Source organism: Saccopteryx bilineata, chromosome X (genome assembly GCF_036850765.1).
Source record: "Saccopteryx bilineata isolate mSacBil1 chromosome X, mSacBil1_pri_phased_curated, whole genome shotgun sequence".
Taxonomy (NCBI): Eukaryota; Metazoa; Chordata; class Mammalia; order Chiroptera; family Emballonuridae; genus Saccopteryx; species Saccopteryx bilineata.
In genome coordinates this window covers 9,036,590-9,180,768 of record NC_089502.1, presented here as the reverse complement: position 1 = coordinate 9,180,768, position 144,179 = coordinate 9,036,590, and the positions used below count along the sequence as shown (strand labels likewise).

General features: G+C 38.9%; 1 protein-coding gene across 5 annotated transcripts; it reads left to right on the top strand.

Moving 5' to 3' along the window:
• Positions 1–67,962: 67,962 nt before the first annotated feature.
• PHF6 (PHD finger protein 6) lies at positions 67,963–143,916 on the top strand. Of its 5 annotated transcripts, none has more exons than XM_066249190.1 (11): positions 67,963–68,116; positions 71,968–72,153; positions 72,390–72,491; positions 90,517–90,650; positions 91,351–91,394; positions 109,381–109,550; positions 109,711–109,854; positions 112,139–112,243; positions 114,654–114,787; positions 129,224–129,353; positions 141,557–143,916. In XM_066249190.1, exons 2-10 carry the CDS (start codon positions 72,016–72,018, stop codon positions 129,351–129,353), a joined length of 1,101 nt encoding a protein of 366 aa, XP_066105287.1. In that variant the 5' UTR covers positions 67,963–68,116; positions 71,968–72,015; the 3' UTR covers positions 141,557–143,916. The 5 variants fall into 5 exon arrangements, with proteins under 5 accessions (XP_066105287.1, XP_066105290.1, XP_066105286.1 ...); XM_066249193.1 differs by lacking the exon at positions 141,557–143,916 and adding an exon at positions 130,349–132,795; XM_066249189.1 differs by lacking the exon at positions 141,557–143,916 and adding an exon at positions 129,675–132,795.
• The last annotated feature ends 263 nt before the right edge of the window (positions 143,917–144,179 follow it).

Here is a 144,179-nt window from a genome sequence, read left to right as displayed (position 1 = left end):
CAGGTAATAGCAAATGTTGGAGAGGCTGTGGAGAAAAAGGAACCCTCATACACTGTTGGTGGGAATGTAAAGTAGTACAACCATTATGGAAGAAAGTATGGTGGTTCCTCAAAAAACTGAAAATAGAACTACCTTATGACCCAGCAATCCCTCTACTGGGTATATATCCCAAAAACTCAGAAACATTGATACGTAAAGACACATGCAGCCCCATGTTTATTGCAGCATTGTTCACAGTGGCCAGGACATGGAAACAACCAAAAAGCCCATCAATAGATGACTGGATAAAGAAGATGTGGCACATATACACTATGGAATACTACTCAGCCATAAGAAATGATGACATCGGAACATTTACAGCAAAATGGTGGGATCTTGATAACATGATACGAAGCGAAATAAGTAAATCAGAAAAAAACAGGAACTGTATTATTCCATACGTAGGTGGGACATAATAGTGAAACTAAGAGACATTGATAAGAGTGTGGTGGTTACGGGGGTCGGAAGGAATGGGAGCGGGATAGGGGGTGGGGAGGGGCACAAAGGAAACAAGATAGAAGGTGACAGAGGACAATCTGACTTTGGGTGGTGGGTATGCAACATAATTGAACGACAAGATAACCTGGACTTGTTATCTTTGAATATATGTATCCTGATTTATTGATGTCACCCCATTAGAAAATAAAATTATTAATTAAAAAAAAGAACAAAATATAGAATAATAAATAATTAAAAGAGCTGGAATTTGAACATACACATACACAAAAGAAGAAAGCATCTTCGAACTGAAAAGTTTCCATTTTGCTGAACCAAGTTAAAATGGAACTGTTGCGAAACAAGTGCAGAGCATAGACAGACTATATAGATACTCCTTTGCTTTATGATGTTTTTAATAACTAAGAGTAGGCACCTAGAAGATTACCAGGGTTACCTGGATGCACAGAAGTACAACTAACTCCCAGACAACACAGATACTTTCTTCTGATTTGCAGTAGTTATATGCTGACCTGAAATTAGCCAGAAAAAGCTGTGTCAGCACTGTAATTTATATTCTGCTTCGTTTCCTTATGACAGTTAGATTTTAGGTAAAATGCCCTGTTGAGCCAACTGCTTTAATATTAAAGAGAGTTTTAAACTTCAACTCAGTAAGAGTCAGTTGTAAAATCTGTACTCAAAACCTTCCATTTCCGTCTTATCCCCCATTAGCATCAAACATCATAAAATCAAAATAAACTTTTAGTTAAAAAAGATACTCGATGTCATCAAACATTAAAGAAATATACATTAAGACCACAATAAAATGCTACCTCACACCCACTAATATGGCTATATTTAGTGGTGGGATTCAAATAATCTAACCGGTACTCTGCCCTAATGACTGTTTTAAGTATAAAAAAATGATATACCAAAAGGTAGTCTATTATCTCACGCATTTAATATTTAAATAAGAGCAATAAAAAAGCACACAAAACTAGATTATGTTATAAGAGTTTCAAAATATTAATGAAAAAATATTAAATATTACTTGACAGAAAACAATAAAACTGTTATTTAAGATATTTCCATATTGCTGCTTTTTTTTTTTCAGTGAGAATGAGGGATAGACAGAAAAGGAGAGAGATGCGAAGCATTAGTTCTTAGTAGTGTCAGTTTGTTGTTCATTGATCGCTTTCCCATATATGCCTTGACAGGGGGCTCCAGTTGAGCCAGTGACCCCTTGTTCAAGCCAGTGACCTTGGGCTCAAGCTCGTGAGCCTGAACTTAAACCGGGGTCCTCAGTGTTTTGAACCTGCGTTCTCTGTGTCCTAGGCCAACACAATTCACTGCACCAGTGCCTGGTCAGGCATCCATATTGCTTTTTTTTTTTTTTTTTTACAGAGACAGAGAGAGTCAGAGAAAGAGATAGATAGGGACAGACAGACAGGAACGGAGAGAGATGAGAAGCATCAATCATTAGTTTTTCATTGCGACACCTTAGTTGTTCATTGATTGCTTTCTCATATTTGCCTTGACCGTGGCGCTACAGCAGATCGAGTAACCCCTTGCTCAAGCCAGCGACCTTGGGTTCAAGTTGGTGAGCTTTGCTCAAACCAGATGAGCCTGCACTCAAGCTGGCAACCTCGAGGTCTCGAACCTGGGTCCTCCACATCCCAGTCTGATGCTCTATCCACTGCTCCACCGCCTGGCCAGGCCCATATTGCTTTTTGATTGGCGTCCTTACTTACAATTTTTTTCACCTATGGATGAAATAAACATTGCTGAAGAAGCTTAGAATATACTGTTGCACAGATGAACATTAAAAAAGAATAAGGAATGTAAATTTGAGATTTCCACTTTGAGTGGATGCCCAGGTGCAGAACTTAGAGAGAACCCTGATTACAAGTGTCATTTTAACAACCTGTTCACCAAACTCAACAAAAATTAAGTGTCCGTTCTGCTGAACTGGTGCGAACTCACTGAATCCAATTACTGGCTATATTAAATACATACATACATACATACATACATACATACATACATACATACATACATACATAATTGGAGCCTGAGCATTGGTGGCACAGTGTATAGAGCATCAGACTGGAATGCGGAGGACCCAGGTTTGAAACCCTGAGGTCCCAGGCTTGAATGCAGTCTCACCAGCTTGAGCATGGGGTCGCAGGCTTGAGCATGGGATACTAGACATAACCCCATGATCACTAGCTTGAGCCCAAAGGTTGCTGGCTTGAAGCCCAAAGTTGCTGGCTTGAGCCCAAGGTCGCTGGCTTGAGCAAGAGGTCACTCACTCTGCTGTAGCCCCCTGGTCAAGGCACATATGGGAAAGCAATCAATGAACAGCTAAAGTGACACAACCAAGAATTAATGCTTCGCTTTTCTCACCCTTTCAGTCTGTCTGTCCCTATCTGTTCCTCTTGCTGACTCTCTCTGTCTCTATCTCTGTCCCAAAAAAATGGACAGCAACAAATGTTTGTGAGGATATGAAGAAAAATAAACCCTCATATACTGATGGTGTGTTTGATTTGGAAAACAGTTTGACAGTTTATCAAAACATTAAAGATAGTTGCCATATGATCCAGCAATTCCACTTCTAGGTATACACCCAAGAGAAGTGAAAATATACATTCTCACAAAAACTGTCATATGTGGATGTTTACAGCAACTTTATGTGTAATAGCCAAAGTGTGAAAAACAATTCAAGTGTCTACTGAGAAATTAATGAATAAAATGAGGTATATCTACACAATAGAGTACTAATCATCTATAAAAGTAATAAAGTGCTGATACATGCCACAACATAGATGAAACTTGAAAACGTAATATTAAGTGAAAATCCAGACACGAAGGCAACGTCCAGATTGATAACTACATTCATTTGAATGCCCAGGATAGGCAAATCCATAGTAACAAACAGTACATTAGAGGCCATGGTTGCATGTCCTTGTGAATATACTAAAAAGCACTAAATTTTATACTTGAAAATAGTATGTGGCATGTGAATTGTACCTTGGAAAAAATAGAGAAAGAAAAGGAGGAGGGAAATAAAGTACCACTACCACGCAAATGAAATTGCTGATGTCACAAGATTCTCCTCAGGTGCCAGTTATTCTCTCTGTGAAGAAAACAAGTAGGCTTCTGATAAAGCCAACATCTAATTGGAAATGGCTGTGCTCCAGGACCCTGCAGGACAGATTTTAACAACCTTCTTATAGTTACTCTAGTAATTTCTCCAGAAATGTGTGCAGTATGTTTTGCTTTCCCCAACAATTTCTGTTAAAAAGCACAATGGTGTTTTCTGTTCCACATTTTATCCAAAAGTTAGAAGTATAGGTTGATCTAGAAAGTTTTCTTTTTCAGTTGGGTTATAAACATGCTACTGAGCTGATCTTGTCTTTGATGAGTAGCTGAGCTTCACACATGTTGCTGGCCTATAAAAGAGGACTACTGCTGTGTCTCGGATTGACATGCTCTGATTTCTAATTTAAATCCCATAGGTTTGTGATTATTGCATTTGTTTTTACACTCGAATGGGAGACTATAATTACTTAAGTTTGTGCATGATGATTTTGCCAACCAATTTGCTAATGAAATGTTCTTCCTTCACTTGTTTGTTTTTGATGCTGCAGGGCTTCTGGCCAATTCAGTAACAATTACCCCACATCGTCATCATGTCATGTGAAAGAATTATGCAATAGTAGATTCTAAACAAATGTGTACTGGGTAATTGAATGAATGATGTGCTTTCTTATTTATTTTTATGGGGGTACAGAATCAGAAATAAATGCTTCATATTGTGATTCAGCTACTAAGAAATTAGGTTCACTATCATTTAAGTGAGAAGTCAGATGGTAGAATCAGACAGTTGCATGCTGGGATATTTTATGAACATGGATTATCTTCGTTTGCAACCAAGGGCATGGTATCTAGGAGTCCAAAAAAACAGACAGGCAATAGTGAGGGTCAGGCCATGAGAGATAGGGTCTTCCTGTTCTCATTTTCTTTACTTCCTCCTCAAAACAATTGACCTCCCTTAACTTTAATTGCTGACTTAACTCTTCATACTGGCGTGGAGTGTAGCTTCTTAAAGAATCTTCAAAGATACCAAGGGGAGAAGGGGAAGGGGAGGAGAGTAAGTAGGGACAAATATATGGTGGATAGAAAATGAGTTGACTTTGGGTGATGGACACACAATGTAATGAATACCATGGAGGTGTTCACCAAAAACCTATGTACTCTTATTGATCAATGTCACCCCATTAAAAATAGAAGAAATCCTCAAAGATTAGGATTTTTGAGGCTAAACTAAAATTTACTGCAATGTGTTGCCCCTTGTGGATGCACATAAGAAATACAGCATACATCTCCTAATAAACTGATAAAAGAAACAGCTTCATTATTGAAGATGAAATAATCAGAGATTGGAGAATCTTAGCAACCGTAGCAGTCAATAAATAATGGCAGGATCTGTGTTAGATATTCTCCCCTGTATAAGACACTGCCATGTGTAAGATGCATGTAAATTTTGGGGCCCGAATTTGAAAAAAAAATGTACCATATTTTTGCTCCATAAGACACACCTAACCATAAGAAGCACCTAGGGTTTTAAAGAGGAAAAAAAAATATTCTGAACCAAATGCTTGGGATAAGCAAATATTTTTAAACAGGAAATAAAAATCAATAGCTAAAAGGATAAATATTAATAAATTATTCTTCATTATAATAATAGTTAAAAAAACTTCTGTATGCCAAAATACACCATTTAAAAAGTGAAAAGGCATGTCATATAGACAGAATATTTGAAAAAGACTTTTCTCTGACAAGATTCCTACTATGACTACACAAAAATTCCTCATATCTCATATCAATGAGATAAAGTAATGGAGTTAATTTATTTTTATTTTCCAACTACAGTTTGTACTCAACATTATTTTGTATTGGCCTGGGTACAGCTTAAGGGGGCCCATCATCATGCTCCTCTCGACTGTCCTGGGTCAGAGCAGTGTGGAGACAGTCCATGTTCAACATTGGAGTCTGGGCGACTACCACAGCAGGGGTGGGGCCTTGCCTTTAGTACCTTTTCTGGCCAACGCCTTCTATCAGCTGTCAAGCTACAAGATTATCACCTCAAACTACCTTTTTGGGAGTTTCTTGCAGGGAGCCCTTTTTCTGTTAACCTACAGAGTTATCACATCAAGCCACTTCTTATTTATATATAACTTCACACACACAATAACTGGGCCCTGAGCAAAAGGCCGAGTCTGCCTATCATATTTGTACATACTAGATTAATTCCTATCCAGACAGCATAACCTTATTTACTTTACTTAATTGCTTTTAATATTATATCCTAATTATTTCTATATAACTTCCATATTTTTCTATATTTCTATATATTTAATTACTAAAACATTTTATTACTGTAACATAAAGAGAGAACAGATTAGTGCAGTGTCTCTGAACTTTTTTTTTTCATTATCGGCCCTCCCAAGAACACCTTTTAGACATTTTTTTCTAACTATCCCCCCAATTAAATACTAAGGAATAAGATTTTATCAGGTAGGGTTGAATTTTAGAAGTCGACAAACATTGTACTGTCTAAAATTTTTTTTTTTCAGGGAGGAGGCAACATGTTGGAAGGGATAAGAGAAGAAGTCACACTTCTCTGAATATACATTTTTGTAGAATTTTGACTTCTGAAATACTACCAATGTTCTACATTTTCACAGATAAAAGTGAATCAACAGGATGGGAGGAGAAACCTAAAACTGAAAGCAAATAGAAACAGATGAACCCAACTGCATTTCAAATGAATAAAATAATCACATTGAAAGTAACTAATCTGAATCACTTTTTCTTTTGACAGAGACAAAGACAGAGTCAGAGAGAGGGACAGATAAGGACAGACAGACAGGAAGGGAGACAGATGAAAAGCATCAATTCTTCATTGCAGCACCTTAGTTGTTCACTGATTGCTTTCTCATATGTGTCTTGACTGAGGGGCTACAGCAGAGCAAGTGACCCCTTGCTCAAGTCAGCGACCTTGGGCTCAAGCCAGCGACCATGGGGTCATGTCTATGATCCCACACTCGAGCCAACGACCTCGGATTTTCAAACTTGGGTCCTTTGAGTCCCAGTTCAATGCTCTATCCATTGCACCACCACCTGGTTAGGCCCAAGTCACTTTTGAACATAGCACTTTTTAGGAATAAAAATAACAGCATACAAATCTTCAACCCTTTTAAATAGGTTTGTCTTATATAGTATAAATGCAGCAATTCTGAAACTATTTTATGTATACGAAGTAAATGAATTAATATTGTTGGAAACCAAGCTTCTCACTGGAAGAAAAAAGATTAAATTATAAAATGGATGAAAGCAAGAAGTACCATGTAGTGTTAGATAGGAATTGGAGTATCAGTATGCAGTCACATTTTCTCCAAAATTAAAGGGGAAATTGGGATGTGGGCTAGAAAGTATTAAAGATACAGATGGACAGACAGACAGACAGACTGTATTTTCCCATGTATAAGATGCACCTTTTCCGAAAAATTTAGGGTCCAAAAACTGAGTGCGTCTTATACAGTGGTTGTAATTTTGTGTTTTTTTACTTGCATTTCCCACTTTTTCTCCCTTGTTTTTGTTGAAGACAGTGATTCATCATCAGACACAGATGAGGACAAGCTAATGGATAGGAGTTTTGACAGTGATGAGGAGTTGTATGAATTTTATGATGAATAAAACTTGAGTTCAGTAACTTTATGTAATACATTTTTTTTCAAATTTTGGGCCCCAAAATGATGGATCTGATACATGGAAGCATCTTATACATGGGGAAGTACAGTAGATAGATACATAGTTAGATAGATAGATTTATACCAAATTATATACATACATAAATGGATTATACTTAACTAGAATTATTTTTATATATAAAGATTATATATAGAAAGAGAGACAGAGAGAGAGAACACTATTGACTAAGAAATATCTAAAAAAGTTGTTTTCAAAATAACCAACAATTTGACAATGTGCTCCTGCTTTTATTATTATTATTATTTTCTTTATTGACTGACTTTTAGAGAGACAGCGAGAGAAAGGGAGAGAGAGGGGAGGGGAAAGGGAAGCATTAGTTTGTTGTTCCACTTAGTTGTGCATTTATTGGTTTCTTCTTGTATATGCCCTGACCAGGTATCAAACCTTCAGCCTTGCCATTTTGGGATGATGCTCTAACCAACTAAGCTAACCAGCCAGGACCTATTATTTTTTAAACAATTTAAAATTTCCTTTCATTTTGGAAATTATGTATGGTTCCATAGTCCTTTTATGTTAGAAACAATGTAGCATATTGGTTAATAGAATGAGTTGTGAGGTCAGATAGTTTAAAGCCCAGCTTTTCCACTTACAAGCTGTGTGCTCTTAGTCTAATTATTTAACCTCTCTAAATATTGGATATCTGTTCTGTAAAATTAGAGTAAATTGTATCACTCAGAGAGATGCATATTTACATACCTCACAGAGGATTCCATAGAGTGTCCAACATACTGCAGATGCTCAATTTCAAATTGATGTTATTGTTACTGCATGCAACTATTATTGAGTAGCACAATTATATGTTTATGATGTATTGCTTTTTTCCATATGTAAGAAAGTGGGACTTAGTGCCTAATTCAGTCACTGATACCAGAGAATCACATAATGTTTCTGTTCTCATGTTACATATTGATACACATTCTGGGAAGTCAAAGCTAAAATATGGAAATATTTCAGCCCTGGCCAGTGGCTCAGTGGATAGAGTGTCAGCCTGGCATATGAATGTCCTGATTTTGATTTCTGGTCAGGGCACGCTTGAGAAACTATCATCTGCTTCTCTCCCCATCCTGTTCCCCCTTCTCTCCCTTTTTCCCTCCCGTAGCCAGTGGCATGATTGGTTCCATAGATTTGAGCATCAACCTCAGGGCACTGAGGATAGTTTTGTTGATTCGAACACCGGCCTCAGATGGGGGTTACTGGGTAGATCCAGGTTAGGGTGCATGCAGGAGTCTGTCTCTTTACCTCCCTCCTCTCACTTAAAAAATATATTTTATACTTATAGTGCTTGCGATAACTTTTCATTGAAGAGGAATTCAACATAAGAAATGTTTTTGCATTTTGGACTTTTAATCAGAATGTTTTTGTTACTAATGGAATAAATTGTCACTTAAAGGCTGAATGTCTCCTCCAGGAAATAAAGGATTTTAGTTCTGGGGAAGTAAATGACCAAGAGTCAGCCACCTTGTGTTTTGAGTCCCAGAACTAACTGCCTTTTCTCATTGTAATACCTTGGGCTAATCACTTATATACTTTAAATATCACATTCCTCATCTGTAAGATCTAGATAATGTTGTCTATTCATAGGGTTGTTATGAGGATCAACTGAGAAGGAATGGGAACACACTTTTGTAAATAGTAAGGTGTTACACAAGTATATCAGATGGTTTTGTGCCATAAACCTCAAAGAAAATGGGAAAATGGTTCTGCTCTAGTTTCACTTGGTTTTATAAGCTATGATTTTGCTATTCAATACATGCCAATAAAATTCTCAGTAGATATTCAAAAATAGATTATGAGCCCTGGCCGGTTGGCTCAGCGGTAGAGCATTGGCCTGGCGTGCGGGGGACCTGGGTTCGATTCCCGGCCAGGACACATAGGAGAAGCGCCCATTTGCTTCTCCACCCCCCCTCCTTCCTCTCTGTCTTTCTCTTCCCCTCTCGCAGCCAAGGCTCCATTGGAGCAAAGATGGCCCAGGACCTGGGGATGGCTCCTTGGCCTCTGCCCCAGGCACTAGAGTGGCTCTGGTCGCAGCAGAGCGACACCCCGGAGGGGCAGAATATCGCCCCCTGGTGGGCAGAGCATCGCCCCTGGTGAGCGTGCTGGGTGGATACCGGTCGGGTGCATGTGGGAGTCTGTCTGACTGTCTCTCCCGGTTTCCAGCTTCAGAAAAATACAAAAAAAAATAGATTATGAGGAATTGAATTAGTTTATAAACTGTACAGTGCTTTTGTCATCTACCATGGTATGTGTCCTTTGTTTAACCTTTCCCTGAACGACCTGTTGAAAAGAAATTATTTTTTTTTGTAAGAAAGTAACTACTATGAGAAAAAATCCCACAAACAAAATTTACTAAGTTTGTTTTTAATAAATAAATTTTTATTAATTTTAATGGGGTGACATCAATAAATTAGGGTACATATATTCAAAGAAAACAGATCCAGGATCTCTCTTTTTTTTTTTCCATTTTTCCGAAGCTGGAAATGGGGAGGCAGTCAGACAGACTCCCGCATGCACCCGACCGGGATCCACCTGGCATGCCCACCAGGGGGAGATGTTCTGCCCCTCTGGGGCATGGCTCTGTTGCATCCAGAGCCATTCTAGCACCTGAGGCAGAGGCCACAGGGCCATCCTCAGTGCCCGGGCCATCTTTGCTCCAATGGACCCTCGGCTGCGGGAGAGGAAGAGAGAGACAGAGAGGAAGGAGAGGGGAAGAGGTGGAGAAGCAGATGGGTGCTTCTCCTGTGTGCCCTGGCCGGAAATCAAACCAAGGACTCCTGCACACCAGGCTGATGCTCTACCACTGAGCCAACCGGCTAGGGCCATGTCCATATCTTGTCATTCAATTCTGTTGCATACCCATCACCCAAAGTCAGATTGTCCTCTGTCAACTTCTATCTAGTTTTCTTTGTGCCCCTCCCCCTCCCCCTTCCCCTCTCCCTTCTTCCCTCCCCCCCATAACCACCACACTCTTGTCCATGTCTCTTAGTCTCGTTTTTATGTTCCACCAATGTATGGAATCATGCAGTTCTTGGTTTGTTCTGATTTACTTATTTCAATCTGTATAATGTTATCAAGATCCCATTATTTTGTTGTAAATGATCTGATGTCATCATTTCTTATGGCTGAGTAGTATTCCATAGTGTATATGTGCCACATCTTCTTTATCCAGTCATATATATATATATATATATATATATATATATATATATATATATATATATATATTACAGTTATTAAAGCCTTTAAGCAAACTCTTGGCCAATACAACAAGAATCCATAAAAGAGTAGTGCCCTTAACATGTTCACCAAGGCCAAGTTGGCACCAAAACCATTCCAAATCCCTGTGAATGCAACCCAACCCCAGTTCAGTCCGTTAGGAGCTATCACAAGGAGCAGGGGTCCAGAAAAAGTCCACATCCAGGAAAAGTCCGCATGGCACTGGAATTGTTGTTACAATTCTATACTTTGAAGCTCACATCCAAGTCCCAATGACCGCTGCTTCTCGCTGGTAATGATTCAGGTAGACTGGAAAAGCGATCTGTAGCATGTGTGGAGATGGAGCCTCTGTTCTCCTCTGCCTGGAGACATGAGACCAGGGTGCTGTTCCCTGGAGCACTGCAACCGTGGCATGGTAAAGAGAACCTTGGGATACACTAAGCTGGGTGGCAAAGATAAATTCACAATAGAAGTTGGTAAAAGGAGGAGAGAGAGCTCTAAATTAGGAGTAGGTCCCAGCCTGAAATATGAGTGGGGCATTGAGGTAGGAGAAATAAAGGAAACACTATATATTAAACAAAGCAACAGAAAATAGGACTATCAACACCCACAACAGAGATCTTTGAGGGAAGAATAAAAAACCTGACTATTCAGGCAAGACATAGTTAAGTGGCCCTTGTGCAAATGAGATCAGTTTACCTGCTTCTTGGAAGAAATATCCTAGGCTCGTCCACAGTGTCATAGATGGGGCCGACGGCCCTGGGCACCTTCAGTGGCAAACCCCAGCATTCTGGCCAAGGTTAGGTCATAGGTGGCTGAAGCAGAGCTGGAAGAGACTGAACCCTCCCTCACAGGAGCGAGGGGGAAGCCTACCTTCCAGTGTTCCTTTTTCCTCACAGCAAAGGCATGTAAGCCTGGCAGGCTTTAGCTCAATGACCTTCCTTTTCACTATTGAAGCAGGACCCAGATGGATTCCTATGAGACCCCTTTGGGGCATTGGAGCCTTTAAGGGCATATCCTAAAAGCTGGTATTTCCCCTGATCTCTATTGGGCTTTTTCTGCCTCTTGGTACCTTAAAAGCCATGCTCAGAAGATCTCACTGAGGGGTTTGAGGATCCCCATCCACCTATATAAACCTTTTCCATATATCTGGAGCTATTTGGAAAAAGACAAAACAGTGTTATTAGCTGGATCAAATAAAAGAAGGTAGAAGTTTGCAGGAGAAGAAGATTTGGCGTCTCCTGTTCATCAGCATTCAAAAGAAATTTAAATTTTTTTAAGTAAAAAGCATGATATGGTAGACCCATTGGAGTTCCAGGATATGACTCCGCCCTTTTAAATTTTTTAAATTGACCTTAAAATATTTGCTGGGTATGCTTTAATAATACCTTGACTTTAAAGATTGTAAGAAATACCCATAATTTGAAAGGTTTGACAAAATACAGTAAATTCTTCTGCTACATATGCAGGAGCAGTGTCAGTTTTAACCAGTTTAGGAAAACCAGTAATAGAAAAATGCATACAGACAATGAGCTATAACCTGCTTAGCAGCCTCTCCTGGGTAGCTTGATCAACAATGGCATTCCCTTGTGCTAAAGCTCCAGGGAGCATGGAGTGGGCTCGAGTATGTCCTATAAAACATGGAGCTCTATGTTGACATATAAGTCTTTGAAGAAGGAGGAACTGCTGAAATAGCTCATCCGCAGTTGTCCCTAAAACAGCAGTCTTTATAGTGGAAACAACCATAAGTAAATATTTGCTGTCTGTATATAGATTAAAGGAGGAATATGGCAAATGCTGAAAAGCCATGATAATGACATCTAATTCTAGTCTTTGAGCTGATTTTAAGTTGACTATTTCAGTATAAAGTTGTCCATTGATTTGCAGAAGCGATTTGCCATTTAGTGGAAGTTTCCCCATTGTTGTTGATCCTTTGAAAAAAGAAATAACAATAATTTTGAGGCTCAAACCTATAAGCTGTAAGGGTCGCCTATGCCCCTTGATAATCAAGGAGGTGACAAGATCATAATATGGAAGTGTATTCCATGGGCTATTAGATAGTTCAATGTGCCCAAGCTGTAGCTGCTCTTGTACCAATCGAGCAGCTGCCCTAAGTTTCTCCTGAGAAAGGGGCCATTGGTCTACCCATACAGGATTATCTAATTTCCAAGTAATTGGGTCTGCACAATGCATTATTGGGGTAGCAGGAGATACCAAGGCCCCTATGCTAAATTTTGATATCCTAATCCACACCTTCTGGTATTGGGTGCCATTTCTATGGGGGTGAGAATTCCTCACTGTTCTTTCCCTAGTCCCTTTGTAGGCAAAAATTCCCGATCAAGCATCTCAGTACTGACTAAACCATTAGGACTGACAAGCAACCCTCCCGTATTTTTCAAATCATCTCTACCCCACAAATTAACTGGCCACCCACGGAGCGCATAAGGCTTAAAAAATCCAAAATGACCTTCTTAATCTTCCCAATGTATTTATAAAAAACTAGAACTTTGTTAAAGGGATTTACTCTGCCCTATACATTGTAATTCTCTGGCTGCATCATGAGTGGGCCAGAAAGTAGGCCAATGTAGCTTAGCAATAACAGATACATCAGCTCCAGTATATAAAAGTCCTTTAAATTTATGCCCTTAAATTGCTAGTTCCATTTCAGGGTATTCCTGACCTGTTTTTTAAAATCTAATTGGCAAAATTAGAGGAGCCAAATCGCCAATTTTCTTGGGGCCCTTTTTCCAGGATGTGGCCTGAGAAGTAGAATTAGCATCCATATACTATTCTTCTAACTGCTTGAATTAGCCCTGAGACAAATTCTTTTTTTATTAACTTTAATGGGGTGACATTGATAAATCAGGGTACATATGTTCAGAGAAAACAGCTCTAGGTTATATTGACATTTGCTTATGCTGCATTCCCAGCACCCAATGTCCAATTATCTTCTGTCACCTTCTAACTGGTTTTCTTTGTGCCCTTCCCCTTCCACAAACCCCTCCCTCTTCTCCCCCCCACCCCATAACCCCCACACTCTTGTCCATGTCTCTGAGTCTCATTTTTATGTCCCACCTATGTATGGAATCATACAGTTCTTAGTTTTTTCTGATTTACTTATTTCACTCAGTATAATGTTATCAAGGTCCATCCATGTTGTTGTAAATGATCCGATGTCATCATATCTTATGGCTGAGTAGTATTCCATAGTGTATATGTACCAAGGCTTTTTAATCCACTCGTCCTCTGACGAACACTTGGGCTGTTTCCAGATCTTCGCTATTGTGAACAATGCTGCCATAAACATTAGGTAGCATTTCTTCTTTTCAAACAGTGCTATGGTGTTCTTGGGGTATATCCTTAACAGTGGGATAGCTGGATCAAAAGGCAGTTCGATTTTTAATTTCTTGAGGAATCTCCATACTGTTTTCCACAGTGGCTGCACCAGTCTGCATTCCCACCAGCGGTGCAGGAGGGATCCCTTTTTTCCACATCCTCACCAGCACTTATTCTGAGTTGTTTTGTTGATAAGTGCCATTCTGACTGGTGTGAGGTGATATCTCATTGTGGTTTTAATTTGCATTTTTCTAATGATTAATGATGCTGAGGATTTTTTCATATGCCTATTGGCCATCTGTATGTCCTCTTTGGAGAAGTGTCAATTCATTTATTTTGCCCATTTTTGTTTATTTATTCATTTTAGAGAGGAGAGGGAGAGACAGAGAGAGAGAGAGAGAGAGAGAGGAGAAACAGAGAGGGAGAAGGGGGAGAGGAGCCGGAAGCATCAACTCCCATATGTGCCTTGACCAGGCAAGCCCAGGGTTTCGAACCGGCGACCTCAGCACTTCCAGGTCGACACTTTATCCCACTGTGCCACCACAGGTTAATTTTGCCCATTTTTGGATTGGATTGTTTGTCTTCCTTGTATTAAGTTTTACAAGTTCTTTATAAATTTTGATTATTAACCCCTCATCAGACACATTGTCAAATATATTCTCCCATTGTGTAGTTTGTCTTTTTATTCTGTTCTTATTATCTTTAGCTGTACAGAGCTTTTTAGTTTGATATACTCTCACTTGTTTATTCTGTCTTTTATTTCACTTGCCTGTGGAGATAAATCAGCAAATATATTGCTGCGAGAGATTTCAGAGACCTTACTGCCTATGTTTTCTTCTAGGATGTTTATGGTTTCACAGCTTACATTTAAGTCTTTTACCCATTTTGAGTAGATTTTTATGAATGGTGTAAGTTGGTGGTCTAGTTTCATTTTTTTGCAGGTAGCTGTCCAATTTTCCCAACACCATTTGTTGAAGAGGCTGTCTTTACTCCATTGTATGCTCTTACCTCCTTTGTCAAATATCAGTTGTACATAAAGGTGAGGATTTATTGCTGGGTTCTCAGTTCTGTTCCATTGATCTACATGCCTGTTCTTATGCCACTACCAGGCTGTTTTGAGTACAATGGCCTTATAGTATAACTTGCTATCCAGAAGTGTGATACTTCCCACTTTATTCTTCCATTTCAAGATTGCTGAGGCAATTTGTGTTCTCTCTTCTTTCCATAGAAATTTTTGGAATATGTGTTCTATATCTTTGAAGTGAGTCATTGCTATTTTAATTGGTATTGCATTGAATTTATGAATTGCTTTGGGTAATATAGACATTTTAATGATGTGTATTCTTCCTAACCTGAGCACAGTATATGCCTCCTCTTGTTTGTATCTTCCCTGATTTCTTTTATCAATGTTTTATAATTTTTTTAGTACAAGTCTTCAATCTCCCTGGTGAAATTTATTCCTATGTAATTAATTTTTTTAGTTGCAATGGTAAAGGAGATTGATTCCTTAATTTCTCTTTCTGCAGTTCATTGTTAGTGTATAAAAATGCCTCTGATTTCTGAGTATTAATTTTATATTCTGCCACCTTGCTGAATTCATTTATCAGGTCTAGTAGTTTTTTGACTGCGACTTTAGGGTTTTCTATATACAATATAATATCATCTGCAAATAATGATAGTTTTACTTCTTCTTTTCCAATTTGGATACCATTTATTTCTTTTTCTTGTCTGATTGCTGTGGCGAGGACTTCCAGAACTATGTTGAATAAAAGTGATGAAAGGGGGCACTCCTACCTTGTTCTTGATCTTAAGGGGATTGCTTTTAATTTTTGCCCATTGAGTATGATGTTGGCTGTGTGTTTGTCATAAATGGCTTTTATCATGTTGAGGTATATTCCCTGTATTCCCACTTTGCTGGGAGTTTTGATCATGAATGGATGCTGTATTTTATTAAATGCTTTTTCTGCATCTATTGAAATTATCATGTGGTTTTTCTCCTTCCTTTTGTTTATGTGATGAATCACATTGATTGATTTGCAAATATTGTACCAGCCTTGCCTTCCAAGAATAAATCCCATTTGATCTTGGTGTATAATTTTTTTATATATTGCGGGATCCAGATTGCTAATATTTTATTGAGCATTTTAGCATCTAAATTCATCAGGGATATTGGCCTATAATTTTCTGTCTTTGTGTTGTCTTTGCCTGGTTTTGGAATCATAATTATGCTCGCCTCATAAAAGGAGCTTGGAAGTCTTCTTTCCTCTTGAATTTTTTGAAATAGCTTGAGAAAGATAGGAGTTAGTTCTTCTTTTAGTATTTGGTAGAATTCACTTGTGAAGCCATCTGGCCCTGGACTTTTCTTTGTTGGGAGTTTTTTGATAACTGCTTCTATCTCATTTGTTGTAATTGGTCTGTTTAGGTTTTCTGATTCTTTCAGATTAATTTTTGAAAGATTATATGTTTCAAGGAATTTGTCCATTTCATCTAGGTTGTCTGGTTTTTTGGCGTACAGTTCTTCATAGTATTTTCTTACAATATTTTGTATTTCTGTTGTGTCAGTTGTTATTTCTCCACTCTCATTTCTAATTTTATTTATTTGAGTCCTCTCTCTCTCTTTTTTTTTTTTTTTTTTTTTTTTTTTTTTTTTGGTGAGTCTGCTTAAAGGTTCATTGATCTTGTTTATCTTTTCAAAGAACCAGCTCCTGGTTTCAGTAATCCTCTATATTGTTTCTTTAGACTCTATGTCATTTATTTCTGCTCTGATCTTTATTATTTCCTTCCTTCTACTTGCTCTGGGGTTTACTTGCTGTTCTTTTTCTAGTTCTTTCAGATGCAGGGTCAAGTTGTTTATTTGAGCTTTTTCCAGCGTATTGAGGTATGCCTGTAATGCTATATGAACTTCCCTCACAAGACTGCTTTTGCTGTGTCCCATAAATTTTGAGTTGATGTATGCTCATTATCCTTCGTTTCTAGGAATTTTTTAATTTCTTCTTTGATCTCATTGTTTACCCATTCATTATTTAAAAACATGCTATTTAGTTTCCAAGTGTTTGAATATTTTTCAGTTTTTCTGTTGTGGTTGATTTCTAGTTTCATGGCATTGTGATCAGAGAAATTGCTTGGTATGATTTCAGTCTTCTTAAATTTGTTGAGACCACTTTTGTGCCCTAACATGTGGTCTATTCTAGAGAGAATGTACCATGAGCACTTGAAAAGAATGTATATTCTGCTGCTTTAGGGTGAAATATTCTGAAGATATCTATTAAATTGAGTTGATCTAGTGTGTCCTTTAAGTCTGCTGTTTCTTTGTTAATTTTCTTTCTTAAGGATCTATCTAGTGATGTTAGTGGGGTATTTAAATCCCCTAATATTATAGTATTGCTGTTGATCTCGCCCTTTAAATCCATCAAAGTCTGCTTTATATATTTAGGTGCCCCTATATTAGGTGCATAGATATTTATAATGGTTATATCTTCCTGTTGGATTGCTCCTTTTATCATTATGTAGTGACCTTCTTTATCTCTTACTACAGTATTTGTTTTAAAGTCCATTTTGTCCGATATAAGTATTCCTACTCCAGCTTTTTTTTTTCATTTCCATTTGCGTGAAATATTTTTTTTCCATCCTTTTATCTTCAGTCTATGTGCATCTTTTGTTTTAAGGTGTCTCTTGAACACAGCATTTGTATGGGTCCTGTTTTCTTATCCAAACAGCTACTATATGTCTTTTGATCGGATCATTTAATCCATTTACATTTAAGGTTATTATTGATATGTAATTGTTTATTGCCATTTTATTTTTTTTTAATTTTATTCCCCTTTTGCTATATTCTTTTTCTCCTTTGATCTGTTTACCACAGGCCCCTTAGCATTTCTTGCAGCCTTGGTTTGGTTGTAGTGAATTCCTTGAGGTTTTTTTTTTTTTTTTGTCTGGCAAGCTTTTTATTTGTCCTTCAATTTTAAATGATAACCTTGCTGGATAAAATAGTCTTGGTTGTAGGTTATTGTTCGGCATTACGTTAAATATTTCTTGCCATTCCCTTCTGGCCTCAAGTATTTCTGTTGAGAAGTCAGAAGTCACCCTTATGGGGGCTCCTTTGTAGGTGATAGTCTTTTTTTCTCTAGCAGCTTTTAATATTTTCTCTTTATTACTTAGCTTTGGTATTTTAATTATGATGTGTCTTGGTGTTGATTTCTTCGGGTTTCTCTTTAATGGATTTCTCTGTGCTTCCTGAACATGTGAGATGTTTTCCTACCTTAATTGAGGGAAGTTTTCAGCTATGATATGCTTGAACAAAGTCTCTATCCCTTGTTCTTTCTCTTCTTCTTCAGGAATCCCTATGATGCGGATGTTATTTCACTTCATGTTCTCACAGAGCTCTCTTAGAGTTTCCTCAGACTTTTTGAGTCTCTTTCCTTTTTCCTGCTCTGCTTCTGTGCCTTTATCGTGTCCTCTAACTCGCTGATTCGATTCTCAGCTTCATCCATCCTGCTTTTAATTCTTTTCATTGTGTTCTTCATTTCTGATATTGTATTTTTCATTTCTGACTGATTCTTTTTTACTATTTCAATGTCCTTTTTTTATATTTGCTATCTTTTTATTTAGGTGTTTATAATGACCATCTATTTTTGTTCTAATATCTTTGAGCATCCTAACAATCGTTATTTTGAACTCTGCATCTGGTAATTTGGTTATATCTGATTCATTCAGGTTCTTTTCTTGAGATTTCTCTTGATTCATTTGTTTTGCATTTCTCTGCCTTCTCATCTTTTCTGTGTAAAAGAAGGTCTTGGCCACTGGAGTTTACTGGGTGTGGCCTCAGTTCCCTAAGTATGGTCTGTCTGCAGGTCCACCAACCCCTCTGCTGTTGCTGTCTAGAGCGTTTGGGTATGGGCCACTGAGGCTGTTGCTATGGTTTCCACCTCTCTTTCCCAGGAGTGGCTGTGATCACGTGCTCGGGTGTACAAGCTTTGCTGGCCTTGGCCTTCACCCTGCCCCTGTGGGTGGAGTTATACTCGGCCCTGAGGGCAGTGGCGAGCAACTTTGCTCATCTGCGGGTCTCCACCTGTTTCCGGCCTTCCGCCTCACCCTTGCAGGAGGAGCCCGCTCATGGGACGGCTGCAAGCCTTGGCTCCACTAACCGGGTGGGACTGCATGCCCACTCTCAGTAGCGGGACTCTGCCTGTTCTGGGTCTTTGGCTCCTCTCCCATGGGAGGAGCAGGCTCCCAAGTCAGGCCACAAGCCTTGGGTCCCCAGTTGGGGCAAGGCTGGGCTCCTGCTCCCTTGCTCAAGGGCTAGTTTCCACCCCTTCCGAGATTCCCACCCTTCCCCTGCAGGCTGGATTACAGGCAGCCCGCAGCTGGGCTTGACCACTTTTGCCCCCTCCTCCCCAGCCGAGCAATACTGAGCTCACACCTGGGCCCAGTGGTGGCCAGCCGGCCTCCACCCTTTCCAACAGAACATACTTCTACGTCCCACCACCACCCGCCCTCGGGAGAGCCCTCAGCCGTGTGGGTGGGGGCGCTGCAGCTCAGACCCTAAGACTCACTACTGTAGCACAAAAGCTCCCTCCTTCTAAGTGACTCTGTTCTGAGTGACATGGGAGAGCTTGTTTGGCTGGTGTCCTTCTTCCCTTTGCTGGTATTGCTGTTTCCAGGGGAAATATTCACTTCAGATTTGGGGAGTGACTTGTCCTAGGGGTTGGGGTGGCTGTCTCTCAAAATGTTTCTCTCTGTGCCTCCTAGATTACACTCTCTTCCTCTTACTCTGGACCTCTCCTCTCTCCCCATCCCCTGGATCCCCGGATGAGTGGTTGTGAGAGAGGTGTTCTGCGTGGTCCCTTTAAGAAGAATCCTGAGTCTGAGAAATCAGGCTCTTTCTCACAAACAGTATTCTGTCTTGTTTCCAGCTAAATACTGTCCGTACACCTCTTCTAGGCTCTGGGGCTGCAGGCTCGGACTTTTTTCCTGGGATTCAGGACTCTCCCCTTTCTGCTAAACTCAATTCCCGCCACACAAGTCTCTCCCAGCTGCCCTTTGCTCCGGGGAGCTGGGCAGCCCTCTCCACGTTTCCGCTTTTTCTACCAGTCTCAGTGTGGCTTCTTCAGTGTTCCTTGGCTGAAGATTCCTCTTAGTTTAGTCCAAAGTTGCTTTTTCCAGATGATAGTTCTTTTTATTTTTTTTTTCATTTTTCTGAAGCTGGAAACGGGGAGGCAGTCAGACTCCCGCATGCGCCCAACCGGGATCAACCCGGCATGCCCACCAGGGGGAGATGTTCTGCCCCTCTGGGCCATCGCTCTGTTGCATCCAGAGCCATTCTAGCGCCTGAGGCAGAGGCCACAGGGCCATCCCCAGTGACCAGGCCATCTTTGCTCCAATGGAGCCTCGGCTGCAGGAGGGGAAGAGGGAGACAGAGAGGAAGGAGAGGGGGAGAGGTGCAGAAGCAGATGGGCGCCTCTCCTGTGTGCCCTGGCCAGGAATCAAACCCAGGACTCCTGCACGCCAGGCCGACACTCTACCACTGAGCCAACCGGCCAGGGCCGATGATAGTTCTTAAAATTAGTTTGTAATCCACTTTCGTTCTGGGAAGTGGGAGTTGGTACGTCTGCCTATTCCATTTCCATCTTGTCTCCAACCATGTTTTTTTTTTAATGGCAGTAAGAAAGCAATTTGCTTACAAATAAAAATGAGTTTAGCAGGACCAGGTGGTGGTGCAGTGGATAGAGCATCAGATTGGGATCCAGAGGACCTAGATACAAAACCCCGAGTTCACTGGGTTGCATGTGGGCTCATCTGGTTTGAGCAAGGCTCACCAGCTTGGGGTCACTCAGTCTGCTACAGTCCCCAGGTCAAGGCACATATAAAAAAGCAATCAATGAACAGCTAAAGTGCTGCAATGAAGAATTGATATTTCTCATCTCTCTTCTTTTCTGTCTTTTTGTCCCTGTCTCTCTCTGTCTTTGTCACACACAAAAAAAAGAAATGAGTTTAACCATATCAGCTTATAAACTTTTTCTGGCTACAGAATTATTGATAACATCCCTTGGAATCTGTATATAAGAAATATATATATATATATATATATATATATATATATATATATATATATATATATCTCATTTAAATCACATTACAGTGTATTTTACCACAATAATAATTTTAAAAGCCTGACCAGGTGGTAGCTCAGTGGATAGAGCATCAACTTGGGATGCTGGAAAACCAAGGTTTGAAACCCCATCATTTTCAGCTTGAATCCAAGGTCGCTGGTTTGGGCAAGGCTTCACTGGCTCATCTGGAGCCCCCTGGTCAAGGCACATATGAGAAAGCAATCAATGAACAACTAAGGTGCCTCAACTACAAGTTGATTCTTCTCATCTTTCTCCCTTCCTGCCTGTCTGTTTTCCTCCTTCTTTGTCTCTCTTTCACTTGCTAAAAAAACCCAAAAAACAGGGAGCCCCTATTTCTCCAATTGTCAAGGAGCCCTTGTAAAAAGACTTACTGATGTCTGGAGACCTTTTGTTTACATTTTATAATGAAGCAGTCAGGTAATCTAATCCAACCTATCTAAATTACCTTATGAAAGAAAGAAATTAGTTTGATGTCTATATATCATACATTCCAGTTGGTCCTTTCTTTTTTCAAATATTCAAAAACACTTTTTTAAATAATGCTTGCTAAAATTAAACATTTTATTAATATCAGGTTATTTTTAAGGGATCTACCTTTTCTCGGGGGAGCTCTATAGCATATTAAGCACCACTCACATAACATTTATTATCTAAACCATTATCCAGAGCACTAGGTATATCTTTGTTTTACACATGAGAAACTCTGAGGCTCTGAGAATTATTTATGTGACCTAACCAAAGCCACAAATTAGTAAAAGTCAGAGCCAAAATTCATAACAATGTTGTCTAGTTCTAATGCTTACTTTTATTCTTCCAAGCTCTTTTGCCTACTTTCACTCCTGGAAATCATGTTTTTTCTCCAGCAATTTCTTAACCAGAGAAGAAAGAAACAAAATAAGAGCTGAAGTTATTCCTTTAGTATGTCATACATGAAATTACATCATTAGCTGTAAGCACCAGGTATCTAACTTTCTTAATCTTCTTCCTATTTATTTTCTGAATATAAAGTCCCTCTGAGTATTTTTGGTTTTCAACATTTATTGCAAATCTCAGATCATTTAGAGCTCCTTGTCACTATTCATAATTAGCTATGACAAACTCTTATGTGTTTTTCCTTGTACGTGAGTCCCTCTATCCCTGTTTTCATTCACTTATTCATTTATTCAATCAGTAAACATTAACTGAATATCACATAGGTTAAACACTGAGAGGGTAGAGGTAAACATGATGTACACAGTTCTTGTCTTCATGGAGTTTATAGTCTAATGAGAAAGTCATTTGAGAAGGCATTTATATTACAATGTGAAAAGTTCTATAATAAAGTGCTGAGTTCTGTGAAAGTTCAAAGAAGAGAAACCTAATCTTTAAGCAATTAAGAATGCACAGTATGACAAGCAGAGAGAATGCAGGGCCACGGAAATCTTCTAGGAAATGACCATACCAACTAAATTCAAAAGGATAAGAAGCCTGGTGAAAAGTGCAAGGAAAGGGATTCACTGCAGAGACCAACATGTTCAAAGGCTAGGAAGATAAAGAAAGCTGGATTATTTCAGAAAACATAAATAATGTTGTATGGCTGGATTATAAGATAAAACCAGAGGAATACATTTTTGTAGATGGAAAAATAATTTGTGTATCAATTATGAAGAACTTTGTAAACTATGCTAGGGTGATTGGGCTTCATTCTGAAGGCTATAGAAAGTTTTTTATTGATTTCAAGAAGGGGAATTGCATGATGACATAAATATTTATTTACTTTATAGTCAATATGGAAGCAGGGTGGAGAATAAATTGGGTAGGAAAACAAAGAACATAAATATGAAGACCAGTAAAATAAAAAGGATACTATGTGAGGTAGAAAGTTAAAAACTTAAGAGAAAAATCTGTCAAAATCAAAGTCTTTTGGTTCTACAGAAGCAAAGCTAAGCATTAAGAACTCTCTAGGGGGATGTCCTAAGTAAATGTTGCAGGCACCAGAGAGCTATGTTTTAGCAACAAGGAAGAAGCAAAGTGACCTAGAAATTACCAAACTGCAAACCAATCTTAATCAGCTCATCGTCTGGTTGGTTAAAATGATATATCATCCATTATATCTGTCTAGCAGAGAAAGGTATGAAAACTTTCTGAAGAAAAAAAAATAACTTCAGCAAGAGTCAGAGTCTCTACAATTTTTAATATACAGTGTCCACCATTTAACTAAAAATTATTGGGTGTGCCATGAGATTTAAAAAAAAGATGGTAGGACTATAGAAATAGACCCACAGAATATCCACAAATTTGAGTTAACAGACAAGGATGTTGAAATAATGTTTATTTATGCATTAAAGAAAATAGATTATAAGATGGGGAATTTCAGCAGAGACTTGGAATCTATAATAAAGAATGGAAGGATAAAGTCAACCAAGATGGTAAAGTAGGAGAACCCAGGGTATTCTTCATTCACCCACAAAGACAGCTATCCATAAAAACAAAACAAAAACAAACAGTTCTAGGAGAGCTCAGGAATCTACTTAAGAAACTTCAACAATAAAATAGAACAAAAAGCCTAAGAAAAATCATGCAAAAAGGGAAGAAAGACCAGATTCATTTTCCCTACATTATCTCATCTTATTTAGTGCCATAAGGGAACTCTTAATCTAGAAAGAGTTCTCTTCACTAAGAAAAGGACAGCAGGGTAAACAATCAGCTTCTGTAGGCTTTCGGGGCACTGCATGAAGGACCCAGTTTGGTTTCACCCCGCCCAGACACCAGCATAGCTGAGATATATAGAGACAGCTGAGAACAAGGAAGAAGGGCAGGGCCACCAGTATCAGCCACATAGCTGGGACAGCAGAGGTTCCCTGTGACCTGCTCCGCAGAGAACCCCAGTTCATCTCACCACTGAAAACCAATGGTCAACACAGCCACCAAGGACCCTCTGAAATTTTCATGGCTTTCTGCTCACAGATTTTTTTTGCCTGTGGAATCCAGCCATCCTAGTCCCCTCTGTTTCCTCTAATCCCTACCAGAGCCCCTGATCTTAGCAGGCACACTTGGCCTCTGCTACATGTGAGTCATGTGAGTGTGGAATTCCAACCTAGATGTGTGCATCTGATCCCCACAACTGTGCCTGAACTCAAAGCTAACTCCTCCAGTTGTGTATCTGAAACTGCTGACCCTACTCCCAGCATTGGTTTTCAGGGCCATGAGGGCACCTGTGGTGAGATGCTGCAGCAGTGGTGCCACCTCTGTGGAAATCAGTATGGAGGTTCCTTAAAATATTAAAAATAGAGCTACCGTATGATCTAGCAACTCCCCTTCTGGGTATATTAGCAAGTAAAAAAATCAGTACTTCTAAAAATATATATGTGCACTTCCATGTTCGTTGTAGCATTATTCAAGTAGCCAAGACATGAAAACAATCTAAGTGTTAACCAACGGATAAATGGATAAATAAAATATTGTATACTGTATATATACAGTGGAATATTTATTATTCAGCCTTTTAAAAAAAAGAAAAAGAAAACCCTGCTATTTGTGACAACATGGATAGACTTTGAGGGCATTATGATAAGTAAAATAAGTCAGTGGAGAAAGACAAATACTGTAGATCTCTCACAATATATGTGGAATCTAAAAATGTCAAAGTCATAGAAAAAGCAGATTGATGGTTACAAGGGGCTTGGGGCAGGGGTGAGGACATAGGAGATATTAGTGAAAGTTACAAATTTTCTTTTTTGTGTGTGAGACAGAGACAGAGAGAGGGACAGATAGGGACAGACAGACAAGAAGGGAGAGAGATGAGAAACATCAATTCTTCCTTGCAGCCCCTTAGTTGTTCATTGATTGCTTTCTCATACATGCCTTGACCAGGGGGCTACAGCGGAGTGTGTGACCCCTTGCTCAAGCCAGCGACCTTGGGCTCAGGCTAGCAACCATGAGATCATGTCTACGATTCCACACTCAAGCAAGAGACCCCACACTCAAGCTGGTGAACCTGTGCTCAAGCCCGGGACCTTGGGGTTTCAAACCTGGATCTTCCACATTCCAGTCCAAGTCTCTATCCACTGTACCACCACCTGGTCAGGCACAAATTTTCAGTTATAAGATGAATGAATACTAGGGATCTAATGTACAATATAGTAACTGTAATTAATAATACTCACCGTAACTACAGTGATAGCAAATGGTAATTATGCAAAGTGATGGATGTATTAACTAACCTTGTTATGGCAAACATTTTGCAGTAAATATGTATATTAACTCATCACACTGTATACCTTAAACCTACAAAATATTATATGTTGTTTATATCTCAATAAAATTGGGAAAAAGAGTCAAATGAAAATTCTAGAATTGAAAACTAATATATGAAATTAAGAACTAAATATAAGTGTTTAACAACAAAATAGACTTAATAAAAGACAGGATTAGTGTATTAATAGACAGGATCAATGAATTCATAGACAGTTAGGTCCATAGCACCTAAACCTAGTAGCAGTGCTGTTGCAGGAACAAAGGAGCAACTCCCGTAGGACAAAGACTCAGACAAGTGCTGAAGGAAGGAAAGGGTTATTAGCCAGCAGAGCATCATGACTCAAAAAAGGCAACAAAGCAAGAGCTCCCCGAAGTTAGATTTGTTACATCTTACGTACTTTTAAAGCTTTAGCTTTCACATGACAAGTGCCTGATTTCTTTGACTCCTTTGTCTACAGACCTACATGACTTTTGTGGCTGGGGATGGGAGGGAGTATGTGAGGAGGTTTGAACTGTTTGTCCTTGACTGTTCACATATCCTGTTTTTCTTGCTTGTGTTGCAAGTTATTTCAGGGAGCTGATAAAGGGCTGTACAGCTGTGATTTGTTACTTTTCAAACTTTCTCAGTCAGCCCTTAGAGCCCTTCCTTAGTGCAAAGAGAAGGAAAGAATTTAAAGAATAGAGAAAAGAACAGACATGAGAGGTACACTGAAAATATCTAATATTTTATTTAAGTATTCAGTAATTTTATTCAGGTATTTGTTTTTTCTAGTTTTACTTTTTATTTTTTTCATTTTAAATCATTTTTATTTTTCAGTTGACATACATTGTTATCTTAGGTTCATATAATTAAGTACCAGAAGGAAAGAGAAGAAAATATATGGGGCAGAAAAAATATTTGTAAAAATTATGAATGAATATTTTCCAAAACTGAGTAAAGATGTTAACAAGCAGATCCAATAAATTCTATGAACAGAATAAACACACACACACACACACACACACACACACACACCACTTTTAGTCATGTCCTAGTAAAATTACTGAAGATCAAAGACAAAGTTTCTAAAGCAACCAGAGGAAAAAGCCAAACTACCTTCATAAAAGCAAATAAGTCTTATTTTTTTTAACTTTTCGACAGAGACAGAGAAAGAGAGAGAGGGAGAGATAGGGACAGACAGGAAGGGAGAGAGATAAGAAACATCAATTCATTGTTGCGGCACCTTAGTTGTTCACTGATTGCTTTCTCATATGTGCCTTGACCAGGGGGCTACAGCAGAGTGAGTGACCCCTTGCTCAAGCCAGCGACCTTGGGCTCAAGCCAGTGAGCTTGGGCTCAAGCCAGCGACATTTGAGCTCAATCTATAACCATGGGGTCATGTCTATGATCCCATGCTTAAGCCAGCAACCCTGCGCTGGTGAGCCCGTGCTCAAGCCAGATGAGCCTGTACCCAAGCTGGCAACCTCAGGGTTTTGAAACTGAGGCCTCCGCATCCCAGTCCGACACTCTATCCACTGTGCACCAAGTGGTCAGGCCAACATAAGTCTTAAAAATTACTTCTTCACACCAACCCCAAATATTTTGTATTTTTTTATTAAATGAGAGATGGAGAGGCAAAGACACACTCCTGCTTGTGCCCCAACCGGGATCCACCCAGCAAGCCCCTTACTGGGCAATGCTCTGGCCATCTGGGGCCACTGTTCTGTTGCTCAGCAACTGATCTATTTTAACACCTGAAGTGAGGCCATGGAGCCATCCTCAGTGCCGGGAGCCAACTTTTTAAACCAAGCCATGGTTGCAGAAGAGGAAGAGAGGGAGAGAGAAGTGGGAGGGGTGGAGAAGCAGATGGTTGCTTCCCCTGTGTGCCTTGACCAGGAATCGAACCCCGGACTTCCACATGCAGGGCCAACACTCTACAGCTGAGCCAACTGGCAAGGGTCATCCAACCTCAAACATTTTGAAATCTACTCCCCTAAAATCAAAGATATATTTTTGCTACAATTCCAACTAACTACCTACCCAAAAACTGTCTCTCTGTATCATTGATACTTCTGTTATTAATAGGTTCTCCAGAATGAGGTTCGTACTCAGTGGCAGGCAGTATGATATGGTGAAAATATAGTATCAGGGTTCTGGCTCTAACAAATTGTGTGACCTTGGGCAAGTAAGTTGATTAACCTCTTTAAACCTCTGATATGTTTCTCATCTGTAAAATGCAGACAATATTCATCTGTGGAGTTAGTGTGGCAATTACATGAGAAATGTCTTTAAGTACAGTACTTAATTAAGATATAGGCATTTTGCCAGACCTGTGGCAGTACAGTGGATAAAGCATTGATCTAGAATGCTGAGGTCACTAGTTTGAAACCCTGGACTTTCCTAGTCAAGGCACATACAAAAAAAAAAAAAGATATAGGAATTTTGTGAGAGGCAGCCAATATCTTCTTTTAAGATAAAACAGTTTCGCCTGACCTGTGGTGGCGCAGTGGGATAAAGCGTCGACCTGGAAATGCTGAGGTCGCTGGTTCAAAACCCTGGGTTTGCCTGGTCAAGGCACATATGGAAGTTGATGCTTCCAGCTCCTCCCCCTTCTCTCTTTCTCTGTCTCTCCTTTCTCTCCCTCTCTGTCTCGCTCTCTCTCCTCTCTAAAAATGAATAAATAAAAAAAAAGATAAAACAGTTTCAGCAGAGGAAGTAAAGAGTTTACCAAATGTTTCACTTTCATTTTTAGCGGAAGGAAAAGCAACAACAACCATCTGATGATAATGAGAATAATGGTCTGATGATGATGACTCTAACTACAATTTATTGGAGCACTTTAATTGTGCCGGTTTACCTTTACCCCTAATAGCAAACTTATAAAACCAGTAGTATTATTGCTCCCATTTTACAGTTGAGGAAACAAGTTTAAGGAGGTTAAGCAACAAGTTTAAGGAGGTTAAGCAAATGTGGAAATGGCAGAGCCCAGACCCAAACCAATATGTCTCTGACTTTGAATTTGTAATTGGAATGTTAGGTGATTTCCTTCACTCAACTATGCGAGGTCAGCCATAGCTCTTTGCAAGCTTATCTACACCATCCATTGGAAAATCTCTATTACACCCCACAGTGATACTGCTTCTATGCCTCCCTCTGTTATCCTGACCCAGTTTTCTCTGGTTTCTTCATTCTCTGCTCTCTGTACCTGCACACAACTGGATTATCATAGGGATGTATTTCCCTATGACTTTGGTTTTTAAATGTGGTTATCATTCTACTGTGTTGAAGTTCCCTTTCTCACTTTTCACTAGTCACAATAACATCCTGGTCCAGTCCCAAGAAATTCCAGTCCCTTTGCATAAGTAACAAAGTTTCATTTTAGTAATTGACTCTGTCATCTTGATTTCTGAGCTACAGGCATCTCCCAGGTCAGGGAAGAGTTCCCAACTTGGATCTAGAGGAGAGTGGGTGGGAGGTCCTTCTTTCTTGCTCCCTTTCTTCTTCTCTGCACTGAGATTTTAAGGGTTGGTATAGGAAAAAGAAAGAATGGAGACTGTCATTTTGTCTGAATGTCTGTGTTGAAGTTCCTCTCCTCTATTTATGGGTCATCATTACAGCACAGGGGATAGTAATGATACCCAAAATGGGGTGTATCTACCTGTGGGGTATAAGATGCTCCATTAGGTACTGAAACAAAATACTAAAATTTCTATCTATAGGTTTTCTAATCCAAAGAAAAAATTTAAATTCAGTTTCACTAATTTGCATCTCTCTGCTGATTAATGATGTTGGCATTTTTTTCATATGTTATTGGTCATTTGTATGTCCTCTTTGGAGAAATGTCTATTCAGGTCCTTTGCCCATTTTTAAATTATATTATATTTCTTTCTGGTGTTGAATTTTATGAGTTCTTTATAAAGTATGGATATTGCCTGACCAGGCTGTGGCACAGTGGATAGAGCATCAGATTGGGATGCAGAGGGCCCAGGTTCAAAACCCTGAGGTTGCTGGCTTGAGCACTAGATCACTGGCTTAAGCGTCATGTCATAGACATGACCCCATGGTCACTGGCTTGAGCAAGGGGTCATTCACTCTGCTGAAGCCTCCCGGTCAAGGCACATATGAGAGAGCAATCAATGAACAACTAAGGAGCTGCAACGAAGAATTGATGCTTGATGTTTCTTATCTCTCTCAGTTTCTGTCTGTCTGTCCCTATATATCCTTCTCTCTGTCTCTCTCTGTCTGTCACCAAAAAAGAAAAGATATTAGCCTCTTGTCAGATGAATTGGCAAATATCTTCTCCCATTCAGTGGGTTGTCTTTTCATTTTGTTGATGATTTCTTTTGCTGTGCAAAAGCTTTTTAGTGATGAAGTCCCATTTTTTTCTTTATTTACTTATTTACTTTTAGCTACCGAGAGACAGAAACAGGAAGATAGTAAGATGAGAAGCATCAACTCATAGTTGCACCACTTTACTTTTTCTAAATAATTTTAGAGATAAGAGAGAAAAAGATAGGAGGAGGAAGGAGTGGGAAGCGTCAACCTATAGTAGTTGATTTTCATATGTGCCTTGACTGGGGTAGCTCAAGGTTTTGAACCGGTGATCTCAGCATTCCAGGTTGACACTTTGTCCACTGAGACACCATAGGTCAAGCTTTTTTTTATGTTTTATTTAGGGAGTTTTTTGTTGTTGTTTGATTGGTTTATTTGTGTCATTTTAGTTGTTCACTGATTGCTTCTCATATGTGCCATAACAAGGGTTCTCAAGCCAAACCTCATGACCCCTTGCTCAAGCCAGAGACCTTGGGCTTAAGCCAGTGACCCTGGGCTTCAAACCAGTGACCTTTGGGCTCAAGCCAGTGACCATAAAACCAGTTGATCATCCTATTCTTAAGCCAGCAATCCCACATTCAAGCCTGCAACCCTGCACTCAAGCGAAAGAGCCTATGCTCAAGCCAGCATCCTCAGGTTTTGAAACCTGTTACCTCAGCATCCCAGTTTGTTCTATCCTCTGCGCCACCATCAGTCAGATCTATTTGTTTACTTTATTTTTTTTATTTGCTTCTCTTGCGCAAGGAGATATGTCATCCCAATAAATTCCATAAAATAATAAAAGTTAGCTCCACTAACGTTTAATATGCAATTGACATCAGCAACTTCCCTGAATCCATGCATGTATTACATGGTCACATAAAATACATGGAAGATTCCTGGATAAGACAGGGATTTCCACAAAGCAAATGTCTTATCAGTGCTGCTCTTCCACATTCCTCAAAATTTTACTTTTTCAATTTACCTGTGGAGGGTTGACTGTATTTATGGATAATATGATCTCATTTTAGCTAAACCAACTTTAATATAATAAACAAATGATTTCAAAAGGCCTTTACAAAAAATCCATGGATTTAAGTAAATAATAATAATGCAAGCACAAACAAACAAATAAAAAATGGCAGAGCAGATGTTTTTCATCCTCTCTGTATAAACACTTCTACATCCCTATTTCAATGAGAACAGTGAGACATTCTATTCAGGTATGACAAAAAGTCAGGGAAAAGTTTTTCTAATTATCAGAAATACTATTATAAATATGAATTTACATTTACATTGAACCTCAAGTTTGTTTTATTATATAGTCTCATTTTAAGTTAAAGAGTTGAAACATTTTAAATAGTTGAAACATAAGCATCTCTCCTGATTCTATTCTGTTGTTGCTTCCTGTATTCCTAGATAAATATAAGTAGAAGGATTAGGGAAATGATTCCAAGAAGATTTAAAGTTCTAATCCTATGTGACCAGATACGTTGTGATGTGGAAAGTTGGGAATAATATGGTAGATGATGTTGCCTGTAAAAGAGTAAAGACTAAAAAATAAAATAAAAAAGTAAACACTAAGGTTAGAAGAAGACATATTAGAAAACCTGAATAATACAAACACACACCTACACACAGCACATTTGAAAATATACTTAAGCCTGACCAGGTGGTGGCGCAGTGGATAGAGCATTAGACTGGGATGCGGAGGACCCAGGTTTGAGACCCCAAGGTCACCAGCTTGAGCACGAGCTCATCTGGTTTGAACAAAACTCACCAGCTTGGGCCAAGGTTGCTAGTTTGAGCAAGGGGTTACTCAGTCTGCTGTAGGCCTGTGGTCAAGGCACATAAGAGAAAGCAATCAATGAACAACTAAGGTGTCACAACAAAAAACTGATGATTGATGCTTCTCATCTTTCTGCGTTCCTGTCTGTCTGTCCCTATCTATCCCTCTCTCTGACACTTTTTCTGTCTCTGCCACAAATATATATATATATATATATATATACACACACACACACACACACACACACACTTAAGAGTTTCATTGTGAAGAACTTGAAAAAATGAATTTGTAAATTCAAATTTTTATAAATGGAAGTATATTACTACAGTACACCAAAGCAATGTATAATATATTCTACTTTAAAAAAATACAGATAGCCCTGGCTGGTTGGCTCAGCGGTAGAGCGTTGGCCTAGCGTGCGGAGGACCCGGGTTCGATTCCCAGCCAGGGCACACAGGAGAAGCGCCCATTTGCTTCTCCACCCCTCCACCGCACTTTCCTCTCTGTCTCTCTCTTCCCCTCCCGCAGACAAGGCTCCATTGGAGCAAAGATGGCCCGGGCGCTGGGGATGGCTCTGTGGCCTCTGCCTCAGGTGCTAGAGTGGCTCTGGTCACAACATGGCGATGCCCAGGATGGGCAGAGCATCGCCCCCTGGTGGGCAGAGCATCGCCCCATGGTGGGCATGCCGGGTGGATCTCGGTCGGGCGCATGTGGGAGTCTGTCTGACTATCTCTCCTTGTTTCCAGCTTCAGAAAAATGAAAAAAAAAAGAAAGAAAATACAGATATTAAATATTTAATGCATTTATAAATAAGAACACATTTTGAAGGAAAGTGTCAGTTCCAAAGTGGTAGTGCATAAAAAGTTTAAACACCATGCTCTTTTAATATACATTTTGCAAATAAAACATTGCAATTAAAAAAACTGACTTCTCAACAAAAACAATAGAAGGCAGAACATAGTGGAATGGAATTACTGGAGTGTGAAAGAAAGCCACTGAAAAAGTAGAAGTTCATAACCAGTGAAGAGATCATTAAAAAATAAAGGTGCCATAGATATGTGTAAGACAAAATCTGGAGACGTCACGGAAATGGCGCCGTGAGCAGCGCGTCCGACAGCTCTCCCCTAAATCACAACAAATTTATCAACTAGAAACAGAAAAATTTATCCTCGGAGCATTCCGGAGTTCCACACAAACTGATAGCGAAAGGACTGTTATCACTTGAATCTGAGAGACGAGGATGTGGAGAAATCTACCACAGGAACGTTCTTTCAAACCGCAAGGAAGTGCGCCTGTGGTGAGTCAGCCCATATACTTGGGAACCGCGAGCCGCCGTGAGCGGCCGACGCGAGCCGCCACCGCGAGCCGCTGCGAGCCCCCACGAGCGGCCGCCGCGAACCGCCACCGCGAGCGGCCGAGCCGCTGCCGCGAGCCGCCGCGAGCAACCGCGCGCGCCCGGTCCGGTTGAGCACCGCTGACATTCCCAGCGGCCCGCACACTGCGAGTGGGGGTCGCCGGCCACCGGTGCCCGGAGCGCCCCATTCGCGCGCGTGCCTTGGGCATTCCACGGGCCCAGGGCACCCTGCTGGCCCGCACACCCAGGGGGCTCCATTATCCTTGCGCCTGGTGCGGTCCAGCCACCAGCGGCGGGGCGAGCGGGAGAGGCTTGGGAGATTCTCTCCGTGGGCAGGGCACCTCACCCAGCCATTCAAGCTAACAATCAAGCGTTGGGGGAGGGGCACGCGCAGGCAGCCTAAAATACCTTCGGAAACACAGCTGCGACCCAATCACTGAAATTAGCTTAACCCATGAAATCTGTGCACCCTCGGTTCTAATTGATAAGATCTCTCTCAGTTCAGCGATCCAAGACAAGAGGCGTGATATTTTTTAGTGCCTCTCACTAAAGGGGCGGGGGCAACTTCTGATTGATAGAGCCTCCATATTCAGGGATAAACGCTAACAAGAAGGACTTGGCAGATAATAAGGTCTATACTACACTAGTCGTAAGCAGAGACTAGTGCCTCTTCTTCCCTGCAAAAACAGGCTACAAAGTGTGGAAAGCCTGGGTTGAGAGGTCCAACTAAATGATAGGCGCTGATCAGTCACCTTGACAACAATTGACTCCCACCCCCGCCTGATTACACTGGAGGCCCTGACTGTCAGAGCCTTTCCCAAAGCCTTGCACTGAGTGGGGATAGAGTGGGGATTTCCCAGCTCTTTGAGCCTCTTACTCCCCAGGCAGAAGCAGTTGCAGCCTTATAGCTGGATCACCAGGCTGCTAATTCAGAAAGGGGGGACTAGGAGAGAGAATCCAGGAAAGCAAACTCTCTCATCGTTGAACCTTGCAAACGCCAACAAGCCTTTACTTCCAGCAAGACTAAAGCCAATTATATGACATTGCCATAGAATCCCATCAACTGCAAATCCCTACCTAAGAGTGACACAGGGGCAGAGCCTGGGGTACAGAGTCACTGACCAGGAAGAGGGAGAGAAAAGAAAAAGGAAGAAGTTAACCTCTCAAAATCAAGAAAAACCCACAGACTTTACAACTTGATCCACTAATTTTTTTGTTGTTGTTGTTGTTTGTTTCTTCTATCTTTTTGCCTTTATTTCCTCCACCTCGGTCCTTCTATTCTCTGCCCATCTTATACTTCCCCTTTCTTGAACTACACTACTGATGAGTGTTGCATTTTATTTTTCTTCTTCATCCTCACCCTCCTTTAAGGTTATACTCCAAAACACTTAACTCTCACTTTCTCCTCTTTTGTTTTTTTTTTTGTCTTGCTTTATTTTGTTTTTTTCTCTTCCTATTTTATTTCTTCCTTCGTTTTTCTCTTTTTCTTATTTTTTTCTTTCTATTCGTTTTTTCTTTTCTCATTTTACTTTCCTCCCATATAATCCTCAATCACGAACAAATTAGGTAATTTGGGACTCAAGGCTTTTTTTTGGCTTTATTTCTCTTTTTTGCTTTTGTTTTTATTTTTTTTTCTTGTTTGTTTATTTTTGTGGCATTTTGGGTCCTCCCAACCCAAGGTCTCCATCCATTGTATTTAGTCTTCGCTCCACTTAATACAACAGATTTTTACTTATTATTTTTATTTTTTCTTCTTTATTATTCTTTTTTGGTCCTTTTTTCTGGTTCCCTCTTATTCCTCTCATTATATCTCTTAGTTGACCATCACTTACAAGCAAATCATCTTATGCTTGTCTAAGATTTTCTTCCTTTTTTTTTTTTTCTTTTTTTTTTTTTTGCATTTAATAGGTCCCTACTCCCTTTTTTTTTGCCCTTTGAACTCTTCACCCCAAATCAGGCCCTCCATTATAGGCACAATATTTCCCTGAGGAGGGGAGAGGAGGGAAAGAGAAGAGAGAAAAAAAGGGGGAAATAATAAATTATTACTGTTTTTTTTGTGGGGTGTTTTACCCTTTTTTTTTTTTTTTTTTTACTTTTTACTCTTTATTAATTCTAATTAGTGCTATCAATAAGACCACCCTCAGATGCCGATAAGAAAGAGGAAATCGAATATTATGGATACAAAAGAAAGAGAGGTAACACAAATAGATGTGGAAAAATCTATGGAGAAAAGACTTAACATATTGGAAGCCTTGGAGCTAAATGACAGAGAATTTAAACTAGAAATCTTAAAAATACTCAGAGATATACAAGAAAACACAGAAAGGCAATATAGGGAGATCAGAAAACAACTCAATGAACACAAAGAATATATTACCAAGGAAATTGAAACTATAAAAACAAATCAAACAGAAATGAAAAACTCAATTCACGAGCTGAAAAACGAGGTAACAAGCTTAGCTAACAGAACAGCCCAGATTGAAGATAGGATTAGTGAAATAGAAGACAAACAACTTGAGGCACAACAGAGAGAAGAAGAAAGAGACTCAAAAATAATAAAAAACGAGAAAGCCCTACAGGAATTGTCTGACTCCATCAGAAAGAATAACATAAGAATAATAGGTATATCAGAGGGAGAAGAGAAAGAAAATGGAATGGAGAATATACTCAAACAAATAATAGACGAGAACTTCCCAAGCCTGTGGAAGGAACTAAAGCCTCAAATTCAAGAAGCAAACAGAACACCAAGTTTTCTTAACCCCAACAAACCCACTCCAAGGCACATCATAATAAAGATGACACAAACCAATGACAAAGAAAAAATTCTCAAGGCAGCCAGGGAAAAGAAGAGTACAACATATAAAGGAAGGCCTATTAGATTATCATCAGATTTCTCAACAGAAACTCTACAAGCTAGAAGAGAGTGGACCCCAATATTTAAAGCCCTGAAAGAGAGGAACTTTCAGCCAAGAATACTATACCCATCAAAGCTATCCTTCAAGTATGAAGGAGATATAAAAACATTCACAAATACAGAAAAGATGAGAGAATTTATCAACAGAAAGCCCCCACTCCAGGAAATACTAAAGGGGGTTTTCCAACCAGATTCAAAGAACAAAAGAAAACAACACCACAAGTAACAGCTCCACCAAGAACACAATAAAACCAAACTTAAACTGTGACAACAAAGGAATAAAAGGGGGGAGAGGATGGAGATTAACAGTAGCAAAGGATGATGAAGTGCAGAAATACTTATAAGATAGGGTACTACAATGAATATGGTAGGTACCCTTTTCATTACTTAATGGTAACCACCCTTAAAAAAACCACCACAAAAACACTTGACTTAAAAAAGGTAGCAACAGAGAAAAGAAGTATGGAACACAAACAAACAAAAACAAATGATAGAAAAACAAAAGAGAAGAATCAAACTAGATACAAAACTAACAGAAAGCAATTTATAAAATGGCAGTAGGGAACCCACAAGTGTCAATAATTACACTAAATGTAAATGGATTAAACTTACCAATAAAAAGACACAGAGTAGCAGAATGGATTAAAAAAGAAAATCCAACTATATGCTGCCTATAAGAAACACATCTAAGCAACAAGGATAAAAACAAATTCAAAGTGAAAGGCTGGAAAACAATACTCCAAGCAAACAACACCCAAAAAAAAGCAGGCATAGCAATACTCATATCTAATAATGCTGACTACAAGACAGAAAAAGTACTCAGAGACAAAAATGGTCATTTCATAATGATTAAGGGGAAGTTGAATCAAGAAGACATAACAATCCTTAATATATATGCACCAAACCAAGGAGCACCAAAATATATAAGACAGCTACTTATTGACCTTAAAACTAAAACTAACAAAAATACAATCATACTTGGAGACCTCAATACACCGCTGACGGCTCTAGATCGGTCATCCAAACAGAGAATCAATAAAGATATAGTGGCCTTAAACGAAATACTAGAACACCTGGATATGATAGACATCTACAGGACACTTCATCCCAAAGAGACAGAGTATACATTTTTCTCTAGTGTACATGGAACATTCTCAAGAATTGACCATATGTTGGGCCACAAAGACAATATCAGCAAATTTAGAAAAATTGAAATTGTACCAAGCATATTTTCTGATCATAAAGCCTTGAAACTAGAATTCAACTGCAAAAAAGAGGGGGAAAAACCCACAAAAATGTGGAAACTAAACAACATACTTCTAAAAAATGAATGGGTCAAAGAAGAAATAAGCGCAGAGATAAAAAGATATATACAGACAAATGAAAATGAAAATACGACATATCAGAATCTCTGGGATGCAGCAAAAGCAGTAATAAGAGGAAAGTTCATATCACTTCAGGCCTATATGAACAAACAAGAGAGAGCCGAAGTAAACCACTTAACTTCACACCTTAAGGAACTAGAAAAAGAAGAACAAAGACAACCCAAAACCAGCCGAAGAAAGGAGATAATAAAAATCATAGCAGAAATAAATGAAATAGAGAACAGAAAAACTATAGAAAAAATCAATAAAACAAGGAGCTGGTTCTTTGAAAAGATCAACAAAATTGACAAACCCTTGGCAAGACTCACCAAGGAAAAAAGACACAGGACTCAAATAAATAAAATCCAAAATGAAAGAGGAGAGATCACCACAGACATCATAGATATACAAAGAATTATTGTAGAATATTATGAAAAATTATATGCCACCAAATACAACAATCTAGAAGAAATGGATAAATTCCTAGAACAATACAACCTTCCTAGACTGAGTCATGAAGAAGCAGAAAGCCTAAACAGACCAATCAGCAGGGAGGAAATAGAAAAAACTATTAAAAATCTCCCCAAAAATAAAAGTCCAGGCCCAGACGGTTATACTAGTGAATTCTATCAAACATTCAAAGAAGACTTGGTTCCTATTCTACTCAAAGTCTTCCAAAAAATTGAAGAAGAAGCAATACTTCCAAACACATTTTATGAGGCCAACATAACCCTCATACCAAAACCAGGCAAGGATGGCACAAAGAAAGAAAACTACAGACCAATATCTCTAATGAATACAGATGCTAAAATACTAAACAAAATACTGGCAAACCGAATACAACAACATATTAAAAAAATAATACATCATGATCAAGTGGGATTCATCCCAGAATCTCAAGGATGGTTCAACATACGCAAAACGGTTAACGTAATACACCATATCAACAAAACAAAGAACAAAAACCACATGATCTTATCAATAGATGCAGAAAAGGCTTTTGATAAAATACAACACAATTTTATGTTTAAGACTCTCAACAAAATGGGTATAGAAGGAAAATATCTCAACATGATAAAGGCCATATATGATAAACCATCAGCCAACATCCTATTAAACGGCATAAAACTGAGGACTTTCTACCTTAAATCAGGAACAAGACAGGGTTGTCCACTCTCTCCACTCTTATTCAACGTGGTGCTAGAAGTTCTGGCCAGAGCAATCAGACAAGACAAAGAAATAAAAGGCATCCATATCGGAAAAGAAGAAGTAAAGCTATCACTTTTTGCTGATGATATGATCCTATACATCGAAAACCCGAAGGACTCCACAAAAAGATTATTAGAAACAATAAACCAATACAGTAAGGTCGCAGGATACAAAATTAACATACAAAAGTCCATAGCCTTTCTATATGCCAACAATGAAATATTAGAAAACGAACTCAAAAAAATAATCCCCTTCACGATTGCAACAAAAAAAATAAAATACCTAGGAATAAACATAACAAAGAACGTAAAGGACCTATATAATGAAAATTACAAAGCATTGTTAAGGGAAATCGAAAAAGATACAATGAGATGGAAAAATATTCCTTGTTCTTGGATAGGAAGAATAAATATAATCAAAATGGCCATATTACCCAAAGCAATATACAAATTTAATGCAATTCCCATCAAAATCCCTATGAGATTTTTTAAAGAAATGGAACAAAAAATCATCACATTTATATGAAACTATAAAAAACCGCGAATAGCCAAAACAATCCTAAGGAAAAAGAATGAAGCTGGGGGCATTACAATACCTGACTTTAAACTATATTATAGGGCCACAATAATCAAAACAGCATGGTATTGGCAAAAAAAATAGACACTCAGACCAATGGAACAGAATAGAAAGCCCAGAAATAAAACCACATATATATGGTCAAATAATCTTTGATAAAGGGGCCAACAACACACAATGGAGAAAAGAAAGCCTCTTCAACAAATGGTGTTGGGAAAACTGGAAAGCCACATGCAAAAGAATGAAACTCGACTACAGCCTGTCCCCGTGTACTAAAATTAATTCAAAATGGATCAAAGACCTAAATATAAGACCTGAAACAATAAAGTACATAGAAGAAGACATAGGTACTAAAATCATGGACCTGGGTTTTAAAGAACATTTTATGAACTTGACTCCAATGGCAAGAGAAGTGAAGGCAAAGATAAATGAATGGGACTACATCAGAATTAAAAGTTTTTGCTCAGCAAGAGAAACTGATATCAAAATAAACAGACAGCCAACTATATGGGAACTGATATTTTCAAACGACAGTTCAGATAAGGGCCTAATATCCAAAATTTATAAAGAACTCATAAAACTCAACAACAAACAAACAAACAATCCAATAAAAAAATGGGAAGAGGACATGAACAGACACTTCTCCCAGGAAGAGATACAAATGGCCAACAGATATATGAAAAGATGCTCAGCTTCATTAGTTATTAGAGAAATGCAAATCAAAACTACAATGAGATACCACCTCACTCCTGTTAGATTAGCTATTATCAACAAGACGGGTAATAGCAAATGTTGGAGAGGCTGTGGAGAAAAAGGAACCCTCATTCAATGTTGGTGGGACTGTAAAGTAGTACAACCATTATGGAGGAAAGTATGGTGGTTCCTCAAAAAACTGCAAATAGAACTACCTTATGACCCAGCAATCCCTCTACTGGGTATATACCCCAAAACCTCAGAAACATTGATACGTGAAGACACATGTAGCCCCATGTTCATTGCAGCACTGTTCACAGTGGCCAAGACATGGAAACAACCAAAAAGCCCTTCAATAGAAGACTGGATAAAGAAGATGTGGCACATATACACTATGGAATACTACTCAGCCATAAGAAATGATGACATCAGATCATTTACAGCAAAATGGTGGGATCTTGATAACATTATAAGGAGTGAAATAAGTAAATCAGAAAAAAACAAGAACTACATGATTCCATACATTGGTGGAACATAAAAATGAGACTAAGAGACATGGACAAGAGTGTGGTGGTTACCAAGGGTGGGGGGGGAGGGAGGACATGGGAGGGAGGGAGGGAGAGAGTTAGGGGGAGGGGGAGGGGCACAGAGAACTAGATAGAGAGTGACGGAGGACAATCTGACTTTGGGCGAGGGGTTTGCAACATAATTTGATGACAAAATAACCTAGACATGTTTTCTTTGAATATATGTACCCTGATTTATTAATGTCATCCCATTACCATTAATAAAAATTTATTAAAAAAAAAAAGACAAAATCTGAGTGAATTTATAGTCAGCAAGCTGAACTAAAGGGAAGTCTTCAGGCAGGCAGAAGGAAAATAATACCAGATACATACAAAAAAAAATGCAGGAAGGAGTGCAGAGCAATGCACAAGTAAATGTGTGGGGGAAAATAGATCGATTTGATTGTACAAAACAATAATAGCAATGCTCAGTAGGGTTTTTAAACACACACACACACACAATTAAAATGCATTATATAGCACTGTTCCAAAAGGAGAAATGGACCCCCATGTTTATGGCAGCATTCTTCACAATAGTGACAATCTGGAAACAGCCCAAATGTCCATCAGTAGACGAGTGGATTAAAAAGCTTTGGTACATATGTACTATGGAATACTACTCAGCCATAAGAAATGATGACATCGGATCATTTACAACAACATGGATGGACCTTGATAACATTATACTGAGTGAAATAAGCAAATCAGAAAAAACTAAGAACTATATGATTCCATACATAGGTGGGACATAAAAATGAGACTCAGAGACATGGACAAGAATGTGATGGAAACCGGGGGGAGGGGGAGGAGAGGGGCACAAAGAAAATCAGATAGAAGGTGACAGAGACAATTTGCCTTTGGTTGAGGGGTATGCAACATAATCAAATGTCAAAATAATCTGGCTATATTTTCTATGAACATATGTACCCTGATTTATCAATATCACCCCATTAAAATTAATTAAAATAAAATAAAATTTTAAAAAATGCATTACAATATCATGGAGTTAGATGAGATTAATCCCAATCACTTACTTCAGGGTTGGGCATGTGATACAGACCTGGACAATAAAATACCATGATGATTGGTTAAATAAAGGCTATGTGACTAATAATGGATCCATAAGAGTCAGCAAGCACAAGTTCTTAATCTTTAGCAAAATTATTTTGATACACGCACTTTTTTTCATTGGAGTTGTTAAGTAGAAGGCTGTAAGCTTTGAGGTTCCAATGCTTAATACAATAGTGAAATGGCTTATCAAGATTAAATTTTGAACACAGGGAACCAGAGATGATAAACAAAGAGAGGTTTATTTTGGATTTAAGATCCTGGATCCAGCCATAACTAAAGTTAGTCCTATCTCTGGAATTAGCTTCCTTTTTTCTTTTTTAAAACCAGATGCTATTATGCAAAGTGAGAGCATAAATGGAGTTAAAGATCTTTAGAATTTTAACATTATTTGGAAAAAGGAAAAGAAATATTTTGTATTAGGCTTCAATAAGTCAAGGCTTAATTAAAACTGGAGGGCCCACATGATGCACACAAGGGACATTCTTAGAGCACCCAGCTTAAGTGATCAGGACTATACCACTGTTTCCAACAGGACATGACTACATAAGGTCACCCTACCAAAAATTGAAGTTATAGCAGATTGATCTAATACATAGAAACAAACACAAAGAGGCAGCCAAAATGGAGAGACAAAGAAAAAGTCTCAAAAGAAAGAAGAGGGGCCTGACCAGTTGGTGGCACAGTGGCTAGAGTGTCAGCCTGTGATGCAGAGGACCCAGGTTTGAAGCCCAAGATTGCCAGCTTGAGTGTGAGCTCATCCGGCTTGAGTGTGATCTCACCAGCTTGAGCGTGTGGTCACTGGCTTGAGTGTGGGATCATAAACATGACCCCATGGTCACTGGCTTGAGCTCAGAGGTCACTGGTTTGAAGCCCAAGCTCACTGACTTGAGCACGGGGTCATTGGTTCGGCTGGAGCCCCCAGTCAAGGAACATATGAGAAAGCAATCAATGAACAACTAAGGTGACACAATGAAGAATTGATGCTTCTCATCTCTCTCCCTTCCTGTCTGTCCCTATCTGTACCACTCACTGTCTCTCTTGCTGAGAGAGAGAGAGAGAGAGAGAGAGAGAGAGAGAGAGATAACAGGCAAAGTCTCAAGAAAAAATCTACATAAAACAGAAGCAAGCAAATTATTAGATACAGAGTTCATAAAAATAATTTTAAGGATGCTCAAGAAATTTAGAACTACAACAGAATAAAAATGGACATATCAATAGAACCATAAAAAAGAGCCAAATACACTTTCTGAAATTAAGAATACACTGGAAGGGGAAAAAGTAGGTAGGTTGAAGCAGAAAATTGAAACAGCTATTTAAAAGACAAGGTAGAAAAAAACACCTGACCAGAGCAGCAAAGAGAAAAAAAAAGAATTTTAAAAAATGAGTATAGTTTAAGGCAGTGGTCCCTAACTCCCGGACCATGGACTGGTACCAGTCCATGGGCCATTTGGTACCAGTCCACAGAGAAAGAATAAATAACTTACATTATTTCTGTTTTATTTATATTTAAGTCTAAACTGTTTTATTATTTTAAATGACCAGAATCCCTCTGTTACATCTGTCTAAAACTCACTCTTGACGCTTGTCTTGTAAGTTTGACAATTATATTTTAAAATACCACAATTTTTACACCAGTCACATAATTTTATTTTGTGCATTTATCCATCCCACCCTAAAGGCCGGTCCGTGAAAATATTTTCTGACATTGAACTGGTCCGTGGCCCAAAAAAGATTGGGGACCACTGGTTTAAGGGACCTTTAGGACAACAAAACCACAACAATATCCAAAGCATTGTGATACCAAAAGAAGAAAGAGAGTAAGAGAATGAGAACCTATTTAAAGAAATAATGAACAAAAACTTCCCTAAACTGGTGGGAAAAGACACACAAGTCCAGGAAGCCAAGGGAGTCCCAAACAAGATGAACCCAAAGAGGCTCAACCAAGACACAACATAACTAAAGTGACAAAGGTTAAAGACAAAGATAAAATCTTAAAAGTAACAAGAGAAAGAGAGTCAATTATCAACAAAGGAGTTCCCATAAGACTGACACTGATTTCTCAACAGAAACATTTCAGGCTAGAAGGGAATAGTATGAAATATTCAAAGTGATGAAAAGCAAGGAACTACAACCAAGACTACTTAACCCAGCAAGGCTATCATTTAAAATTGAAGAACATATAAAGAGCTTTCCAGAGAATAAGAAGCTAAAGGAATTTACCATCAAATCAGGATTATAAGAAATGTTAAAGGGCCTGCACGAAGAGAAGTAGAGGGAGGAGGATGAGGAAAAGGAGGAGAAAGAGGAGAAAAAAAAGAAAACAGTGAATAACTTTAAATGTAAATGGTTTAAATGTTCTAATCAAAACACATTGGGTAGCTGAATGGATAAGAAAACAAGACCCATATATATGCTATCTACAAGAGACCCACCTCAGAAAAAAAAAACATGCATACTAAAAGTAATGGGTGGAGAAACATATTTCATGTAAATAGTAATGTAGAAAAAAGCTTGGGTAGCAATACTTATAATTGACAAAATAGATTTTAAAACAAAGGCTACATAGACAGACAAAGGATGCTATATAAAGATAAAAGAAATAAAAGAAGCAATCCAACAAAAGGATATAACCATTGTAAACATTTATTCACCCAATGTAGAAGCACCTAAATATGTAAAGCAATTTTTTTTTAGAGGAAGAGACAGGAATGTCAAGTTGCTCCTGTATGTACCCTAACTGAGGAATTGAACTGGCAACTTTCATGCTCCTGGAAGATGCTCCAACCAACTGAGCTATCCTGCTAGAGCTTTGTAAGGCAAATCTAGATGGACATAGAGAATGACAGCAACATAGTCATAGTAGGAGATTTTAACACCCCATTGACATCAGTGTATAGCTCTTCCAGACAGAAAATCATCCAGGAAATGACAATCTTAAATGACACATTAGATCAGCAGTAGTTAATTGATATCTTCTGAGCATTTCACCCCAAAGCAGTGGAATATACCTTCTTTTCAAGTGCACATAGAACATTTTCTAGGATTGATCACATGTTGGGATACAAAACAAGTCTCAATAAATTTAGGATTAAAATAATATCAAGCATCTTCTCTGATCATAATAGTATAAAAACAGAAATCAATCACAAGGAAAAACCTGAATAACACAAAGACATGGAAGGTAAATAATATGTTAATAAATAATGAATTGGTTAACAATAAAATCAAAGAAGAAATCAAAATATACCTTAAAACAAATGAAAATGCAAACATAACACCCAAAATTTTGGGGACACAGTGAAAACAGTCCTAAGAGGAAAATTCATAACATTAAAGACTTTTCCCCAAAAACAAGAAAAATCTCACCTAAACAATTTAAATTTACACTTAAAGCAACTAAAACAACAAAGTCCAAAGTGAGTAAAAAAGAAGAAATAATAATTAACATAGCAGAAATATATTAAATAGAGTCTTAAAAAGCAATGTAAATGATTAATGAAACAAAGAGCTGGTTCTTTAAAAAAAAATAAACAAGATTGACAAACCCAGACTCATCAAAGAGAGAAAGAGAGACAGAGAAACTCAAATTTAAAAAATTACAAATGAAAGAGAAAAAGTAACAATTAACACCACAGAAATTCAAAGGATTATAAAGAAATATTATGAACTACTATATGCAAACAAACAGGGCAATCTGGACAAAATGAATGAATTCCTAGAAACATACAATCTTCCAAAACTGAATTAGAAAGATTTAGAAAAACTGAATAAACAAATTACAACTAGTGAAATTGATGCAGTAATAAAAAAACTACCAACAAACAAAAGTCCTGGATAAGATGGTTTCACAGATAAATTTTACAAAACATTTAAAGAAGTACTAACACTCATCATTCTTAAACTATTCCAAAAAATTCAAGAGGAAGGAAGAATCCTAATCTTATTTTAGGTGGCCAGCATTATTCTAACTTCAAATCCAGATAAAGACACTACAAAGACAAAAACTTATAGGCCAATATCCTTCATAAACATAGATGCTAAAATATTCTACAAGATATTAACAAACCATATCCAAAAATACATTTAAAAAATTATACAGCATGCCTGAGCAGGCAGTGTTGCAGTGGACAGATCATAGGACTGGGATGCAGAGGACCCAGATTCGAGACCCCGAGGTCACAAGCTTGAGTGCGGGCTTATCTGGTTTGAGTAAAGCTCACCAGCTTGGACCCAAGGTTGCTGGCTTGAGCAAGGGGTTACTCAGTTTGCTGTAACCCCACAGTCAAGGCACATATGAGAAGCAATCAATGAACAACTAAGGTGTCACAACGAAAAACTGATGATTGATGCTTCTCATCTCTCTCCGTTCCTATCTGTCTGTCCCTATCTATTCCTCTCTCTGACTCTCTCTCTCTGTGTCTCTGTAAAAAAAAAATTAAAAAAATATATATATATACATACATACACACTACACAGCATGATCAAGTGGGATTTATTTTGGTAATGCAAGGTTGGTACAATATCCACAAATCAATACTCATGATATACCACATAAATAAAATGAAGAATAAAAACTACATAATCATATTGATACATCCAGAAATGCATTTGATAAAATTCAGCACCTATTTATAATAAAAACTCTCATAAAAGTGAAATAAAGGGAACATATCTAAATATAATAAAAGCCATATATGTCAAACTCACAGCCAACATCATACTCAATGGGCAAAAGCTACAACTGTTTCCCTTAAGATTTGGAACAAGACAGGGATGACCGCTTTCACCACTCTTATTCAAAATAGTACTAGAATGTTAGCCACAACAAACAAAAGAAGAAGAAGAAATAAAAGACATCCAAATTGGAAAGAAAAAAAGTAAAAGTATCATTATTTTCATATGATATGATACTGTATATAGAGGACCCTAAAGATTCTACTAAAAAATTGCTTAATCTGATAAATGAATTCAATTAAGTAGCAGGATACAAAGTAATATCCAGAAATCAGTTGCATTTTATACCCCAATAATAAAATATTAAAAATAAAACAATCTCCTTTACTACTGCATCAAAAAATAATACCTAGGCCTGACTAGTTGGTGGTGCAGTGGAAAGAGCATTGACTTGGGATGGTGAGGTCCCAGGTTCAAAACCCCAATGTCACCTGCTTTCATGACAGTTCATCTGGTTTGAATGCTGGCTCACCAACTTGAGTGTGGGGTCACCAGCTTGAGCGTAGGATCATAGACATGACCTCCATGGTTGCTGGCATGGACCCAAAGGTTGCTGGCTTGAGCATGGGGTCACTGGTTTGGCTGGAGCCCACCAGTCAAGGCATGAATGACAAGCAATCAATGAATAACTAAAGTGCCACAACTATGAGTTAATGTTTCTCATCTCTCTCCCTTCCTGTCTGTCTGTCTCACACATGCATGTGCAGGGAAAAAAAGAAAGAAAAGAAAGAAAGAAAATCCTAAGGACAATCTACTGATAAACTACTAGAACTAACAAATGAGTTCAGGAAGGTTCTGGACTCAGGATCAATATTAAAAAAATAGTTATGTTTCTATAGACTAGTAATGAGCAAGTCAAAATGAAATTAAGAAAAGAATCCCATTTATAATAGCATCAAGAAAAATAAAATACTTAGGAATAAATTTAACGGAAGTGCTAACTTGTACACTGAAAGCTAAAAAAAATGTTGAAAGAAATTAAAGATCTAAAATATTAAAAATTATCCTATATTTATAATCAGAAGACTTAATATTTTAAGATGGCAATACTCTGCAAATTGATCTATATATCCAACAAAATCCTTTATCAAAATCCCAGTTGTCCCTATTTCCAAAACTGATCTGAAAATTTATCTGTCAATTCAAAGAACCCAAAATATCCGAAACAACCTTTGCAGAAGAAGTATGAAATTTGAAGATTCACATTTGCTAATTTTGAAACTTACTACAAAGCTATTATAATCGAGATAGCATGGTTCTAGCATAATGATAAAGAAATATGGAAAAACACTGAGGTCCAGAAATAAAATCTCACATTTATGGTCAATTGATTTTCAGTGGGTGAACTGATTTTTAGCAGGGTTGCCAACAGTGGGAAGAAAATGGTCTTTTCAACAAATGGTGCAGGGACAAATAGATATTCATATGCAAAAGAATAATGTTGGAACACTACTTCCCATCATATACAAAAATTATCCAAAAATTGATCAAAACTTAAATCTAAGATCTAAAATATCCTCTTAACAAGAGTTTTGGACATAGAATACCTACATTTTACTAAGTAAAAATATCAGTTTTTTAGAGTTGTAGAAATTAGTTTTCAGCTCTTCAAAATGTCATTCACTTAATGCCCTACTCATTGTGCCACCATAGGTCAGTAAAAATGTAATTCACTTGGTATCTTCAAGCTACTTTTGATAGACCAGTTGTTTGCGAATCAGGTCTTTTGCATCTACAAATTTATCCATAGTCTTATCCATGTGTAAAATGTTCATAATTTTTTAACAATATTGGATGTCATCTCATTGACCCTTTTTTCTTAGGGAAAACTGTTCAAGCACAGAGGTAATTTATTTTATTTTTTTAATTCATTTTAGAGAGGAGAGAAAAGGGAGAGAGAGAGACAGAGAGGGAGAGAGAGAGGAGAGAGAGACAGAGAGAGAAGGTGGGGAGGAGCTAGAAGCATCAACTCCCATATGTGCCTTGACCAGGCAAGCCCAGGGTTTTGAACCGGCGACCTCAGCATTTCCAGGTCGACACTTTATCCACTGCGCCAAGCACAGAGGTAATTTGAAATTGAGAAATCAAAACTGAATTTCAAATAATTTAGAGTTTTCATAAGAATTTGAAAAAGTCATTTTTTGCATGACCAGGCGGTGGCGCAGTGGATAGAGCGTCGGACTGGAATGCAGAGGACCCAGATTTGAGACCCCAAGGTCGCCAGCTTGAGCGCGGGCTCATCTGGCTTGAGCAAAAAAGCTCACCAGCTTGGACCCAAGGTCACTGGCTTGAGCAAGGGGTTACTCGGTCTGCTGAAGGCCCGCGGTCAAGGCACATATGAGAAAGCAATCAATGGACAACTAAGGTGTCGCAACGAAAAACTAATGATTGATGCTTCTCATCTCTCTCCATTCCTGTCTGTCTGTCCCTATCTATCCCTCTCTCTGATTCTCAATCTGTCCCTGTAAAAAAAAAAAGTCATTTTTAATTTGACTGCCTTTTTCTGGTGACATTTTTTTTTTTGAGTTCTAAAAGCTGTTTGATTTCCAAAATTGGTATTGGCATTGTCTGCTGAATATGCAGATAGCAAAGTTAGACTAACTATCAACAATCTTTTATATTTTTACAGCTTCATTATAATGTTTATAGAAATCAAGAAGATGATTTGAAATTCTAGTTTTCAAATCAAAGTAACTAAAAGCCAGGAGGAACATTTTATAGTTCCTATGATCAATATATCACTTGATAGAGAGTATGATCCTTGGTAAGATCTGATAGAGTCAGTTCTATACTGTTAGAGGCCAACACATCTTGTACCAACCCTTTCTGTTCACTGACAGGACATTCCAATTGCAAAATCTGAATCGAGAAATACAACTTTTTCAAAGGGCATTCAAGAGAATCAGACAATAATAAATGTTTATTCAATGATATGTCCAGGCCAAATTACTGGTCACCAAATTCCTCTGAATATTAGTGTCTTTTTGGAAGATCAAAAGCTTGCCTGACCAGGTGGTGGCGCAGTGGGTAGAGCGTCGGACTGGGAGACAGAGGACCCAGGTTCGAGACGCCGAGGTTGCCAGCTTGAGCACGGGCTTATCTGGTTCGAGCAAGAGCTCACCAGCTTGAACCCAAGGTTGCTGGCTCAAGCAAGAGGTTACTCTGTCTGCTGAAGGCCCATGGTCAAGGCACATCTGAGAAAGCAATCAATGAACAACTAAAGTGTTGCAATGTGCAATGAAAAACTAATGATTGATGCTTCTCATCTCTCTCCGTTTCTGTCTGTCTGTCCCTGTCTATCCCTCTCTCTGACTCACTCTCTGTCTCTGTAAATAAATAAATAAATAAATAAATAAATAAATAAATAATCTTGCATTCATTTAAAAAGCTTTTGGTTCATTTATAAGCACTCATGTGTGTCTCACCCTAAACTTGTAAGAATCAATGTCCATATGTGCTTTTGCATCCCCTTTTCTGTCAGTCCCAAATTATTTTGAGATTATTGTCCAGTATGTTCTGTTTTACTACCCTAATCCAGCTATATGTGTTCTTTCATCTGTCATCGAAATAACAAGGTCACTTACCATTTTTTTTTGGTGATTTCTGGGTCAGGCTGGGGGTGCTGTTGTAATCATTCTCATTTTCTTTATCTGAAGACTTAGAACACAATAGTCCCAATATTCTTTTTGTGTGTATTTGACATAGACACAGACAGAGAGACAGAGAGAGGGACAGATAGGGACAGGCGGGCAAGAAGGGAGAGAGATGAGAAGCATCAATTCTCTGTTGCAGGACCTTTGTTGTTCATTGATTGCTTTCTCATATGTGCTTTGACCAGGTGTCTACAGCAGAGTGAGTGAACCCTTGCCCAAGCCAGCAACCTTTGGGCTCAAGCTAATGACCATGGGTTCATGATTCCACGCTCAAGTGAGTGACCCCGTGCTCAAGCTGGTGAGCCTGCGCTCAAGCCAGATGAGCCCTTGCTTAAGTGTTGATCTTGGGGCTTGGAACCTGGGTCCTCTGTGTCCCAGTCCGATGCTTTATCCATTGAGCCATGGCCTGGTCAGGCCCAATATTCATAATGTTAAAAATTAATGTAGTGCGGAGGACCCGGGTTTGATTCCCGGCCAGGGCACATAGGAGAAGCGCCCATTTGCTTCTCCACCCCTCTGCCGCGCCTTCCTCTCTGTCTCTCTCTTCCCCTCCCGCAGCCAAGGCTCCATTGGAGCAGAGATGGCCCGGGGGCTGGGGATGGCTCTGTGGCCTCTGACCCAGGCGCTAGAGTGGCTCTGGTCGCAACATGGCGACACCCAGGAGGGTCGCAACATGGCGACGCCCAGGATGGGCAGAGCATCGCCCCCTGGTGGGCAGAGTGTCGCCCCCTGGTGGGTGTGCCGGGTGGATCCCGGTCGGGCGCATGCGGGAGTCTGTCTGACTGTCTCTCCCTGTTTCCAGCTTCAGAAAAATGCAAAAAAAAAAAAATTAATGTAGCATTATCTCCAAGCAAATCACAATTAATCCACAAATTTAGGGATAAAATGTTAAAAAGTATGATTGCAACACACTTAAGTTGCAAACTTGAAGTTGCACCCCACCAATTGATGCAACAATAGATGACCTATTATTGTGAAATGCAAATCACGTTTGTCATCATCAGTGGTCAGTATTAAAAACAACAGTGACTATAGATAAATAATCAATGCCATATCCATTGGACACTAAAAACAGCATTGCGTTCAGCCTCTATTTTTGAAGCCACATTATGGGTTTGGTATCTTTTCCCCAACCATGAGCAACTATTGCTGAAAACTGATTTTTCTGATCCTAAGAAGGAGTTTACTGAGATGCAGGACTTCCAGTGCTAAAACCAAGACAGTACCAAGGAAAAGTAGGTTGTTCTTGGGTTAAGAATGAGATAGGTTCTGTAGGTTTGTTTTTAAGTTGAATTTGTATGTATGTTGGAACAGGTGCATTTGCAGATTAAATGCAATTTAGACACATGTTTGCCTTAACATAGTATTGATTTTTACCTTTCTGTGCATATAAATACTTAAACACTTTCAAACCTACAGAACTTACCTTTTTCATAATCTAGTGATGGCCTGTAAGGTTAATTGGTCACCCTGCCTTTTGTGGCTTCCCAGGGCACTGAAAGGGTTGGTTTTTTGACAGTTTTGTCCAGCTTTACCATTGATTTTGAGGAAGAAGATTTGTTAATCTTTTTAATTCATCATGCTGGAAGTAAATTGCCCATACTATATATTTGACATATTATTATTTTGTATATCTCTTTTTCTAAAATGTAAACTCCACAAAATAGGTATTTTTGTTTGCTTTGTTCACTGTTGTGTTCCCTATGCTGGGCACACTATAGACACTCAATAAATATGTTTGATGAAAAATTAATTAATGACACATGTAGGAATGTGGACACTAGATGGAGGAGGAAAAAAATTGAATCAGAGAGGCAAGTCAGTAAGCTAATAAAGGGTCCAGATTAGAGACGGTAGAGATAGTGGAGATAATGAAAAGGGAACAGATTTTATCAGGAGGCCAAATTGTCATGATTAATGATAGAGTGAAGATAATTGGGGGAGTGAAATAGAAGGTGGTATCAAGGATGATGCCTTGATTTCCAGCCCAGAGAACTAGATGTTTAATAGAGGTGCCATTCAATAAGTTAGCAAACAGTGGGCTGATATCAAGTTTATATGGAAAAGATCCCGAGTTCTATTTATAATAAAACCTAGTGAGTTTGAGACACCTTTGAGAGGGCTAAGAAATGTCATATGGGTAGTTGGATACATGGTCTTAGAATTCAGAGAAGATATGTTGACTAAAGACAAAAATGAGTGTGCTATCAATCCTGGTGGTGGTAAATGAAGTGATGGGTGTCAATGGTTACCAAGGAAAAGAAAGAACAGCTTGATATCAAGCTGAAATTGTACTCTGCATGTCTTCAAGTTTTCACTTATATAAATAAAATTTTTTGATTGTCAAGTAGAGCTTAAATTAAGATTTCAAATCACAAATGTTTTAAGAATTTAAAATGCAACAATTCAAAAAGATTTTCAGGTTTTCTCCTACTTTTCTTTCATGTCCCATTTTTAGAGATGAAGCAGTTTGGTATCCATTAATTATTCATTGTTTAAAAAAAATACCGGAACAGGTGGTGGTGCAGTGGATAGAGCATCAGACTGGGATGCGGAGGACCCAGGTTCAAAACCCCGAGGTTGCCAGCTTGAGCGCGGACTCATCTGGTTTGAGCAAGGCTCTCCAGTTTGAGCCAAGGTCGCTGGCTTGAGCAAAGGGTTACTCATTCTGCTTTAGACCCCTGGTCAAGGCACATATGAGAAAGCAATCAATGAACAACTAAGATGCTGCAGCAAAGAATTGATGCTTTTTATCTCTCTCCTTCCTGTCTGTCTGTCCCTATCTGTCCCTCTCTCTTTGTCACAAAAACAAAAACAAAAAACTGGTTGAGTGCCTATGGAGGACCATGCTTCTGACTTTTAAAGTATTTATCAAGTCCTCCTGAGTTCTCAGCACTGTTTAGGCGCTGTGGAGAAAATATTTACTATGCTTACTCTTGAGAAATTTTCAAACTATTGGGAGGAAGAATGGTATATTAAAACTGGAAGAGACCTGCCCTGGCCAGATAGATTGTTTGGTTAGAAAACTGTCCTAAAGGGCAGAGGTTACTGTTTCAATCCCTGGTCAGGAAAAGGTCCTGGCCAGTTGGTTCAGTGGTAAAGCATTGGCCTGGCATGTTGAAGTCCCTGATTCAATTCCTGGTCAGGGCACACAGGAGAAACAACCATCTGCTTCTCTTTCTCTCTCTCTCTCTACCTGTCCCACAATCATGGCTCTATTGGTTTGAGCTAGTTGGCCCCAGGAAACGGAGGTTGGCACCATGGCCTCTCCTCAAGGGCTAAAACAGTTTGGTTGCAGAGCAGAGAGCATCACCTGGCAGGGAGCTTGCCAGAGGATTTCGCTTAGTTGGCGTGCATGCCTCCCTGCCTCTCACTTAATAAAAAAAAGTTAATAATTGGAAGAGACCTTAAAGATCATTTAGTCATGTTCTATCATGTTTTTCAGAACATAAATGTATGTCCCAGAAAGATAGAATAAAGCAATAGAGATATTATTTTAGAACCCAGAGCTCTTGATTTCTATCCTAATCAAGCACACTTTTTCACTAAGAAATTAGTTCCTTCAACAAATTTTAACTGATGCCTACTATATAAAGTTACTGTTTGTTGGTCAAATAAGTTTGTAAATATGATATATATGTTTGCTCGCTTATAGTTTCCATTGGGTGTGGGGGACAGGATGTAAGCAGGCAGGATCCTTAAAGCTTAGTTTTAAGACTAAGCCTTTACCACCCTAAGTGACTTTGTATCAGAGACTTCCTTGTTTGTATATTGGATTAAAGCCGGGGTCCCCAAACTTTTTACACAGGGGGTCAGTTCACTGTCCCTCAGGCCGTTGGAGGGCCAGACTATAAAAAAACTATGAACAAAATGATTAAGATGGCAGCAGAGTAGGTGGATGCACAGATGCCCAGCTCTCAACACAACACTGGAATACAAATCAATTTAGGAAAAATCAGCATGAAAAACCAACACTGAACTGCAAGAACAGCTCTCAAAAACCAAGGAGCAAAGAGGAAGACACAATAATCCTGGTAAGGAGTGCCTGAATCTCCTCTGCTTACAGGAACGGAAGGGGGGGGGTGAGGCTGAGAGCCCAGAGAGGATTTCACAGAGGAAAAAGAGCAGAAACTACTGCTCATAGCCACTTACCTGGAGACCAGGGAGCAAGGTGGGTTGAAAAGACCAGCTTATCTCCCAAGTGGAAAGGACAGGGAGAGGGACAGACTGTGAGGGGCTAAGGTATGCAAGAAACGAAATAAAAAAGCTGACTCATTCGTGCTGGAGGCGGCCATAGCTGGGGGAGGGACTGAACCTTTCACAAAACAGAGCTGAAGTGCTTCCGGATCAGAGATCTCCGGACATCTAGCCAGCTCCAATCAGCACAACAAGACACAGCTGAAAACAAGAAGTGGGGAGGAGGGGCAGTAACTCAGGTCTCCATGGAGATCTGAGATACACCTCCCCCTACTAAAGCTGAGAAAAAACCCTGCCCCCAGTGAGATTAGTTGGTGGAAGAGACCTTCACCATCTCAAGTTACACCCACAGCATTCCTGGTTACAGTTTCAAGGAAGCCCCCTGCTGAGATCAGTTAACAAGACTATCACCTGTTAAGAAAACAAACAAATCAAGACTTCAAAGCTGCCCAAATCCAAAAGTGGATTACAAATAATAGCTGATACCAACCCAAGAAGACCTAGAAATAACACAACTGAAAACTGGAGGCAGACAACACCAAGCCTAGACTCAACCAACTCTACAAATAAAACACCATGATGAGAAGACAAAGGAGTGCAACCCAAATGAAACCACAAGAGACACCTTTGAGAGATGAGCTAAGTGATATGGAAATAATCAAACTTCCAGATGCAGAGTTCAAAATAATGATTGTAAGGAAGCTTAGGGATCTTAGACCAACAATGGAGGGGGAGTTTGAAAACCTAAGTAAAGAAATAGCAAGTATAAAAAAGAACCAGTCAGCCTGACCTGGTGGTGGCGCAGTGGATAGAGTGTCGGACTGGGATACGGAAGGACCCAGGTTCGAGACCCCGAGGTCGCCAGCTTGAGTGCGGGCTCATCTGGTTTGAGCGAGGCTCACCAGCTTGGACTCAAGGTCGCTGGCTCCAGCAAGGGGTTGCTCAGCCTGCTGAAGACCCGCGGTCAAGGCACATGTGAGAAAGCAATCAATGAACAACTAAGGTGTTGCAATGCGCAATGAAAAACTAATGATTGATGATTCTCATCTCTCTCTGTTACTGTCTGTCTGTCCCTGTCTATCCCTCCCTCTGACTCACTCGCTGTCTCTGTAAAAAATAAATAAATAAATAAATAAATAAATAAAAATTAAAAAAAAAAGAACCAGTCAGAGATGACAAATACAATATCAGAAATAAAGACCACAATGGAAGGAATTAAAAACAGGATAGATAGAGCAGAGGATCGAATCAGCGAATTAGAGGACAACTGGAATGAAGGCATGAAAGCAGAGAAGAAAAGAGAAAAGAGACTCAAAAAGTCAGAGGAAACTCTTAGAGAGCTCTGTGACAATATGAAGAGAAATAACATCCGCATCATAGGGATTCCTGAAGAAGAAGAAAAGAAACAAGGAATAGAGATGTTGTTCAATCATATCATAGCTGAAAATTTCCCTAAATTAATGCAAGAGAAACTCTCACAAGTCCAAGAAGCACAGAGGACTCCATTAAAGAGAAACCCAAAGAAACCTACACCAAGACACATCATAATTAAAATACCAAAGCCAAGCGATAAAGAGAAAATATTAAAAGCTGCAAGAGAAAAAAAAGTTATCACCTACAAAGGAGCCCCCATAAGGATGACATCCGACTTCTCAACAGAAACACTTGAGGCCAGAAGGGAATGGCAAGAAATATTCAAAGTAATGCAGAACAAGAACCTACAACCAAGACTACTTTATCCAGCAAGGCTATCGTTTAAAATCAAAGGAGAAATAAAAAGCTTCCCAGAAAAAAAACAACTCAAGGAATTCATTACAACCAAACCAATGCTTCAGGAAATGTTAAGGGGCCTGTTGTAAACAGATCAAAGTGGGAAAACAATATAGCAAAAAAAAGGAATAAACCTTTAAAGAAGAAAATGGCAATAAACAACTACATATCAATAATAACCTTAAATGTAAATGGATTAAATGATCCAATCAAAAGACATAGGGTAGCTGCGTGGATAAGAAAACAGGACCCATACATATGTTGTCTACAAGAGACACACATTAGAACACAAGACACACATAGATTGAAAGTAAAAGGATGGAAAAAAAACATTTCATGCAAACGGAAATGAAAAAAAAGCTGGGGTAGCAATACTTATATCAGACAAATTAGACTTTAAAACAAAGGATATAGTAAGAGATAAAGAAGGCCACAACATAATGATAAAGGGAGTAATCCAACAGGAAGATATAACTATTATAAATATCTATGCACCTAATATAGGAGCACCCAAATATATAAAACAGACTTTGATGGATTTAAAGGGCAACATCAACAGCAATACTATAATAGTAGGGGATTTCAATACCCCACTAACATCACTAGATAGATCCTCAAGAAAGAAAATTAACAAAGAAACAGCAGACTTATTGGAAACACTAGATCAACTCAATTTAATAGATATCTTCAGAACCTTTCACCCTAAATCAGCAGAATATACATTCTTTTCAAGTGCTCATGGTACATTCTCTAGGATAGACCACATGTTAGGGCACAAAAGTGCTGTCAACAAATTTAAGAAGACTAAAATCATATCAAGCACTTTCTCCGATCACAATGGCATGAAACTAGATATGAATCACAGCAGAAAAGCTCAAAAATTCTCAAACACATGGAAACTAAATAGCAGGGTGTTAAATAATGAATGGATTAATAATGAGATCAAAGAAGAAATAAAGAAATTCCTAGAAACGAATGACAATGAGCATACAACAACTCAAAATTTATGGGACACAGCAAAAGCAGTGCTGAGAGGGAAGTTCATAGCACTACAGGCACACTTTCAGAAGCTAGAAAAAGCTCAAATAAACAACTTAATCCTGCATCTAAAAGAATTAGAAAAAGAACAGCAAGTAAAGCCCAAATGTAGTAGAAGGAAGGAAATAATAAAGATCAGAGCAGAAATAAATGACATAGAGGCTAAAGAAACAATACAGAGGATCAATGAAACTAGGAGCTGGTTCTTTGAAAAGGTAAACAAGATTGATGAACCTTTAAGTAGACTCACCAAGAAAAAGAGAGAGAGGACTCAAATAAATAAAATTAGAAATGAGAGAGGAGAAATAACAACTGACACAACAGAAATACAAAATATTGTAAGAAAATACTATGAAGAACTCTATGCCAAAAAACTAGACAACCTAGATGAAATGGACAAATTCCTTGAAACATACAATCTTCCAAAAATCAATCTAGAAGAATCAGAAAACCTAAACAGACTGATTACAACAAATGAGATCGAAACAGTTATCAAAAAACTCCCAACAAAGAAAAGTCCGGGGCCCGTTGGCTTTACAACGGAATTCTACCAAATATTCAAAGAAGAACTAACTCCTATCCTTCTCAAACTATTTCAAAAAATTCAAGAGGAAGGAAGACTGCCAAGCTCCTTTTATGATGCGAGCATAATTCTGATTCCAAAACCAGGCAAAGACAACACAAAGAAAGAAAATTAAAGGCCAATATCTCTGATGAATATAGATGGTAAAATCTTCAACAAAATATTAGCAAACCGGATCCAACAATATATGGAAAAAAATCATACACCATGATTAAGTGGGATTTATTCTGGGGAGGCAAGGCTGGTACAATATTCGTAAATCAATCAATGTGATTCATCACATAAACAAAAAGAAGGAGAAAAACCATATGATAATTTCAATAGATGCAGAAAAAGCATTTGATAAAATCCAGCACCCATTCATGATCAAAACTGTCAGCAAAGTGGGAATACAGGGAACATACCTCAACATGATAAAAGCCATCTATGAGAAACCCACAGCCAACATCATACTCAATGGGAAAAAATTAAAAGCAATACCCTTAAGATCAGGAACAAGGCAGGGGTGCCCCCTTTCACCACTCTTATTTAACATAGTCCTGGAAGTCCTAGTCACAGCAATCAGACAAGAAGAAGAAATAAAAGGCATTCAAGTTGGAAAAGAAGAAGTAAAACTATCATTATTTGCAGATGTTATGATATTGTATATAGAAAACCCTAAAGTCTCAGTCAAAAAACTACTGGACCTGATAAATGAATTCAGCAAAGTAGCAGGATATAAAATCAATACTCAGAAATCAGAAGCATTTTTATACACCAACAATGAACAGTCAGAAAGAGAAACTAAGAAAACAATCCCCTTCACAATTACAACCAAAAAAATAAAGTACCTAGGAGTAAACTTAACCAAGGAGACTAAAGACTTGTACTCGGAAAATTACAAAGCATTGATAAAAGAAATCAAGGAAGATACAAACAAGTGGAAGCATATACCGTGCTCATGGTTAGGAAGAATAAACATCATTAAAATGTCTATATTACCCAAAGCAATCTATAAATTCAATGCAATACCAATTAAAATACCAATGACATACTTTGATATCAAGTTATACTACAAGGCCGTTGTACTCAAAACAGCCTGGTACTGGCATAAAAACAGGCATACAGATCAATGGAACAGAACAGAGAACCCAGAAATAAACCCACAGTTCTATGGACAACTGATATTTGACAAAGGAGGTAAGGAAATACAATGCAGTAAAGACAGCATCTTTAACAAATGGTGTTGGGAAAATTGGACAGCTACCCGCAAAAAATGAAACTAGATCACCAGCTTACACCACTCACAAAAATAAACTCAAAATGGATAAAACACTTAATTGTAAGCCGTGAAACCATAAGCATCTTAGAAGAAAACATAGGCAGTAAGCTCTCCGACATCTCTAGGAGCAATATATTTGCTGATTTATCTCCACGGGGAAGTGAAATAAAAGACAGGATAAACAAATGGGACTATATCAAACTAAAAAGCTTTTGCACAGCTAAAGACAACAAGAACAGAATAAAAAGACAAACTACACAATGGGAGAACATATTTGACAATACGTCTGATAAGGGGTTAATAACCAAAATTTATAAAGAACTTGTAAAACTCAACACCAGGAAGACAAACAACCCAATCCAAAAATGGGCAAAAGAGATGAATAGACACTTCTCCAAAGAGGCCATACAGATGGCCAATAGGCATATGAAAAAATGCTCAACATCACTAATCATTAGAGAAATGCAAATTAAAACCACAATGAGATATCACCTCACACCAGTCAGAATGGCGCTTATCAACAAAACAACACAGAATAAGTGCTGGCGAGGATGTGGAGAAAAGGGAACCCTCCTGCTCTGCTGGTGGGAATGCGGACTGGTGCAGCCACTGTGGAAAACAGTATGGAGATTTCTCAAAAAACTGAAAATCGAACTGCCTTTTGACCCAGCTATCCCACTTTTAGGAATATACCCCAAGGACACCATAGAACGGCTCGAAAAGGAGAAATGCACCCGCATGTTTGTGGCAGCATTGTTCACAATAGCGAAGATCTGGAAACAGCCCAAGTGTCCGTCAGAGGACGAGTGGATTAAAAAACTTTGGTACATATATACTATGGAATACTACTCAGCCGTAAGAAATGATGACATCGGATCATTTACAATAACATGGATGGACCTTGACAACATTATACGGAGTGAAATAAGTAAATCAGAAAAAAAACTAAGATGAATCCATACATAGAAGGGACATAAAAATGAGACTCAGAGACATGAACAAGAATGTGATGGCAACAGGGGCGGGGGGTTGGGGGAGGGGGGATGGGGTGAAGAAGGAGAGAGGGTTTAGGGGAGGGGAGGGGCACAAAGAAAACCAGCTAGAAGGTGACAGAAGACAATTTAACTTTGGGGGAGGGGTATAAAGCACAATCAAATGTCAAAGTAATCTATAGGTATTTTCTCTCAACATATGTACCCTGATTTATCAATGTCACTGCATTAAATTTAATAAAAAAAAAAACTATGAACAAATCCCTATGCACACTGCACATATCTTATTTAAAAATAAAAAAACAAAATGAGAACAAATACAATATTTAAAATAAAGAACAAGTAAATTTAAATCAACAAACTGACCAGTTGAACTATGCTCCTCTCACCTACCACCAATGAAAGAGGTGCCCCTTCTGGAAGTGCAGTGGGGGCCGGATAAATGGCCTCAGGGGGCCGCATGTGGCCCGCCAGCGGTAGTTTGGGGACCCCTGGATTAAAGGTTTTGATTTCTACACTATAAAATGGGGCATACCAGGAGCTTACTCTCTCTCGGTTTCTGAGATTAGCATTAGAGGGGAGAGCGGAGAAAGGCCATGTGGAGGAGAGGAGAGGCAGCCTAGATGGTGGAGTGCTGAAGGAGAAGCCAGTTTGTGCAGAGTTTGTGCAGAGAGAAGGAGATGAGGAACAGAGGTGAATAAGGCTGGTGAGCTAGAAACCTTTGATTCTAGGAAACTCGGATAAGTCAGTGGCTTTGGGAGCCCTGAATGGAAAGAAAGTGTTTTTCCACTGTGTGTATTTCTTGCTCACCGGGTGCAAGCTAGGATTAAAGGTAATGGCCCACCAGTTCTTGGCTCTGTTGTTTCATTACTGTCTGTTCGAATCAAATGGGAACCTGCATGGGCTCGGTGGCTGTGATGGTGGCCGTGGTTACTGGCCTTACACTGTTCTAGGCACTCTTGCTAAATCATGCTACTTTATCATCTTTATTTGCCTCTGGAGTGTAATAGTAAGATTCAAAATCCTCTCAGCATTTGATAAGGAGAGTTGACTAACAACTGGATGTGCCTTACAGCTGGACCATCTATTTTCAATTTATAATCATATTTTCTCTTAGTGCCTGAAGGAAGAGGAAATAGGTAGTCGATTAACATATGAAGCAATTAGAGCATAATATGCAGTATATAATTAAGTGCTAAATTGCATTTTGTGACTCAAAGTGCAACAGAGAAGTACAGGATCCAGGACCCAGAGTACAAGAAAGCAATCTTAGAGAGGGAAAAGTCTTCCAACAGTAGTAACCATTAACTCCCTGACATGGTTCTTTGAGTAGTTCAGAAAATATTTATCGCCCAGGCACTGGACTTGGTGCCTGGGGTATGAAAAAGAATAAAACATGGTCTCTTCTCTGCAAAGCTCACTGTCTATTGGGAGAGACAGAACTACATATAATTCTGATATAATGGCAGTAAGTAATGAGAGAGGTCTGGCCAGGTTGTATGAAAGCAGAGGGGAGTTTTGCCCAATCAAAGGGTATGTAAATCTTCTGGGAATCTAACGGCTGACACCTGAACTGAATCTTGAAGGCCACTAGACCTTTGCTAGTCCAAAAGTAGTTTTGAGAAGCAAAAACAGCCTATAACATGAATAAAGAAACAAAGGCCTTTTGTCTCTAGCCTACTTATCAGAAAAACTAGGAACAATACTTACTCTTAAGTGCAATAAGATAAAAACTATTCCATATTTACTGCCTGTAAGGCCCGTAGCCACGGCCACCATCACAGCCGCCTGGCCCATGCAGGTTCACATTTGATTTGGACAGATGGTAATGAAACAACAGAGCCAAGAACTGGTGGGCCATTACCTTTAATCCTAGCTTGCACCCAGCGGGCAAGAAATACACACGGTGGGAAAACACTTTCCTTTCCATTCAAGGCTCCCAAAGCCACTGACTTATCCGAGTTTCCTAGAATCAAAGGTTTCTAGCTCACCAGCCTTATTCAACTCTGTTCCCCATCTCCTTCTCTCTGCACAAACTGCACAAACTGGCTTCTCCTTCAGCACTCCACCATCTTGGCTGCCTCTCTGCTGCAATGTTAATTTCAGGAACCGAGCGAGGGAAAGCCCCTGGTCTGTCTCAATCTATAGTGTAGAAATCAAAACCTTTAATCCAATATACAAACAAGGAAGTCTCTGATATAAAGTCATTTATCTGAGGTATAACGGGATTCCTCATGAGAGTGCAACACCCCACATCATACAACAGTCATGGGTGTGAGGAAAAGCTTAGTTTTGAAAAGATCTTAGTATTAGAAGGGCGGGAAAAGTTTAGTCTTAAAACTAAGCCTTAGGCTATAATGACTTTGCTGCTTTACAGCCTGTCTCCCACACCCAATGCAAACTATAACCCAGCAAACATATATATCATATTTATAAACTTATTTGATCAACGCTGCCTATAAAGCTAGCCCTCATAGCTAGCTTTATTGAGATCTGTGACCCAGGAACTGTGCTGAGTGTTTTACATGGATCATGTCATACAACTGTAACAAACCCCAAAGCACCTTGAGATATATATCTCAAGTCACATGTTGTACACCTGAAACTAGTATAATATTATATATTAACTATACTATAAAAATAATAAAAAACAAAATATCTGCCTTTAAGAAATTTAGAATTTGGGGAATAAGTAAACAAAAGAAAGCAAAAAACAATAACAGTAATCCCTTGAAAAAGATACAGTACTTCCATTATCCTTAGCATACAGATGAGGAAATTATGACACTGAGAAGTTAATCTAGAGACAAGGTTTGTATTAAGGCCATTTAGTTTTTGCGTTCCAGTATAGATCATATCTCATTGTGAATATTAGGATTCAACACATTCAATCTATAAAAACTTCCTCTAGCTTTTAGACATATTATTTTAACATTTGAGATTAGTGTAGACCTGCCTAATCATGTTACCTAACAAACAGCCAAAAGGAACAAAGATGCTCAAGATCACCTAGGACCCAATAGCTGAGTCCATTATAAGCAAGTGCCTCAATAAAATATATGTTTATAAATGACATTGATCAGAATGAAGTCTTTCAAGCACTCAGATGTAATTGATGAAATGCTCTAGTGACTTTTTTTTTTATTTCTTGTTTCCAACTTGATGGCTGCAGGTTGGTGGTTTTCCAAATTTTCTATATACCAGTTTTTCCAGGGGAGCTTATTAAAAATATAGTTGCTGGGCGCCATTTCACATGTATGCCAAAATCACTATGGTAAGATTTAAACTGCTGTATAATTCCTGAGAATTCCAATTCCACTTCTCCCATTCTGTATTATATTCTTTTCCACATTCTCAATGGCCTTTAAATATTTGAGTACCTACTATAGCCCAGGCACAGAGTTCAATGGGTTGGGTACAGAGCAGTGAACATGACAATACAAAGCCTGTGTCCTGAAGGAGACAGACAACAAATACATAAACAAATGAATAAGAGGCAATACAGCTTAGCGATAAAGAGCTTGACTAATAAGCTCTAAACAAAGGTAGACTTGACACAAGGTTCTTCCTCTTCCTCGCTGTGTGACCTTGGGAAAGATACTTAATTGCTCAACAGTCTCTCTTCCTTTGTAAAACCCCTGCTATCCTTTGTAATATTCCCTGCCTCTCAGGGCTGTTGTGAGAATTGAATAAGATAATGCACATAATGTACTTAGCAGGGTGCCTGGTACATTGTGCAAAGTCAGTTAACTCATTATTTTGCAAGCATCAGCACTGTAAAGTTTAATTACTTTTTCAATATTGCCATCGATATTCAGTTTGGTTTCTGTGTTTATTCAACATTCAACCATTAACATTTTAGAGATTTTCATATGTCTCTAAAGCATTTCTGTACCAGTTATGTTTCCTGGGCAGTTTGTGTCCCCTATCAAGCTTCAAATTGCTAAACAAGAGAGAGACATTAACAACAAAGTCCACCAAGGCTCCCAGCTCCTCACTTTGGTATCTGAGTAGCTCCATAGCTGGAGTTGGACAGAGTTAAGAATGTTATGAACTCTCACAAATACACCAAGTGGAAGTTAAAAAATAAACAACCCAAAGCAGACAGAGGGAAAGGGGATGAGAGGATGGGATCAGAGAAGGGAAAGAGATTAGTGAAATTATATATACTTAACACAGCATTATAGAGAGCAGAAAAGCAAATCCTGGAGGGAAGGGGGGAAGGTGTTGGGGGGAGGGGATAAGGGGGATATCGAGGGGAATTTGGGTGGTGGGGAGACATATTCGGGGGACACTTGAGTTAAAAAAATAAATAAATAGCCCTGGCTGGTTGGCTCAGCGGTAGAGCGTCGGCCTAGCGTGCGGAGGACCCGGGTTCGATTCCGGCCAGGGCACACAGGAGAAGCGCCCATTTACTTCTCCACCCCCCCTCTTTCCTCTCTGTCTCTCTCCTCCCCTCCCGCAGCCAAGGCTCCATTGGAGCAAAGATGGCCCGGGCGCTGGGGATGGCTCTGTGGCCTCTGCCTCAGGCACTTGAGTGGCTCTGGTCGCAACATGGCTACGCCCAGGATGGGCAGAGCATCGCCCCCTGGTGGGCAGAGCGTCGCCCCCTGGTGGGCGTGCCGGGTGGATCTCGGTCGGGCGCATGCGGGAGTCTGTCTGACTGTCTCTCCCTGTTTCCAGCTTCAGAAAAATGAAAAAATAAATAAATAAATAAATAAACAAACAACCAAACAATAAAGTAGAAGAGCATAGGGGCCAAATGCTTAGAGCATATAGATCTTTCAAATGATATGGCAGTTAAGGGACACAAAATTTTTTTTCGTTTATATTTGTTGAGGGAAGACCATTCATATATGTCATTATCTGTTCTTGGGTATCAAAACACATTTTCAAGTAATATTATCTCATTTGACTGATTTGTAAACAAGGCTCAGAGAAGCCAATTGAATAGCCCAAGGATACTCTGCTAGGTAGTGGAAGGCCAGTGAGTCAAGCCCAGGTCTTCTGATTGTTATGCAGCATCTCACACAAATAAATAGAATTTTATTTTCTTCACAGAAACATTTAAACTGCTTAATCATCCATTTTTAAAATAAAAAAGAAATATAAAGTATATCTAATAAACAAATAGACTTTGCTTCCATTTAAGTGCCATTTAGAGTACTTGTTTTTGCACTAGTTACAATTGTAATTTTACATTTATGTGATCATGTGATCTGTCTTTGCCATTACATCAAGATGGACCATGTCCATTTTCATCGAACACATAGTAAATGATCAAAACGTACTTGATGAATGAATGATCCAGCCAGAAGGGAGGATGTCAGCATGGTGGTGGATTTAGCCTTTGCTTTAAGCAGGAGCAAAAGTGTTAGCAGCATTTTACATGAAAACACTGAAGATGGGAAATTAATTACTTTTTTAGTTGCAGGAGAAGATGAATTTGCTTTTACTGGGTTTGGTGATTTAAGCTCAAGGACAGGATGACCTAAGTGGAGCCGATGCAGTTGCTAAGCAGTGTCTACAGGTCACAGCAAAGTCAAGAGATTGCATCAATTCTACAAAAAAAAAAAAAAAAAAAAAAAGGATGGGGGACAGCTTCTGCATGTGTGGTCTTCAGCATCAGAATAGCTGGGCAGTCTAAGAAAGCAGATTTCTGCTCACAGACCTTCCAAATGGGGGGGTGGTGGTAAAAAAAATCTGCATGTTTAACAATCTTCCCAAGTAACTCTTACTTCCACAGTTTAAATACTCCTGGGGTGGAATAACAACAGACCAGCAGAGGGTCTAAGACTTGGTCTGGGGCAAAGCCAGCATTATAAAGTGAGAGGAATGGAAAAGTACAAAAGAGACAAAAGAGACTGAAAGAGCTACAGGAGAGCCAGAGTTAGAGTCCTTATTCTGAACTGAGGAAGGTGAAAGTTTAAGCATAAGTAAATAGGAAAATAAAAGTGCTCATTGTAACAGAGATGACAGGGTGGGAAGGTGGAGAAAAGTTGTGGAGATGGAATTTAGATTTTGGGGGGCCTGGAACTGCCCTGAAATACCCAACTCAAAATATTTCCTCTCTAGGGATGTATTTTTTTATCTGCTATACATAATTCATCAATCTTTGTGCTATATGTTATATAATCCTATTATAGCATTTTACCTATTGTACTGAAATTCTGTTTTCTTTCTCATTAGAAATACTTGGTTTTCTTCCTCAGACTGAGAATTCCTTGAAAGCAGGAACTCTGTCATATTCTTTTTAAACCACCAATGTCTGGCATAATACCTGGCACCCAAGGTGGAGGAATACTATGTGTTTAAAGGCAAATGAGAGTCAGGCAATGGATGCTGCAGGAGCAGGAAACAAGTAGGAAATTGGTTCTTCTAGAGCACAGAAGAGATGTGATTAAAACCATGGTTTTTGCTTTAAAAAGCAAGACAATTATTTCTTTGAATCTCAAAGGAAGCAAAAGCTAATGGGTGTACAAGATATAGCTTACCTCAGATGGCTCCACACTAAATAAATCAGTAGGTAAGGCCTTTATTGAGAATGATATATAAAAAGCAGTATTAGAGCTTGAAGAAAAAGACTGGAAGAGTGTTGGTGGGAGTATACTGGTGGATCAGTAAAAGATGAAGAGATCTTATGCTATATTCTCAGGCACTATTAAGGGCCTGTTATCACAATCTGATCCTTTTTTGTATCCCTTGGCATAACAGACTGCATCTATCAATTGCTAATTGGAACTGGCTACCAGTCTTCGGGTCTGAAACTAACAGGAGTCACCGATCTCTTCCTCTCCTGAACTCTCTGCACTTTGTTTCCAACTTTTAAGGCACTTTCCTCAGTCTATCATTTCCTGTCAGAACTACTTGTCTTTTCCTAGTTAGTCTGTAAAGAGGTGAGGGAAAAGGCTGTGTCTTATTCACTGTTGTGTTGTAGCTTAGCATAGTCCTTTGTATCATATATAACAGGCAGAGGATGTCTATATCAGGCATTTATACCTCGAAAAAGCATTTATCACATTATACTGTATTTGTTTGCTGGTCTTCTCCCTTTATAGACCATGAGCTCAATCAAGGTCAGGAATTGAGTTGATCTGTCTCTTTTGTGTTTGGAAATTAGTTCTGTATGTTTATTGAATCAGATTGTGTTGAAATGAATGCATGGATGATAGAATGAATTAAATGTGGGAATGTGGACGGGAATCTAAAATATGACAGTGCATAGGCATTACATTTTGACACACAATCATCAATCTCATTTTGACATCAGTATATATGTAAAGCTGGTGGAATATGATGCTGAGGGACCTTTTTCCAAATTCACTGAAAATGTTTGGAATATACATTCTGGGTCTTAGTAAATCTGCAGCCACGCCTTTTCATGCTACAAGGCCTGGGAGAAGGGGCTAAGGGTCTATGCAGCTAAATGACTGCTTTGCCCACCTTTGTTAGGTACCTATACATAGATGCATAGGTATGGGATACAATGTTACATCGACATGGTTACTGTTTTCTTGAGGATTACAATTTAAGATTGACAATGCAGGGAAAAATATAAACAATGAAACAGGATTGTATCAAAACAATAGAAATCCACCGCCTGTCCCCACGGCACCTCACAGAAAAAATAGCTACTTGAAGGACAGCTTTAAACTTTCATTTGTTTGTTAGGGCTTTTTTTCATAAACCACAGGCTTGCACTGTGTGATCCAAGAAGAAAATAATAAAAGCTAGCCATTACAGAGGGCAAACTATATGTCCAAGTATTAGTTTATGTAACTGACATATATTAACTTATTTCTCTTAACAACTGTAGGAGATTTTGACATGCTGAAACTGAGGAAGAGAGAAATAATGCACCATGCTCAAGGTCATAGAGCTAGAAGTGGGGGGAGCTAGGATTCAAACCCAAGAATTCTGGCTTCATTCTTCAAAGAGGAAGCGTTCGTCTAGCTGTCTAGTTTACCTGTGTGAGTTTTAAAGAAAACTACTTATCATTTCTGATTATGATCATCTTAGCATTTATAGAGACCCTGTTATATGCCAGGGACGTTAATACTCACTTGCATTATCTCATTCCTTCCCCACAATAAACCCGTTAGATCCTATTTTTACCCCCATTTTAAAGACAAAAAATAATAATATGGCACAGAAATTAAAATGATTCTCCCAAGGATTGAAATCAAGGCAGACTGACTCCACTACGCACTTCTCAGTCTTTCTTAGTAGTAAAATGAGAGAACAGAGGACCTCAAAGGTATGCCATGAGAGTACAATGAAATAATGGATGTGGAAAGGCCTCGGTGAACAAGTGCAAGGTATAAGGCCTACGCATATGAATCACAGTTGAAAACCATTTACCTAGGGCCCCTATCCAAAGGTTTCTAGTCACAACCCTGCCTTTTCTCCCTCCAACCACAGATAATAGCTTTGAATCTCTTTCTCTAGCTCGTCGGAACCTGCCCCCAAACACTTGGCTGAGCGATGGACCGGAGAATAGAAGGTACGCGCGCAAGCCGGAGGCGGGGCCTGTCGCCCCGAGCCCAAGGGGGGAGGCATTTGCGCATGCGCCATGGCTCTGTGGCTTCAGCTGTTTCTTCTCTGCAACCAATCAGGACCCGCGGCGCGTTCGGGCGTATTAACGCCCTGTGAGTCGTTGCGTGCAAGGGGAGGGGGCGACGTAAGGGAGCTCTGAGAGCCGTCTCCTCGAATGAAAGGAAACAACCTCCAGCGACAGAGCCCCGCTCTCAGGCGCTGCTGGAGAATCGAGACCGACTTCTTTCTATTTCCCTTCATTGGAGCTTCTGCCCTGCTGTTCGCTTTTGGGCCCCGCTGGTGAGTCCCCACAGTACCCCGGGGGCCCCCATTCTCTGCCTGGCGGGAGAAGACAAGGAGGATGGCGGTGGCCAGGCCGCCGCCCCTGCCCGTTGTTAAGGGGGACTCTTGGTGGTCTCGCTTTATTGTCGGGGACCCCAGAAGCGCCGTTCATTGAAGGTGCTTGGCTAAGAGGCTGCTGAGAAAAGTGCTTTAGAGGAGCTAAGAGAGAGGTTAGGCTTAAACCTAGACTTCGGGGAAGGGGATCCAACATTTAGGGAGGAAAAAATACTGGGAATTTTTAGTCTTTGCCATTGCTTAGTACATATTTGGGAAGGAGGGAGACTCCCAGTTTGGGAAGAGTAAGAGGAAGAATTGTTAGGATGGCAAGAGGGTAAGCCTTCAGGAAAGAGGAAAACTCCGAGGTGAGGGGACTTAAGGGTGAAACAGATATGAAGCGAATACTTAGAGGACGAACTCCTAGGGAGGAGGGTTAAAGAAAGTGGTTAGGGTGATAATTTCCTGGATTCCAGAGGTTTGGAAAAGGACAATTAGGAGACCCTGACTTGACGACAAAAAGGAACCTGCTGAAGTGCTCGAGAGGAAGATAGTTTAGCGAGTTTAGCGCTAGAATAGAGGGAGATCTTGGAGTATAGTGTGTATTGAGTAAATAACGGAGGAGGTTCGGTACGTTATGTGTACTATCCTTTATTATATGGACGAATAGAACGGTACTCTTGAAATTTGTTCCTTTCGATATTCTGCGTAGAAGTCGAAAAATCCCTTAGTAATTGAAAAACCCTTCCTTTTCACTGGCGTACGGACTTAATATCAGGTCTTATTCATACAGATCAAATTCTTTCTCTACCCTTGGGTTTGAAACAACTGGAAAATTCCTTCAGTTTCCTTTTGAATAACCGCAAAAAGCAATGCGAAGCATGTACTATCGTGCAACCGAATTCAGGGGCCCTTCCGGTTCACCTCTTACTCGTTTATTTCTCTCCAGTGTAACTTTCCTGACATAAATACTGCTTCTTTGGGGTTCGTATTTATATAGTTTTATCTGTATATTTCAACATGCGTGCGTATGTAATTGTTTGATCTTCCGGAACTGCAGTTTTTGTTTTGTTTTCCTGTGAAAATGGTCTTTTCAGATACCAGGCATTGAATGAGCTCTCAAGTTGGCTATTGAATGCTCTCCTTGATGTTTCAGGTTATTTTTACTTTGGTGCTTCACAGCATCTTGGAAAATCAGAAACGCATTGATTGTTTCAGCTTAACTCACCGATCTTTTTATATAAAATTTTCAGACATTTCAATTGTTTTTCATCGCTGTTATCTTTTGCTTCTTTATTTTTCTGTTTTATAACACCATCTATAACATGTTTTATGGAAAAGGTTTCATTGTTGGATGAAAGCATCAAACTTTGATCTTTGCATGCCCTGAAAAGCCTTTTAGACTGAAATTAAAATGCCATATAGCTGCATGGATTATGATGAACACCTTATTACTGGTCCTTGGAATGCCCTTATTCTTAACTAGAGACGACAGATGTGACAGCATTAGATAAAAATCTGTATTGTTACGATAAAGGCATTTTTGTTAGGACTCATTGTTTCCATGATGTTCTCCACTTCATGTTTTACAAGGAGGCTGTAAAAAAATTTTTAGCGAAATGTGCACAGATGCATTATTTGAATTTTAGTGGAAAAATCCATTTAGTCATTGCAAATTGGGGAAAGTTTTTAATTGGTTTTGTGCTTATTTGTGTGTTTCTGTTCACTTTACAAATTATATTTAAACTGATTACAGGAAAAATACACTGAAATATCTTTGAATGCAAAATAAAGTGTACCTTTTTTCTTTTTTGGATTTCAGGGTCTTTGATGGCTAGAAAAGCAGACTTTCAAAATTAAGATGTGAAATTTACCTGTTTATAAAATAAAAGAGGCAGAAATCAATATAGATAAAATATTGAGGGTACCATTTTCAGAATTAATTTCAAGAATAAAAAGTGATTTTGTACTTTAGAAATTGTCTGTGTCTTAAGCTGATTTGTAGCCCAGCCTAGCTGATGTTGTATAGGAATTACGCATTAAAGATGTCTGTACAGATTCGATTCATAATGTGCCACCTCTCAAATGGCCAAGGATGACCAGGTCTACTACTGAACATATGACAGTGGTTTCATAGTGCCTGCTATTGCATAGTAGTAAGGAAAGATTATTTAGAACACAAATAACAAATTTTGGTGCTATTTATGAAATCTGGTGTTTCACATAGTTCATTCTAAAAATTCTGGTGGCTATATTTTTGATAAAGCAACTGAATACACATTTGCCTGAGCAAATGCAAACACACTTCCCTTCCCTTTTGTTTCTCTTGTTTCTCTGTTACGTCCTTTTTCCCCCCCTTTAATCCTAAAAGTATTTGCTGCCTGTCTTCAATCAGTTTCACGGTTTATAGCCAGTGCATGAATACAGTACCATCTGATATCATTTGGACGACCGAGGAATTTAAAATTATAGATAGCATTAAAAGTTTGTTAAACCTATCAATGCAGACAATGTCAGGGCCTTTGAAGTTTTGTTAAAGGAAAAATCTAGATGTCAATTGATGAAGAACTCTTTCACTTTAAATTTTGATTAAGTATCTGCATTTTTCTATTGTCAAGTGCTGAAGTGTTTATAGCTACCACCTCGCTGGCATCTAGTTGCTGCTGTTCTTGGTGAACAAGTACATCTCAGAAAGCTGCAATGTAGTGTTAGAGAGTTCATTTTTTTTAACCTGCTATTATGAAAAAGTTAAAACATAGAAAAATTGGAAAAAAATATTAGTAAATTTTAAGACAGAAATTTGAGATATTATTAACTGATTTATGGCAACCTGGGTCTTGTACTGCTTAGTTCTATTGATTGGGGGAAACTACACAAATAAATAACTAATTTTATATTTACTTAGATACTCATGAAGAATCCATGTTGAGTTTGATGATCTAAATCTGAAACCTTCCGTGTTAGGGCTTTTCTTCCCTTTTTTGTTTTACTGTCCTACCTATAATTACAGTTTGACTGAATTTAAGACTTATTCAGAAATGAGTTTTTATATAATACAACTAATTTAAGTGTGAAACTTATTATATTTAAAACACTACTGTTAGTATCTCTCTTTAATAAGCAGGCTCTTAGAGTAACTCTGAGTCAGTTTTTTATAAATAATTGGTTTCTAAAGTTTGCACTTTTGAATAGACTATTATAAGCCTAATTTTTTCTTCACTTGAACACAAATACAATAGTAAAAAATAATTTATAAAAGATGGATATGTAATTTTTTAAATTTGAAAATAATTCAGGTTTAAAAATTAGTTCTAAAGTCATGGTTAAGTAAGTTTATTTCTCTTTTATTGGTTTATCAATATGTAAACTTTAGGGAATTGTGAAATTACAGAATTTTGTTCATTCTGGGTGTTATGTAGTTCTCGTAGTTTTTACTCTTCTCTGAGATGTATAATTCTTTGTTACCTTGAAAGGGCACCTAGCTATATATGAAAAATGGTTTGTATTATGTCAGCAGATGATGAATTTAGTATCACATGTTGTGCATTTTTTACTTATTGCAGAAATAGTTCTAATCATATCACATGGCCCCTCATTTGGGAGCAGTTTGATTTCTCTCACTTACTTCACTATGTTATACATAAGAACATATTTTTAATTATAGAAGCATCTTAAGTTTTAATATTGATTTGTCTACACTAAAAAGCCACTTAAATACATACACTAAAACTTAACTCAGATATTAAACAACTTACATGACTGTGTAAACTGATTTTAAATGAAATTAATCTTTTTTTTGCCCTTCTTCTCTGTAGCATTTCTTGAGGCTTATAAAGTGACATTCTAAAGACCATTTAAAAATCATGTCAACCTCAGCTGAACAGAAAAAAGGGCCTACAAGACAGCGCAAATGTGGCTTTTGTAAGTCAAATAGAGACAAGGAATGTGGACAGTTACTAGTGTCTGAAAACCAGAAGGTGGCAGCACACCATAAGTGCATGGTAAGTACACCAGCGACAGCCAATGAAACCATGAAAATCTTAAGGAGTAGTCCTGAATTCTAAAATAAGAAGAAAACCTCAGTTACATTTTTAAGAAATGATTTTTCTTTGAAAAGAAAAAAAAAACCTTAATACTGTGCCATTTTGACAAGAATATTTTATTTAAACTTAATATCTTATTCACTGTTTCACTATATTTTTTTTACATATGAACCTTTTTTTAATGTAATTTATAGCTTTTTTCATCTGCCTTGGTGTCATCCCACACTGATAATGAAAGTCTTGGTGGATTTTCTATTGAAGATGTCCAAAAGGAAATTAAAAGAGGCACGAAGCTGGTAAGTTGGTATTTCTGCCTCTTGAGAATAAAACTTATTTTAAGCTCATTATGGAAGAAAGTACTTATTTTAGAGTGTATTACCTTCTTAATGGAATATAATTTTAAATTGCAGTCTTCCCCCCCCCCCCAATGAGCAAATTCTGGGGCTAGGTTTAACTAACATATCAATCAATAAAAAAAGGAATGAATCACTCGAAACTATATAATTATTAACCAGTGCCACCCCAATAAATTTAATTAAAATAAGCAAATACAAAAAAGGGGTGAATCAATATTTATATTATTCAAAAATCCCTTTCAAAAAAATTAAAACTTTCTTGGAGGCTACATTGACTTCGAAAACAAGCAATTTGCTCAACTTGAACGTATCCTGTGTTAAAGTCTTCATTTAAATGTATTTTCACAATTAAATTTTGACGTGTTCTTTTCTTCCATCACAAAGTAATTGTCATTACAAATGAAGATGACAGTACCCTTTCAACAGGAAAATGATAGCAGTTGCTGAACAAAGTATTGTACTGTGGTTCAGGTATTTAACACAGCATTTATAACTTTGGTTAACTTTTGGTGAGTTTTATCATTTTTCTGAAGCTATGCCAGAATAATTTTCCCACAGGTTGCTTTCTCCGATACCAGTAATCAGATTGTGTTTTGTATTGGAAAAGTAGTATCATCTCAGTTGGTATTTTATAATACATTATAGTTCACATTGAAACAGTTTCTTTTTATTTGATTATTTTTCTCCTTTGAGCTCCCTATTGAAATTACATCTATAATTTCACTGTGATGTGTTACATAGTATCACTATGAAGTGTTTCATTATATTAAAGTTGGGTTTGACCAAACATATAACTTTGTTCTTAAACACTGAGTAATATCATTTCACAAAGAATCGGATGGGAAGGGGAGCTATCATTTTGATGATCAGGAATAATTATTGTTAAGAGTAGTCAGTCTTCTAGTACAGTATTAGAAAAAAAAACAATAGGAAGAAAGAAGTTCAAGGATAACGTTTGTGATTTACTTTAAGATAAATAGTTTCAAACCCTAGAATCAGTATTTACATAAATGGGAATTTAGAAGTTAGATTGTTTTTGTTGTGATGAGACCTTAACTGAAAATGTTTATCTTCCCCCCTACACACAAAACTGTAGGTAGCAATAAAACACTCCATTTTTTTTTACTGTGATTTTTGTTTAAATGTGGCTTTAAATTTAATGTTACTGTGGCTTGCTGACTTTTGAGAACCAGAATAGTATGTTTTTATTTCCTCATCCTTAAAACCAAATTCAGATGCAAAGAAAGCATACTATTTACTTGAAACTGGTTGTACTCTAAGCCTTATCACCCCGTTATTTATTCCTTGGCACTGTGACTATGCCTAGAAAGTGCTTCTACATCCTGACTTGTTAGAGTTTTTGTCACTTGACATGCTGCTCTAGTCAGAACAGCAGCTTTCATTCCTAATGTTAAATATTATTTTTGTGTGTGTCTGACAGGTACAGAGGGAGACAGAGATAGGGACAGACAGATAGGAAGGGAGAGAGATGAGAAGCATCAGTTCTTTATTGCAGCACCTTACTTAATTGTTCATTGATTGCTTTCTCTGATATTCCTTTACCGGGGGGCTACAGCAGACTGAGTGACCCCTTGCTCAAGCCAGCAACCTTAGGCTCAAGCTGGTGAGCCTTTCTCAAACCAAATGAGCCTGCACTCAAGCTGGCAACCTCGGGGTTTTGAACATGTGTCCTCCGGGTCCCAGTACGATGCTCTATCCACTGCACCCACCGCCTGGTCAGGCCCTAATGTTAAATATTATTAACAAATGCAATAACTAGTTTTTCATGAAGCAGCAGCACACATCTGCCAGTATTGCTAATTTCAATGGAGATTTAATCTATTTGTACTGTATGTGAAGAAAGCATCAGAACTTTGTACAGATTTCACTATTATAAGTTATTTTGATTAATTTTTAATGGTATAGTTTAGGGTGTTGGGTTTTTCCCCCCTCAAGTATAGTGAGTTATATACATAACAGCTTGTTTCTTGATCTAATGAATAGAACAATGTTGGAGATAAATACCACAAACTATAGTAAGTCTTGAATTTGAATCTCAGCTTTGTCATTTAACTATTTGGGTGACCCGTGGCAAGTTATTTACTTCTCTGCACCATGTTTTTCTTTACCTGACAGAAGGAGATAAGGAGAGTATTTGACTCTCAGGGATATTATGAGAATTAAAAGAGAGACTATACAGGCCTGACCAGGTGGTGGCACAGTGGATAGAGTGTCATCCTGGGACACTGAGGTCCCAAGTTTGAAACCCCGAAGTGATCTGGCTTAAGTGTGGGCTCACCAGCTTGAGTGCAGGGTCGCTGGCTTGAGTAAGGGGTCATTGGCTTGACTGGAGCCCCTCCCCCCCAATCATTGCTTCTCATCTCTCTCACTGTCTGTCCTTGTCCCCCCCCTTTGCTTAAAAAAGAAAGAAACAAACAAACTATACAGGATTGAGCATGGTACCCAGCATGTGGTTAGGACCTGATAAATTGTAGCCACCATTCTCAGTATTACTTGTATATATATATAATAAGATCCTGCTAATGTTATTGTAGGCTAATGAAAAGCATACTGGGCTGGGAAGTCATGGAGCCTGTTTTTTAAATAACTTTGCCATTGACACATTATGTAACTTTAGACAAGTCATTAATTTATTTGTCTTTTTGCCAGTGGTAAACAGATAATGCTGTATCACGGCTTACTAAACAGTGATGCTGAATGACTAAAAAGTGCTATAAACATACAGAGAGCTACTTTAGGAAAGGTGGTTTGAATCCGTGTTGAGGCTATGGACATCTGGTTTTGAAGAATAATGGCAAAAGGAGAGAACTTTAGAGCCTACATATATAAGTTTGCTCCTTTTCCTTCTTCCCAAATGTCAGAATTTAAATCAATTCCGTAGTGAATAGGACTAGAGTGGCATTTATAGGCTTAACATTGAAATAATATTCAAGTATCATTTTAGCCTTTACTTCTGCTCCTTCCACTATTTCATTTTTATATGAAGTACTATCAAGTAATCAGTATATCAGTTTTCAGTTTTCTTTTTTAGTTTTCCCTGTGTAGAGTTGTCTAAGTAATGAAAGGGCCCCAAACCAAATAGGAAGGGAGGAAAAAAGTGAAGAGCTTCATTTGTATAGGTAAACTATATATAAACTAGATAATCAGCTTCCTGATTAAGTTTTGAAAGCATTTTATCCTGTAAGCCTGTTGGCCCTGGCTCCTGTTGATCTAGATTTACAGGTGAAAAGTAAGTCATGAATGACCACTGAAAACGATCAAAAACAGGAGTGCTGGTCCCTGGGTGCTCTCAAGATAGGTTCCAGTCTGTACCTGGTGTTGGCTACAGAGGTGCTCAGAGAGCAAAGAGGCTGGGGGTTGAGGTGGAAGTGTACAGGGGCCAGACGGAGCAGTCTGGAGTCTGGAGAGGATGTGAAGCTGCAGCAGAGCAGGAGGTCCGTGTGTGTTGTTTCTGTGTTCTTGCTTCCGTCGGCAATTTTCCGAGGTTTTCGTGTCAGCGACAAGGATCAGGGAAGGAAAAATCATTCCACATGAACGTATTCATTGCTTTAGCATCCCTTTAAATATAAAGCACTAAGGTTTGTATAATTTAAGACTTTTTGCAGTTGAGACGGAGACATATTTTTCCAGGATGGCTTCCAGTTCCTGTTGAAGCCATATGGAGACACCACATCTGTACCACCTACTCCAATTCTCCAGCCATCTAGCCAAGAAATGCAAATTTCCAAGTAAAATTATGAGTTCTTGTTATTTTCATTTTGCTTAAGGAGACACTTGAAAGAAGTATATTTAAAAATATACTCTTTCTGGATGAAGTTGGTGGTAAGATCATTAAGAGCAGGGGTCACCAAACTTTTTACACAGGGGGCCAGTTCACTGTCCCTCAGACCGTTGGAGGGCCGGACTATAAAAAAAACTATGAACAAATCCCTACCCACACTGCACATATCTTATTTTAAAGTAAAAAAACAAAATGGGAACAAATACAATATTTAAAATTAAAAAAAAGTAAATTTAAATCAAGAAACTGACCAGTATTTCAATGGGAACTATGGGCCTGCTTTTGGTTAATGAGATGGTCAATGTGCTCCTTTCATTGACCACCAATGAAAGAGGTGCCCCTTCCGGAAGTGCAGCGGGGGCCGGATAAATGGCCTCAGGGGGCCGCATGTGGCCCGCAGGCCGTAGTTTGGGGACCCCTGATTAAGAGTATCTACATCGGATGGTTACTGTTCTAATTGGTACCTGTGTCAGATATATCACCAACTCAAAGAACAGAAGGAGTTAAAAAGGGCATTTTGTTCACCATCCTTATTCCTAGCCAAGACTACCTGCAAGCCATCCAACATAAGATTTTTGGCTGTTCCTATTCCTAAGTATACCAAGAAATTGTAATTCTACCCAAGCAATCTGAAACAAGACCGTCATTATATAACAATTCAGAGTCAAGAAATTCATCCTTTTGTATAACTCAAGTATGTTGCTTAATTTAAAGCCATTTATTCTATGTCTGCTTTTTCCGTTAAAGAAAGTATTTGGTTTTTCCTTATTAAAAATGAAAGTCTTCATATATCTCATAACTTTCCTCCAGTTACTCCTAAACCTTCCCATTTTCTAACTAATTTTTTTAAAATTAAAAAAAATATATTTTATCCACTGATTTTTAGCAAGAGGAGAGAGAAAAGGGGGGGGGGAGGAGTGGGAAGCATCAGCTCATAGTAGATGCTTTTCATATGTGCCTTGACCCGGCAAGCCCAGGGCTTCAAACTGGTGACCTCAGCTTTCCAGGTCGACACTTTATCCACTCGTCACCACAGCTCAGGCTATTGAATGCTTAATTTGTGTTAGGAACTGGGATATGCACTTTAAATACATGATTCTATTAAAATATCATAATCATACTATGAGATAGGAAAATATTCATTCTCACTTTACAGATGAGGAAACTGAGGCTCAGGGAAGTTAAGTAACCTGACTGTGGTTATATAGCTAGCAAGTGGCAGAGCTAGAATTCAAATCGATGGCCAGTTAACTGCAAAGTCAGAATTATTAATCATTACGTTATAGTAGACTGCTTTTTAAGGTGTCTAACCAAAAAGCACATTTAAAAATGTCATGGTTACTTAGCATAATACTCTCCAGGTCGATCCATGCTGTTGCAGAAGGTAAGATTTCATTTTTTTTATGGCTGTGTAGTATTCTATTATGTAAAAAAACATATCACAGATTTTTTTTATCCACTTATCTAACTGAAGGGCACTTGGGCTGTTTCCAGATTTTGCAAACAATGTTGCAGCGAACATGAGGGTGTATATCTTCTTTTGAATTAGTGTTTTGGGATTATTTGAATAAATTCCCCAGAAGTGGAATCACTGAGTCATAAGGCAGATCCATTTTTATTTATTTTTAATTTTTATTTTATATATATTTTTTGTGACGGAGGGAGACAGAGAGAGAGACAGTTAGGGACAGACAGACAGGAAGAGAGAGATGAGAAGCATCAATTCTTCCTTGAGGCACCTTAGTTTATTGATTGCTTTCTCATATGTGCTTTGATCGGGGGGTCTACAGCAGACTGAGTGACCCCTTGCTTGAGCCAGCGACCATGGGGTCATGTCTATGATCCCATGCTCAAGCCAGTGACCCCACGCTCAAGCTGTGAGCCAGTGGTCAAGCCAGATGAGCCCGTGCTCCAGCCGGCGGCCTCTGGTTTTGAACCTGGGTCCTCTGAGTCCAGTCTGACGCTCTATCCATGGTCCTACCTCGTGGTCAGGCCTATTTTTTATTTTTTTGAATTAACTGTATTTCTTTCCAAAGTAGCTGCACAAGTCTGCATTCCCACCAACAGTGCACGAGGGTTCCCTTTTCCCCACATCCTTGCCAGCACTGTTTGCTGACTTATTGATGAGCACCGTTCTGACAGGTATGAGGTGATAGCTCATTGTGGCTTTGATTTGCATTTCTCTAATGGCTAGTGAAATTGATCATCTTTTCATATGCATAAGACAGAGAAGGACAAGTATATGATTTCTCTCATGTGGAGTGTAATAAACTAACAAGCAAAATAAAGACCGACTCATAGATAGAGAGCAGGCTGACAGCTGTTGGGGGTGGGGCTGGGGGCTGGAGGGATTGAGCAAAAAAAAGTTAAAATATTGGTGGGTGGGGGAGTTTGAGGAGGGTCTCAGGGAGATAAGTGGTGATGGAAGGAGACTTGACTGGAGGTGGTGAATGCAGTGTACAGATGATGTGTTGCCGAATTGTGTGCCTGAATCCTTTGTAATTTTGTTAATCACTATCATCCCAATAATTTCAATAAAGAAAAGAAAATGAAATAAAAAAATAAAAATGTCATAATTAGAGCTTAGTAGTTTTCTATTAAAGATGCACATAATACCTCATTTAGGGCATAATCAGATTCTATTAATGTATTCTGTTATTAGCATTATCTTGCTGTTTTTAGGCCAAGAATTCCGTATGCATACTGATTGTCTGTTACTCTTCAGATATCTTTTGTAGTCCCTGAATATAAAAAGACCAACTACATAGTCTAATTTTTTATTTAGTCAGCACCAATGGAGTGCTTGGCAGCCCAGAGATAAAGGAGGTCTGATTCTGAGTTTATGATCTAAATACTGGGCATGCCATGTATATGCATATATGATAATTTATAACGTACACTTATTTTTTTTGACAAAGAGAGAGAGAGATTGATAGGGACAGACAGACAGGAAGGGAGAGAGATGAGAGCAATCAATTCTTCATTGCAGTTCCTTAGTTGTTCATTGATTGCTTTCTCATATGTTCCTTGACCTGGAGGCTACAGCAGAGCAAGCTTGCTCAAGCCAGCGACCTTGGGGTCATGTCTGTGATCCTACGCTCAAGCCAGCAGCCACTCACTCAAACTGGTGAGCCTGCACTCAAGCCAGGACCTTGGGGTTTGTAACCTGGGTCTTCCACATCCCAGTTTGACGCTCTATCCACTATGCAACCACCTGGTCAGGGATATAACATATACTTTTTAAATCTTCTGTGGGTAAGGAATGTTTCTATTTAGGTAGTTAAAACTGCTTCCTGGAGGTGGTAAGGTTAAAAAAGGGGGGGAGGGATGAGTTCAGGAAACAGATTAGCTCTACTAGAATGGGTCATTGAGACTGGCAGCAGTGGATCAGAACGGAGTAGTGTGGGATGACTGCAGGGTCTTTAAACGTTAAACAGTAACTTCAGCTTGGATAGGAGGGGATAGGGAAGGCCATGCATGGTTTTCAGGAGATAAGTGATACACAGAGAATCACTGTAGAGAACAAAATATCATGACAGCATATTTGGTATATATAGTTGTCCTGTAGGCATCTTAAACTCAGCCTTTCTAAAGCAATCATTATCTCCCCACCCTGAAACCATATTTTTTTTCTGAATCCTTTACCTTTCTCTACCTTTACCTCTTTCTACTTCCTACTTGATTATATTTCTAAGATGTCTCTGCTTTCTTTCTTTCTTTCTTTCTTTCCTTTCTCTCTCTCTCTCTCTCTTTCTTTCTTTTTTGAGAGAGAGAGACAGGAAGAAAGAGATGAGAAGCATCAAGTCAGAGTTGTGTCACTTTTTGTTGTTTCTCACATGTGCCTTGATGGGGGAGGACCAGTTCCAGCTGAGCCAGTGAGCTTTTTCTCAAGCCAGAGACCTCTGGGCTCAAGCCAGCGACGATGGGATCATGTCAGTGATTCCATGCTCAAGCGGGCAAGCCTGCTCAAGCCGATGAACCTGTGCTCAAGGTGGTGAACTCAGGGTTTTGAACCTGGGATCTCAGTGTTCCAGGTCAACTATTCACTGTGCCACCACCTGTCAGGCTGACTTCTTTTTTAATGGTATCCTATATCCAATCTTCCTCTTTCCATCCTTCCAAACTACTGCTAGCAATTATTGGATCTATACTTTTAAAATCTAATGTCATTCCCTGACTCAAAACCTGTGCTGGTTCCGTACTGCATACAAAGTGGTATCTGGAGGCCTCAGCCTGCCCTTCCGAAGTCTATCTCACATCACCTTTTCTGTTCCTTATATCAGTTCCTCTCCTCTCAGTTCCTCCAGTATGCTCTCCTTGTCTCTACTGCTGCATGTGTGCTAGTGTTATTCATCTCCTAGCTTCTTTGCAGTTTTCTGTTGTGTGTCCTCCTCAGCCTTTACCTCTATCATAGAGTTTGACATGCTCTGCATTGTATTGGCTACATGTGTACAAGCCTTTCTTCCCGATTCTATTGTGAATTCTGGGGGAGTAGGGACTGTATTCTGTTTGCCTAGCATAGGATTAAGTGGGGATAATGTTTAGAGAACACTTAGCATAGTGCTTCATGTCTCATTTGTGTTTGATAGCATTCTAATAAGTAAGTGGGTGCTCATTAACTGTTGGTTGCATTGGAAGGAGAGAAGCTGCTGTAGTTGGATAATAGTGAGACACCTTAATAAGGAGGTAGTTGTAAATTGACCAGGGAAGTAAAGGTGTAGCCTAAAATTTCGGTTTGGGTTGATCAGTGTTTTAGTGTTGTGCTATTTGCAGCTCCAGGAGTTTGAAAAGGATAGAGAGAGGTCTTGAGGGAAAGATTGGGTTGGTCATTTGTTCAGTCTGGATGGTAGAGAGCTGTGTATGCCTCAGACAGGCTGGGTTTTGTTTGTGCAGCTTTCATTTACCCAGTATGGTGTTGTTTTTGTTACTTCTGTAGTCATTACAATTGTCAAGATCTCCATCCAGAGTCCAGAATTCATCTACTTGTCCACTTATCAGATACTTGAGTTTCTACTTTGTCCCCAGCACAAATGGGAACATTTTGGGTGCAACCATGATTAAATAGAGTTTAGCTTTAGAAGTGTCAAAGAACGCAACAAATGAGCAGGGAAAGAGGGCTCGAATTAATTCTACCTGAGAAGACAAAAGGCTTCATAGAAAGTGACATTCGAAATGACTTCCTCTGGGAATGTGATGCTGTAGAAGTCAAAGTGGGAAGAGTTTCCAAGAGGGTTAAATGGTTAAAGTATTAAATAAGTATTGCATGCCAGTTGTATTTAAAGTAGACTGTGGCATATTTAGCATTCAGTAAGCACAAAACGAAGCACCCACAGTATATGGAAGGCTAGCATTTCTAACTGTATACAGAGGAGCAGAAGATGCCAGGGGACTACTAGTGCTACTAACCAAGCAGTGCTACCTAAGCAGCTATGAAATCAGAAAAGGGGAATGGGGGACTCCAGAGAGATATCTTTTGAAAAAGATTCCCAAGTGATTTTTAATGAATACTCTTGGTCATGGACCATTGCCTTGGAACAGGGGTTAGCAAACTTTGTATAAAAGACCAGATAGGCCCTGGCCGGTTGCCTCTGCAGTAGAGCATTGGCTTGGCGTGTGGAAGTCCCAGGTTCGATTCCCGGCCAGGGCACACGGGAGAAGCACCCATCTGCTTCTCCACCCTTCCCCCTCTCCTTCCTCTTTGTCTCTCTCTTCCCCTCCCTCAGCCAAAGCTCCATGGGAGCAAAGTTGGCCTGGGCACTGAGGGTGGCTTCAAGGCTTCCTCAGGTGCTAGAATGGCTCCAGTTGCAACGGAGCGACGCCCCAGATGGGCAGAGCATCGCCCCCTGGTGGGCCTGCTGGGTGGATCCAGGTCAGGAACATGCGGGAGTCTGTTTGACGGCCTCCCTGCTTCTCACTTCAGAAAGAAAAAAAAAAGACCAGATAAGTATTTAAGGCTTTGCCAGCCATATGGTCTCAATTGCAGCCACAGACAATACACAAAAAACTATGTGTTTCAATAAAACTTTGTTTATGAAAACAAGTGGTGGACTGGATTGGACTTGCAGGAATCCACCTTAGGGTATTTTGGTGGGGGACAGGTACATTTTCTTCCAGAAGTGACCTCATTGTCATCTGTATAACTCTGTACATGAATCACGAATGTACTCATATAAATATGATATTTTTTTCAAAAAGCTCTTATTGGCCCTGGTTGGGTAGCTCGGTTAGAGTGTCATCTGCCAAGGTTGCAGGTTCAATCCCCTGTCAGAGCACATATAAGAATCAACCACTGAATGAATAAATAAGTGAAACAACAAATTATGCTTGTTTCTCTCTCTCCCTTCCAACTCTTCCCTCTGTCTTTCCCTTCTGCTTCTCCCTGTCTCTCTCTTCCTTTCGTCCCTCCTTCCTTTCTCTAAAAATCAATAAATAAAAATTAAATTAAAAGCTTTGCTTATGACATGCATGTAATTTTAATGTGTGCAGACATTTTACATCATTTATATTAAAATGAACTTTGTCTTACTTGGAGGTGATTAAGGAGAATGAATGGCCTGACCAGGCGGTGGTGCAGTGGATAATAGAGTGTCAGACTGGGATGAGGAGGACCCAGGTTTGAGACCTCGAGGTCACCAGCTTGAGCGCAGGCTCATCTGGCTTGAATGTGGGCTCTCTGGCTTGAGTGCAGAGTCGCTGGATTGAGCGTGGGATCATAGACATGATCCCATGGTTGCTGATTGAAGCCGAAGGTCACTGGCTTGGGCCCAAGGTCACTGGCTTGGGCAAGGGGTCACTTGCTCTGCTGTAGCTCCCTCCCATCAAGGCACATATGAGAAAGCAATCAATGAACAACTAAGGTCCCACAACTATGATTTGATGCTTCCCATCTCCTTCCTGTCTGTCCTCCCCCCTCTGTCTTGCTAAAAAGAAAAAAAAAGAAAAAGCAAACTTCAGAAATCCCAATAAGAGAATTTTTACTCCTTGTCAGAGATGGTTCATAAATTTGAAGGTAGTTGATATATGTGACATTCAGAGCAAGGTCAGAAGGCTAGGTTAAGTAACCAGATAGCCTGACTTGTGGTGACACAGTGGATAAAGTTGACCTAAAACACTTAGATGACCGGTTTGAAACCACAGGCTTGCCTGGCTAAGGCACATGTGGCAGTTGATGTTTCCTGCTCCTCCCTCCTCTCTCTCTAAAAATGAGTAAATAAAATCTAAAAAAAACCCACAAAACTTAATAGGCTTAGTTCATTGTCCTCCAATTTCTACAAGACTTCTGAACTGATTTATTCATTTTTATTTTTCCTTCTTTTCCAAGTGAGAGGAGGGTTAGATAGAAAGACTTCCGCTTCCACCCCAACCAGGATCCACCCAGCAACCCCCTTTTGGGGCCATGCTTGCAACAGAGCAAAATATAGCACCTGAGGCGGAGGCCACACAGAGCCATCCTCAGCACCCAGGGTCAATGTGCTTGAACCCATAGAGCCATGGCTACAGGAGGGGAGGAGAGAGGGAGAGAGAAAGGATGGGGAGGGAAAGGGGTAGAGAAGCAGATGGTAACTTCTGTGTGCCCTGACTGCGTATCGAACCTGGGACATCCACACTGGCCAGGGCTGAACTGATTTATTCAGTAACTGCTTAGATTTAGTCTGTTACTCTAGTAGAAACAAGTAAATTTTAGTGACCCTGTTTTTTAGAAGCACTTGAAATTAAGGTCCTAATCTATCAGGTTTGTCACTTTTCAATGACTTTGACAGCTTTCAAATTTTATTTTTGCTTTCTAGCTTTCCATTTAGATTTAATTATATTATACAGACTTTATTATTAACAATATTCAGTTTGTGTTTTATAAGACCTTCAAAATGCTATGTTTATAGAAAAATAGCTATATCTATATCTATATATATAGATATATATACTTATAGTTTTAATGATAAACCAGAAATGGTTATAAGATCATGTTCCACTCTCATGTGAAATGGTATTATTTTTAGTAATTTTTAACCTATAAATGAGATGCCTATTAGTTAACCCGGTAATTCAGAGTTCACTCTGCTTTGTATGTTGGATAAGTGAGGTATTACTATAAATAAAGCAATAAACCTGGAGTTCAGAGCATTTTTTAGGCAGTTCTGAAAACTTTCCCCAACAGCACTATCTTTCTTTTATTAAGACAAATACCAGTGTTAACTTAACTACTGTCACTTTTTGTTTCAGCCCCTGTCAAATCATCCTAGATACCATGTTCTCAACTCCAAGTACTTCTGTCATTTTCTCTTTGCCTTCAGACTCCAGAACAGTCTCCAAATATTTGTAACTATAAATATTTTCTTGGAACAGATGTCTTGAGAGTAGTAACTACTTGGCCATGAGATTTAACATCTGTACACTATGGTCAGTTACTGATGTGTGTAGTAGATACACAGCAGTTAAGTTGGGCAAAGCTAAGCCTTAGAGAGCCTGCTCTCCTTTGGCTCTATCTAGCCATAAGATTTCAACCTTTTCCCTAGAGCCGTGATGGCAAACCTTTGTATAAAAACCACTCACTTTTGCAGTGCTGGTCAACCTGGTCCCTCCCGCCCACTGGCGGTCCAGGTTCCAGCTTTCTTGGTGGGGGGGGGGGGGTAGCGGAGCAACCTAATAGCTACGCGGTTGGCCCACGGTGAAAGTTGGACCACCCACTAGTGAGGGATCAGGTTGACCAGCACTGCAAAAGTGGGCGGCTTTATAAAAAAGTTCGCCATCGCGGCCCTAGAGCCTTCTCTTTTCCGCTATTCTAGAAGTTGTCACTCTCATTTGAGTTTTCCCTTATATCTATCTGTGGTCTTAGTTGAATTTTCCTGACGTGTTCTTGTCAGGTTAACTTTCATTTTCCCATGTTTGAGAGAGCCATGGGTAAAGTGCAAGTATGTTAAATGGCAGCTGACATTCTGCTGAGGACCAAGTAGGGACTGTTACAAATTGGAGGGCAAATGTTTTTGTGTAAAAAGCAATACAAGATAGCATTACTCAAGTCTGACTAACTCCTGCCTAGCTGTAGTGGGGGTTTTCTTTTCCTGTTATTCTACTTTTTTCAAGAGAAGTCCTTTATTTTCTATAACATTCCACCTATCTGGCTTCCCAACTTCTTTAGTTTTTCATTTTCTCTCTTTCTTATTCTCAGCCTTCTTTATTATTTTTTTTGATATTTTTATTTATTCATTTTTAGAGAGGAGGGAGGGAGTGAGGCAGAGAGAGAGAGAGAGAGAGAGAAAGGGGGGAGGAACAGGAAGCATCAACTCCCATATATGCCTTAACCAGACAAGTGCAGGGTTTTGAACCGGCAACCTCAGTGTTCCCAGGTCGATGCTTTATCCACTGCACCACCAGAGGTCAGGCTCAGCCTTCTTTATTAACAGCTAATTTCCCCCATATAGTCTTGCCTCTACTCATTCTGTGCCCTTTCAACTGGATTATTCTTAATTTCACCTTTCCAAATCCTAGATCAGACTGTTTAAATATTTATAGACATACCTGAAGACATAAATCTGCAGGAATTATAACCTGAATGAGAAAATACATGCCTTAGATACTGAAATCTTCAACAACAGAGTAAGCTGAAAGCCAACTATTTTGCAAGGCACAGTGTTAGATTTCCAAAATCTCAGTCTGGAAGCAATTGATGGGTGAAATCTATACATTTATAAAGATAATTAGCCATACATGGTAATAAAATTGTAAGAGCCAAAATGAATACTGTGTCTTAAGTTCCATAGTAGTTCAGGGACAAAAATTATTTCAGGGTCTGGAATATAGCAAAGTAGGCTTAAAAGTAACAGTTATGTTCCTGTGTCGTTGTTGTTTGTTTGGAGAGAGAGAGATAGAGACAGGAAGAGAGAGACATGAGAAGCATTAACTCATAGTTGCCTCACTTTAGTTGTTCATTGATTGCTTCTCATATGTCCCTTGACTGGAGGACTCAAGCCCAGCCAGTGACCTCTTCCTTAAGCCATTGATCTCGAGGTTTCAAACCTGTGACCTCAGTGTCCCAGGTTGACACTCTATCAGTTGCACTCCACCACCAGTCTGGCTTATGTTCCTGTTTTGTATTCAGGGATACACAAACATTTAAATTTTATATTTAGTTTTATTATGGGTAATTTTTGCTGTTCTATTAGAACCTTGAATTTCATATACAAGAAGGTATTTCTGCTTGTATATGAATGTTGTATAAAGTAGATCCTGTAAATTCTAATTGAGAAAATTTCCTGCTCCTAATCTTAACATTTTTCATGCTCTGAAAACATTTGTGTGTGTGTGTGTGTGTGTGTGTGAGTGTGTGACAGAGAGAGAGAGAGGGACAGTAGCGGCAGACAGACAGGAAGGGAGAGAAATGAGAAGCATCAATTCTTCGTGTGGCACCTCCGTTGTTCACTGATTGCTTTCTCATATGTTCCTTGACAAGGGTGGGAGGCTACAGCAGCCCTAGTGACCCCTTGCTTAAGCCAGCGAAGCTGGTGATCTGTGCTTGAACCAGATGAGCCCACGCTCAAGCCAGTGACCTTGGGGTTTCGAACCTGGGTCCTCTGCAACCTAGTCCATTTCTCTATCCACTACACCACCACCTGACCAGGCTGAAAACATTTTTTTTTTGGTATGTCTTTTCTTCCTTGAAAGAAATGGACAAAAGTGAGTCTTTTTCTCAGATAAAAAAAGAAAAAGGTACCTGACGTAGGTTGCTATAGTTTTAACTGGTTATACTTTGGGCTGATTTGAATTTATAACCAGTTAAAATACTTGTTGATATATTTTAGACATTTGGTTTTCTCATTCTCAGTAAACTGAGAGATATTGAAAGCATTTGCTAGAGTATTCCCAGTATTCTTAAACAATGTTTTGTATATAAAAGTATTTTTGCTCATTGTAGAAAAATAAAAAAAAACACAAGAAATTATGAAAAACAACACTCCATGATAACCACTCAGCTTTTTCGTATATTTACTTCCACCTATTTTCAAAAATATGTTATAATTGGAATCATAAATCACTGTTTTGTATCTTGCTTAATTTTTCACTTAACATTATACATAAACCTTTCCCCATACCATTGAAATGTCTTTGAAAAGAGTGGCTATAAAATATTCCTACATGTGGGTGTACTATACTTTATGTAAACATTTCTCAGTTGTTTTCCAGGGGCGGTGTTACCTTTCCGGCTTTTCTAAGTCATTTTGCAGTGAACATCACTTTGTAAAAATTGTTTGATTCTGATTGTTTTAGACTAGATATATAGAATTAAAATGACTGGATCAGAAAACATTAACGTTTCAAAAACTTTGATAAATGAGAAGTTACTGTGCAGAAAGTGAGCCAGTTTGCAGCAGCATTTGAGAGCAGCCATCTCACTACACCTACCTTTGACAGTGTTGAGGACTTTTCCTCCGCTTTCATTTTTGCTTTCTAATGGAATTGAATATGTTTTTTGTCTAAATGTACTTACACAAACCTGCCTTAGATGTAATGTCAAGATGAACTACTTGCAGCATAGGTTTTAAAGAATTGGGTAATGTTCCATTTAATCATTTAAAACTGAGTTGCAAAAGGACACATACAGAATTACTTGGAAAAAGACTTTCACATAAGCTTGTAACACATAAGCTTGCTGACTTAGAATGATTTTAGACATTTTTGGGTTTTTTTTTGCGTTTTCCAACATTTCTATAATAAGTATGTGTTTTGATTAGAAATGTAATTTACTGAAGTAATAGAACCTCATAATGAAGCTGCGGTACAAATGTTGCAACTTATCAAGAGTTTATAAGCCACCTAAAAGTAGTTAATAGCTTTTCCTGCTGGGTAATTTGGCACAGCATTTCTTTCTACAGTAATCCTTTGAAGTTTCTATATTTATTTTAAGGAGTGGAGTATTTCACTAGTATTAATAATGGACACTGGCCCTCGTGTTTTCTTGGCCGTACCTGTGTTGAGAATGTTTCTGTTTCTGACTTACATATGAGTATTTCTTTTATGGTAGCTTGAATAAGAGATTGAATGTTTGACTTGCTTAAAGAAATATAAGACATTTTATTGGAATTTATATTAACCTCTTGGTATAACAAAATTTCTTAGGGGACAAGTAATCCAGAATTAGGATGGTATTTTTTTTAATTTAAAATTAATAAGGCCTGACCAGGTGGTTGCGCAGTGGATAGAACGTCGAATTGGGATGCAGAGGACCCAGGTTCCAGACCCCGAGGTCTCGATTACAGGCTTGTCTGGTTTGGGCAAAAGCTCGCCAGCTTGGACCCAAGGTCTCTGGCTTGAGCAGGGGGTTGCTGGGTCTGCTGAAGGCCCACGGTCAAGGCACATGAGAGAGCAATCAATAAACAACTAAGGTGTTGCAATAAAAAACTGATGATTGATGCTTCTCATCTCTCTCCCTTCTTGTCTGTCCCTCTCTCTGACTCTCTCTCTATGTGAAGGAAAAAAAATTAATAAGGAGGAATAAGAACAGTTTAGAATGAGGTATCTAGCAATTTCAAAACAAATGAGCAGTTTTTAAAATTTATCTTATTGTGAATTTATTTTGGCATGTCATTTATAGCTGACAAGATAGCTTCATTAAAGGCCCACTCAGCCTGACCAGGCAGTGACACAGAGGACAGAGCATTGGCCTGGGACGCTGAGGACCCAGTTTTGAAACCTCAAGGTCTCTGGCTTGAGCATGGGATCCATCATAGACGTGACACCATGGTCTCTGGCTTAAAGCCCAAGGTCACTGGCTTAAAAAGGAGTCACTGGTTCGGCGGGAGCCCCCAGTCAAGTCTGTCTCTCTCTTTCTAAAAAAAAAAACAAAAAAACACTCAGCATAGTACAAATATTGATCGACTTACGACCTATGTAACTTATGACCATTTGACTTTATGACCACAGTCGCTAGCCATGACTGCTCCGTGTCTGGCAGCGTAAGCGTTGCCCAGCTGGACGTACGATAGTGCAGACCAACTTCTGGCAGCACTACCATCTTCATGTGCACCATTTCAACTGTTATCCCAGACTCAGTACAGCAATTTGTGTTTTGTGTCTTGGATATTTTTCATCAAACCCCTCCCAAGATGTCTACCAAGAGGAAATTGTCTTTGCAAATATTATACCAGTTGTACTGGTAATGCAGTGTTTTACTTAAACATGACGAATGTAAAAGTAAGAAACAAAATGGTATAGAGATGATACAAATGGCATAAAATGAACAAAGAAAATTATGATATATAATAATGAAAGAAAATTATGATAAAATATGACAAAGATTTTTATAACATCATTTCACAGTACTGTACATATAGCCTACTCAACTTATAACCAAATCATGTTACGACCAGTCTGTCGGAACCAATCATGATCGTAAGTCGAGCACTAGCTGTATAGTGTGATCTGTTTATCAAGTCACTAACAATCATTGTTATGTAACTATTGTTACTTTTTTAAAAGATTTTTTCCATAAATTTAGATCATGAGCTAGTTAATATGAATTATTCAATAAAGTCATAAGGTAAGGTATATTTAAATATGTTGAAAGAATTTTTTTTACCTATCTGTATTTATAATGCAAAAGCTAACAAATTAAATGAAAATAGATGAACATATTTTCACAATCAATTTGACATCGCAAATTATTTTCAGAGCTTGAGCTATTTAGAAATCTACATAATTCTTTTATCCTCTTCCTTCCCTCACTTAAAATTGATTTTATAAGTTTTCCAAATTGTATTTTTTTTTCCCAAAGAGTCTCATTGATTATGTGCAGATATCAAGGAAATTTTTTTTCTGTTTTGAGGCATTTTTCCCAGTGACACATTTCTAGGAAGATGGATTTTGAAACTAAGTTCTATACAGTGTACATCCCTGATTTGCAATATTTCAAATTTTCTCTTGGCAATAGTGAAATAATAGACATTAATAATATTCCCCAAATAATATTCCATTAATTTTATTATTGTTTAACATGGAAAAAATACCCCCAGTAGAATTTGATTCCAATTAGTTCTTGGCAAGAACATAAGAAAAGTAGCATTATTAGTTACAAACTTGGTTTCCCTTGACAGAGATCTATAGCTCCAAACCCGACATCACTGCTTTAGCCAAGTCACGCACTAATAGTCTTATTGTCTTGTTCTGCTGTAGATGTGTTCTCTGTGCCATTGCCCTGGAGCGACAATTGGTTGTGATGTGAAAACATGTCACAGGACGTACCACTACCACTGCGCATTGCACGACAAAGCTCAAGTACGAGAGAAGCCTTCACAAGGAATTTACATGTAATTATGAAACTTCTCTTCCTATGTGTTAAGTCATAATTTCTTTAGGCTTTTGTACAAATGTTTTCCATTTCAAAACATTTCATCATCGTAGTAAAGAGTCATTTTGTTAAGCAATGTAATGTTTAGAGAAGTGGCATAGGAAGTTTAATAATAAGGTTTTGGGATCCAGCTTGTGTGAGTGGGGTGAAGTGGACTGTTCGTTTTTTTTTTGTTTGTTTGTTTGTTTTGTATTTTTCTGAAGCTGGAAACGGGGAGAGACAGTCAGACAGACTCCCGCATGCGCCTGACCAGTATCCACCCGGCACGCCCACCAGGGGTGATGCTCTGCCCACCAGGGGCGATGCTCTGCCCACCAGGGGGCGATGCTCTGCCCCTCCGGGGCGTCGCTCTGCCGCGACCAGAGCCACTCTAGCGCCTGGGGAAGAGGCCAAGGAGCCATCCCCAGCACCCGGGCCATCTTTGCTCCAATAGAGCCTTGGCTGCGGGAGGGGAAGAGAGAGACAGAGAGGAAGGGGGGGTGGAGAAGCAAATGGGCGCTTCTCCTATGTGCCCTGGCCGGGAATCGAACCCGGGTCCCCCGCACGCCAGGCCGACGCTCTACCGCTGAGCCAACCGGCCAGGGCCCTGTTCGTTTTCTTAATTTGAAAATGAGTTTAGTTTGTTTACTTGATAATTTTTAATTTCTTCATTTTTATAGGGTTTATTGCCGGAAACACAAGAGAACTGCTCATAACTCTGAAGGTATGTCATTCAGCAAATTTTCAATTTCAAGAAGAAATTTGAGTAAAATAGGAATGAATCATACTATATTAGTTTTTACGGTAAGATGTATCTCCATATTGAGTACATTTTGAAGAATTAAAAGCATTAGGATACATAAATATATAGTAGTGAAAAAGATCTGAATTTTTAAGAAAACTTTTATTTCAAAGTTGAGTTAGTCAAGAGTATATTTATCTTTAAGAAGAAATGATGCTAATGGTTAGGAATTTCAATGTTGACGTGTGTTCATAGATTATAAAGTTAATAATTGGCCTACTATTAGATACAGAAATTTAAACTGGATAACAGTACATTTTCTGATCACCAGGCTTTCTGTTAAATTTTTATTCACATTGTAGTACTTTTTTGTTTCTTTTGTTTTAAAACATTTTTTATTATTCTAGAGATAGGGGAGAGAGATTAGGAGGAGGAGAGAGAGAGAGAGAGAGAGAGAGAGAGAGAGGGAGAAGGGGGAGGGGCAGGAAGCATCAACTCCAGCATGTGTGTTGATCCGGCAACCTCAGAGTTTCAGGTCAACGCTTTATCTACTGCACCACTGCAGGTCAGGGCTGTTTTTTAATGCAGACATGTTCATAAGAAGTAATCAATTTTAAAATGCAAACCTAAAATTATTTTATAGATTGTTTTCACTTAAATTTATACAAAACTGGGTTAGTCATGTTTATGTATAGTTAGCCACGTTGTACTTGGTCTTTAAAAGGTATGGGAAAGTTCTCAAATTGAGTTCTGACTTGTTTTTTTAAATATTTGCAGACAGGTGGTTTTTCAATGTAAAAAGGCTTATATTTAATCTGATATTTTTCTGTTTTTCCGTTTAGATTAATGATCTTTAGAGTTTTTTTTAGCTTCCTAGGACGTGTTGCTTAGAATCGTTGGAGCGTATTGTTTTAGGAAGCTGTTTTCTTAAGACTTACTTATCAATGTTAGAATATTACAGTTTGTGGCCCCTTTGGATGTCTTAGATTTTGACTTTACAATATAAAATAGTATTATTTCCACTTTGAACTCCAGATTGGTCTACTTATACTGCTCATAAAAACTGGAGGATATTTTATCGCTTCCTATCCATTTTGAAATTGCCCCTAGTTTTTGTGAGCAGTCTACTTCAAAAGTGCTGCTTACGTTTTTGTCTATCACTATTCACACCCCCCCCCATGCTTTCCACAATGTTGTTCGTTAGTGGGCACCTGAAACCTGTATTATTATGTTAACCAATGTCACCCAATACATTGAACTTTAAGAAGTGCTGGCTAAAAATACAGTGTAAAGCGAAATACAGTCTTAGCAAAAACTTGTTTTGAAGGTAAACATATTGGAATAACTGATAAACCTTCATAGAGTTTTTCAGGTTTTCTTCCTTACTTGGTTCTAGAATTGAATTGAAACCCCTTTCGTGAAAGGTGAAGAGTGAAGCTTTTCTAGGGGAGCTGAAGGGAGGGTATGGGGGTGATGACGGACGGAGACTGGATTGTAGGTGCGAACACACTGTGCAGGGTACAGAGATGTGTTGTAGAACTGGGCACCTGAAACCTGGAATTATGTTAACCAGTGTCACCCCAATAAATTCAGTAAAAAGAACAAAAAGAGTAATCTTTCTCACCTTCCATTACTTTAGATTTTAACAGTGTATTTATTTTATTCTCTTTAAGATTGTAGTGACCATATATGGCAAGCCAAGGATTGAGACTTATGACCTGATAAATACAAGTATATGAGCATACCAAGGCAGGATATTTTTGAGGATGGCAGCAATGATTAATTTAGACATCTCCCCCTTTAACGCTCTAGATTTTTGAAGCTTATAGTACCATCTAGTGGTAGAGAAAAGTCACTGCAGACTATGTAATAATTTTTACCACCTTTTTGCTTTAAGAACCTTCTTAATGAGAAAGATCTAAATTCATACTTTAAAAATTTTATTATTTATTGATTTTTTAAGGGAGGGGGAGAGAGAGAGAGAAAGAGAGAAATGCCAACTTATTTATGCATTCTTTTTTTATAGAGTCAGAGAGAGGGATAGACAGGGACAGACAGACAGGAACAGAGAGAGATGAGAAGCATCAATCATCAGTTTTTCGTTGTGACACCTTAGTTGTTCATTGATTGCTTTCTCACATGTGCCTTGACTGTGGGGCCACAGCTGACCGAGTGACCCCTTGCTCGAGCCAGTGACCTTGGGCCCAAGCTGGTGAGCTTTTTTGCTCAAACCAGATGAGCCCGCGCTCAAGCTGGCGACCTCAGGGTCTCAAACCTGGGTCCTCGGCATCCCAGTCCGACGCTCTATCCACTGAGCCACCGCCTGGTCAGGCTAAATTCATACTTTTAAAGATAACTTATTTTAATATAACTGGCAGGGTAGCTACAATTCAAATTTGTGATACAATTGATTTGAATTTTGAGTTCTGTGTATGCTTTTGGAGCACATTGGGCCCCCTTGTATTAGTGATAATATATGTAGTGTGTTTATGCTTATATTGTAGAACTTGAAGCACAATTTTATAATTGAAAAGTATTACAGAATTCATATTTATTGGATTTTGACTTTTATAACGTTTATCTCACTTGAGCTTATTTGTTATTGAGTTTATTTGATAATTGTCAGAAACAACTTCCAATTATTTCATTGTTCTAATGAGAAGCATGTTCCATTTCTGTGATGGCAAACCTTTTTATAAAAACTGCCCACTTTTGCAGTGCTGGTCAACCTGGTCCTTCTCGCCCACTAGTGGGCGTTCTAGCTTTCATGGTGGGCCAATTGCGGCACCATTTGGTTGCTCTGCTACCACCCACCATGAAAGCTGGAATGCCCACTAGTGGGCGGGAAGAACCAGGTTGACCAGCACTGCAAAAGTGGGCGGTTTTTATAAAAAGGTTCGCCATCACGGTTCTATTTTCTGATTATAATTTACGACGGGGGTTTCTAGGATTGTATTTAAGGGTCTTTGTTTGAAAATTGTACTGTACTCATCTGTATAGCAAAGAGATTTATACTTGTGGTATTTTCTTTATCATTTGCCATTTGTGGCTCAATACCTACTTTGCTAATACTGAAAATGATAAATACTATATAGTTCAGTCTGTCATATTAGTTTGACATAACATGAACTGTATTTTAAAATATTAAATTTAAGAATCTTTCTATTGTCTCTATAGTTTTTCACTTTTCCAGAATGTCAGTAGTTAGAATCATACAGTAGATAGTCTTTTCAGATTGGCTTCTTTCATTTAGTTGGCCTTTTTTGGAAGGGGGTGGTTAGTGGATATATAAAGACTTACACAAGTAAACGATCCTATAGGCAAGAAGAGATTGAAGGTAGAAGAAGGAGGATTCATGGCACAAGCATAACGATTGGCCTGTAATAGAAGGAGATTTTGCCCTGGCTAGTTGGTTCAGCAGTACAGTGTTGGTAGGGCGTGTGGAAGTCCTGAGTTTGAATCCTGGTCAGGGAACACAGGAGAAGTGACCATGTGCATCTCTACCCTTCCCCCTTCTCTCTTTTTCTCTCTCTTCCTCTCCTTTCTCTTCATCTCCCACAGACATGGCTCAATGGTTTGAGCATGTTGGCCCTGGGCACTGAGGATGGCTCCATGGCCTCTGCCTCAGGCACTAAAATGGCTCAGTTGTTGAGCAACAGCACAGCGGTCCCAGATGGGCAGAGCACTGCCTGGGTAGGGGGCTTGTTGGGGTTGGGGAGCATACTGGAGTCTCACTCTGCCTCCCTGCCTCTCACTTAATTAAAAAAAAACAAATTGGAGGATATATCCACTGTAATAGGAGATAAGGAAGAGAATAGGTGACTCCTATCTGATCTGAGGGAGAATGTGGGGAGAGGCGTGAGGGTTAGAAGTAGATTGAAAGAGGAGAAGGTTTGAAAGAACAGTTGTGAAGACCGGGAGAGGAACTTTGCCTAGAGAAATATAAGGTTTCTAGACTGTCGAGGCCAATTTGAGGTTGGTAACCATGAATTTATGTAGTGATATCGTCAGATTGTGTGACTTTCCTCCAGCAATTCAGGATCCTGAGCATAGCGTAGAGAAAATGGCTAGTTGATTAATTCAGAATTGAGATTTTTGCCAGATGGGCTTCACAAAGAAGTAAAGAGGTAAAGGAACTTAGGATATATGCTAGAGAGAAACCTAAGATCGGGATGTGAAGGCAGGAAGAGAAGAAAAATGTGAAGGAATTATATTCTGGAGGTCTTGATAAAGAGCAATGAAAATGAAAGTACTTGGGAAAGCAGTCATTTGTGGTTCCAAAGTGTGAAGTAGTTATTTCAGAGGTAGAGCTGTTTGAAGGGATTATAAGGTATGACTAGGGATTGGGTACTTGATGGGCATTATTGAAGGTCAAGGAACTGACTGGCCAGGGGTTGTTTGGGTCGTCTGTGTGTACAGTGGAAATCACCAGGTGGTGGCAGGGGTCAGGAGAGAGAAAAGGGCTGTGAGGTGTGTGCTAAGGAACGTCTAACTGTGTAGGTAGATGATTGGGAGATGGTAATTGTTAGCAACAAGGAGAAGAAGGATAGCATGCCCTGTGGACCAGCAGAATTGGCATCATCTGGGGGTTTGTTAGACATGCCTAATCTCAAGCTTCACTTCTGACCTACTAAATAGGAATTGCCATTTTAACATGATCCTAGGTGGTTTGTATTTACATTGAAGTTTGAGAATCCGTGGGTTTGCTCAGTGGTCGGCAAACTCATTAGTCAACAGAGCCAAATATCAACAGTACAACGATTGAGATTTCTGTTGAGAGCCAGGTTTTTTAAACTTAAACTATATAGGTAGGTACATTGTTATTAACTTAATCAGGGTACTCCTAAGCTGACCAAAGAGCCACATGTGGCTTGCGAGCCGACCACTGGCTTAGCTGAATGACAAGGATCTCAGAGGTGCAGCAGGGGTTTTTATAAAGGGATAGAGAACTAATGGCCTGACAGGGGTATCTGATAGAACTTCCTTTGGCTATGGAAATATTCTGCATTTGCATTTTCCAGTATGGTAGCCACTAGCCACATGGGGTTACTGAGCCCTTTAAAGTGGTCATAGTGCCTTCCTATTCTTTTTTTTATTATTTAGTAACAGAGACAGAGAGTCAGAGAGAGGGATAGATAGGACAGACAGACAGGAAGGGAGAGAGATGAGAAGCATCAATTCTTTGTTGCAACACCTTAGTTGTTCACTGATTGCTTTCTCATATGTGCCTTGACTTGGGGGCTACAGCAGACTGAGTGACCCCTTGCTTGAGTCAGTGACCTTGGGCTCAAGCTGGCGAGCTTTGCTCAAATCAGATGAGCCCACGCTCAAGCTGGCGACCACGAGGTCTTAAACCTGGGTCCTTCCGCGTCTGAGTCCAACACTCTGTCCACTGCACTACCGCCCAGTCAGGCACCTCCTATTCTTAATGGAAACTTAGACATTAAAAATGGACAGGAATAGCCAGAATTAAATACTAGAGCTTATGGATTTTTCCTTTGTTGGCCTGTGTATTTAGATAATAGGTATTTTTTTACCTTTTTCAGAACAATATTTCAAAAATGGCAAACATTGGTAATAACAAATAGCTCTAGCTTGTAACTGATGCTAGTATCTTTTGTAGAAGTGCTTTATTTTTTTTTATTTTTTTTAAGATTTTATTTATTTATTATAGAGAAGGGGAGGGAGGAGCAGGAAGCATCAACTCCCATATGTGCCTTGACCAGGCAAGCCCAGGGTTTTGAACCGGCAACCTCAGTATTTCCAGGTTGACGCTTTATCCACTGTGCCACCACAGGTCAGGCAGAAGTGCTTTAATGTTACAGCTTGTCATTACTAAGCATTTAAGTTTCCACTAGGAACTGTAATGACATGTGAATTAGTAGTTCTTTTATTTTTTTATTTTAATTTTAAAAAATATTTTTCTGAAGTGAGAAGCAGGGAAACAGACTCCTGCATGCACCCTACCGGGATCCACCCAGCATGCCCACCAGGGGGCGATGCTCTGCCCATCTGGGGCCTGAGGCAGAAGCCATGCAGCCCTCTTCAGTGCCTGGGCCAACTTTGCTCCAATGGAGCCTTGGCTGTGGGAGGGGAAGAGAGATAGAGAGGAAAAAGAGGGGGGAGGATGAAAAAGCAGATGGGCTCTGGCCGGTTGGCTCAGTGGTAGAGCGTCGGCCTGGCGTGCAGAGGTCCCGGGTTCAATTCCCGGCCAGGGCACACAGGAGAAGCGCCCATCTGCTTCTCCACCCCTCCCCCTCTCCTTCCTCTCTGTCTCTCTCTTCCCCTCCCGCAGTGAGGCTCCATTGGAGCAAGGATGGCCCCGGGCGCTGGGGATGGCTCCTTGGCCTCTGCCCCAGGCGCTGGAGTGGCTCTGGTCGCAACAGAGCGATGCCCCGGAGGGGCAGAGCATCGCCCCCTGGTGGGCAGAGTGTTGCCCCCTGGTGGGTGTGCCGGGTGGATCCCCGTTGGGTGCATGCGGGAGTCTGTCTGACTGTCTCTCCCTGTTTCCAGCTTCAGAGAAATACAAAAAAAAAAAAAAAAGAAGCAGATGGGCGCCTCTCCTATGTGCTCCAGCGGGGAATTGAACCCAGAACTTGCACATGCCAGGCCGACGCTCTATCGCTGAGCCAACCTGTCAGGGCTGAACAGTGGTTCTTTTAAAAACAATTTTCATTAAGGGGATAAGGGATTTCTTTGTATTAATAATTTGTATGGAGCAAAGTAATGTGATGAGATAGCGTAATGCTGGTGGCCAAGGCCAGGCAAGTTCACATTGGATTCAGGCAGACGGTAGAAAAACTGTGGAGCTGAAAAGCATTGGGCTGTTTCATTTAATAGTCTCACAAGGGCAGGCAAGCACACAGGCAGGGGAAACCGCCTCTCAGGCAAACAAACAGCAAAATGGTCCCTCCCAGTGGTAGCCTTATATAGGCCATACACATGTGATGCTGCTACACACCCACACACCAATCCAGCAAAGTGCTTACAGCTGGTAGCCCGCAGCAAGCCTCACACAGCTGCCCCACAGATAAAAAGTATCTAGCGTAGAAGCTGAATGTTAGTTGTTCACAGCAATGATGTGTAGATTTTGATCACAAATGTAACCTCAGCTCAGTTTAGGTTCTTCAAATGATAAAAAGCCAAACGTAGTTTATTGTTTATCTTAAATTACTTAATATAGAATGTTTTACATGGGATGGGTGCTCAAGAAATGTTTATAACCACTTTATTTTCTTCAGCTTGAATCTGAGCAAGGTATTCAACATGTCACTGATTTGGGGTGATGCTTCCTTGTGCTGAAGGCTCTCCTGCACTCATTGTTAGTAGATCAATGTGAATAAATAAAATGATGTTTTAGCGTTTGGGCAGTAGGGAAGCACAGTTTAGTGACAGATATGACCAACTGATTAAAATACAGTGGTGACAGATGAAGTATTTAAGAGAGATAAAGGAGCATCACATTTGCATCTTAATTCTTAAAACTTAGAAAAAGTATGTGAGTATTTAGAAAGAATGAATGATAAAGCAAATGTGGTAAGATATTCACATTTGGGTAAAGGGCATATAGGAAGATTTTTACAATTTTTTATAAGGCTGAAATGACCTAAAAAGATATTATAGTGATTAGTGCCATGATTACAGTGACCATAAAGTCCCAAGTGTTCTGAAAAAGTATAAAGTAATCTTTTCTGCCTAAACTTGGAGATTCTGGCCTTGATTTTCAGAGACCTGGTTGGATGCCCTAACCCAGTGGTCCCAACCTTTTTTGGGCTACAGACCAGTTTAATATCAGAAAATATTTTCATGGACCGGCCTTTAGGGTGGGACGGCTAAATGTATCACGTGACCGAGACAAACGTCAAGAGTGAGTCTTAGACAGATGTAACAGAGGGAATCTGGTCGTTTTTAAAAAATAAAACATCATTCAGACTTAAATATAAATAAAACGGAAATAATTTAAGTTATTTATTCTTTCTCTGCGGACCGGTACCAAATGGCCCACAGACCGGTACTGGTCCATGGCCTGGGGGTTGGGGACCACTGCCCTAACAGACCAGAATCTTTATAGTGAAGATTGCTTGTCAAGTCATATAACTCAGTTTGTTTCTGGAAAACAGGTCACCATGGTTATATTAATATTAGAAGTACATTGAAAGTATGTTATTTGTGTAGCTTCAAAGTCTTTGCCTGCTTTAATATTTCCTTAGGTTTTTCCTTCTCTAGTTTCTCTAGAATATACTACAACTTTGAATCTTCATTACTTTTATTAATTTGAAGTTTGGGGGAGATTTTAATATGGTGTCAAAGTCTTTAAAAAGCATTTGAGTTTGGTAGCATTGATTAAAATTTATTAAGAACCGGAAAGGCAGTTTTGTAAACTGAATGAACATGGGCTTTGAAATCAGATCTGTATTTTCATCTTAGCTTTGCCGCTTCCTAGTTACATGATCTTGCACACATTATTTAGTGACCCTTGGAGCCACAGATAACTGCATCTATAAAATGGAAATTAAAAAACCCCACCAAATAGTATTATTGTAAGGATTAAATGAAATAACTGTGCGTCAAGCTCTGAGCAACGTCCCGGGCATCTAGTGAGCACTCAGTAAGTACTGTGTTCCATATCATCACCATCATCATACTGTCACTCCTTGAAAACTCCACCCACCTTTATTGCCACTCATCTTTTCATGTGCTCTTCCTTGGAAGGTAATAGGATTTAAATTGTCTTTGTGATTTAACTTGGAAAACTTTAGTAGTGTATTCATAGTGTGCTTTTTACTATATCTGACTCCCTGTTCTTTCATTGATTCTCTAGATTTATTGACTCCCCGTGTGCCAAGTGCTGTGCTAGGCATTATTTACCCTCCTCCTCTTTGATTTAGCACACCTCACAACCTTGCATTATAACAAGTTTCAAACCTGCAAGAGTGAGTGTGTTTGCAACAGAGGCTATCACCCAGCCTGTGCGGTTAGCAGCTCGCTGCTGCTCTTGTCTCATCTGTGCTCCCCGCCCACTTCCTCCATCTGGATTATTTTGAATTAAATACCAGATGTCATATTTCACTTCGGCATACTTAATTAAAAATAATATGTTTTGATCTGTGCCGTGTATTTATATATGCATATATATGCATATGCATAAATGTAACAATTTATCTGATAACTTTACTGAAAAAGCAGAATGCAGAGTTTACTAGTGACACAGAGCATGCAGAGCAAATGCACATAATGTTTCCACTGGAGAAGGCGGGACAAGTGACCGACAGCCTTCCTTTAGTAGCAGCAATAAAGACTCAAAATAGGTGGTGATTGTTTCCCCAGCCTTAACTATTGGCCTTGTTTCTCTCTCTCTCTCTCTCTCTCTCTCTCTCTCTCTCTCTCTCTTTTGCTTTTAGCGAGAGAGACAGAAAGGGAGAGAGATGAGAGACATCAACTCATAGTTGCTGCACTTTAATTGTTCATTAACTCATTAAATACTTTCTCAAATGTACCTTGACTGGGTGGCTCCAGCCGAGCCAGTGACCTCTTGCTCAAGCCAGAGACCATGGGATCATGTCTATGATCCCGCACTCAAGCCAGCGACCTCGGGGTCTCGAACCTGGGTCCTCCGCATCCCAGTCTGACGCTCTATCCATTGCGCCACTGCCTGGTCAGGCAGGCTCTCTTTTTCTTAAAAAAAATTCCAACAAAGATTTATTGAGTGCCTGGTGGGTGTGAGCACATTGAGGAATTTAGAAATGTAGTCTGTGGACAAAGAGCTTACAGTCTACTCTATGACAAGAGTAATAACTAACAATTGAATAGAATTTTATAGTTTACAAAGCATTTTTCACAACATTGTCTTAAGGCAGCCTTTTCAGGAAGGTGTTAATCATATTGCCATTTGATATACCAAGAATGTTAAGAACTTTACCAAGTTCAGACCTAGCAAGTGGCAGTCTTCAGGCATTCTGTCCAGGGGTTCTTTCTACTGCACACTCTGACCTAATGTGAGAATTTAGGATGGGGAGGGAAATGTACCTTAAACCAGTGAGGTAGAAGATGAGCAAAACACTGACTAGGAAGGAGAAATGAATTGGTAAAGGGACAGACAGGACTTTGTAATAGGAGAAGGAGAGCTGGTTTCCTGGTAGATTGGTCACTCCTATGCCTCCTGGGGGCAATCAGAAGGGTAACATGGTCATTCTACAGTGACAGACATCTGGGGGCCATGCTCACCAATGTTGTGAGCTCTTGGTCTGGCACCGATGGAGGACAGCCTTGTTTTCTCATGTACCGTCTCAGCCTGGGGTTTCAGAATTTGCAGCTGTGAATGCAAGCATAAGGTTTTAAGTTTTATTGTGATCATTTGTTTAAATAGGTATATGGATATTGTACAAAAATCAGCAGTTGAAGAGAATGCACTGTAAGGGAGCTTCCTCCCATCCTTGTCCTTGCATCTGTTTACCGATTTGTTTGCTGAGAGCAGCCACTTCTATCAGATTCTTTTGTATCCTGCTAAAGCAATTCTGTGCATACATAAAACATGTACACCTTCTTTTCTGACTTCAAATATGTATTTCAGTGACAATGGGTATTAACACTTTAAAAGCATGTAGTAACTCACCGATAAATATTTGTCCCAGCTCGCCATTACTTAGCTGTGTGACTATGGTCAAAGTTCTTTAACCTTTCTGAACTTACTTTTCTTACTGTGAAATGGGGGATGGGGATGGTGATTGATACAACCTCCTGGGGCTGTTGTAAGGCTCAAATGAGATAAAGCATATACACCGCATACCGTGTCTTGTGTAGTCACAACTCAAAGAACTCCAATGCTAGCTCATTCTTGAGTATTTCCAATTCATAGATGATGTGGGAGAGGGCAAGATCTAGAACACTGTGCTTAGAATGCCATTTCCTTGTACATCCTTTTAAAACCACATTTGCACACGCAGAGAAAATGGCAGCTGACATTTACTGAGAGCATCCTTTGTGCCAGGTGCTGTGGAACAGCGCGGCTCCTAATAACGGTGTGGAATTAAGGAAACACACTTATTAAGGAAAAATGGGACTGGGAGGACTCTTCAAATGCTGATGGCAATATCCGAGTGCCCCATAATCCCAGTTTGCTTTATTATATAGCCATATGCAAATCAAGAAAGTCCTTGTTACAAAGTTACACATCCAGGCTAAAACAGGAACTCTCCCAAGGCGTAAACAGGAATCCCCCTACCATGCATAAGCGAAATCAGCCAACATCTGAACAAACAAAGAGTCAGAGGAAGGCCATGTAAATTGCTTCCAGCAAGTTAAGGAAGCAAGTGAAGTGGGTTCAAATACTCAGCATCATAGCCAACATGGAGGTGAAGGGGGAAGAACTTAGCCTTTTGCTAAGCCTTGAATCTACAAAGGCTTTTTGCCATTTATGGTACACAACAGCCAGGCACTGTTCTGGGTTAAGTACTTTACATGAACTAATTTAATTCAGGAACATTCTGAGGTGGGTCTTAGCTTTAAAGACACACAGTCCAGGGAACACGGCGTTGGGGGTGAAGGTGTTATATTGAGTGGGATGCTTGAATCCATGTGAACATAATAAATTAAAATTAATACAAAAATGAAAAACTTTAAAAAAGAAGACACAGTCAATGGCAAACAGGATTCAGAATCAGGCTGTCAACCCTTGAGGTTGAGAAAAGAAGCAGTGAGTAGTGGTGGCCTTAAGAAGGAAGGGGGCAGCCTGTGAGAAGGAAGGGAAGCTAGAACCCTAGGATATCAGCTGCGGCTGCAGAGCAGGTGGGATTAGAGGTGGAAAGGAAGAGTGTTGACTGTTTTTATACAGATCTTTTATAATTAAAGAAAACGTTAAGGCAGCCCTGGTCTTGGTACGGTGGCTAGAGCTTCATCCCAGAGTGCCGAATCACAGCTTCAACCCCAGGATTGCTGGTTTGAGCCCTGGTTAGGGCTCAACCCTGAAGGCGACTGCCTGAGCCCCAGTCAGGCCACATATGAGAAACAGTCAATAAGGACACAACTAAGTGGAACAGTGAATTGATGCTTCTCTCTCTCTCTCTCTCTCTCTCTCTCTCTCTTTCTCTCTTGCTTTCTCTCTCTCTCTCTCTGTCTCGCTCCTACTCTCTCCCCTCCCTCTCCCCCTCCTTCCTCTCTTTCAAATAAAAATGTTAAAATATTTTTACAATTTTAAATTGGGAAAAGAAAACCAGTAAGTAACCATGAAAACATTAAACAAAGATTCTGTGGCTAGCTTTGTATTTACATTTTCAATTATTATTAGTAGTAGTAGTACTAATAGTAGTATTAGGACAGATAGGGACAGACAGGCAGGAAGGGAGAGAGATGAGAAGCATCAATTCTTTCTTGCGGCTCCATAGTTGTTCATTGATTACTTTCTCATATGTGCCTTGACCAGGGGGCTACAGCAGACCAAGTGATTCCTTGCTCAAGCCAGCGACCTTGGGCTCATGTCTGTGATCCCACGCTCAAGCCGGTGATCTTGTGCTCAAGCTGGGGAGCCCTCAGCCAATCCAGACAAGCCCTTACTGAAGCTGGTGACCTCAGGGTTCCAAGCCTCAGTCATCAGCATCCTGGGCTGACGCTGTATTCATTGTGTCACTGCCTGGTCAGGCTTTTTCAATTATTTTTTAGGATAAGTTCCCAAAAGTAAAATCACTGGCTCAAACAGTTCAATTTTTTAAAAATATATTTATTTATTTATTTTTTAGAGAGAGAGACAGAGAGAGACAGAGAGACAGAGAGAGAGAGAGAAGGGGGGAAGAGCGGGAAGTATCAACTCATAGTTGCTTCCCGTATGTGCCTTGTGCAGGCAACCCTAGGGTTTTGAACCTGTGACCTCAGTGTTCCAGGTCAACTCTTGACCCACTGTGCAACCACAGGTCAAGCAGTTCAGTTTTTTTAAGAGAGAGACAAACAGGGACAGACAGGAAGGGACAGAGGGAGACGCGAAGCATCAGTTCTTTGTTGTGGAACCTTCGTTGCTCAGTGACTGCTTTCTTGGCAGTTCAGTCTTTCTAAGGTTGCCACACTTCTTTCTGGAAAGATTGTGCCACATTATATTCCTGTCAGCAGTGCATGACTTTACCCCTTCCTTTCACCACGTTGGGTATTAGAAATTCTTTTCATTACAAAGGTAATACAATGCCCATTGTTTTAAAAAAATTCAAATAGAACAATAGTACTAGTAAAATTAGAATAATTTAAAAAACACTGTTCACTCTAAAATCACATTCTCTAGGAGTAAATAGTAATAATAGCTTGATGTATATCTTCCTAAAGCCTTTTGTGCATACTCATAATCTTACATACATACATATATATATCTGCATACTTTAAAAGGTAGATTGTTATAATATATATACTAATGTTATGCAATTTGTTTTTTTCATTCTGTCATATATCACAAACATCCTTTCCTGTCAATGCGTACAGATAGACCTCATTCTTTTTAAGTTATGTCCCCTAAAATAAATAAAGCCATACTTTATTGAAGGATATCTCTATTGATAAAAGTCAGTTATACCTATTTTTTCTAAAACACATGTAAAACCGTATTGATCTTCCTTGTACATGTGTGCTAATGTAATTACACAAGTGATCTTATAGGACAGAATCCTGGAAGTGGGGGTGTCAGGTGAAAGGGGAAAGGGTCTGTGTGTCTGACAGTGGGAGGAAGTGCTGTTGGATGCACAGTACTGACTTTATACTCCCACAAATGGAGAGTGTTCAGTTCCCCACACCCGTGCTCCTTTTTTTTATTTTTTTTATTTTATTTTTTACAGAGACAGAGAGATAGACAGGGACAGACAGACAGGAATGGAGAGAGATGAGAAGCATCAATCATTAGTTTTTCGTTGCACGTTGCAACACCTTAGTTGTTCATTGATTGCTTTCTCATATGTGCCTTTACTGCGGGCCTTCAGCAGACCGAGTAACCCCTTGCTCGAGCCAGCGACCTTGGGTCCAAGCTGGTGAGCTTTTTGCTCAAGCCAGATGAGGCTGCGCTCAAGCTAGCAACCCCATGGTCTCGAACCTGGGTCCTTCCGCATCCCAGTCCGACACTCTATCCACTGCGCCACCGCCTGGTCAGGCCCGTGCTCCATTTTATCAGTCTTTACTTCTTGGCCTATCTGGTTATCTTATTTAATCTCCATTTCTTTTATCACTAGTAATGTTGGGCTTCTTCCAGTTGTGAGTGTGAGTGTGTGACAGAAAGACAGAGAGGGACGGATAGGGACAGACAAGAAAGGAAGAGAGAGAGATAAGCATCAATTCTTCGTTGTGTCACCTTAGTTGTTCACTGATTGCTTTCTCATATGTGCCTTGACCGGTGGACTACAGCAGAGCAAGTGACCCCTTGCTCAAGCCAGCTCAAGCTGGTGAGCTTTGCTCAAAACAGATGAGCCCATGCTCGAGCTGGTGACCTCGGGGTCTCAAACCTGGGTCCTCTGCGTCCCAGTCCAACGCTTTATCCACTGCACCACCGCCTGGTCAGGCTCTTGTTGTTTTTTAATCATTTATATTTCTTCTGTGAATTGTCAGTTTCTATTCCTTGCAATTTTTCTCTTTAAGTTTGTCTTTTTAAAGTTGATCTTTAGTATTATCTGCAACATAGATATTAATCCTCTGTCACTAAAAGCACATGATTTTCCAATTTATCATTTGTCTTTTCATTTTGTTTATGGTGCTTGTTCCACACACAAGTTCAGTCAGATCTCTCAATATTTTCATTTATGGCTTCTGAGGTGTCCCAGCCTCAAGATTATAAAAAATATGCTCCTTCATTTTCTTCTGTTGCATTGATAGTTTGTGATAGATGTTTAAATCCATCTCAAATTTTTAATATGGTATGAGGAATGAATCTCAACTTTTTCAAAATGGATAGCCAGCTGTGCTGTCCTGTCTGAATGCCACCGTTGTTGTGCTCTGCATCCCTGTATGTTTATGGTCTAGTTTCCAATCTGGCTTTCTCTTCTGTGGATACATAGATATGTGTTATATATATTTATTCCTGTGTCAGTGTTTTAACTGCTGTTGCTTTATAGTGTATTTTGATTTTTTAAAAGATATTCTTTTGTATTGTACTTTTACTCTTCCAAAAAACCGTGGAATCCAGTTTTAAGTTCTATTTTACTAGAGTTTCTTTAAATTAGGTTAGTGAGAACTGATATTCCAATGTTGATCCTGTTCATCCAGAGGGGTGGTGTATCTGAACATTTTTTATGGGACTTCTGAATGTTTTATTTTTAACACATTTTTGTTGGGTTTAGTGTAGATTACCACTTGATTTGTACTTCTTTGAGTCTAGAGAAGTCAAACTTTCTAAAAGCATGTTTACTTACAGCCTGTGAATCATTTGATCCATTTTCTATTGGAATCTTAATCTTTATGAGTTGATTTCATAAGGATGCCAACCCTTTGTCATAGGTACAGCAGGTCTTTTTTCAGTTGCCTTGTAATTTTTTTTATTTTTATTTATTCATTTTTAGAGAGGAGAGAGACAGAAAGGGGGAGAGAGAGAGAGAGAGAGAGAGACAGAGAGAGAAGGGGGGAGGAGCTGGAAGCATCAACTCCCATATGTGCCTTGACCAGGCAAGCCCAGGGTTTCGAACTGGTGACCTCAGCATTTCCAGGTCGACGCTTTATCCACTGTGCCACCACAGGTCAGGCCAGTTGCCTTGTAATTTTATCACTTTAATTTACATTTAGAACTTCGAAAGTTTAATATAGTTAAATCTATCAATTTTTCTGTGATTTTTTTTTTTTTGCTATTGCTATTATAAGGTCCTTTAAAATTTTTTACTGAATGAGTCCATATTTAGAAAAGACAAGTATGCCACATGGAATACTAATCATATTGACCTGATAATGAATCAGTTATTTCTTTATAGATGTTTAATAATATAGTGTTGTTATAGTGTTAGTTATTGTCTTCACTGTAAATAAAAATATTATGTATATCACATATATTTATCAGAATGATTGAAACATTTATGATTTTTCATTTTGAGAATTTTAGTTTTTGGGAAGTGTAAGTAATTTCCAACAGCTTTAAAGATATTCTCTGTGTTAAGAATTGTCAATTTGAATGTTTAAAGTTGGTAGTGTGTTGTGATATGAAATTTTCTGTAGAATTAAGATGAGACGATATTAAGTAATGTGCCTGTGTGTCTTCACAAGGAGATTCACGCACATGAATTTGTCTCACGGCCTGTGAGACAGTTTCCACTAACTTTTACCCTTCCTCGTGTTTCCTCCCTCAGAACCTACAATAGTTATATGAAATTGCATCAATACCAATTTTTATGAACTATTTTACAAACAGCCTAAGTTTCTCAGGCCCTGAAGTTGATATATTTGAGTACAGTATACTAATTGAATTATCATTTTCTTATAATGAATGTGTTTCTATTAAAAAAAAACTTTAAAGTATTTATTAGGAAAGATCAGCATAGGAGTTGATATGTTTTTTTCGTGTGTGACAGAGACAGAAAGAAGGACAGACAAACAAGAAGGGAGAGAGATGAGAAGCATCAATTCTTCATTGGGGCACCTTAATTGTTCACTGATTGCTTTCTCATATGTGCCTTAAACAGGGAGCTACAGCAGACCGAGTAACCCCTTGCTTGAGCCAGCCATATTGGGCTCAAGCTGGTGAGCTTTGCTCAAACCAGATGAGCCTGCACTCAAGCCTATGACCTCGGAGTCTCGAACCTGGGTCCTCTGTGTCCCAGTCCAACGCTGTATCCACTGCGCCACCGCCTGGTCAGGCTTGATATGCTTTCTCACAGAGAAATTAGTTCCTGGAATTATTATCAATAACTTATGGTACAAGAAGTAAAGGAGGCATTATAACTGTACCTAAAACTCTATAGTTTGACCCTAAGTCAAGTGGACACTTGGTTCTTATACTTTTTGAGCACTAAATTCATTATCTTATATACAGTAGGCCTTCAATGTGTAAAATATTTGTAGTGAATAACTAAATGAAACATCTTTCATTAATGGTAGAAATTCTTTTCAAATTGCTGGGAATAGCAGTTATAAAATTTCTACATACATTTTGTTTAATCCTTTAAAGTATGTGCTGCTAACCTGCAATGTCGCTTTTCTATTGCTTATGTTAGAAATTGCTCTTATACTTAATAGTTGTTTAATCACTTGATCATTTAGCACATTTGTAGATGACTTCCCTATTGAGTTTGCTCATTTGATTTTCATTATAGTTTACAGAGCCATCTGTCTAGAGCAGTGGTGTCCAGTAGACTTCTCTGTGACAGAAACATTCTATGTCTGTGATGCCCATAGAGACACATCTTGCCACATGTATGACTAATAAGCACTGAAAATGTGGTCAGCTTGACTGAGAAACTGAACGTTTAATTTTACTCAATTAATACATGGCTTACATTTTTCAAAGCCTCATGTTTCTAGTGGCTACTATATTAGCACAGATATATATATATATATATATATATATATATATATATATACACACACACACACACACACACACACTTTACTTTCATTTGGTTTTCCGAACTGTTCTAAGTTTATTTTCTAGATAAGTGTTCTGATTTCACCAACAGTGTGAGCTAAAACTCTGAAACCTATGGTAAAAAGAATACAAGAGCTAATTGTAAAAATTAACTTATTGGAGGTTAGAAATGTTTACGGAATTACTTGCACAGTCAAGATTCCTAAACTCATTTTTATAGAATTATAAATTCAATGGAAATAATTTTTAATGATAATAATAAAAGCATTTTTAAAAATTTTTTGCACTTATATTTAATGTTAGGTTGCTATACTGAACATACCAGAGACCATTTCTCCTTTTCTAAAGGCAATTTAATTCTAAGTAAGGCGAAACGTATGGTCTAAAGACCCATGAACTAATGCTTGCGTAAGACTGATCCATGTAAATCTTTTGTTCATTTTTAAGCAGCTGATTTAGAAGAAAGTTTTAATGAACATGAACTGGAGCCCTCGTCACCTAAAAGCAAAAAGAAAAGTCGCAAAGGAAGGCCACGGAAAACTAATTTTAAAGGGCTGTCGGAAGATACCAGGTCCACATCTTCCCATGGCACAGATGAGATGGAAAGTAGTTCCTATGTAAGTAGAAACAATGTATTCTTTTTGTTGCACTGCAAATACTTCATTTAAACTGTGTTTAAATATAAAATCCATCATTTGAAATATTGGCTAAACTTAAGGTACTAATAGCATATTTTCATAGATGTTTTTAAAGTTTTTTTCTCTTTTACGTTTGCAGAGAGATAGATCTCCACACAGGAGCAGCCCTAGTGACACCAGGCCTAAGTGTGGATTTTGTCATGTTGGGGAGGAAGAAAATGAAGCAAGGGGAAAACTGCATATATTTAATGCCAAGAAGGCAGCTGCACATTATAAGTGTATGGTAAGCGTGGTTCATTTGATGTGCTTTTGAACCCAAGTTTTTTGCAGAGCGTTTAGCTAGTAACCAAATATGGCGCTTCCCTGCCCCCAGCGTTAGTGCTTTGCAGTTATAATAGTATATCCTATAATCCCAAACCTTCATACACTTTCCATTTTTCAAAATACAGCCTTGTTTATTTTTATTTTTAATTAATGTTTTTAATTGAATTTATTTGGGTGATATTAATAAAGATAAGAACTGTATCTTTATTATTTTTATTTATTTTATTTTATTTTATTTTTTTCCTGAAGTTGGAAACGGAAAGGCAGATAGACAGACTTCCGCATGCGTCTGACCAGGATCCACCCGGCACACCCACCAGGGGGCGATGCTTTGCCCATCTGGGGCGTCGCTCTGTTGTGACCAGAGCCATTCTAGCACCTGAGGCAGAGGCCACAGAGCCATCCTCAGCACCCGGATCAACTTTGCTCCAATGGAGCCTTGGCTGTAGGAGGGGAAGAGAGAGACAGAGAGGAAGGAGAGGAGGAGGAATGGAGAAGCAGATGGGCGCTTCTCCTGTATGCCCTGGCCGGGAATCGAACCAGGGACTCCCACACGCCAGGCCAACGCTCTACCACTGAGCCAACCAGCCAGGGAAAGAACTGTATCTTATCTTTGCATCCTTATATATAGGTCTGATATATATATATATATATATATATATATATATATATAATCCTTAGATATAGGTCTGACATATATATTATATACAAATATATATTATATAGATGTATGTATCATATATATTATATATTATATAGATGTATGTACTTTTAGACAGAGACAGACAGACAGACAGACAGGGACAGAAAGACAGGAGAGAGAAATGAGAAGCATCAACTTGTTGTGGCACTTTAGTTGTTCATTCACTGCTTTCTCATATGTGCCTTGACCAGGGCGAGGGCTCCAGCTGAGTCAGGACCTCTTGCTTAAGCCAGCGACCTTGGGTTCAAGCCAGTGACCATGGGGTCATGTCTGTGATCCCTCACTCAAGCCAGTGACCTCAGGGTTTCGAATCTGGATCCTCAGCCTTCCAGGCCTACGTTCTATCCACTGCGCCACTGCCTAGTCAGGTCATAAATATTTTTTAATTAGATTGTATTGAATTACTCATTCCATTTATGATTGAGTTTTAAAATATATATATATTATTGCCTGACCTGTGGTGGTACAGTGGATAAAGCATTCACCTGGAGCGCTGAGCTTACTGGTTTGAATTCCCGGGGTTGCCTGGTCAAGGCACATACTGGAAGTGACTACATATTACAAGTTGATGCTTCTTGCTCCTCTTCCCTCCCCTCCCACTAAAATCAATAAATAAAATTACGAGAAAACTACATGTGTGCCTGACCTGCGGTGGCACAGTGGATAAAGTGTCGACCTGGAAATGCTGAGGTCGCCGGTTCAAAACCCTGGGCTTGCCTGGTCAAGGCACATATGGGAGTTGATGCTTCCAGCTCCTCCCCCCTTCTCTCTCTCTCTCTCTCTCTCTCTCTCACTCTTACTCATTCTCTCTCTTCTCTAAAAAAATTAATAAAAGTAAAAAAAAATTTAAAAAGTCAACCAAAGAATGTATAAGCAAGTGAAACAACAAATTGATATCTCTCTCTCAAAGTCAATAAATAAAAATTAAAAAAAAAAGAAAACTACATGTGTGTGTATATATCCCTGAGGTTCTTAATCAGAGATGCCAATTAGATTTACCTGGGGGGCTTTTTCCAATATATAAATATATCCCTAAGCCATGCTAAACATGTCCCGTTTGGGTGACAGAAATCTGCAGGTAATACCTGCATCTATGGATGAAAAGTGCCAGTTGAAACTGTTATTTAAAACTTTGTGCAAATGTAAAGTAGTTGAGATGACAGCATGGCCTTGTTGAAATCATCATTGTTTAATGAAGTATTGACCCTTGGCCCCACACTGACACCATCAGTTTTATTTCATTCTCTTTATTTTGGGGTAAATTTTTAATCAAAAATGGGAATATACCATATTTTTCGCTCCATAAGATGCACTTAAAAAAAAAAAAAAAAGATGCACTTTTTCCCCTCAAAAGTGGAAGGGAAAATGCCTGTGCATCTTATGGAACGAAAAATATGGTATTGAATATCTGAATTAATACTTAATAACTAAGGAAAACTCTTCTTTCTCAGGATATTGAAGGTTACACATTTGTTATGTTTTATCTTTTTTTCCCGAAGTATTCTGAATATTAAATGTTCTTGCATTTTTTTTCTTCTAGTTATTTTCATCTGGCACAGTCCAGCTCACCACCACATCAAGAGCAGAATTTGGAGATTTTGATATTAAAACTGTTCTGCAGGAGATTAAACGAGGAAAAAGAATGGTCTGTGGTTTTATATTTATTCTATTCAACATTTCTCTCCTGACTTTTTGCTTTAAATATAGAATACATCTCAAATTTATCCAGCCATCAGAAAATTTAATACAAAGTAATTCATATGTTAAAGCACAGTATCTATTTCACATATTTGTAATGTAATAAAGAATGCTGTATCCTGAAACTTATTCCTCTTTCTGTGTAACTTCATTACTTAAGAGAATTATACTGAGATTTATATTTCAGCATATTTGAGTCTTTTCAGAAAAAAATGAAAATGTGAATGTAATGCGGCTTATTAAGTTTAAAATGTTAATATTGTATAAGATTACCTAAAGAAAAATTTCATATTCCCAATAGAGCATTGAGAACCTTCTGTGTTATTCGTCCTTTTTTTAATAAAAGAAAAAATAATATATATATATTTTAGAGCCTTCTGTTTAAAGTTCACATTCACAGTTATGTTTTTTAAACTGTTTATCACAGTTTTAAAGTTTCCTTTCAAATGTGCGTAAGTCTAAGATTTTAAAGAATTCTGAATCACTAGTAAATAACTTTCTGTAATATCAACATTTTCATTGATCACTTCCTCCACAGTTGATGAATATTTTAATGTCAGTGGAATGCAAACTTTTCTTTAAGACAGTAATTATTTCTAGAAATGACTTTACTTTTTGAATTTTTATTGTGAAAAATTTCAAACATGTCAAAGTTAGACAGACTTTGTCACACATGCTTGTCCGTCACCCGGACACATCGTTTTCCCAGAGTTCTGTGGGACCTGTTTCTTTTATGTCTTTTCCTCTTGTTGCTTGAAGTGTTTCAAGGCAGAGCTAAGTCTTCACATCATTTCATCCCTACAGATTTCAGTATGTTTCTCTGTCAAATCTGGACTTCTTACCTAACCACAGTGCAATTACACTTTATAAAATAACAGTGAGTCCTCGGTGTCATTTAGTACCCAGTTTATATCTGTATTTCCCCAGTTGTCTTAAAACAATCTTTTTAAAGTTAGTTGGTGTGAATCAGAACCTAGCAGAAGTTCTTACAGTACATGTGTTTGTTACATATTCCTTTAGTGACTCAGGGCATGCCCTCCTCCCTGTCTTTGTTGTTTCTGGCCTTGTTTTGTTGTATGCCATTGGCTTGTTGAAGAAAGTTCATTGATTATCCTGTAGAGTCTCTCTGCACTGTTGAACATAGGGTAAGCACTAGACTATCCCACGTTTTATTTGTCTGTTGGCTTTGGCATGGTACCATCTATTTACCTTACCCCTCTATTTGCCAGATTTTCTGTAAAGTGAAGTTAAATATAAAGTCTTGATTAGATTCAGTTTCCTTTGGGGTGTAAAAATATGTAACTATATCATCCATGTTTTTATAGCAGACAACTCATAGCATCTGATTCCTCCATTGTGACAATTCAGTCTTTCATCTAGTGGTCTCTCAGAAATTGATGATCTTTGAATCCATTAGAAATTACTTGTTGTTGTTTTTTTTTGTGGAACTGTACTTTTGAAGGTGTGAAGATTGTTGATATTCTGTGTTCCATTTAAATCCAGTTCAGTTTATTAATATTTGATTACACTTTTAAAAATGAAACTTCTTTCAAACAATATGTAGACTAAGAAAGGGGGGAAATCACTTCATCATTTCATACATAGCAATATTGTTGTGTTATATACTAAAGTCCAAATCGGGCACTAGGATAACAATTCAGTTCCTTCGATCAACTTACTTCCCTCTGCACTGTTGAACATAGGGTAAGCACTAACCTAGCATTGCCCAAAATGTGCTCCGAAGGACAGTAGTCCATCACAATGCTCCCTACACCTTTCAAAAATAAAAGGGCATCTGGACTTCAGTACACTGGAGAGCTGTTCACTAGACCCTCCTTCCTGGAGGGTCAACACTTTTTGATCTCGGAACACTCTTGAGGCAAAGCTGACCTAGGCCAGGTTGAGAAGTCTTGAAGAGATTGCAGCCCCTCAGTCTCCCTCTGCCCTTTTTGCCTGCTTGGTAGCGATCTGTCTCTGGGAGGCGTTGCTTTTCTCATTGCAGGGAAGACAAGAAGTCAGCCACTAAAATGTAGCACTGGATGTTCTTTTTGCATTCGGCAGTACAAGAAATGTTTTACTTAGAGTTTAGATGTCGGATCTCTAATGGTTGGTACAGTTAAAAATGGAAACATCAGGGGATGATTCAATATTAGAAAGTCTATGGAACTATGGTTTAAATGGCCCCATTATTTAATATATCGCCATCTAATAAGTTCAGTGTATTTTTTTCAATAGAAAATTGACTGTTTTCTTTGTAAGATGGAATGTTTGGTTGTAATATAGCTAAAATAGAAAAAAGTGAGATTGCATAAGCTTTGAAATACTGCTTATATTACTCTTTTTCTTCCCTTAAACAGAAGTGTACACTTTGCAGTCAGCCTGGTGCTACTATTGGATGTGAAATAAAAGCCTGTGTCAAGACTTACCATTACCACTGTGGAGTGCAAGATAAGGCCAAATACATTGAGAATATGTCCCGAGGAATTTACAAGTAAGAGAACAATTATCTGTTTTCCTAAACTTGTCGTTATGTAACTGCCCTTCAATAGATGACATTAGTTTACTTCATCAGTATTTTTAGGTAGTATTTTAGCAAAGCTTTGAATAACGATGACTCTCTATATAAAATGAGTACTGCAATTAGCATTTTCTCTGACTGCACCTCCCTGGATTAGCATTCGTCAACTAGTACTCATTCTGCCTACTATGTTCCAGTATTGTGTCAGTATCTGGGCATATCATAGTGATCCAAACACACACAGACTGCTCCCTCAGGAAGCTTACAGTCTAGGGGGAGAGACATATTACTTAAATGGCCACATAGTGAAGTATACAATTACAAGCTATGTAAGCATTATAAAGGATACCTTACCAAGCACTATGAGAACATACAACAAGGGGGACCTAACCAGGTCCCTAACAGGAAAGTGTTCAGGACTTTTCTTAAGGAAATAGTCCTTGAACTGAGCTATGAAGGGTGAAGATGAACGTGGGTGTTGGAAGAATGAGACAGAAGGTGCAAATGGGGAGGTGGGTTAGGAGGCTACTCCTTAGCATCCAGGTGAGAATTGTTGGGGACATAGGACAGGGTTATGAAGATAGCAGCCAAAAGATACTCAGGGAAAAATGATGACAGAATAAACTTGAAGATTTGGGATTACATGTTACCTTCTTTTTTATGAGTCTTCCACAGTGCTGCATTGGGCTAATGTTATCGATGTGCATCTGTAGTGGTTCCATGTATTTATTCAAATGGAGAATACATTGGTAGGAATCCCTACCTACCCACAAGTTTTGATTTCTCTGTGTAAATTGTGAAGCACTTTCTTACTCTCACATTCTCATGTTCAACAAAGCAGTTTACATAGTCACCCTGTCATTTGGGTGACTGCATGAGGTGCTAATGCTGTATTATAAAATTTGCAAAAAATTCACAGGTGATTTTCAAATGAGTTCTATAAAATATTTAAGGAACAGATAATTCCAATGTTAAAAGATCCATCCAGCACATAGCAAAAGATGAAAAACCTTTTGGTTCATTCTGTAAAATTTCATAACTATGGCACAAAAATTGACAAAGATAGCATTTAAAAGAAAAACAAAAAAACTATTGTCTCCCCTGTGGTGGCACAGTGGGTAAAGCGTTGGACTGGAATGCTGAGATCACTGGTTCAAAACCTGGGCTTGCCTGGTCAAGGCACATATAAAAAGCAACCAAGGGCCTGAACAGGTGGCAGTGCAGTAGTTAGAGCATCGGACTGGTACGTAGAGGACCCAGGTTTGAAACCCCGAGGTAGCTAGCTTAAGTGCAGGCTCATCCAGCTTGAGTGCGGGCTCACCAGCTTGAGGGTGAGGTTATAGACATGATCCCATGGTCTCTGGATTGAGCCCAAAGGTCACTGACTTGAAGCCCAAGGTTGTTGACTTGAGCAAGGGATCACTTGCTCTGCTTTAGCCCCCCCCCAATCAAGGCACATATGAGAAAGCAGTCAATGAACAAGTGAGGTGCAACAATGAAGAACTGATGCTTCTCATCTCTCTCCTTTCCTGTCTATCTGTCCCTATCTGTCTCTCTCTCTGTCTCTCTGTCACACAAAAAAGCAACCGAGGAACAACTAAAGTGAGGCAACTATGAATTGATACTTCTCATTTGCACCCCCCATAAAAATCAATAAATAAAATTTTTTTAAGCAAGAGTGGGACAGACAGACTGGACTGGAGAGACTTGGAAAGCATCAACTCATAGTTGCAGCACCTCAGTTGTTCATTGATTGCTTTTTCATATGTGCCTTGACCAGGGGGCTCCAGCCAAGCCAGTGACCATGGTGTCATGTCTATGATCCCACGCTCAAGCCAGTGATCTTGTGCTCAAGCCGATAAGCCTGTGCTCAAGCCAGCAACCTCAGGGTTTTGAACCTAGGTCCTCAGTGTCCTAGGTGGATGCTCTGTCCACTGCACTGCCACCTGGTTAGGCTATATAAATAAATTAAACATTAAAAATAAACTATAGACCAATCTTATATATCAAAATTCTAAATAAAATATTATAAAATAAAATTTAGTGCTATATCTAACAATTTAAAGACTGTTCAAAATTAGGCAATATATTAATGTGATCTATTATAATTAATAAAGAAAAATTCAATCACCTGATGGTGGATGGTGAAAAGGTATTTGATACCATTCAACACCCGTGAGTTTTACAGTAAGTTAACAAGAGTGCTTTTGGTAAGCTGGGAGTCTTAATAGAGTGTTTATGAGAAAACAACAGGAAATAGCTTATTTAGTGTTAAAGTGTCAATGTTTCTTAACCAGGACTGAGCCTCAGAATCACCTGAGGGTGGATAAGGCCCTCTTTAGAAATGTTCTTTGCCTGGGTCCCACTCTCAGAGATTTAAATTTAATAAGTTGAGGCCCAAACCATGTGTTTTGATGGCTTCCCAGGTGATTTTCATGTTCATCTCTAATTGGGACCCACTGCACTAACATACCCATTCAGATCAGGAACAAGACAAGGCGCCTACCAATATCTCTTTCAGTGTCCTTCTGGAGGGTTAAGCAAGTACAACAAAAAAGGAAAGAAAAATATATAATAAATATTCTGAAGTGCCTGACCAGGCGGTGGCACAGTGGTTAGAGTGTGAGACTGAGATGTGGAGAACCCAGGTTTGAAATCCTGAGGTCGCTGGCTTGAGCACGGGCTCATCCAGCTTGAGCATGGGATCATAGACATGACCATATGGTTGGTGGCTTGAGCCCAAGGTCACTGGCTTGAGTACGGGCTCATCCAGCTTGAGCACGGGGTCATCCAGCTTGAGCCCAAGGTCACTGGCTTGAGCAAGGGGTCACTCAGTCTGCTGTAGCCCCCCGGTCAAGGCACATATGAGAAAGCAATCAATGAATAATAAGACTAAGGTACCTCAATGAAGAATTGATGTTTCTCATCTTTCTCCCTTCCTGTCTTTCTGTCCCTATCTGTCCCTCTCTCTGTCCCTCTCTCTGTCTCTGTCACAAAAAAATATTGTAAAGTAACAAAAAAAACTGTCAGTGTTATTGATATCATTGGCTACTAAGAATGTACAAAAGGATCAACTCTGAATTTATTAAACTTAATTGCTTAGTAAGGTTGATGCCTATGAAATGCATTTTTCAAAACAATTCTAGTAATAACTAGTTAGAAATGTAAAAGAAAAATGTCCCCCTCCTACTCCACACACATACATACACTAAGTGTGAAATTTTTCCTTTAAAAAATTAGCATTTTACAGGGGACCCAGATGAATGGCAAAATATATTACATTCCTTGATGGAAAGAGTCAACATTGATAGATACCTATTCTCAAATTAATGTATACATTTAATGTAATTTCAAGGAAATTCAAATTTTTGACAGTTGTTTAAAGAGTAGTTGTGGTGTTATTTTTTTATTATCATTAAATTATATAGCAGGAAAGATACAGAGGCTTGAATAAGATAGAAGCTTGTCTCTCTCCTAAAGGACATTGAGAAGAAAGCAATTCAGATGTGGCAGGCAGCTGTTCAGTGCCATTGGGGTCGCAGATCACCATTCTTCTACTCTCCCATCTTTGCGGCCTCCTTTCATAGGAAGTGGGAAGAAGTGGGAGCAGGAAAATAGAAGGAACAAATAGCTGTTCCTCCAGCGGAGTCTATCCTTAATCAGCCTTCTTGGAAGTTCCACACACACACACACACTCTGCTAAGCTCTCATTTGTCAGAATTTAGTCACATCTCCAAGAGAGACTTGGAAATGTACTCTTAGTTGGCACGTGGCTACCCAAATAAAATCTGGTTTAGTACTATGGTGGGGAGGGGTAGAAAAGAGATATTGGGTTAGTTAACTAGTCTTTATCACATACAGCCAAGAAATTTTGTATGCAATTGAGAGAAGTCTCCTATTAGATATCAAAGCCAATCATATAGTAATTAAAACAGTATGGTACTGGCATAGTGACAAAGATCACAAGAAACAGATCCATGTCTTTGTTGGATCCTTATAACTCTGGTAGCATTTTTTACCTGGAGAAAGGATCAATTATTCAGTACTTGACATCTATACAATTGGCTCTCCAATTAGAAAATAGTTTGGACCCTTATCTCAGACTGTACCCCCCAAAACAGATGCTAGGTGGATTAAAAATTTTAATCACAAAATACTGAGTATGAAATAATGGATAATTTTTCTATAACCAAGTATATAGAAGGCCTTTTTTTAGCATGATAGGAAACTCAAGATTTTTATTTGACTACATTTAAAATTACACTATATAAAGAACTCCAAATAATTAAGAAAAATGCAACCCAATTTAAAAATGGACAAAGAACATAAACATGAAATTTATAGAAGAAATAGCCATGGGTTGGTTATAAGCATGTGAAAATCTGTTCAACCTTATTAGTATTTAAGTAAATACAAATTAAAATAAGATCTTAGCAATTTTTGCCTGTCAGATGGGCCAAGATTAGTAGGATTCATATTACCTAATATTAGCTAGTTTCTAAAGACACAGGCATTCTCACTGGATGTTCACATAGAACAGGGGTCAGGAACCTATGGCTCGCGAGCCAGATGTGGCTCTTGATGGCTGCATCTGGCTCAGACAAATCTTTAATTAAAAAAAAAAGTTAAAAATATAAAACATTTTCATGTATTGCAATCCATTCATGGTTGCGGGTGGCTGGAGCCAATCACAGCTGTCCTCCGGAACACCACCAAATTTTTATTGGATAATGCATAACATACATGGGTGGTTGTATGGCTCTCACGGAATTACATTTTAAAATATGTGGTGTTCATGGCTCTCTCAGCCAAAAAAGTTCCCGACCCCTGATGTAGAATATCAACAGGTACAGCTTTTGAGGAGAGCAATTTATCATTGGAGACTGAAGCTTAAAATAATGCCGTTTCGACTAGTCTGTAGGGATTTATCTCAAGAAAGTGAGCGAACAACAGTACAGGGATGTATATGCCAGAAAGGTTATTGTATTATTGCTAATGATTGCTGCTGTAATCACTAGGGCATCTTAGAATAGTTTCTATTAATGATCAACCAGATTCCCATAGATGGCAGCAGTCTACTCAAGACAGGAACTGCAGCTTGCCACCCAAGGCAACATCAAATATTCCTCTGCTGCGGGAGTCCTTGCAGTAATCATTATAGCAATACAGCTAAGGTCCTATAAGACATGGTCCACAAGAAGCAGGCATGAAATCCTTTTAAGAAGCCTCACACCCCAAAAGAGCCAGCACCTCTCATAAGTTAGATGGGTATAGATAATTTTCTGGTTATACTACAAGGAGGACCAAAGATGGCTTTTAACAGAATACAGTACTTAGAATTCTCCCCATCAAGATAGAGTCCACCAGTTGTGAGGTACCATGGCTTAGTAAAATAGTTGACAAACCTTTTTCGTAGTTACCAGTGGAACAGAGTCAGAGTGTTAACCACAGGCGAAATTCTTATGCGGAATTGGGAAAAGATATTTGTTAAAGTTGACCATTTACCCACAATAGCACAATAAAAATAAACCAGAATGTTCATCAGGAGACTTAATAAATTTTAATTCCTGCATTTAGTGGAATACCGTGCACTTAAAGGAATTAAGTAGATCCATGTATAGAGTTGTGAAGAGGTATTTCCGTGATACAATAAAAGGGGAAAAAGTTGTACATGTACAGAAGATATGTATATGCATATCTAGGAGCATATTCAGTAAACAGCTGTTACCACTTATTTGTTGCATTGGGATGGAAGCAAAGAGGCAATTTTATATTCTTTGTACTATGGTATTTGGATATTTTTTGAATACTATTAATATAAAGTAGCCATTAATATTTTAAAATAACAAGCCCATTTTAAATTTTGTTTATTGAACAGGTATTTTAGAGAGAGAGGAAAGAGAGAGAGAGAGAAACATTAATTTGCCCCACTTATTTATTCTTTCATTGGTTGATTCTTCTATGTGCCATGACCAAGGATTGAACCCACAGCCTTGGTGTACTGGGACAATGCTCTGACCAACTGAGCTTCATGATCAGGACCCAATAACAGGCCCATTTTAAGCATTTACAATCAGATATATGGAGAATTACCATATTTACATTTTAATTTTATTTAGACATTTTTTAGAGGGAAAAATAGAAACTGTTGTAAGGGAAAAAGACAACGTCAGCTTTAATTCTATCACCAGAGATGATAATTTTAAATCTTGGAATACTTTTTTTTCAGACATTGTGTGATATTATATATATATATATATATATATATATATATATATATATATTTTTATTTATTTATAAAAACATATATATATGTATGTATGTATTTATAAAAACAAGGTTTTATTATATATACTCTTATATAATGTTTTTCACTTACTATCCCCAAGACGTTTTTTGTTTGTTTGTTTTTACATTAGTTTTATGTCACTATTTTAATGTTTACATAGTATTTCATTTGTATGGATATATCAGGTAGTTTAATTGGTTCCTTTCTTAGACATTTAGGTGGTTTTACTTTTTAACTAATAGCAAACCATATTGCAAGGACCATCTTTAAACAAAAATATTTGCACTGGAATCCATGATTATTTGAATTGCTTTTTAAATTTTTTTACATGTGAATTTATTTCTAAAGTCTGCTTATAATGTGGGTTCCCAGTTATTTTATCATAGAGACCATTGAGTACAAATGATAGTCCATATGCCTGCAGTAGTTTCAGGAAAGAAGAATACACAAATAGGAACAGCAAGGATGGATATTTCTGAATGAAGTGGCTTTCTCCTATATGTGGCTTTTTTACCGGGCTCTTCTGGATTCTGAATATATTCATATTAAAAGGGCAAGGGAAGATTATTCAGTGATTCTTTTTATTTTCTTTTAAACTATTTAAATATGTATTTTTAAAATATTTATTGATTTTACAGAGAGAGAGCAGACAGGGAGCAAGAAGTATCAACACATAATTGCTTCACTATATTTGTTCATTGGTTAATTGTTGCTTCTGGTTTGTGCCTTGACCTGGGAAGTCCAGGGTCTTGAACCGATGACTTCAGCATTTCAGGTCGACACTTTATCTTCTGTGCCACCACAGGCCAGAATTAAAATGTTTTGTTTTTTTTTAATTTTTATTTTGTGAGAGGCGAAGAGGCAGTGAAACAGATTCCTGCATGTGCCTCGACCGGGATCCACCCAGAATGCCCCTACAGGCAATGCTCTACCCATAGGGGCTGTTGCTCCGCTCTTGGCAACTGAGCTATTTTAGCACCTGAGGTGAGGCCATGGAGCTATCAGCAGCAGCCAGGTCCAACTTGCTCGAACTATTTGAGCCTTGGCTGTGAGAGGGAAGAAAGAAAGAGAAGAGGGAGGGGTGGAGAAGCAGATGGTCACTTCTCCTATGTGCCTTGACCAGGAATTGAACCTGAGACTTCCACACACCAGGATGATGCTCTACCACTGAGAAAACCAGCCAGGGCCTTAAATATGTATTTTTTAAATGTCAGTCTCTGACCACAGAATAGTAAGTTCTGTAATAACAGTGATCTTGTTTGACCAGTTGACACTGTAGCTTTGATGTCTAGACTGGTGAAGGACGTGTAAAGGGCCTATGGGAAATAGTCCTTGAGTGAAAAATAATCCCATAAAAAGGTTAAAATTTGTTCTAATATCAAAGGTCTTATCCTTTTAGATAAAATCTATTATGGCCCTGGCCGGTTGGCTCAGTGGTGGAGCGTCGGCCTGGCGTGCGGGAATCCCGGGTTCAATTCCCGGCCAGGGTACACAGGAGCAGCGCCCATCTGCTTCTCCACCCCTCCTCCTCTCCTTCCTCTCTGTCTCTCTCTTCCCCTCCCGCAGCTGAGGCTCCATTGGAGCAAAGTTGGCCTGGGCGCTGGGGATGGCTCTGTGGCCTCTGCCTCAGGTGCTGGGATGGCTCTGGTCGCCAAGAAGCTGCACCCCCTGGTGGGCATGCCAGGTGGATCCGGTCGGGCCCATGCAGGAGTCTGTCTGACTGCCTCCCCATTTCCAGCTTCAGAAAAATACAAAAAAAAAAAAAACTTATAAAAAACTTCAAAACTATACAAAACTAGAACATTATAACAGCTCCCCATTACAGCCAGTACTGAGTTCTTGCCACAGTTGTTTCATTTATTTTTTTTTCTTCCTGGGGTATATTTAAGCAGAATCTCAGATTTCTTATCATTTTATCCCTATATATTTTAGTATACATCTCTTAAAAACATGGATGTTCCTTACCTAATCACTATGCCGTTATCATACTTCTTAAAAGTAAGTTCTTCACATCATCTCATATTCAGTTCACATTTCCCCAGTTGTCTTAAAAATGTCTCTTTAGACCCGATTTCCTCAAAGCTCGATATATATATGAGATTTCTCCATCGCTTTTGACGAATATATCTCTAATTCTCTCATAATACACAGCAATCTCCACTCCATCCTGCCCTCTACCCATACTTGGTGAAGAACTTCAGTAAGTTTTCCTAAAAGTCTTAGATTTATCTATTTGCTTTTCCATGAGGCCATTTGCCTCATTACCTTTCCATATTTCCCATAAACAATAAGTTGTTCAAAGTCTTAATTATATTTAGGTTATATTTTTGGGAGGCTACTTAATAGCTGCACTATGTAGGAGTCTCACTCCTCATATTTAACACATGATTAAAAAACATGTGATTCCCGATGTGCAGTGTCTAAAAAGTACAAATTCTCCATAGTTCTTTGAAAATTACTGAGAATGTTTTGAGAATTAAAAGGTAATGAGCAAAACTAGGTCCAAAGTCAGTTGTTATTGTTGCCCTCCCCCCCCCAATCCCATTCCTGCTTTTATTCTATGCACTTGTTAGAAACTTCTCATGTTAAACTCATTTCAGATCATTTGTGGCAGATGGGTTCCTATGTGAACAATCCTTTATCCATTGCTGACCACAAGAGGGCATCCACTGAAAGTTCTTTAAGAATTGTTCTATCTTGTCATCTTGGGCATACAGTCATGCACCCCCTCTACATCAATATGATCTGAGAAATGGGTGGCTAGGCAATTTCATTTTGTGCAAACATCAGAGTGCATTTAATCAAAACTAGATGGGATAGTCTACTACACACCTAGGCTGTATGGTATAGCCTATTGATCTGAGGTTACAAGTCTATACAGTGTGTTACTCTAAAACAATCAAGATTGAAACAAGCACAAGAGAAAATGATTCAATCAAGAGACACTGAAAACATGAAATGTATGAAGCTAATGCCTATGTAACACAATATACTATTTTATAGCAAACCTTTTTTGTGTGTGACAGAGACAGAGAGGGATAGACAGACAGACAGAAAGGGAGAGAAATGAGAAGCATCAGATCTTCACTGCAGCACCTTAGTTGTTAACTGATTGCTTTCTCATATGTGCCTTGACTGGGGGGGGGGGCTACAGCAGACTGAGTGACCCCTTTGCTCAAACCAGCAACCTTGGGCTCAAGCTGGTGAGCCTTGCTCAAACCAGATGAGCCTGAGCTCAAGTTGGTGACCTAGGGGTTTTGAACCTGGATCCTCTGAGTACCTGTTCAACACTCTATCCACTGCGCCACCACCTGGTCAGACAGCAAACCTTTCTTAATAAGTAGAAAGAGCACACTCTAAAACAGGGGTCCCCAAACTTTTTACACAGGGGGCCAGTTCACTGTCCCTCAGACCGTTGGAGGGCCGCACTTCCGGAAGGGGCACCTCTTTCATTGGTGGTCAGTGAGAGGAGCATAGTTCCCATTGAAATACTGGTCAGTTTGTTGATTTAAATTTACTTGTTCTTTATTTTAAATATTGTATTCGTTCCCGTTTTGTTTTTTTACTTTAAAATAAGATATGTGCAGTATGCATAGGGATTTGTTCGTAGTTTTTTTTTATAGTCCGGCCCTCCAATGGTCTGAGGGACAGTGAACTGGGCCCCTGTGTAAAAAGTTTGGGGACCCCTGATGAAAAGTATAGTATATTTAATACAAAAACCAGTAACAGGTCCTGGCCGGCTGGCTCAGTGGTAGACCATTGGCCTGGCATGTGGAAGTCCCGGGTTCGATTCCCGGTCAGGGCATACAGGAGAAGCGCCCATCTGCTTCTCCACCCTTCCCCTTTTCCTTTCTCTCTATCTCTCTCTTCTCTTCCCGCAGCCAAGGCTCCATTGGAGCAAAGTTGGCCCAGGCACTGACGATGGCTCCATGGCCTCTGCCTCAGGCACTAGAATGGTTCTGGCCGCAAAGGAGCAAGGCCCCAGATGGGCAGAGCATCGCCCCCTGGTGGGCATGCCGGGTGGATCTCAGTCGGGCGCATGCGGGAGTCTGTTTCACTGCCTCCCCACTTCTCACTTCGGAAAAATACCAAAGAAAAAACAAAAACAAACCAGTAACATAGTCTTTTATTGTTATCATTATCAAGTATCATGTAATGTATGTACATAATTGTATGTGCTATATATTTTTTGATTTTTATTGTGTTGATTTTAGAGAGAGAGGAAGGCAGAGATTGACAAACATTGACCCGCTCCCATATGTTCCCTGACCAGGGATCAAACCAGCAACTTCTGCACTTCAAGACAATGCTCTAATCAACTGAGCTATCCAGCCAGGGCCTATATATTTTTTTATATATTTAGAAATTAAATTTAATGGGGTGACATTGATCAATAAGGGTACATAAGTTTCAGATTAACATCTCTATAGCATTTGAGCTATTGATTGTATTGTGTTACCATTGCCCAAAGTCAAATCATTTTCTGTCACCATATATTTGTCCCTCTTTACTCCCCTCCCCCTGGTAACCACTTCACTTTTATCTATGTCCATGAGACTCAGTTTTATATCCCACCTATGTATGAAATCATATAGTTCTTACCTTTTCTGATTTACTTATTTCACTCAGTATAATGTTCTCAAGGTCCATCCATGTTGCTATAAATGGCAATATGTCATCATGTCTTATGGCTGAGAAGTATTCCATTGTGTATATGCACCACGTCTCCTTTATCCAGTCCTCTGTTTGGTTGGCTGCCTTTTTGTTTTGTTGTTGATTTCCTTTGCTGTGCACAAGGTTTTTAGTTTTATATAATTCTATTCATTTATTGTTGCCTTTACTTCTCCTTCCTTTGGGGTCAAATTCCTAAATTGTTCTCTATGGACAAGGTGCATAAATTTAGTATCTATGTTTTCTTCTAAGTAAGTTATTGTTTCATATCTTATATTTAAGTCTTTGATTCATTTTGAATTAATTTTTGTGCAGGGGGACAAACTGTAGTCGAGTTTCATTCTTTTTCATGTGGCTTTCCAATTTTCCCAGCACCATTTATTGAAGAGGTTTTCTTTTCTCCATTGTGTGTTTCTGGCTTCTTTATCAAAGATTATTTGTCCATATATAATGTGACTTTATTTCTGAGCTCTTGATTCTGTTCCATTGTTCTGTATGTATATTTTTCTGCCAGTACCATGCTGTTTTGATTATCATAGTTCTGATAGTATAATTTGAAGTCAGGCAGTGTGATACCTCCAGCTTCATTCTTTTTTTCTCATGATTGCTTTGGCTGTTCTGGGTCTTTTATGGTTTCACTCAAATCCTGTGATGTTTTGTTCTATTTCTTTAAATACTGACATTGGGATTTTGATGGGGATTCAATTAAATTTGTATATTGCTTTGGGTGATATGGCCATTTTAACTATGTTGATTCTTCTGATCCATGAACGTGGAATATTTTTCTACTTCATTGTACCTTTTTCAATTTATTTTAATAATGCTTTGTAATTTTCAGTATATAGGTCCTTCATATCCTTTGTTCATTCCTAGGTAGTTTTTGTTGTTGTTGCAATTGTAAAAGGAATTTTTTTTCAATTTATTTTCTGAAGTTTCATTGTTAGTGTGTAGGAGAGCAGTAGATTTCTGTATATTAATTTTGTATCCTGCAACTTTGCTGTATTATTGGTCTATTGTTTCCAAAGTTTTTTGGTGCAGTCTTTGACATTTTCTATATACAGGATCATGTCATCTACAAAAAGTGATACCTTTACTTTTTCTTTCCCGATATGAATGCCTTTTATTTCTTTCTTTTGTCTGCTCTTGCTAGGACTTCCAGTATTATTTTGAATAAGAGTGGAGAGAGTAGGCAGTCTTGTCTTCTTCCTGATTTTAGAGGAAAAGTTTTCAGTTTTTTCCATTTAGCGTGATGTTAGCTGATGGTTTGTCACCAATGGCCTTTATTATGTTGAGGTATTTTCCTTCTATACCCATTTTATTGAGTGTTTTAAACACAAATGGATGTTGTATTTTATCAAATGCCTTTTCTGCATCTATTGATAGGATCTATATTTTTATATGACTGGCAGCATAGTAGGTTTTTTTTTACATAAGCATCAGCACAAACACGTGAGGAATGTGTTATGGTATGATGTTATGACGGGTGTGATGTCATTGGGCGATTGAAAGTTTTCAACTCATTATAATCTTATGGGAACACCTTTCTATATGTGGTCTGTCATGGACCTAAACATTGTTATGAGGTACATAATTGTAATTGACCTAAAAGTTAACTCAGATCAGCATACTTTATGCCTGAGCAGGCGGTGATGCAGTGGATAGAGTATCAGACTGGGACACAGACAACCCAGGTTTGAAACCCTGAGGTCACTGGCGTGAGCACAAGGTCGCTGTCTTGAGTGTGGGATCATACACACGACCCCATGGTCACTGGCTTTAGCCCAAGGTTACTGGCTTGAGCAAGGGGTCACTTGCTCTGCTGTAACCCCACGGTCAATGCACATATGAGAAAGCAATCAATGAACAACTAAGGAGCCGCAATGAAGAATTGATGCTTCTTATCTGCCTCCTTTCCAGTCTTTCTGTCCCTATCTGTCCCTCTCTCTGTCTTTTTCTCTGTCTTTGTCACAAAAAAATATAAGAGAAGTCCACCTTTTGATTATGGGTAGGGTAGTTAGGTGTAAAAAAGTATCGGTGCGTATACATTAAAGTGGCCTGTACTCTGGTCCAAAATTGCCTGCTTTGCTATTTTCATTTAAAAATTTTTGATTATACAGTTTATATATCCAAATAAAATGTTCTTGGAGCTACATAGTATCAAAGTATGTCTCCAGAGATTATTTGCTTTTTCTTCAGAGAGAGAAAGAAGGAAATCCTGACAGGAAGGGAGAGAGATGAGAAGCAGCAACTCATAGTTGGGGCACTTTAGTTGTTCGTTGACTGTTTCTCATACGTGCCTTGATGGGGAGGGCTCCAGCCGAGCCAGTAACACCTTGCTCAAGCGGATCATGTCTCTGATCCCATGCTCAAGCCAGTGACCTTGGGGTTTTGAACCTGGGTCCTCAGTGTCATTGGTCAATGCTCTAGCCACTGCACCACCACCTGGTCAGGCAATTATTTTCTAATTTTAAAGGGGAAACCAATCTGGCTGTCACCACCACCCTAGGCAAATGATTAAACAACATCAGTAAAATAGAGTATTCTGTAATTTCAAGCCTCCTGAAGTTTGTAGGGTCGATCTACAAAGTCTCCCAGACTAACAAAATAACATTGAACCTCTAGCTAATCAAGCCCTTAGGCTTTGTTTCCAATTTATAGGAAATATGGTATGAGGGAGAACCAAATAAAACAGCACCACAGTTAGACAAATCCAACATGTGGTAAAGCTGACAAGGTATCTGATATAACTCTTCCCAAAAGAGTATCATGGGGAAAAAGATTTGGAAGAACCAATCTCGATTTAAAGAGACATAGCAAAAAAGTAAATAAAAAAGCCATAACCAAATACAGTTTTAGAAAACGCAGGTGACTTAGAAAGTCATTTTAATGAAGACCAGGACACTAATGATGAAAAGACATGTGGAGAGGTTGAATCAAATTGTTGCATGAAATCTGAGCAGAAATCTATAATATATATAGCAAAAGAATATAATTTCCTGAAATGTGCTTTTAAATAATGCCTCTGAAATGATATAGAATTCGATTATTTCATCTATATACCTTAACATTGACATTTTCAAGTTGGATGAAAAAAGACAATTTTTTTTATTTTTTTATTTCAGTTGACTTTCAATATTATTTTATATAAGAAACTTTGTTTTTAATTTTATTGGGAAATATGAGGAATTGCTTTTATACTCAAGTGTATGTGATAACTTTCATCCTAAAGCAAAGTTTTTATTTCAGGTGAACTTTTAATATCTCATGAATAGAGTGCTTTCCTATCTTTTAGACAGAAAGGAACCTGTAACTCATTGTGAAGTGTTTTTGAAGTGTGAATGAGGAAAAGCATATTTTAAATTGGTACCAACCTCATCCACTAATGACATAAATATATTCTCATGAACAGTGGCAACACATTTTGAGATTTTTATCTTTCATCATTGTAGACTATATTGTAAAAATCATAGTGGAAATGATGAGAGAGATGAAGAAGATGAGGAACGAGAGAGTAAAAGCCGGGGAAAATTAGAAATTGAACAGCAACAACTAACCCAGCAGCAACTGAATGGAAACTAGGTATGACAGTTAATTATATTAGATCTGTTGTCAGAATACAATACAAACTGATAAAATCCTGTTGAACTAATGATGTGCAGTATGATTTTTTTAATGCTATTATGTTTAGTTTAGCATGTTACTAGAATGCCGAGGATTGTGTAAGCTTGCATAGTTTTTTTAATTAGCTGATTTTGTAATAGTAAAAACAGCCTATCTACTTTATCAATAAATGTAGTCAGAATGTCAAATCAGTAAGATATTCTCGCTCCTCAATAACATTATATTTATTGTGTTTCCCTCAAGCATCTATTTTACATTTTTTTATCATCTTTTAAACAGGTTCATGGGACAGAGTTAGAAAACTGGGAATGAATAAGACATCCATAACTGCTATTCTCTTTTCACTGTTTTCTAAAATCAAAAAGGGTTTGTAACTTTTTACTGCCCAACTCTTAAATCCTTCATTGACCTGCCTAAAAATGTCTTGTTTTATGAGCTTTCTTCAGTAGATGGCATAGTTTGACATGTTGATATTACATAGCTGTAGTTTGCAGTTTCTGGGAAGCAATTGAAACACTGTTACCCATGTGTAGAGTGTCAACAGTTAAAGCAGACATTGAAATGAAGTAAGCTATATTTCTGGACTGAACAAAGTTCTGTTTAGAGTATCCAAGTTTGTTTAGTGGATTCATACTCAAGGGAAAGCATAAACAAATTTCACTTTACAGTGCAAACATGCCTCTGGTTACAACACATGGGAACTTGTGAATTTTTTTTTCACACTCAAGTAATGGAGGCTAGAAATGAAGGGAACTTTCTTTTTCTCTTGGCTTTGACAGCAGATGCTAAAAATTTCTTCCAAGAAATATGCTAAAGCATTTTATTTGGTTCCTGGTAAAGTTCTTCCTGACCAGCGTGGACTTGGGCAACTGGTCATTATAAGCTATGAGCTCTAGTGCTTATGCCAAAATTCTCTTGACAGTAAACCTCTTCTTCTTTCATGTTATATAAAGAGCTTCTAGCAAAATGATCGAATCCTTTCAAGTTTAAACTAACATTTGGCAACAACAAATTAAAACTCTTTAAGATTTAAAGGGTTACCACTCACTCACGAAAGGACTTTAGCCACCGAGTCTGCAGCCCGTTCCTCTCAAGTGCCGTGTTGTGTGGAACACTTCATATACTGGCCCAAGTGCGGAAGGAGATCTCATGTGCTCTAGGAGTAAAAAGCAGTCTTTGCATAAAGCAGTATTTATTTTTACTTTTGTGACCACTATTTTAGAAACTTTATTTAATATTTTGAATGTTTTCATTCATTGCTTTGCTTATCTATTAAATAGGCTATTGTCCCTACTTTTCCTCTGGTAGGGATCAGTGTTGTTTTATGGATCAACAGAATTGTTTCTCAAAACCTAAGAATCTGGCTTCTAAAAAAGGGATTTTCACACTGGCATTTCTAGTTAGTGATTTTTCTTCCATTTATCTTCTGAAGCACATTTATGTATTTCTTTCTGGCAAAACCAAAAACCTTTAGTTGTGGTATGCCTGATATTACTGTAGCACCTCATTATCAAGGATAGGGATTCTGATTTCTGAATCAGTTACCCTACCACATTAAAGCAAATTAGCAAACGAGAAAGAATTGTGTTAACTTGCCTGTACATCAAGATATTTTGTATCTTATGGAAAAGCATTTTTAAAATGTAACAGGTGGAAAATTACACTGTGTTTAATGACTGGTTTTTTTAAACTTCTAGTTCCTTAAAGACACATTTATCAAGTGTGTATTCACACATTTACTTAAAATAAGGGTCTCGCTGATTGCTTTATTTTTACCCTATGTTATGATGTTTAGAAGGAAACTAGCTTTAGTAGTGGTTGCTCCTCTGTATGTTTTTCTCTTCCTGCTCTGGATAGGCCATTGTGTTTCTTTGTATGTATGTGATGCCTTTTCCAGATTCCCCGTGACTTGAAGTGCAACGACAGATCTAGATGTTTGTTTACCAAGCTCTGTGACTTTTCCCAAAGGATCTGTGCTTTATTTCCTACAACAGCTTGAAACCTGTTCTTTTAAATCTTTGACTCACTGTGTCTAGGTCGTTTGTACATCATATGCCATCGGTTTACTCGCGAACTGACAGAGTACCTTCATTTTTGGACAACTACTGTAATGTTTTTTAGGGAAAATGGAAGGTGCCGGGGTAATAATGAGCAGTCAGTAATCACATACTGAACTTCAAATACTATAGCTGTCAGCTGATGGCTTTGTTATGTAATCGAGTGTATAATTTTTGTATGGGTTTCTTCAACCCTTTCTCTGCCCCTAGCAACCAGAATAGCACTTTACCTTTTGGTTGGCTAGGTAAGTGGCTGGCTACCTATTTTTCTCACTGTGGTGTGATTGGCTAAATAGTCTGTCATTAAAAATTGAAATGTAAATTGAAGTCACATGAAAAATCACCTTTGGTTGTAAACCTCCGATATTTTCATTTTCTATCCATATTTGTCACATGCTGAGTAAAAGTGCCTTACAATGTAAAAATTGTACAGTACTGATGTTCCCAAGTAGCATCATCATCTTCTGGGTAGTAATTACATTGTGGTATGAATATTTAGAAACATGGACCTCAGCAGTATATTTACTGTTCATCTCTTCAATCCTTAACTGTAGTTGTAATAAGCATGACATTCTTTGATGAGTATATAACATTTACATCATTTCAAAAAATACTGCCATGACTGTTTTATGCATATTTTAGCTTGAAATTTTGAAGCATCTTTTCTTTTCCCTTTTTTTTCCTATTTTTGTTTTGTTTTTGTTATTGATATTAAACAGTGTAATCTTTGCAAGCATATATTGAAGATTATTCTGGAGCATTTATTGCCTTACCAGAAATGTTAGTAAGCAATGTTCTTTAGAGTAGAAAGATAGACTTGAGTTTCTATACTTTAGTAAGAGCTCTTTGTTCCTGGGGGAGGGGGGTCGAGGTGAATTTTACTTTCATCTCAGTTTATTAAAAATCCACAACTGAGATACATTTTATTTCAAAAATCAGCAATTTTAATATTTCAGATAGTACTTACTCAGGAGTACATGCTACTCAAGATATTAAGAGAATAACAAGCTATGTAGATCTACTGTTGGATCAGAATCTATGTACTTGAACAAATGTGTGAATCTTAAATATGTCAAAGCAAAAGAAAAGTGTTCTTCTAGAATGTTGCTTTTTTAAAAAGCACTAAAGTTAGACCAAGGTATACAGTTTTGTTCTAACAGACATTTAGGTTAATTGTAAAGATAAGGAATGCATTATGGGTCAAAATCAAACATTCCTCTCATGTTATGTATATTTTGTTCCTGTTATATTGGCTTTATTTTCAAAATTGTAGTTTGTAGTATTAGTTTCCTTTTATTGGTATTGCATATACTATTCATTCAATAAATGAGTTATGACTTTCATGTTTGTATGTATGTCTTTTTTTATGAAAGGGTATGTAATGAAGCTTATTTGTAACAGCAATAGTATTGTGGTCATTGTCTTTTTTAATTGCAAGGTGAAATGCCTACTTGGTTTAAAACTTCTTAAACAAGTAGGAGAGAAAAGTGTGAATTTGAGTTCAGTTCAAATGTTCACAACATAAAAGGTTTTATCACTGGAGAGAAGCAGCAGTCTTCCAAGTATAGTAGAACTACATTACATCTTGGTTCTCTTATTATATGATTCAGATACCTATGACCTAAATCACATCCTATAGAATTTAGTTAAAAGGTGATTTTTGAAAATAAACCCGAACTCCTAGTGTATTTAATCTGATTCGTAATAAGGGTGCAGGATTAATATCTTTGTCATAAAAGGATTTTACCTTATAGATCTAAATTGACTCCCTTTCCCATGGGCAGCTTGCCTCTAGTACAGTGCTCATATATTGAGGTGGTCTTATCCAGGGAAGAAATAAAAGTTTTAATTAGCAGGATATGTTCATTCCATACACACAATTCCTAACCTGCCTTCCTACTCAAGAGGGAAAAGAGAAAAATTAAGAGGTTCTGATTTATGTTGTGCTTTCCTACAAATGGTACCTACCAGTGCTTGGTGTGTGTGTGAAATCCATTACTTAGCTTCATTTTAATTACCACCTAAAAATGTGGAGAAAGGAGTTATGTGGTTTTCTTTAGCTAATTGAAACTATTAACCACTGTTTTGTTTGTTTGGGTTGGTTTTTTTTTTTGGTATTTTGTTTTATCAGCTGTAGTAATCAGCAATTGCTGAGATCATTCCCAAGCATAAACCTGGTGGAATTTCCTAGGAAAATTCTATGGCCAGCAATGGCCAGAACATTTTTTTAAGAGAAAACCCCAATCCATCTCATATGTATATATATCAGAGTCCTCACTTACGGAGACACAACGCTGCTTTATCAACCAATGTTACCTAATTTTGCCTTGTTCAGCTAATGACAAAACTGTATATTAAGGACGTAAGGCAAAATTTTATTCTTGATTTTTATTCAGAAGATGAAAACTATCATACCAGTTACTAAGAAAGTTAATGATATCATTTTAAAGTGTTACACTGTAGTAGACACGTCCTGCACATGGTCAGTGTACTAACGTCAGATCAGTTGGTCAGACCTTGGTCCTTGTCAAAAGTAGGAAATCCATAAACACCCCAATTATACCTTTGCTATACCTCTCTGTGGCTATAAATGTGTTTTGATGTTGGAGGAGGGGGTAGTGGCAAGGAGACAGGGAAGATGAAGCTGGGAAAGAGCTGAGTAGGTCTGCTCTGTGAATAACTGTCTAGAAAGAGATGAAAAAAAGAGACGTTTGAAGGGGGAACTTTTTTTTGTATTTTTCCAAAGTGAGAAGTGGGGAGGCAGAGACAGACTACCGCATGCGCCTGACCAGGATCCACTCGGCATGCCCACCAGGGGGCGAAGCTCTGCCCATCTTGGGTGTTGCTCCATTGCAACCAGAGCCATTCTAGCACCTGAGGCAGAGACCATAGAGCCGTCCACAGCACCCGGGCCAACTTTGCTCCAATGGAGCCTTGGCTGCGGGAGGGGAAGAGAGAGACAGAGAGGAAGGAGAGGGGGAAGAGTGGAGAAGCAGATGGGCGCTTCTCCTGTGTGCCCTGGCCGGGAATTGAACCTGGGACTTCCACACTCTGGGCTGATGCTCTACCACTGAGCCAACCGGCCAGAACTGAAGGGGCAACTTTTAAAATGGGCCTGAGTAGGCCCTGGTCGGTTGGCTCAGCGGTAGAGCATCGGCCTGGCGTGCAGAGGGACCCAGGTTCGATTCCCGGTCAGGGCACATAGGAGAAGCGCCCATTTGCTTCTCCACCCCCCACCTCCTTCCTCTCTATCTCTCTCTTACCCTCCCGCAGCCAAGGCTCCATTGGAGCAAAGATGGCCCGGGCGCTGGGGATGGCTCCTTGGCCTCTGCCCCAGGTGCTAGAGTGGCTCTGGTCGCAGCAGAGCGACACCCCGGAGGGGCAGAGCATCGCCCCCTGGTGGGCAGAGCGTCACCCACGTGCCGGGAGGATCCCGGTCGGGCGCATGCGGGAGTCTATCTGACTGTCTCTCCCCGTTTCCAGCTTCAGAAAAATTAAAAAAAAAAAAAAGAAAGAAAGAAATAAAATAAAATAAAATGGGCCTGAGTAGATATTCAAGAGAATGTTAGGAACACAAAGATAGAAATAAATTGTAGTTTCATATGAACACTGGATTTTGAGCTCTTGGGTTTTTAAAGTGATTTGTAGGATAAGGTTTTTCTGTCTATTTTTAAAACTCAGAGCAATTTACAGATATTTTTATTTATAAAATTCATATAGAGTCATAAAAAGAAATGAAGTACTGATATGTGCTACAACATGGATGAACCTTGGAAACATTATGTTAAGATGCCAGGCACAAAAGATCACATATTGTATGGTTCTATTTATATGAAATGTCCAGAACAGGCAAGTTCATAACAACAGAATTCAGATTAGTGGTTTCCAAGACTTCAGAGGAGGCGGATGAGAAGTGACTGTTAACAGGTATGGGGTTTCTTTTGGGGGTGATGAAAACGTCTAGAATTAGGTAGTGGTGGTAGTTATATAAATAGATTTAGTGAGTATTAAAAAACCCCACGAATTATACACTTTGAAAGGGTGACTTTTGAAAGGGTGAGTTTTAAAAAGTAGTGTGTTTATTGTACATAATTCAAATATCAAAGATATGTTAAGCAAATATGGAAATGTCCCCCTTCTCCATAAGCCTACTCCACAACACTTGATCTGTATCCTTCCCAGTGCTTGGGAACATATGGAACTTAAGCACTTGTTTAGCATAAATAGGATCACGCTGCAACTGCAGGCCTGTGCCTTTTTCACTCAAACAGCACTGCAAGGTTTCAGGACAACTAAATTTCTCACGTTCTGCCTACCAGTTCTGTAATATCAGTGTACGGATGAACTGGAATCGTTCTATGGCTTGCATATATCCTCATGCCCTTGTGCATGCAATTTATTAGGCTAAAGTTCTAGAAGTAAAGATAATATACATTTAAAGTTTTGATCCAAAATATTGTGCCAATTTAAAAGTCCATCTATAAGGATTACCCTTCCCTGCTTCCACACTCCAATGAAAAAAGAGGTATGGTACCTTAAAAAGAAAAATCATTCGCCTGACCTGTGGTGGCGCAGTGGATAAAGTGTCAACCTGGAAACGCTGAGGTTGCCGGTTCAAAACCCTGGGCTTGCCTGGTCAAGGCACATATGGGAGTTGATGCTCTCTACTCCTCCCCCCTTCTCTCTCTCTCTCTCTCTCTCTCTCTCTCTCTCTCCCCCCCCCTTATAATGAATAAATAAAATCTTTAAAAAAATCATACACATCCTGTAGAAAATTCAATGGGGTTTTTATTTTGTTATTAAAGAAAGATCATGTAAACTCTATCTCAAAGTTCAATATGTATTATTTTTGAGAAACGACATTCATGTATGAAATGGTTAAGTTAAAAGGTTTTGTTCCATGTGTATTAACAGTAGTAATTGGTGAATCGTTTTCCTTCCTTCTGTTTTCTGAAAGGTAACAGATTGCTCATGGTTGTTCATTGTTGCCAGGTGGATTTGCTTCTCAGTCTTCCCAGGGTCATATGTGGCTCAATTCAGTGCACTCTGACGGGTTGTGTGCTATTTTGTTAATTCCTGTGACCTTTATCTGTTCATGGTTCTTACTTCCCAAATCATGAGTATATCTAACAACTGGTCAATTATATGAAAACAAGATAAAACTATTTGAACTTTTTACTTTTCAACTAGTTGTTTTGTCCTTAAGTGAATTAAGACTAACCAGAAAAATGAACTTGATGAACACTTCATGCTTTTATTTTAGCTCATTTGCTAGAAAATGACTCTTTCTTTCTTTCAAGAATTTCAAGCAATGATTACCTGCATGTCTGAAAATAAATTGTTGAAAAAATGACACAGATACTCAATTATGCTGGTCAGCCAGCATGAAAGTTTCTAAATAAAAAATAAATTGAATGCAGTCAAGGATGAATTCATGCCGCATGAAAATTAGTGTTTTCTAATTCTCAAAATTACATTTGGTGCTTATTAGGTATTTATAACATTAGCCAGTCAGCTATTTTATTTAAAAAGATTTGTCAGTTGTATGACATTACAAAAATATTTTTTAATGCTGGACCAATAACTCAACCTTTAATCATGTTTCCTTTCCCTCTTTTTTTATGTTTATGAAATAATTAAGTCTTTAAAGGAGGGTCATCAAAACAGGATGACTACATTAGATTGTTCTTTTTGTAACTTCAAACTGCAGGGGTCATGGAGACTGTTATTTTCATTTCAGAGATTAGCCAGGCCATTTAACACAAAGGCTTGTTTTCAAACGTTCCTCATCCTTAAGCCCAATAGCCTTATGTTTTTTATTTAGTATTGATTTAGTATTACTGGGAAGTAATAATTCCTTGGACCCTCATCTCATGTTCTCAGTTAGAGGGCAAGCACAAAAGATAAGCAATTTCTTGAAAGTAGGCAGATCAGAGAGCTGGAATTTTGGCATTATCTTCAAATACAACCGTCTTTCCGGACCTCCCTTAGAAGAGCTGTTAAGCATTTCAACCTATCCCATGTGCCCGAACAGCTTGGGAGGCTATCCAGCATGCTGAGGGCGGGGGTGGAAGCACAGGGAGAGGGGTTAAAGAAAACATATGCTGCTTAGGAAAAAGGGTTGACAGATTTTCTTTCCCTTGTGGAGGAGAGGCGGGATAGGAGAGAAGATTTAGGCAGCCTTTATGGCGTTTCGTAACGGGTCACTCCATTTCATGAAACTCGGAAATGCAGCCAGCTATTTGTAGGCAACTTCCTATAAAGATTGACACAGACTTGGAACGGTCACATCTTTATTCTTTTTCCTTTGATGCCCCCGCCAAATTCTCATTCCTTGATTGCTGCTCTACTCGCTGAAGCTTCATGCTGAGTGTCAACTGTTCTGAACATTTTTACCCAAACTGCTGGCTACTAAAGCATGAGTCTCAAACTAAATTGTACTGACCTGAATTTTCTCTATTTGTTAATGACACCATCAGTCAATAGGGCTCGTTTGTTCTGCTTTGATCTCCACATGTAGTTGCTGAGTTCCTCAGAATATATTATGCTGTCTTTTGGATCCATCCTCTCTATTCTTACTAGTGATAAACTAGTTTGGATTTTACTGTTTGATTTTAGTTTGAACTTTTTGCCCAGATTCCTGCCTTCTTCCACTCTGTATCTATGTTTATAAGAGTCTTAGTTCCTTCACTTTCTTTATCTGGAAGTTCTTGGCCTTGTTTTCCTAACTAGTCAGTTTGGATAAGGTGGTCAATCTTACCTTCATTACCTCTTGATACAACTGACTTCAATTTCCCACTTCTCTTAATTCTCTTCCACTCTCCTGACCTGTGGTGGCACAGGGGATAAAGCATTAACCTAAAACTCTTGAGATCACCTGGTCAAGGCACATATGGGAGTTGAAGCTTCTTGCCTCTCCCCACACCCTTCTCTCTCTCCTCTAAAAAAATGAATATATTTTTAAAATCTTCCAAAAAAAAGTAATCTTCCACTCTCTTACCTGCCCTGTGCCTAGAGTTCACCCAATACTTACATCTGAGGAAAATGACCTGCTATAGGTCTGCACAACAGTGCAGACTGATGCCACCACATACATTGGTGTTTCAAGTTTTCCATATCAATATTCAATCATTTTTTCTTGTCCTTCCCAGTATACTTAGAAACTATTAAAACAAAAGCATATGGCCTGACCAGGTGGTGGCACTGTGGATAGAATGTCAACTTGGGATGATGATGTCCCAGGTTCAAAATACTGAGGTTGCCAGCCTGAGCATAGGCTCATCCGGCTTGAGCCGTGGGATCATAGACATGACCCTATAGTAGCTGGCTTGACCCAAGGTCGCTGGCTTGAGCAAAAGGTCACTGGCTTGGCTAGAGCCCCCCAGTGAAGGCAAGTATGAGAAGCAATCAATGAACAACTAAAGTCACAATTATGAGTTGATGCTTCTCATTTCTCTCCCTTCTTGTCTGTCTCTATCTCTGTCTCCCTTTCTTGCTTAAAACAAAACAAAAACAAGAAAATGTCAGCATATGAACTTTAGGTTTTGGTGGCCTTGGTTCAGATTCCATGTAACCTAAATTAAGTTACTAAATCTCTCCACTTCCATGTTCTCATCTTTAAAATGCAGGTTAAAATAGTTAGGATTAAAGGGGGAAACAGATTTAAAGGTCTCCCAAGCCCTGATCACTGTACCTTGTTCCTGTGTTCTCCTGTAATTTTACCCTATTTCTCATCATTTTCTGAAAAATAAAATCGCTTCTGTCTGCACCTCTACTTCTTTCTATGCTAAAACCACTGGCAGAGTTTATCAGGGACCATTGCTAAAGCCAGTGGTGCTTCTCAGTCCTTTTTTTTTAAGAGGGAGAGACAAGGACAGACAGGCAGGAAGGGAGAGAGATAAGAAGCAACACTCCTTTGTTGTGGCTCCTTAGTTGTTCATTGACTGCTTTCTCATATGTGCCTTGACTGGAGGGGCTCTAGCTGAGCCAGCAATCCCTTGCTCGAGCCAGCGACCTTGGGCTTCAAGCCAGCAATCATGCGTCAAATCTGTGATTGTATGCTCAAACTGGTGAACCCACAGTCAAGCTGGTTTATGACCTCGAGGTTTCAGACCTAGGTCCTCAGCATCCCAGGCCATTCTATCTACTATGCCACTGCCTGGTCAGGTCAGTTCTTACGTGACTTTTAGACTCTTCTGTCCCCATCAGTCCAGGCACCATCATATGGTCGTCTGTTAATCTGCTTTTGCAAGTGACCCAAGAATAGGAGTAATGCATCAATCCTGGCCGGACCGCTCAATCGGTTAGAGCACCATTCTACAGGGCAGTGCTTGCTGGTTTGCTCTCGTCAGAGTACATACAGGGACACATTGATGTTCCTGTTTCTCTCTCCTTGTCCCTTCCTCTCTCTCTCTTTCTCTAAAATCAGTAGGATGAACATTAAGAAAAGAAGAAGAGTAACATTCCAAATGACAAGACCAAGATTGAGCAGTTCTTCTATCAGCTGGGCCTCTGCATGGACAACCACGTAGCTGCTCCCCACTAGCAGAGATTTCATCGGGATCTATGCAAGATCTGGTCTTTCCTCAGCAGAGGAAAGCCCCCGGGATACGAGGGTGGGGTGCACTCTGGGCACTAGGGAAGTTGAAGGGTGGAAGGGAAAGGGGAGAAATAGGAAATTGAAGCCAGTGGTGTTAGGAAGTAGTTAACCTGCCTCTGAAAAATGCAACACAAAGCTTTAAGTATACCAGAAAGCAAAATGCATTTATGTACATAGATATGCACATAAAATTCTTTAGCAAAAAAAAACTTAAAGCATATACCTACCTATAAAACCTAAGACCAGCACCAGAAATACTGATGGTGAGACCAAAAGCTGGAGAATTATGGTCAAAATTCCAAGCCCCATATCAGATGCAGTCAGCAGACAGCTGAAAAAGGACCACATAGAAGTAATGCAAAATGGAGAAAGTAAGGCTTTCTGGTCTGAAAGATCTGGGTTTCATACTGTGTTTTGCCACTAATAAGCAGTAACTGACCAAGGTACCTCCAACTCTCAGCCTCAGCCTCTACCCCATCTGTCCAAATGAGGATACTATCACCTACACCTTTGGGTTTGCTAGAGCAAACGAGATAAAGTGCTTTTTAAGTGAAAGTAGCTGGTTTGTGGAAAATAAGTGTTTTTATTCCTTTTTTAAAACAAAATTAATATCTATTCCATTTCCCACACAATGATCCTTCAGATACAAAACCAAAACTCTCCTGTCACTTTTTAAGGTCATTGTTATTTTCATTATTCAAAATTGATATTTGTAGTACCAAAACTAGAAAGTCTAAATAAATAAAAATAAAAATTTTAAATCTCCCATAATCCTACTAACCAAAGGTCAGCATTATATTTTTTGTAAACTCTTCAAAGGTTTCTATGCATATATGTAAATTATGTAAAGCAGCTTATATATGACTAACCTGTACTTTTTCTTGTAATATTTGGAACTATATTCAAGTCAGGAAATATCCTCTATTGTTCTTATTGGTTACATAATGGTCCATTTTGTGGTTGTACTATCGTCTAACCATTTCCCAGTCATGAGACAGATAAGCTGTTCCCAGGGTTTGTTGCTATTGTTTTGCTGTTGCAAACAGTTCTAATCATGAAGAAACAGCAGAAACCCCTGCATTGGAGACTGTTACACAAACAACTGGCCTGTAAGCTTCAAAAAAGTCAGTGTCTTGGCCCTGGCCGGTTGGCTCAGCGGTAGAGCATCGGCCTAGCGTGCGGAGGACCCAGGTTCGATTCCCTGCCAGGGCACACAGGAGAAGTGCCCATTTGCTTCTCCACCCCTCCGATGCGCCTTCCTCTCTGTCTCTCTCTTCCTCTCCCGCAGCCAGGGCTCCATTGGAGCAAAGATGGCCCGGGCGCTGGGGATGGCTCTGTGGCCTCTGCCTCAGGCGCTAGAGTGGCTCTGGTCGCAACATGGCGACACCCAGGATGGGCAGAGCATCGCCCCCTGGTGGGCAGAACGTGTCCCCTGGTGGGCGTGCCAGGTGGATCCCGGTTGGGCGCATGCGGGAGTCTGTCTGACTGTCTCTCCCTGTTTCCAGCTTCAGAAAAGTGAAAAAGAAAGAAAAAAAAAGTCAGTGTCTTAAAAAAAGAAAGGCTGAAGAACTTACTGTTCCGGATTAAAGGAAACGAAAGAGACATGACAACTAAGAATATTGGACAATCCTGAATTTGATCATGGTTCAGAAGAAGAAAAATAAATATGACTATGAAGACATGTGGAGAACCACTAACCAAATATAAATTGGGATCACATATTAGACTGTGATATTGTGTGAGTGTTAATTATCTAGTTTTGATTATTGTAGTTATAGCAGAGAATATTACTGTTCTTAGGAAATACATATCAAAGTATTTAGGCCTGACCTGTGGTGGTGCAGTGGATAAAGTGTTGACCTGGAACACTGAGGTCACTGGTTTGAAACCCTGGGCTTGCCTGGTCAAGGCACATACGAGAAGCAATTTCTACAAGTTGATGTTTCCTGCTCCCCCCTTTCTTTCTCTTTTTGTCTCTCTTCTCTCTAAAATCAACATGCTTAAAAAAAAGTATTTAGAAATGAAGGGTGTTATGTCTGCATTTTAACTGGTTCAGAAAAAATGTGTGCATATAAAAAGTGATAAAATGAGGCAAAATGTCACAAGCTGGTAAATCTTGGTGAAGGAATACAGGAGTTCTTTATATGATTCTTGTAACTTTTCTACAATGTTGAAATTGTTACTTTAAAAAACATTTTAAAACACCAACAGAAACAGTAGCTTTTACTAAGGGACTCTAAAGAAGTTTAAAACTCAGGGGACAGGAGTAAACCTTGGGGAGTGAGTCATCAGGATATTTCACTAAGTTAGCACATCTGGAAAATTGAGTATAAACTATTTTTGGATCAGGTGGCCCACAGACAACTCTGTCATTCCCCATTCAGGAATCGGGATTGGGGATCTGGGTGATTGCTAGCCCTTTCCCCTGAAGTAAGCCCCAACCAGGAAAGTGGACTTTTCAGCTGTTTCACCATTCAGCTGCCCCTATGTTGTTTTTTCTTTGTATCTTCTGTCCTCTTTTTTTTTCTTCTGTCCTCTTTTTAGATTCCATTTTATTTTGTTGAACTAACATTATTTTTCTTTCCCTTTTTTAAATTATTTTTTTTTATATTTTGGTGAGAGACAAACAGGAAGGGAGAGAGATGAGAAGCATTGATTTGTTGTGGCACTTTAGTTGTTCACTGATTGCTTTCTCATATGTGCCTTGACTGGGGGCCTGCAGCCAAGTCAGTGACCTTGGGCTCAAATCTGCCACCTTGGGTTTCAAGGCAGTGACCTTTAGCTCAAGCTAGTGACCTTGGTTTCAAGCTGGTAACCTTTGGGCTCAAGCCAGCGACCATGGGGTCATGTCTATGATCCCAAGCTCAAACCAGATGAACTTACACTCAGCATCCCAGGTCAACACTCTATCCACTGCATCACCAGTGGTCAGGCGTAACATTGTTTTCCTTACAGGATGTGTGGGTGACAAATGTCTAAAAAGAAATAATGCTTCCTGACCAGGCAGTGGTGCAGTGGGTAGAGTGTCAGCCTGGGATGCAGAGGACTCAGGTTTGAAACCCCTAGGCCGCTGACTTGACGCAGACTTACCAGCTTGAGCACAGATTTTATAGTAAACATAAAATCAAATGAATATAACATATAAAAAGGAAAATAAGAATGAGTTAGGTATAACCAGTTAAACCCTTTTGAGATAACTCCCTATGTTTCAAATACAGTGGTTACTTGAGATAGGAGTTTAATTCATTCTGTAACCTAGCTTGTAAGTCAGTCAACTCCTATATCAAACAAATTTCTCCCATTTAAAATAACTGAAATAGATTTAATACTTTCCAGCCCTGTGAAACATCCCCAAACCATCCTAAATTATGAAAAAAAAATGTTTTTAATTAAGAAACATAGATGTATACTTTGCCAATGCATAACAAAATATATGAAATAAAAGAAAAAATGTTATTTAGTACTGTATTCTTAACTTGGATACAGACGAGTGTGGCTAACGGAGGTGAATGGCGGAGGAGGAGGGAGGGAGGAAGGGATGCAGGCACTGTGGACACATAAACTAAAACTGCACTTTCTTAACACTAAATGTAAACTAAAACTGCACTTTCTTTACTTAAAATGAAACCACAAAAACTTGGTTGTAAATAAATTCACTTTCTTAACTTTAATCTTAATCTAAGCTTAACATTACATATTTTTCATTTAATCATCACCTGTTTTTGCCTTTTTGGCTGCACCTTCAGCACTTTCGCTTGCAGGACTTTTGAATAAAAGTCTATCCAAAGAGGTTTGCTTTTGCCTGCCTTTTAAAATGTTACGGAAATGTGACAAACAAGTGTCATTAAAAAGTGCTGAATCACGACCAGTTGAAACTCGTTCTGAGTATTTCTTTTCAATGAAACTTGAAAGCTCCCACATTGCCAGCATGTCTTTAATTTCACTTGTAGAAATCATTTCCTCTGACTACCTCCTTCCTCACTACTAATCTCTTGCAGAAGCTCCATATGTTGCATCATCTGTAGCTCCTTCAACTCCTCAGTTGAGAGTTCCTCCTCATGTTCCTTGACGAGCTCATTTACGTCACCCTCCTGTACCCATCGACTTTCTGAGGGATACATCTCCTCC

Excerpts from the sequence above, each read along its gene's own strand:
- PHF6 (XM_066249190.1), top strand. The coding sequence starts at position 72,016 with ATGTCAACCTCAGCTGAACAGAAAAAAGGGCCTACAAGACAGCGCAAA. Across the intron at positions 72,154-72,389 it reads CAGCACACCATAAGTGCATG|CTTTTTTCATCTGCCTTGGT; the intron begins GTAAGTACACCA and ends TGTAATTTATAG. Across the intron at positions 91,395-109,380 it reads AACTGCTCATAACTCTGAAG|CAGCTGATTTAGAAGAAAGT; the intron begins GTATGTCATTCA and ends TTCATTTTTAAG.